The sequence below is a fragment of the Jaculus jaculus genome, chromosome 6 (assembly GCF_020740685.1).
Source record: "Jaculus jaculus isolate mJacJac1 chromosome 6, mJacJac1.mat.Y.cur, whole genome shotgun sequence".
NCBI classification, from domain to species: domain Eukaryota; kingdom Metazoa; phylum Chordata; class Mammalia; order Rodentia; family Dipodidae; genus Jaculus; species Jaculus jaculus.
This window is the reverse complement of record NC_059107.1, coordinates 36,476,370-36,582,456: the sequence shown is the minus strand read 5'-3', so window position 1 is coordinate 36,582,456 and position 106,087 is coordinate 36,476,370. Positions and strand designations below refer to the sequence as shown.

General features: G+C 47.5%; 3 protein-coding genes across 6 annotated transcripts; 1 reads left to right on the top strand and 2 right to left on the bottom strand.

Moving 5' to 3' along the window:
* The first annotated feature begins 15,806 nt into the window (after nt 1-15,806).
* LOC123461635 (histone H1.10) lies at nt 15,807-16,788 on the top strand. Its single transcript, XM_045153075.1, has one exon. It carries the CDS (start codon nt 15,846-15,848, stop codon nt 16,425-16,427), a length of 582 nt encoding a protein of 193 aa, XP_045009010.1. The 5' UTR covers nt 15,807-15,845; the 3' UTR covers nt 16,428-16,788.
* Nucleotides 16,789-36,230: 19,442 nt separating this feature from the next.
* Hmces (5-hydroxymethylcytosine binding, ES cell specific) lies at nt 36,231-53,601 on the bottom strand. 4 transcript variants are annotated; one of them, XM_045152602.1, is made up of 7 exons: nt 53,549-53,601; nt 52,945-53,149; nt 46,685-46,828; nt 44,770-44,895; nt 42,835-43,016; nt 38,738-38,930; nt 36,231-36,721 (listed from the first exon to the last, which is right to left on the bottom strand). In XM_045152602.1, the coding sequence occupies exons 2-7, from the start codon at nt 53,125-53,127 to the stop codon at nt 36,482-36,484; spliced, it is 1,068 nt and encodes a 355-aa protein (XP_045008537.1). In that variant the 5' UTR covers nt 53,128-53,149; nt 53,549-53,601; the 3' UTR covers nt 36,231-36,481. The 4 variants fall into 4 exon arrangements, with proteins under 4 accessions (XP_045008537.1, XP_045008535.1, XP_045008536.1 ...); XM_045152600.1 differs by having other exon boundaries at nt 52,945-53,148; nt 53,513-53,577; XM_045152601.1 differs by having other exon boundaries at nt 53,510-53,564.
* A 1,316-nt stretch (nt 53,602-54,917) lies between these two features.
* Nucleotides 54,918-83,217, bottom strand: Copg1 (COPI coat complex subunit gamma 1). Its single transcript, XM_004665107.3, has 24 exons — nt 83,068-83,217; nt 81,771-81,823; nt 81,359-81,439; nt 81,027-81,098; nt 80,805-80,884; nt 78,004-78,079; nt 77,732-77,824; nt 77,143-77,229; nt 75,720-75,877; nt 75,492-75,625; nt 74,815-74,882; nt 74,483-74,671; nt 69,471-69,566; nt 68,617-68,860; nt 65,434-65,509; nt 64,371-64,474; nt 63,402-63,527; nt 63,092-63,160; nt 59,685-59,827; nt 59,279-59,450; nt 58,613-58,710; nt 57,506-57,644; nt 57,180-57,278; nt 54,918-55,359 (listed from the first exon to the last, which is right to left on the bottom strand). The coding sequence occupies exons 1-24, from the start codon at nt 83,102-83,104 to the stop codon at nt 55,229-55,231; spliced, it is 2,625 nt and encodes an 874-aa protein (XP_004665164.2). The 5' UTR covers nt 83,105-83,217; the 3' UTR covers nt 54,918-55,228.
* Between the last annotated feature and the right edge of the window lie 22,870 nt (nt 83,218-106,087).

The window sequence follows — 106,087 nt, the reverse complement described above, 5'->3', positions numbered from 1 at the left end:
AAAAAAAAAAAAACGATGTGTGAAGGAAAGGACATGGAGACCCTGATTCAGACGGGGTGTTTGCAAAGAACTCTTCTGAGGATGCCATGTTGATTGGCAAAAGTGACAGGGACTGCGGAAGTGTTTTATAACTGTCCAAAGCTGATGCAGAGGCATCTGGGCAAGACCCTGGGTTAGAAAGGGGGTTAAGCAAGCCAGGCGGTACACAGACCCACTGCCTTGGCTGTGGGCAACCTCTGAGTCCACCCCAAGTGAGAGGACCTATGAAGGCTTCTAGAAAGCCCTGAGCTGCTGTGAGCATCTGGTGCACTTGGGTGGAGATAAGAACAGATCAAAGGTGCCTCTTCAGGCCAGGATCCTTCTAGAAGCATGATTCTGGAGGTTTTGTCACCTTGGCCTACAAAGCCCTGAAAAAGGACTGGTGGTGCTGACCGGCGTCAGACTAAACATGGCAACCCTAAAACCACCCAAGTGTCTGCCCCAGTGGTGGAAGAAACCATGATGACAAGTCCTGACCCAGATGGACTGCAAGGAAGGCTTCTGTGCCACTTTTACCTTAGCTCCAATGGGGTGATGGTACCATTTAAAAATAAAAACTCAAACCAAAAAAGTGATGGGGGCATAATGGATTATTGAGCGAGCAACGTTAGTGCAAAACTTGCCCTTGTGTGGGAGACACATTTTGTGCTATACTAAATTTTTGGGAACCTAATTCCCTATTTTGTATCATGTAGTGTACACAGGAACTTTGGTCCAGAAAGCCTGGGTTTGTACCACAAACATTATGAACCTTTTGCAGTGACAGAAATTGCCCACCGCCATAGTATAGCTTTGGCCCTCCTGGTTAGACCAGAGCTGTGCCTTGTCAGTTAGGGGGACTAAAACCTGTTTGAATCGGCTGAAACTAACCTAAGAGACTACTTCACAACTCAAAGTCAGTTCTTCACACTTCTCCATACTCCTTTTATGTGAGAAATGACAGTCTTTTTGTGCCTCCAACTGAATTTTACTAACCTCTGTTGGAAAAGCAGAAGATCAGATCTACTAGTTTGCTGTTAAGTGTGTGGTGCTACCGGGGCATCGTGTGCTAGGCCAGCGCTCTGCTGCGGAGCCACAACTCAAGCCCTTGTCAAGTTGTGTTTAGAGTGAGGCGCAGGCAGGTTACAGACTTGAAGTTCCTGTGAAGTTATTGGTTTCTTTGTCCAGGTTAGGGCCTGAGGAGAATATGGGAGAATGCCTTTTCCCTATGCAGCTCACACCGGGAGGAAAGGACCAACTGCCTTTTCATTGCTGCTGCAGTCAGAGTCACATCGCTGGCAGAAAACACCCGACCAAGAGCAGTTTGGGAGGGACAAAAGAGGGAGGGCTTATTTTGCCTTACAGACTTGAGGGGACGCTCCATGATGACAGGGGGAAATGATGGCATGAGCTGAGAGTGGGCATCACCTCCTGGCCATCATCTGGTGGACAACATCAGCAGGAGAGTGTGTTAAACTGCGACAAGAGGAAGCTGGCTATAACACCCATAAGCCTGCCCCCAACAATACACTGCCTCCAGGAGGGTTTAATTCCCAAATTGCCATCAGCTGCAGACATGGCATTCAGAACACCTAAGCTAATGGGGGACACCTGAATCAAACCACCACAACGTTTCATTGTGCTCAGGTCTGTAGCCGGGTATGCTGGGAGTAGCATCTTGTCTACACAGCAGCTAACCTTGAACAGGAGACCCAGGATCTAAAATTGTCAGAAAAATTGTTTCTTTTGTTATCTCAACAATAAAGATCGTTGGAGGAGGAGACCTGTTTTCAGGCCTTCTACAAGGGCAGACAATGCAAAGGGGTCAAGTGGTCAGCTTGCTCCTGAACCACCAAACAGCACTAGACCTTCCTTCCACCTCCCTGAGGCTAAACTGTCCCGTTTCTGGACTGTTCCCAGTGACGCTCCCCCACCCCTGTTGTATCTTTAGCCCCCAGACTTAAGAGGCTGAGTGCCCTGCTTCCGCATTCTGGGACCTGTTAATCCCTCACATCCTGGAACCTGCTAATTGGACAGCTTCAGGGGCAAGAGCAGGGTCTGGAAATATGCTCTCATGTGTACGCCTGGGTTCTGTTCTCTGGAGCTCAGCTTGCTTGTCAGTGGAACAGGGGATGGCCAAGACAGGTTCAAGGACTCCTGCCAGTTGCTCTGAACTACCTCCCAAGAGCACCCTTGTCGGAGGGGAACAAAGAAGACACTTTGAGCAGGGGCTAGACCAGGTGCTGCTTTGGCGGTCTTAGGTCTCAAGTAGACTGCAGATTTTAGATTTCCATATGGCACTCAGTGTTGAGAAAGACAGAAGAGATCGCCAGGGCAGGATGACAGATATTAGCAGTCACTACAAGATGATTTGTTTTAACAAGAAAAAGCTCAGACGGAAAGTTAAGGAATGGTGGGACAACAGAAGGTAAAGCCTGAGGTGGGGGGTGGGAGCTAGGGGCAGAAGTGGGGGGAGTGCTGCTGGAGGGTTCTGAGCCCACATCTCCTCACTGGGTCAAGAGGCCTCTGACGGCTAGAGACTAAGGGCCAAGTGCCAAGGGGCTGGTGGGCAGAGGAAGCAGGGCCTAGACAGGACATAGGTGGCATGGGGCTTAGGTGCTGATTGTCCCTGGCCATGTGTGCCCATGAGGGCAATGAAGGAGTAACCAAGGAGGTCCAGCAGCTGCTGCCCAGCTCTGCCATAGCTCAGGCACTCAGGATCCCGGAGAGTTACACTGAATGGAAGTTCTACAATCCTCATAGATACGCAGCTAGCTTCCCACTAGGCTCTCATATGGGTTCCTGACAGGTCCCCACACCTGCCCTGGCCCAGGTAGCCTGGATCTGGCAGACAGCACTTAGAGCTAAGACCCTGGTGGAGCTAGTGGCATGGACACAGAGCCGCCCAAAACTTGTTCCTGGCTTTGAGTCCCATCTCATTCATTCAACAAATATTTATTGAGGGCCTACTATGTGCTGGGCCCTGTGTACCAGTGAGCTACAGGGCCTCTCCTCAAGCAGGAGCTAGATCCCAGACAGCAGTGGGTAGGCACTTGGACTACTCAAATGGCAACTGCAATGAAGACCTGCTGTCTGGCATTACCCCATCTCTCATGCCTTGAGGTCCTCACGGGGTCTGTGAGTGAGAACCCTGCCTTCCAGCTCTTGAGGCCAGCCTAGGGTCAGGCACTGCTCTCCATGACCTTCACTTCCTTCAACTGGCTCTAGGGGATCAGCACCTCCACAGTCAAATCCTAGCTCCTGAGGGCCCAAGACCTGGATTTTAGAGAAGGAATGTCAAGTTCTACCACAGGTCAGAGGCCACTGCACACAAGCCGCCAACTCCTTCTCATGGACCACGGGAGTCCAGGGCACAGACAAGGCTGGAGGCAAAGTGAAAGGCCCTTTGGAAGGGGTCAAGCAGTGTTAACGCAGTCTGCACACCCTCTCTCTAAAGCTGTAAACCAGCTTCAGTGATACAGGGATAGCTGAGCAGAGCCTTTTTCAACCAATGGTGGGTTCTTTTTGTTTGTGTGTTTGTTTGTTTTGTTTTGTTTTGAAAGAGCAAGAAGAGACAGACAGAGACAGACAGAATTGGCCCACCAGGGCCTCAGCCACTACAGTTGAACTCCAGATGCTTGTGCCACCTAATAGGCATGTACAACCTTGCACTTGCCTTACTTTTGTGTGTCTGGCTTACTGGGATCTGGAGAGTCAAACATGGGTCCTTAGGCTTTGCAGGCAAGTGCCTTAACCACTAACCCATCTTTCCAGCCCTTGGGTAGGCTTTTAACTTAGAAGTTAGGGTGCCAGATGTTCATGGTCACACAAAACTTCAACTGAGTCAGCGGCCTTCGGGTTCTTGTCTCAACAAATGAAATCCATGGACCACACAGAGATTTAGAAAGATTTTATTCTAGAGTTTAAGGGAAAGAAGGCAGAGCTCCTGTATAGCAGGGGGTCTCCAGAAATGGACAATTTAAGAAAGTAAGTAAAAGCCAGGCTTGGTGGCACACTCCTTTAATCCCAGCACTCGGGAGGCAGAGGTAGGTGGATCGCCATGAGTTCAAGGCCACCCTGAGACTACATAGCGAGTTCCAGGTCAGCCTCGGCTAGAGTGAAACCCTACCTGGAGAGAGAGAGAAAGAAAGAAAGAAAGAGAGAGAGAGAGAGAGAGAGAGAGAAGAAGAAGAGGAAGAAGAAGAAGAGGAAGAAGGAGGGAAGGAAGGAAGGAAGGAAGGAAGGAAGGAAGGAAGGAAGGAAGGAAGGAAGAAAGAAAGAAAAGAAAAAAGCTTTTGAGCTGGAGCTGGGAGGGGTCCCCAGAGGTTAATCTGCATGGTGACCTGAATGGGGGGGGGAGCGGTCTGTACATGGAGGACCTTGATTGGTTGGTGGGTCAGGGAGGATTGTGAGCACAGACTCAGAGCACTGAATGGGGAGTGAGCAGGTCAGTCCAGTTCTCATGTCTGCTTTTTAGGGAAAAAAAAAAACAAAAAACTACCTAACCAGGGCTGGAGAGATGGCCCAGTGGTTAAGGCGCTTGCCTGAAAAGCTTAACAACCCAGGTTCAATTCCCTAGTACCCATGTAAAGCCAGATGCACATAGTGATGCATGCATCTCGTTTGTTTGTAGTGGCTGGAGGTCCTGGCACACCCATTCTGTCTGTCTTCTCTCTCTGTCTGCTTGCAAATAAAATAAATATTTTTTTTAAAAAAGCTACCTAACCAAGTCCTATCTCCTGTTCTTCCTTATTAGGCAGGGAATGGAAAGCTGGGGAGGGAGGGAGTAGGGATTTGTCCCCCTTGTAATTGGAAATTTACGAAGGGATAGGTGGGAAGGGGACAGATGGGCCTCCAGCTCTGCTCTCAAGAGCCTTTACTCAGCATGAGCTTTCTGAAACAAGGACCAGGTTGTGCCTTCTCCTAGCATGCTCCTGACCAAAACCAGCAGCCCTGAGCCAAGGGGGAGTGCGGTGGCTATGGAGCGGAATCTAAGCACACAACAGACAGGAGCAAGGAAAGAAGCAAGGACTTCTAGGGAATGAACATAGACTGATGCATAGTTCTGGGGCTCAGGGGGGTCCCCAAGTTTATAAACCCCAATTTTGAGTCCTGTTATATTTTAGTTATTCACTTGAGAGAGAAAAAGGCAGAGAATAGGTGCTACAGGCCTTCCAGTCACTGCAAATGAACTCCAGATACATGCACCACCTTGCACCTCTGGCTTACAAGGGTCTTGGGGAATCGAACCTGAGTCTTTTGGCTTTGTCAGAAAGCACTTTAAAACTGCTACACCATCTCTCCAGGCCCTTGTTCTATTTTAACAAAGAATTGATAAAAATGAATGCAAGAAGGATGAGTTATGATTTATTAAATAAATAATGGACATACCAGGACTTCTACCTCTGCAATTGAACTCCAGACACATGCATGACCTTGTGCATCTGGATTACATAGTATTGTGGAATCAAATCTGGGTCCTTTGGCTTTGCCAGCAAGTGCCTTAACCACTAATGACATCTCTCCAACCCCCTGTTCTATTTTTAACAAAGAATTGATAAAAATGAATTGAAGAAGGATGAATTATGATTTATTTTTTTAACATATTTATTTGAGAGAGAAAGGGAGAGAAAGAGGCAGATTGAGAGAGAGAGAGAATGGACACACCAGGGCCTTTAGCCACTCCAGACACGTGTACCACCCTGTGCATCTGGATTACATTACTGGGTCCCTAGGCTTTGCAAGCAAGTGTGGGGGCACACGCCTCCAATCCTAGCACTCGCACTTGAGAGGCAGAGGTAGGAGGATCACTGTGAGTTCCAGGACACTCTGAGACTACATAGTGAATTCCAGATCAGCCTGGGCTAGAGTGAGACCCTACCTCAAAAAAACCAATAAATAACTTTAAACAGTGGAGGCAGAGCTGGGTGTGGTGGCACATGCCTTTAATTACAGCACTAGGGAGGGTCATCATGAGTTCAAGGCCACCCTGAGACTACATAGTAAATTCCAGGTCAGCCTGAGCTAGAGTGAGACCCAGCCTCAAAAAAACAAAACAAAACAAAAAAAAGTGAAGGCAGGATATGGTTCAGCAATTAAAGGGACCTGATTGCAAAGGCTGCCAGCCCAAGTTTGGTTCCCCATGCAAAGCCAGAAGCACCAAGAAGTGTCTGTTCCTTTGCTTTGTGGCAGCAACAGACATCCTCCCTCTCATCCTGGTGTGTCCTCTCTCTCCCTACCTCCTTCCCTGCTTCCAAAAGTGTTGAAGTGAGAGAAAAAAACACAAAAATGTGCAACTAAGAAAAACATGCTTAAAAGCTCTAGGTCTTGCATCCAAAAGAATAAGAGACAGGGCTGGATAAATGGCTTAGAGGTTCAGGCGCTTACCTGCAAAGCCAAAGGACCCAGGTTCAACTCCCCAGGACCCATATAAGCCAGATGAACAAGGAGGCACACGCATGTGGAGTTTATTTTCCGTAGCTGGAGGCCCTGACATACTATTCTCTCTCTCTCTCTCTCTCAAATAAATAAGTAATATTAAAATAAATAAATAAAAATAACTGAGGACAGTAATAAAAGATAAAAAGTGTCTCTTCCCACTTTGCCATGGCTGCCAGGGTGGGAGAGAAATCTTACCCATCTGAGGACCCAAGAGCATTGCTACGGTTCCAGAGAGAGAGAGAAAAATGCTCAACCATCTCTGCGGACCCAGGGGGTATATACCACACCTGGCCTTATTACTGTCTTCACTTTTCATCTTTTCGGAAGGCATTTTTTTTTCTTGAATCCTTTTTCCTGTTTTGTTTTGTTTTATTTTGTTTTGTTTTGTTTTGTTTCCCCTAAGATCCATGTTCACTTACATGGGCTTCTGGGCTACACAAAGCCTTACATGGGCTTTTGGGATCCACACATTGTAGCTCTCTTCTCCCACTTTATCTTCCTTTTAGTTTTCTCCCTTCCCCACTCCTTTGTAAGATCTGAATAAAATACGGAATTTAAAAAATCATTTTCTAGAATCTGAAATTGCCAATTCTCTGATTAGTTTGCAGATATGAACTCAGGGCTTGGGGTTCCAGAAAGCCCCCCAGAACCACAATTCTCCCCGCACCCTGCCTGCCCATTTACAGCCCCAAGGCCAGCCCACCTGGGTAGGGAAGGCCATCTGTCCAGTTAGCGTGCTACACTGTGGCAGCAGGGAGCACTGTAGCTGTTGTAGATCAGACAGAGTTCCATTCCAGCCAAGAGTTCCATGCATGCCAGGGCAGAGTGGCACTGGTTTTCTCAGGGCCTGTTTCTGAAACTGTCCATAAGAATCTAGCTTTCTCCTTCAATATGAGTCAGGGAGGCCAGACGCAAGACCTGGTTACAGGGCAGCCTCCCTGCCAAAAGCCCAAGGAGGCTGCCTTGCTATGGTGTTAGTTCAGGTGACAATGAGACCTAGCCTGGAACAGGTGATAATACCATGGCCAAAGCCATCAAACCCAGGTGAGACAAGCAGGGACCTGCATTTCCATCCTGAAATTGCTGCACAGCCCAACAATGCTCCTGGAGAAGCGGGGTAGGGGTGGGGGAGAATTCCCTCCTTCAGACCCAACAGTCCTGGGCTGGGGACTCTCCCTTTACACCTAAGCCTCAGGTGTTCCCCGAGTTCAGACCTGATGGGCCACCATCCCTTCCCTGGATGTTACTCTATCACAGTCAGCACCAGCCTCTGCCAGGCTCACCCGGGTCTCACTCAACTTATCAGAGTGTCTGTTATGCTCTCTGTACAGCCAGGACTATTTATGATTGAGAGCACTGCCCCCAGGACGGCAGGGGCCCCAGGAACTGGTTCCCCTCAACTTCCACACAATGTCCTCTCAGGCTCAGCCTCGACTTCTGGGATCTCACCACTCAGTCTTAAGTACCTCAGGCTCCTCAGACCTACAGGCCTCCCCAGGAGTTCACCACTTAAGACAGGGGCCCCAGCCCCTAACAATGTCCCCATTCAGGCTTCACAATATACATTTACATCTTAAAAGGTACCCTTCCCCCAGTTCTGGCAAGCAAATTTCCCTTTGTCCCCTTTAAAGGCTGCAAATCACTAGATGTTCCCAAAGTGCAGGCTCACCCCCTCCTCAAGGAGGAGCACAGACACCCTCCCAGACCTCCATTTGTGAGGCCCTGTGTGTACCTGGCTAGAGACCCACAAGATGCCCATGCAGCCAAGGCTTTGAGACCTTCATAGCCCCCACCCCAGCCTCTGTGAGTCCCACCAGCCAGGCTAAGGTCGCTCACACCACATACCAGGCCCTTTATGGAGGCATGGCACTAGGGGCAGAGTTTGTCTCAGTGTTTGTGGTGAGGCCAGGAGCTCCTGACTGCAAAAGCTAAGCCTGAGGGGGTCAGCCTGGGACAGTCCTCTGACCAGAGGACTCATGCTGTGAGGGGATTCCAGGGAGCAAGGAGGTTCTCTCCCTCCCAGTGAATCCCGGCCTTTAGATCCTCGTCCATTCCAACAAAGAACTGAGGAAACAGATTCCGAAAAGGTTAAATTATAAGGTTTATTTGAGAAGATTGGTATCCAGGGAAAGGCTGGAACAGTAGAGGGAGTTTCTAGGGAAATTGAAAAGGGCCAGAGTGCGCGCGCGCGCGCGCGCGCGCACACACACACACACACACACACAGAGGAAATGGAACAAGAGGGTGAAGAGGAACATGAAAACTCCCCATGTGGGAAATAGCACACGTGTCAAGGCTTTCTCCTTCACATTAAAAAAAAAAAAAAAGGAAGCTAAGGGTTTAGTTAGTAAAGGTCTCATAGCTTATAAGTGTTAGGTGGGGACAGGCTCCCAAAAATGGAGTCACTAAGGACAGCAGGGTGGTGACAGAGACTTAACCACATTCCTCAAGAAACTGCCCAGCCATTATCCCTTCTTTGCCTAACAATACACCCCTCTCACCCCAGGTCATGATTTCCTGCTCCCTTGTCTCCTAAGTCGCCTGCTCACTGTTCTGGTCTCACACCCTACTCATTGGAAATGGCTAATATAGAGAAGAAAGGAGTTCTTTTCCCTTCCTCACCTTCCTCCAACTGAAGAGCCCTATAAAGCACACCATTTGGAATCTCAGGTTGGCTGTAATCCGCTCTGGGGAGTCAGTCCTGGCAGCTCGTGTTATTCCCGAATATATGCTTTCATCTTTGCCTCAGAGTGGTTTGTGTGGTCTTGGTCACTCCTGCACCTTACAATAGGAGTAAAAACATACCCTCGTTCCAGCAAACAGGCTGCTGGAATGGGAGAAGGCCTTACCTGTGCCGGGACCCGAAGGTTCAGGTGAGGAGAAATGAACAGCCAAGAAGCCCTTGCTCACTGGGTAAGCCCCTCTTACCACTTATTGTGGTGGGCTTTACCACCAGGTCTGGTGAGTTTGAGAGAAAGCTGATTGGACTTGGGGGTTGGGCCCCAAAAGAGGCCAGCATACCAGAGTAGAGGGCACTGTTGCTCAGAGAAGAGACCGGACTGGGTCAGATGCTGAATTCTCTTTGGGGTCCTTCCCTAGCTGGCTACCTAAAAATAAAACTGCCTGGCCTCCTATTTCTCCCTCAGTGCCTTTGGTCACTCCAACATGGAGCGCCCTATGCTGGAGGCACAGCAGATTCGGCCTGCTCTTCAAAGCTCATAGCCGAGGCAAAATACCAAGTCTGAAGAAAGAAGTGGTGGATGGTGGAAGGTGCTATGGAGACATCTTGTAGACTGGCTGGGAAAAGCCAGCCCCAGCACCACAAGCAGCAAGACTCTCAGGTAAAAGGCAGGAGCCAGGAGCCTTCAGTGGAAGTGGAAGAAGAAAAAGGCCAGTTGTGGCCCAGCCAGAGCGGGGGCAGACCTTGTCCTCACTCAGGGTCTTCTGATGGGTAGCCACTGGGGCCTGGTGCCACCCCACCTCCACCCTAACACAGACTTCATGGTCAGAGGCTGTGTGTAGCTGCCAGAGGCTGGTGAAGAGGAGAGTAGCAGCCTGGATGAGGGGAGGCTGTCAGTAGTGTCTGGGCGACACTGCTCAACCCAGCCACCAGGAGCTCTCCTCCCACTTTGGAACCGGCTCAGGTGAAAGAGCCCCTCTCTGCTGCAGGAAATACTTCCAGATACACCAGAGTGAAGCAGCGAGTTTATTATTTAGACACAGTGACATACAAGAAAAGGACAGCACCAAAATGCATGGGGGAAGAGAGGAAGGAAAAGCGGAAGAGAGAGGGAAGAAGGGAGAAAGGGAAGGAGGAAGAGAAGGCTATCTATCAGGCTTAGGTGACTACAGTGACTATATATATGATCGCTCTGGGTTTCTAAATCCCATCCTTTCAAAGGATATAATTTTCCACACGATTTGTTTTGTTTTGTGTTTTGTTTTTGAGGTAGGATCTTGCTCTAGCCCAGGCTTACTTGGAATTCACTATGTAGTCTCAGGGTGACTTCGAATTCATGGGGATCCTCCTACCTCTGCCTCCTGAGTATGTGGATTAAAGGCGTGTGCCACCATGCCCAGCTCTAGATTTTTGTTTTGTTTTGTTGAGGGAGAGTCTCGCTCTAGCCCAGGCTGACCTGGAATTCACTATGTAGTCTCAGGGTGGCCTCGATCTCATGGTGACTCTCCTACCCCTGTCTCCAGAGTATTGGGATTAAAGGCGTGTGCCACCACACCAGGCTGACAAGGTTTTTAAAAAACATTTTATCTTGTTGCAAGCAGAGAGAAAATGGGTGCACCAGGACCTCCAAGCTACTGCAAATGAACTCCAGATGCATGCACCACTCTGTGCATCGGGCTTTATACAGGTACTAGGGAATCAAACCTGGGTCGTCAGGATTTGCAGACAAGTGCCAAGCCATCTCTCCAGGTGTCAACAAGATTTATTAAGCAAAGATTAAAAGTTTAGTAAATGAGACTACATAGTGAATTCCAGGTCAGCCTGGACTGGAGTGAAACCCTACCTTGAGAAACTGAAAAAAAAAAAAAAAAAAAAAAAGTTTACTAAAAGCTGGATGTGGGGGCACAAACCTTTAACCCCAGCACTCAGGAGGCAGAGATAGGCGAAACACCATGAATTCGAAGCCACCCTGAGACTACATAGTGAGTTCCAGGTCAGCCTGGACTAGAGTAAGACCCCACCTCAAAAAAGGGATGGAGAGATTGCTTAGCAGTTAAGGCACATGCCTGCAAAGCCTAAGGACCTAGGTTCGATTCTCCAGGTCCCACGTAAGCCAGATGCACATGGTGGCGCATGCATCTGGAGTTCATTTGCAATGGCTAGAAGCCCTGGTGTGCCTATTCTCACTCTGTCCCTCTCTCTGTAATAAATAAAACAAAACCTTAAAAAATCTTTTAAAAATTAAAAAGAAAAGTTTAGTAAAAATAGTAAGCTGGTTACTTTTTTAAACTTTTATTTTAAAGTATTTCCTTTTGTAAATTCCAAGGTAGTTTAGATTTAGGGATGAAAGGAGTGTTAATATAGTAAAACATTCTGGTGCTAAGTAACCAGCTTTGCTTGTTTTAACAACCTTGTATGAGGCATCTTTAGGAATACATACACATCTCTGCAGGCAGTCTTGTTCACTTGGTTTCTTGACTCTCCTCCACAGGAAAGGAGGAGAGGCCTGTAGGTCCTAATGAAAGGGGTTTCTTTCCCTTCTCATGTCCACTTAATTTTCCCTCTGCATCCTGTCTAAAACTGATGGGAAACAGTAGGTCGGATGGGAGGAGAGGGTGGAGGATCAGATCATAGGGTAGAAGGCAGCGGGGCTAGGCACTGGGTCCACAGTAGGGGGTGGGGCTGGAAAGGAGTGGGTATCTTCAGCATATGGATGGTGTTTGAAACCCCCGGAAGAGCTCCCTGGGAACTGAGGCAGAGGCCCCTCCCCACGGTGCATCCAGGAACTCCATGGGCATAGGGTAGTGGAGACTCAGGCATTGTTTTATGCCAACACTTGGCCACCCATTAGCCAATTAGACCTTTCCCACTCATGGCTTCCTTGACGTAGTGACCAGGAGTTTGGAAAGGCCTTTCAGAAGGTTGGTAGGGCCCAGCTCATGTCCCAACCTCAGGCCTCAGTTTGCTCATCTGTATGAGATCAGTGGGGTGAGCAAGGGACTTTTCAGGCCCTGGTCCACAGCCAAAAACACTCTCACTGACAGGCCAGGGAGCTGCCCACAAACTACTCAAGACTGACCTGGACTTTGTGGTGGTTTGAGTGTAAAGTATCCTCCATAGCCTCAGGTCCAGTCCCCAGCTAGAGGAGCCTCTGGGAGAAGCCTCACTCAGGGAGGTGTGTCACTGGGGGTGGGCTTCCGGGTTTATTAGCCCAGCACCAAGCCCAATACTATTTCCATCCAGGTATGTGACAAGATATGACCCAAGCTTCCTGCTCATGCCATGCTTTCCCTGGCACTATAAGGCTTCCCTTCAAAACTAGAAGCTTGAGCCCGGTGTGGTGGCGCACCCCTTTAATCCCAGCACTTGGGAGGCAAAGGTACGAGGATTGCTGTGGGTTCGAAGCCACCCTAAGACTACATAGTGAATTCCCAGGTCAGCCTGGACTAGAGTGAAACACTACCTTGAAAAACAAAAAACCAAAAAACAAAAAAAAAAAAAAAAAAACAACCAAAGCCTGAAATAAACACTTTCCTCACATGAGCTGCTTCAGGTCAGGTGTTTTTGTCCCAGCAATGAGGTGACTGCAGCAGACTGAGCTGTAGCTGTGTCCTGCTCCACAGCCTGCTCCCTGGTCTCCTGGCAACCTTACCTCCTGGGATCCAGGATCGTGTACCACTACCTCCCTTCCAGCCCTCTCTGAACAGGATGGATCCCAGGCCAAAATCTGCACTCTGGACTTCATTATTTGAGGTGACCTGTTGCTGCTGCCATCCACCTGTGCCGGACAGGGCATCCTCTTTCCTCTCTGCCTATTCCTGTCTCCAAGGGAGCCCCTCTCCACTGTTTGAGCCATCCCCCATCTCCTAGGGACGCTGGAGCACACCTAGATCCTCTCAGCACCTTCCTGCCTTGGCTGGACACTTTTCCATTTAGTGATAGCTGGACTGCCCTGGGAGCCCAAAGGGACATCAACCTCTGCTTTCCTTTTGAGCTCTCAAGAGACCAGAGCAGGATTCCTGGTGACAAGTCTCCAGCTGGGCTGTCTCCTCAGTGTAGTTACCCCCAGAGGCTTTTCTGATTTCTCAGCTCCCCTTCCATCTCTGAATCCTGGTCTGCTCCAGAGGCAGGACCATGCTCTCCACCCCTGCCCAGCCCAGCCCAGCAGGATGGCACTGTTCTGGAAGCACGATGATGGCTTTACTGTTGCAGATTTTCACCGTCAAGTTCTTTGACTCACAACCATGAAAAATTAGGCACACAGACGAGGAGGTGTGAGTAAGGCAAAAGAGATTTATTGAGAAAAGGATGGGAAAGCCCCACAGTGTCAGGGCAAGCATGCTTTAAGACTTTGGCCAGCATCCACAGAAAAAGGAAAAATTATACCTTTTTGAGTTGGAACTCAGACAAACTCACCAGTGAAGACCTTCAAGCAACTGCCTTGATGAAGGGGCTTCTGGAGTTAGCACATGATCTCATTAAGGGGGTACATCTTCCCCCTGCTTAGGTGAGGGATGGTCCCTTGACCAGGTAGGTGGGTGATTGACAGGCTCCACCCAGGACCAGAGGAATTTCTCCTCTTGTATGGTACTTTACATCCTATGGAGGGGGAGATTAAGAGGTTTCTCTCTCAATGTTGCTATGGAACCAGGAAGTGGGATCTATGCTTCAATGACCTCCAAGTCTAAAGTCGGCCTGCCTACAACAGTGCTACCTTGGGCTCTTTGCACCCTTCATGCGGTCAGCCTGGAACTAAGATTCCAGTCTGTGCTTAGAGTGGAGGAGTCAAAGAAAAGCCTTTCCAGCCCCTCTGAGTGCTGCCTTCCATCTCCAAGGCACAACTCCCTCCTCCCCCAATTAGGAAATTCTGATGACCTTTGGTCACCCTGACTGGGTCCAAGGCCCTTAAGGTTTTGTAAATGACATTCTTACTGGCCTGGGGCAACCTCCCTCTCCTACACTGCACTGGGAGTGCAGCTCTTCCCTCGGGCCCCAGACCTCTCCTGTCTCACCTTACCCGCAAGCTTCTGCTCTCTATGGGACAGAATAGGGGTGTGGAAGAGAGGAAGGGACTTTAGGACTAAGGAGGCCTGATGGTGTTAAGCCCGGAATAAATCCACCTACACCCCTATGGGACTTGGCTGTACTCTGCAGCTTCCTCTAACTGCATGCATACCTTTCCCTCACCCAGGAAACCCAGTTCCTAGTGACCTGTTCCATCCCACCCATCTAAGTTTCTGGCACTCAAGTTTTAGCATAGGACGTTAGGAGATTGCATGAGTATACACTCATTGTCCAGGAAACTCGGTGATCCACATTTATTGCAAAAGGCTCCGTCATCTTCAGGTGTGTCTCAACTAGTCTTGGCTCCTTCAACTGGAGGGTTCTTTGTTTTGAGAACATCTGTCCTGCACAGCTTCTGCACCTCAATGTTGAAGCCAACAGCCCTTCAGGGCCAGCCGATTTACAAGCCCCAGGAGCCCTCGGCCTGGAGCCTGGTGCACAGACAGGCAGGGTAGAATCCGAAGACCCTCCGGCTTCACAGTGTACTCTGCTGGGAGGGGGAGGGACAGCAAGCAAGAGTCACTCAGCTCCGCTCCTGCACCCTCTCTCAGACGGCCTCCAGAGATCACCCTTACACTGGGCATTTGACTTTGCAAGGACCAGGGACAGCTACTTACGCATCATAAAATGAGGCTCTAGCAGTGGGGCAGCGGCTAGACAGACTCTGCAGAGAGAGGTCACGGCGGTCTGGCCTGCGCCCTCGCGCCAGGGCCGCAAGACTCAAGACCCCCTGGCGCACACCCCGAGGGCGCCTCCCTTCTGCTATCCTCTCGAGGAGATCCCCCCACCACCACCACCATCCTGGCGCCAAGGCGCTCTTCGCGTTGCCCAGGCCGGCCGCGTGAGGGCGTGCCCTGTGTTAGTTCGGGCAAATTAAAGGTCGTCCTGCGGGCAGGCCTGTGGTCCCCTTGGCCCGAATAGGGCACGGATGCCCGCCGCGCACTCTTGGCTGCCACTTGCAGAGCTCTGCGCCTGGGGGCTTCCCTCGGGACGTGCAATATCCACTCCCAAACGGGGCGCCCCCGGGGCTCCGCGCTCCCGCAGCCTGGGGTACGCACCTCCGCGGCCCTCGGCCGAGCCCCTCGAGAGCGCGGGCTGCCCGGGTGCCGCGTCGCGGGCTCGGGCCCGGGCCAGGGCACCCTGCTGCGGCCGCGGCGGCGCCCAGGAGGCGTGGGCAGGGGAGCCAGCGGCCGCGGAAGGCGCTCCAAGAAGCACAAGTTGGCGCTGGCCCTGGACCAGGCTGTTGTTGTTCTCAACGCGGTCCGCTACGGGGAAATAAAAGCCGAGAGGGCCGCCCTCCTCGCCAGAGCGCGGCGCGCACGCCCAGAGTTCGGGAGACGGCGCAGCGTCTCGGCGCGCGGGCCCCCCTCCCCCGTGCCTCGGCTCAGCCCCCGCCGGCCCCGGCGACCCTCCCCGCCCAGCCCGAGGCCGGGACCCTCCGCCGGGCCCCGCGCCCCGCTCCGGCCCGGCCCCCCGCCCGGCTCCAGCCCTGCCGCCCGGCCCCAGGCCCGGCCGCGGCCGCTCCCGCCTGGAGCCGCCGCGCGCCCCCAGCCCCCCGGCGCCGCCGCGGCCCCTCGCCTTCCTCTTCCCGGCGCGGCCCCCCGGCTTCCGCGCGCCGCCCGCCACCAACCCGCTGGCCACCATGTCGGTGGAGCTAGAGGAGGCCCTGCCGCCGACCAGCGCCGAGGGGGCGGCCCGCAAGGCGGCCAGGGCGGGCGGCGCGACCCCGCCGGCCCCGGCCAAGAAGAGGAAGAACCGTAAGAAGAACCAACCGGGCAAGTACAGCCAGCTGGTGGTGGAGACGATCCGCAGGCTGGGCGAGCGCGGCGGCTCGTCGCTGGCCCGCATCTACGCCGAGGCCCGGAAGGTGCCGTGGTTCGACCAGCAGAACGGGCGCACCTACCTCAAGTACTCGATCCGGGCGCTGGTGCAGAACGACACCCTGCTGCAGGTGAAGGGCACCGGCGCCAACGGCTCCTTCAAGCTCAACCGCAAGAAGCTGGAGGGCGGCGCCGAGAGACGCGGGGCCCCGGCGGCCTCCAGCCCCGCGCCCGCGCCCGCGCCGCCCAAGGCCCGCACCAAGGCGGCGGCGGCGGCGGACAGGAAGCCGGCCCGGCCCGCCAAGCCCGAGCGGCCCGCGCACAAGGCCAAGAGCGGCGGGGCCAAGAAGGTGAAGAAGGCGGCCAAGCCCAGCGTCCCCAAGGTGCCCAAGGGTCGCAAGTGAGCGGGACCCAGACCCGCATCCGATTTCCGGTTGTCTTTTCCTTTTCTTTTTCTTTTTTTTTATTTTTTGTGCCCTGGTTTTTGTACGGTTCGGCCCGTCCCGTGCCCCCCTCCCCCACGTCCCCGCCCGCGCCCCTCCCCCAGCGACGCCGCCGCGTTCTGTTGTTTGCTTCGGATTTTTGAACCGGCCCTGGCGGCGCAGCTATTGGCTCTCGCCCTTGGCAACAGCCGTCGCCATGGTTACCGGCCCCGCGGCGCCACTGTCCGGGTGGCGCCGGCCCACCCTGCGCCCGGGGTGCGCGGTGCCCGCCTTTGCCTCAGCCTGCCGCCCTCCCGGGGCGCAATAAAAGGTTCCAACCTTGGCCGGTGTGTTGTCTTGCGGAGGGTGGGGGAGAGGAGGGGAACGGAGTGGGCGGCTTGCGCCGGGCCCTTCCTGCAGTGGGAGATGGCTTCCCAGGCCCGAGTCACCCCTAGTGGTCACTTGGAGTGGTGGTGGGTGGTCGAGGTTTGCGAGATCAGAACCCTTTCGGAGCTGGCACTGGCTGAATCTAGAGTGGTGGGACAAGTGAGGTGTCTGGGCCTGCTGGGCAGCGGAGTGCACAGTGCCTACTGGAAATTCGGAAGAGAACGTTCCTCCCCCCACCCCCCAGCGGCGGGACACCACCGGTACAGTTTGTGCATAATAAAGGCCCTACCCTGACATGTTTCTGGAGGGACGACGACCTTGCAAAGTGACCAAAGCTTGGAAACCAGGAAAGGCTCTGGAGCAGTAGCTATGCACACATGCCAGATGGGGCCAGCCTGGGCTAGGGTTAGATGAGGTATGCAGGAGTTTCCCAAAATCCATGTGGAGTGAGGCTTTGGGGCAATGGCTGAGAGGAGGGAGCTGAAGAGACTAGACTTCATCCAGTCTTCCGCTGACAGGTGTCACTAGGCAGGCAAGCGGCCACACTACCTCTGATGCCTGGCCTAGGGCTTCTCAATGCAAAGGGCAGGGCTAAGTGCACGCTGAGTTGTGCCTGCTCTGCCTAAGCTTCTGGCCAGTGGCTGAGATGGCCAGACATGCCTCAGCTCTTTTACCCTCTTGGCAGAAGTTGAGATGCTGGATAGCCAGGTGGTGGTCAGCGGACTGGGGTACCTTCTCATTAGGGACAGATAGGCTGGGACCCAGAGGCACCAGACCTAGGTTGACATTGTCCATACTGTAGGGCCAGCCAGTAGGCCACCTGGGCAGGACCTCTCGGGATTCTAGGGAGTGGTGAGGTGCTACAGACCAACAGATGGTACCCCAGGTGACATCCTGTAGCCCCAAGCCAGTAACACCAGAAAGCTGGCTCACTTGTCCACAGGGGCACGCCTAGGGCTGAGCTTGAAAACCAGCTCCACGGGTGATTCTGGGGTCCCCAAGAAGGGTGAGGATTGCCTTGCCTGCCTATCTGAGCCCTCCACAGCCAGCACTGCGCCCCTTCTCCAAGCACCCTGGTGAAGGCTTAACCTCCCTCTTCTACTGCGGACCTCTATTTTTGGGGGACAACTCATGAGCTCCAAGGCCCCAAAATGGCCTTTAGACTGTCAATTCCTTTCCATATTCCTTACCCAGCTCTGCCCCTTGCAGTTCTCTTCCAACCTGCTGCCTGCTCTGTGCCTGGCACCTGCCTACCTTTGCTTAGACAGTGATCCTGACTGACCCATCCCAGGCCCTCCTGCATGTTCAACCACCCAGAGGACACCCTCAACAGAGCAGGCTTCCTACTCTTCTGATGGTACCACTATAACTCCTTTGAGAATCTAGGGCCCTCCCCCTTTGTAAGGACACAAGCTTGGAAGGAACTACCTGTCCAGTGTTCCCACACCCTTCCCAGATGGCTTGTTGGGACTCTACCTGGGCTGCTTCAAACTCTGCTGGCTGACTTAATGGGAGCTCCGAATGGGTTCATGTCCCTGATGGGTATTTCAAGTTAAAACCATACTACCCTACCTCTGACTGCTCTTGATCACATGGGTCAGGCCCTGGGAGGAGCCAGCACAGCCCTCATCTCAACCTTGCTGCAGCTTCTAGCCCCCTGCAGGGCCACACAGCTGGCCAGTGACCAGGCAACAAAGCCTTGGTTTCCTTTCCTGTTAACACCACACTCAAGCCATGGCACTGGGATGGGGAGCCCAGGTTCCATTTCCTGACTGTGTGTCCTGGACTTGGCTCCAGGCACCCCAGCTCGAGGTGAACACAGCTGACACCTGACACTTGCACAGGGCTTACACATAGAAGTGACTTGGTATAGCCAGGAGGCACAGGACTTGTTGGTAAAGCAGCCTAGGCCTGAGTACCTTTCTTTTATTCCAGAGAGAATTGGCATGCCAAGGCCTCCAGCCACTATAATCAAACTCCAGACACATGCACCAACATGTGCTCTTGCATCACCTTGTGGGTCTGGCTTATGTGGGACCTGGAGAGTCAAACATGGGTCCTTAGGCTTCACAGGCAAGCACCTTAACCAGTAAAACCATCTCTCCAGCCCCAGAGTGCCTTTCTATATATGCTAAGGGTTGGGTAGAAGCTGAGGGCCAGAGTGTGGAGCCTGGCTCCACAGGGACATTTGGTCTGGGACAAGATTGTTCTCCCCAAGCCTGTGTTTCTTTATATTATCATGAGCCAATTGCACGCTTCATTGCTTTTTTTTTTTTTTTTCTTAGCAACTGCAGCCTTGATCTCATGGTCAGAAATAAGAGAAAGTTTCTCTTTTTTGACTTGTAATCATGGCAGGTAGGGTCAAAATTATGGTTCAGGCTGGGCATGGTGGCACACCTTTAATTCCAGCACTCAGGAGGCAGACATTGGAAGATCACTGCGAGTTCAAAGCCACCCTGAGACCACATAGTGAATTCTAGGTCAGCCTGGGCTAGAGAGATCTTAACTAGAAAAAAAAAAAAAAAAAAAAAAAAAGATGTTTCGGCATTGTTGGCAATAGGTTTGGAAAATTGGCCACAGCAAGCATCTCTTCAAGTTTTAGTGCCTCTAGATGTAGAAACATGGACTGGCTATGCATGTCAAGCAGTTGTTTGACTTTTTTTTTTCTTTTTCTTTTTTTTTTTTTTTTTTTTTAGGTAGAGTCTCACTGTAACCCAAGCTGACCTGGAATTCACTGTGTAGTCTCAAGGTGGCCTCGAACTCATGATGCTCCTCCTACCTCTGCCTCCCACATGCTGGGATTAAAGGCACGGTCACCACACTTGGCCCTTTTTTAAATTTTTGAGAAGGTCTCAGGCAATAGCCAAGGTTGGCTTCAAGCCTGTGATAAATCCTCTTGCCTCAGCCTTCTGAGAACTGGGATGTAGCATCAGCTACCATGCATTGCCCTGTCTTTAAAGCCATGATGAGGGCTGGAGAGATGGCTTAGCAGTTAAGCACTTGCCTGTGAAGCCTAAGGACCCCGGTTCAAGGCTCGGTTCCCCAGGTCCCACGTTAGCCAGATGCACAAGGGGGCGCACGCGTCTGGAGTTCGTTTGCAGAGGCTGGAAGCCCTGGCGTGCCCATTCTCTCTCTCTCCCTCTATCTGTCTTTCTCTCTGTGTCTGTCACTCTCAAATAAATAAATAAAATTAAAAAAAAAAAAAAGCATTAAAGCCATGATGGAAGTCCCACCTGAGTTTCTAGGTCTCTCTCTGGATAGTTGATATTGTCAACTTGACAGCATTTAGCATCACTATGGAAATACCTCTGGGACTATCTTTGAGGGTGTTTCCAGAAAGATTTAACTGACCACAGGACGTTCAATCCAAACGTGGGTTGCACCATCCAGTAAGCTGGGATCTCAGAATGAATAAAACCAGGAGGAAAAAAGACTGGAGCCACAGTTCTTTTCTCTCTGCTTCCTAACTGTAGATACAATGTGACTTTGACAGAAGCTAGGGATACAAACTGACTAGATCCACTGTGCCTCAAGCTCCTCCTGAAGTGCATTTTTACCAAGAAGGACTGCACCCCAAACTAAGTCAAAGTAGCTGAGCACACACCTACAGAAGCTATCTTATTCTAACAGTGATTCTCATCCCAGCAGTGATCCTCATCCCAACAGTGATCCTCATCTTAGCAGTATTTAATGGCTACAGAAATGGCTTAGCAGTTGAGACACTTGTCTGCAAATTCTAAGGAGTCAGGTTCTATTTTCTAGTACCCAAGTAAGCCAGATGCACAAGGTGGTACATGCATCTGGAGTTTGCAGTGGCTGGAGGCCCTGGCACACCCATTCTCTCTATCTGCCTCTCTCTCTTTCTCTCAAATAAAAGAAAATAAAATTTAAAAAAGAAGAGGGGGCTGGAGAGATGGCTTAGCAGTTAAGGTGCTTGCCTGCAAAGCCTAAGGACCCAGGTTTGATTCTCCAGGTCTCATGTAAGCCAGATGCACAAGGTGGCACATATGTTTGGAGTTCTTTTGCAGTGGCTAGAAACCCTAGCACACCCATTCTCCCTTCAATCCCCCTTCTCTTTCTCTAATAAATAAATAAAAATTTAAATATTTTACAAAAAAAGAAGGCTGACTGATCAACTGCTGGGACCTCATGAAATTACAAAGCTTTTGTATAGCAAAGGACACTGAATAGAACAAATAGGCAACCTACAGAATGGGAGAAAATCTTAGCCAGCTTTACATCTGACAGGATATACAAAGAACTCAAAAAACAAATAACATATTGAAGGGACCAAACTGACGCCATGACAGGCTTCAGTAAGGTGCCATCCTAACTAGGCCTAAGTTCCATTTTCCTGGAGAGGTAGACAAAATTTCTGAGAAAGGGCAGGCTATTAATCAACAGTGATCCTGACATGTGGCCGGAAAAGATAACTGCCCAGGGGCTGAGTCAGTTCCTGGAGACTTGTCCCTTTTGCACCTTTTTGCAACCCTTCTGCCCCAGCCAATCAGAGATACACAACTGTAGTTGCTGCTTGCCAGCCAATCATTTTAAAACTTAAGGAAGCCAGCCAAAATTCCTCTAGCTGTGCTTAAAGGGAGCCTGCGAGCTCCTCTCAGGGTCACCATTTTGCATGAATGGTTGACCCCTACATGCTAGCTGATTCTGCAGAATAAACACTCTTGGCCTTTACATGCTATTTGAGTCTGGGGTCTTTCTTCAGCATTTTTCGTTCCCTTACATTTGGGGGCTCGTCCGGGATCACTGGGGTCCCCAGGTCAATAGTGGAACATTTCTAGGACAGCATTTGGTTCTCCACCAATTGATGAGTCAGGGCACCCCTCTGTACTGTGTGTCTTTGGTCTGCTCTGTTCTTTGTTTCGTTTTCAGTAAATCTGGCATCCAGGCACAATCTGGAGGCCCATGGAGGTATGAGCCAGTAATTACCTTGGGGGGGGGATGGGGAGAGGGGTAGGGGGAGGCTGGGGGAGAGAGGGTTCAGAGGACACTCCAGACCCCCTTCTGGTGGAGCCAAAGAGCTCAAATTTGGTGAAGCCTATTCACAGGATAGGCTGCCATCTGTTGGGGCTGGAAAGCTCCAGTCTGACGGAGCATGAGAGCTCCAGTTTGATTCTGGTTTTGGTAAATGCTGAGCCCGCTTATGGGATAGGCCACCATCTTCAGTGTTTTGGTTTCTTTTTTTGCTTCCCGGGAAATTTTTTTGTGTGTCTGTGTCCTGTTTGTCCTTTTCTGGTTTCTTGAAAGTTTTATTGAAAGGTACTATGGGACAGGCAACCAGATTCACCCCACTGGACTTAGTCCAGTCACATTTCAAGGACTTCAGATGCCTGGAGGACAATCTAGGTTTAACAGTACAGTCAGGGAAACTAACCATCTTTTACAGGAATGAATGGCCGACTTTCAATGTTGGATGGCCGGGGGAGGCACCTTCCACCTCTCCACCACTTATAAAGTTAAAGGTATCATGTATGGGAGTTTTGGGCATCTTGGCCAGGTCCCATACATCACAGCCTGGCAATACCTGGTAGAGAGCCCTCTCCTTGATTGAGCCCCCTTTTGCCACCAGCCCCAGCCATCTTCCTGTTAAGGAATCTAAACCACTGGAGGATTATATGCCAGCATCCCTGCCCCCCTCTGCCTCCGAGGAGGACCTCTACCTGCCTCCCTATGTACCTGCCCCTGCGCCAGAACATGTACCACAAGTGGCAGCTGCTGATCAGGGCCCCAGGGAAGAGGGAGGAAACATGATCAGTCCTCCCCATATGCAAGCCCAGACTGAGAGGCAGGCAGACTCCACTGTGGTTGCACTGACCTTGTGAGCAATATAGGCACCCCTGATCAGGACGGGCAACAGTTCATGGCTCATATCCCCTTCTCCACTGGTGACCTGTATAATTGGGAGATGCAGAATCCAAAATTTTCAGAAAGACCCTCGGCCCTCCTAGACTTGTTAGATTCTATAATGATAACTCACCAGACCACTTGGGATGACTGTCAGCACTTTTGCAGGTTCTCTTCACAACAGAGGAAAAGGAATGGATTCTAGCCACCACCTGTAAGCTAGTTCCTGGACGTAATGGCCAACCCACGATTGTGCAGGCTATTGTGGATGCAGCCTTCCCCTTAACCCACCCTGACTGGGACCCCAAGAGCCCTGACAGTAAGGAGACACTCAAAGCCTACCTCCAGATTCTGATGGGGGTTCTCCAAGAGGCTGCTAGGAAGCCCACAAATTTATCTAAGGTAGGACAGGTTATACAAGGTAAGGAGGAAAGCCTGGGGGCCTTTCTAGAGAGGCTACTAGAAGCCTAGTGGACCTATACACCTCTGGACCTGCAAGCAAGAGAAAACCAGTCTGCCGTGAACATGGCTTTTGTCAACCAGGCGGTGCCAGACATCCGCAGAAAACTCCAATGACTGGATGGTTTTGTGGGTAAGCAGATGTCAGAACTTGTAGCAACAGCAGAAAAAGTTTATAATAATAGAGACTCCAGAAGATAAACAAACCAGAGACCTGGCCAAAATATTACTGGCTGCCATGGGAAAATCTGTCCCTAGGGAATTAAAAAAAACATGGCTTATGGGAGAAACAGGGGCAAATCAGCCCCACAATTGAGAAGGGAAGGGCAACACCAACCCCATCTCCAAAAAGACCAATGTGCTTATTGCAAATAGATGCGACATTGGAAAAATGAGTGTCCACAAAGACAAAGGGACAAAAACCCTAAAATCCTGGAGATAGGATAATTCAGTGACTGAGGGTGTCAGGGCTCATGTCCCCTCTCTGAGCCCTGGATAACCTTGAAGGTGGAGGGGAAACCAATAAACTTTCTAGTCAACACTTGGGCTCAGCATCCGATCCTGAAACAGCCCATGGGACCCCTGTACACCAAAATGGCATGGGTTCAGGGAGCCATTGGGACAAATCAATGTTCATGGACTACCTGAAGAGAAGTGGACTTAGAAATAGGATGGGTAACCCATTCATTCATGGTAATCCCCGGGTGCCCATATCCACTCTTGGGGAAAGACCTTTTGACTAAAATGGGGGCACAAATCCATTTTAGCCCTGAGGGAGTACAGGTTCTTAATCAAAATGGCACTGTACACACTGGAGGAAGAATATAAACTCTATACCTCTCTCTCCCAAGCCACTCCTGAAAGCCCATATCTGAGGGAACTATGGGAAAGGATTCCAGGTGTATGGGCACAAAGAAATCAGACCAGGCTCGCCAAGCATCAGGCCCCAGTCATGGTCCAACTGAGAGCTAATGCCAGCCCAATCCAAGTCCACCAATACCCCATGCCCCAACAGGCCGAACTGGGAATAACACCTCACATAAACCAACTTTGGGAACAAGAGTTATTAGTCTCTTGTCAGTCCACCTGGAATACTCCTCTCCTGCCAACAAAGAAGCCCCACTCCAATGACTACCAGCCTGTGCAGGATCTGAGAGAAATTAATAAACGGGTGGAGGGCATCCACCCCATGGTGCTGAACCCGTCCACTCTGCTAAGCACTCTGTCACCCAAACGCAATGTGTACACGGTGTTGGACCTCAAGGATACAGTCTTCAGTCTGCCACTGGCCCCGGCCAGTCAACCTCTGTTTGCCTTTGAATGGAGCAACCCAGAACATGGATTCAACAGACAGTTGACTTGGATTAGACTGCCATATGGATTTAAAAACTCACCCACCATCTTTGATGAGGCACTCCATGAGGATCTAGGTGAGTACCACCAGGCCCATCAGCAGCCTCAGATGAAGGAGCCTGCCATTTAGCCACAGAGGCCTTGCTGAGAGAATTAGACCACATGTGATACCAAGTTTCAGCCAGAAAGGCGCAGCTCGGCCAGAAGGAAATAACTAACCTTGAGTACATACTCAAGGGGGGCTAACGCCTGTTGTCTCAAGCCCTCAAGGAGACAATCCTCAACATTCCCCACCCCAGAATCCGGTGACAGGTACGTGGGTTCTTGGGGTCTGCGGGGTTTTGTAGATTCTGGATAAGCCTCTCTATGAGGCCACGAGGAGACAGGAAAATTCCCTTGAATGGACCTCAGAAAGGGAAAAGGCCTTCCTCCAGTTGAAAAAGGCCCTCCCTGAAGCCCGGGCATTAGCTTTGCCAGACATTCACAAACCTTTCCATCTTTACGTTGATGAAAACAAAGGCACAGCTAAAGGGGTACTGACTCAGACTCTCGGCCCTTGGAAAAGGCCAACTGCTTACCTATCAAAGAAATTAGACCCAGTGACAACAGGATGGCCCCCATGCCTCTGAATAATAGCAGCTACTGCCTTATTGGTTAAAGACTCAGATAAACTGACTGGGCCAAACCCTGAGAATAACTACTCCTCATGCTATTAAAAGAGTGCTAAAGCAGCCCCCTGACATGTGGCTGACCAATGCCAGACTGACTCATTATCAGGCTCTTCTTCTCAACCCCCCACAGGTCCAATTTGTCACCAGTCAGGCCCTCAATCCTGCAACGCTGTTACCTGACCCAGATCTGGACAGTCCCATACATGACTGCTCAGAGATCTTGAGCAGTTTATAAGAGACTCGACCAGATCTCAAGGACATTCCCCTTAAAGGGGCAGAGCTAACCTGGTATGCAGATGGAAGCAGCTTCCTTAAGGATGGTGTTAAGTATGCAGGAGCTGCAGTGACAACGGAAGAAACAACTATGTGGTCAGAAGCCCTCCCTCCAGGTACGTCTGCCCAGAAAGCTGAATTGATATCCCTGACCAAGTCCTTGCAACTAAGGCCAAGGAAAGAAATTTAATATCTATACTGACAGCCATTATGCTTTTGCAATGGTACATGTTCATGGGGCCATTTGTAAAGAAAGGGGACTATTGACAGCAGAAGGAAAAAACCATTAAAAATAAATGGGAGATTTTTTATCTCTTGTGGGCTATATGGCTCCCCAAAGAGCTAGCAAATCATGCACTGCCCTGGTCACCAGAAAGGGGAAGATCCTACTTCTAAAGGGAACAACAGGGCTGACAAGACATCACGAGAGGCAGCCCTCCAGGTCACTACAACCCTGGTGGCAAAGTTGCCTCCAATGGTGGTGCCAACCTTGCCAGAGATACCAAACTACACTGATTCAGAACTATGGAGGATTAAGACCTGCACGGCAGCCTATAAGAAACAAGGATGATATAAGACTCCTGATGGAAGGAGCATCCTCCCAAAGGACTTTGCTAGCCAACTCATCAGACAGATACACCAGAGTACTCATCTAGGACGACAAAAGATTGAGGACTTACTTAGATGGGCCCACCTTAAAGTTTTTGCCCTGAGACAAAAGGCAGCAGAAGCCATAGCCCAATGCCATGCCTGCTGCCGGGTAAATGCAGAAAGGGGAGTTTCTTGGTCAAGAATCAGGGAAAGAGGAACCCGACCAGGAGTAATTGGGAAATTGACCTTACAGAGATAAAACCTGGTTTATATGGGTACAGATATTTACTAGTATTTATAGACACCTTTTCAGGATGGACTGAGGCTTTTCCAACTAAGAATGAGACTGCCACATCTGTGGCCAAGAAACTGTTAGATGACATCATTCCAAGGTATGGTTTATATGTTCTTTTGGGGTCAGACAATGGACCAGCCTCTATCTTACAGGTAACCCAGGCTATAGTTAAAATTGTGGGGACAAACTGGAAACTTCATTGTGTGTATCATCCCCAGAGTTCAGGACAGGTAGAAAGGATGAATTGGACCCTCAAGGAGACCCTAACTAAATTAACCATTGAAACTGGCAGTGACTGGGCATCTTTCCTTCCCTTTGCCCTCTTCTGAGTTCAAAACTCCTCATATACCATGGGGCTGACTCCCTTTGAAATCATGTATGCAAGACCCCACCCTTGTTGCCCAATATAAAAGCAGAAATGTTAACTGAATTTGATGGTGAAAGATTCCTCTCCTCCCTACAAGCTTTATTTCAGGTGCAAGAACATCTTTGGCCTCCACTGCAGGCCATCTATGAGAAGGCACCTCCACCTACATACACCCCACAGGTTCAGGCCAAGAGATCTAGTGCTCATCAAAAGACATGGAAAAGAGACTCCTGAACCCGGCTGGAAGGGACCCTTCGTCGTGATCCTGACTACCCCAACTGCTGTCAAGGTGGACGGTGTCCCCGCTTGGATACATCATTCCCACATGAAGCCTGTTGACCCACATGCGGATTCAGACAACTATGCACCTGAAGAGAAGCCAGGGCTGTGGCGAGCCATTGAACACCTGCAGGATCCACTCCCTCCCTTCCTTTCTCTTCCCTTTAGATCTCTTTCTAGCTTACTGGCTTTTGCTACTGAGTTTTCTTCCTTTTCACACAGAAGTCCAATCATTTGTAGCTAGGATCCACATATGAGAGAGAACATGTGATGCTTGGCTTTCTGGGCCTAGGTTACCTCACTTAGTATAATCCTTTCCAGATCCATCCATTTCCCTGCAAATTTCATAACTTCATTTTTCTTTACCACTGAGTAGAACTCCATTGTATAAATGTACCTTATCTTCATTATCCACTCATCAGTCGAGGGACATCTAGGCTGGTTCCATTTCCCAGCTATCGTGAATTGAACAGCAATAAACATGGTTGAGCAAGTATCTCTAAGGTAATGAGATGGCTCAGCTGTTAAAGGCATTTGTTTGCAAAGCCTGCCATCCTGGGTTGGATTCCCCAGTAATCACATAAAGCCAGATGCACAAAGTGGTGCATACATCTGGAGTTTGTTTACAGTGATAGGATATTCTCTTTCTCTCTTAATCTTCCTCTGTGAAAGAAAAAAAAGGGGGGGGCTGAGGAAATGGCTTAGTGGTTAGGGAATTTTCCAGCAAAGCCTAAGGACCCTGGTTCAATTCCCTAGAATCCATGTGAGCCAGATGCACAAGGGGGCACATGCGTCTGGAGTTCATTTGCAGTGGCTAGAGTCCCTGGTGTGACCATTCTCTCTTTCTCTCTATCTGCCTCTTTCTCTCTCAAATAAATATATTTTAAAATATATTTTTTAAAATTTATTTGTGCGCAAGAGAGGAAGAGGCAGCAAGAGAGAATGGGCGTGCCAGGGCCTCTAGCCACTGCCAATGAACTCGACACATGCACCCCCTGTTCATCTGGCTTACGTGGTTTTGGGGAATTGAGCTGGGGTCCTTAGGCTTTGCAGACAAACACCTTAATCCCTAAGCCATTTTCCCAGCCCTAAAAATGTATTTAAAAAAAAATAAGAGAGAGAGCACGAGCCTGAAAAAAGGATTATCAAACCTGCACCTCATAACACAGCCTGTTCTTGGATATGTGAATGTACTTTTTGTTGTTGTTGTTTGTTTATCTGAGGTAGGGTCTCTATAGCTCAGGCTAGCCTTGAACTTCTGATCCTCCAAGTCTCTACATCCTGAGTGCTGAGATTAAAGTGGATGCCTGCATACCCAGCTAACATCTAATTTATGAAAGTGTCTTTTCTTTTTTTTTTTTTCGAGGTAGGGTCTCACTCTAGCCCAGGCTGACCTGGAATTCACTATGGAGTCTCAGGGTGGCCTCAAGCTCACAGTGATCCTCCTACCTCTTCCTTCAGAGTGCAGGGATTGAAGGTGAGCCCAGCTTTTCATTTCAATTTCATTTAAATTACACCTTTCACAAACCAGGCGTGGTGGTGAATTAAAAAAAAATCTCAACAAAAAAGCCACCCCCCCCCCCTTGCTGGGGAACTGACTTGCCTGTGGTGGATGTCTCTCAGGCTTCTGCAGGAGTCCACTGTGATGATGGTGAAGGAGTACAGGAGCTCTCCTCCCCCTGGGGGGTCCCAACAGTCAAAGATCCCTGCCATTGTCAGCAGCCTCCAGTTGTCCCAGACCTTGTCCCACTAATCAGGACTGTCTGCAGTGTCCTTGCTGCCTGGCTGGAAGCAGAACAAGCAAGTACAGTGCACTCTGCAGCCTCTTTACACCCACCCATGTTGAGTGCTGCTTTAAGAGAGGCAGCGCCAGGCATGGTGGCACACACCTTTGATTCCAGCACTTGGGAGGCAGAGGTAGGAGGATCACCATGAGTTTGAGGCCACCTTGATGCTACATAGTGAATTCTGGGTCAGCCTGGACCAGAGAGAGACCCTACCTCAAAAAAAAAAAAAAAAAAAGTCACCTCTTTCACAAACCCTGTCAGCACCCAAGGAGGCCAGAGTGTCAGGGGTGTGGCCAACAGCCAGCATAGGCTCCAGCCTCCAGCAAGGGACAGGCACTGAGTGCAGTGCTGGGTTGGGGCCTCCCTTGGATCGGTGGAAACCGTGATCCCTGATTTGCATAGGGCCAGAGGTCCAGGGTAGCCATGTGGGAACCCACCAGGCCTTGTTCTGCCCTGGGTGGCTACAGCCCCTTCCCTGCCCTCCTGGGTGACCCAGAGCTGTCCCTAGGCCCATTGTCCCCTAGATATCTGTGTGGCCTCAGGAGACCCACTCCTGCTACTTACACTGGCCTCTCACCCACCTCTCTCCAGTACCAGAACCAAGCATAGTTGATAGGTGGAGCTCCTAGCCCCTTATACTGGCCAGCATGGGCACACAGAAGTGCTCACACATATCCAGCAAATACTTGGATCTATTGTTAAGCAATGGGAGGAAATGATGGCCAAAACATCACCCTGGCTTTCATGGTGAAGGACTCAGGAACCAGAGGAATGCCATGACAGGCTTCAGAGTCACCAGTAGGCTTAAGTTTGTTTTCCAGCCCCTTGCCCACTAGCTCTGGCCCCCAGTATCCTAAACCTATCAGAAAAATACAAGTGCAGCTACTACTTAAATCTACCAATCATGTAACCATTCCCCTATTTCTTTGTTCAAATCCCTATAAAAAACCTGCCCCCCCTGCTGCTCAGGGCTCTTGTATGGATCCACTGCATTGGTGAAGTCAAGAATCCGAGCTTAAGCCCAAAATAAAGCTCCTTGCCTTTGCATATGTGTTTGGTTCTCCTTGGTGGTCACTGGGGGCGCCGAGAACTGGGCATAACAATGGGTCTGATGATTTGCAAAGGCAGACAGGCAGCAGACACTCAAAAAAGCTGTCAGCTAATTGTCAAGTGATTCAGTGCCAAGAAAGAAAGGCAAGGGACCCAGCAGAGCAAGTGACAGGGGCACTAACCCAGGCTGCAGCAGGTGAGGGGCTCCTTCCCAGTAGCTCCTAGGCCCATGCCACTCCCATACCCTGCCCAACCTGAAGGACCCACAAACTAGACTGCGGCCATGACAGCTTTCAATAGGGCACTGCCCTGGCTAGGCCTGAGTTTTAAGGCAGCCCCTAGACATGCCCAGGACATGCCTGAGACTTACCCAGCACTTGTCCCTTCTGACTTTCTGCCTCAGCCGATCAGAAGCACACAGATGTTATGCTGCTTGCTTAGCCAATCACAATGGAGAGTACCTAATCCGCCTGGAGTTCCCCTAGCTCTTGCCCACCAATATCCTAAACCAATCTGAAGAGCACAAGTGCAGTTACTGTTTAAATCAGCCAATCAGGGCTGGAGAGATGGCTTAGCTGTTAAGAGCTTGCCTGTGAAGCCTGAGGACCCCGGTTTGAGGCTCGATTCCCCAGGACCCACGTTAGCCAGATGCACAAGAGGGCGCACACATCTGGAGATCATTTGCAGTGCCTGGAAGCCCTGGCGCACCCATTCTCTCTCTCTCTCTCTCTCTCTCTCTCTCTCTCTCTCTCTCTGCCTGTTGCTCTCAAATAAATAAATATAATTTTTTTTTAAAAAAATCAGCCAATCATGTACCCATCCCCTTATTTGTTCAAATCCCTATGAAAACCCTATCCTCCCACTACTCGGGGCTCTTGTACAGATCCACTGCATTGGTGAAGTCAAGAGACCGAGGTTAGCCACATGTTCTCTCTCATATGTGGATCCTAGCTACAGATGATTGGGCTTCTACGTGAGAATGAAAATACTTAGTAGCAGAGGCCAGTAAGTTAAAAAGGAGACATAAAGGGTGGAGAAAGGAAGGGAGGAGGATACTTAATAGGTCGATATTGTATATATGTAATTACAATGATTGTAATGGGGAGGTAATATGATGGAGAATGGAATTTCAAATGGGAAAGTGTGGGGGTGGGGAGGGAGGGAATTACCATAGGATATATTTTATAATCATGGAAAATGTTAATAAAAATTAAAAAATAAAAAAAAAAAGAGACCGAGCTTAAGCCTGAAATAAAACTCCTTGCTCTTGCATAGTGTTGGGTTCTCCTTGGTGGTCACTGGGGGTGCTGAGAACTGGGCGTAACACAACCCAGGGCTGGAGACTGCAGAGGACATGAACACTCTGCTAAGAATGAGGGACCCTCTCCCCCTCAAATTACTCAGTTGAGCAGGGCTACCCTGGCCACTCCAGGCTGGTTTTGAACTGAAGGATTCAGACCACTAGCTAGTAGTTAAGTGTGGGGAGAGAATAAACAAGCACCTGGGGGATGGTATGAGCAGTTAGGGTGACAACCCCTGAAGATAAAAAGGATAGGAAAGTTTTTATCTCTTTCCTAGTTCCATAGAACTGTTTTTCCAGTCAGGAGCCCTCCTGGGACGGAGGTCTTCCATAGGATTTAAACATTGTGGTTGGTCAAGTTCAGCCCCTGGAACTCAAGGTGCCAAGGCTAATCTCTTCTTGAGACAGCCCCTAGTCCTAACCAACCAGGTGGCCCTCTGGTTCACCTGGGCCAAAGACAGCCCACCACCCTGAGGTTATAAATACCTTTGCAAGGGGAGGGCACGCTCTAGTTCTCTGACCACTTAGGACCTTCCAAATGTGGGTGAGTTCTTCCTTTGTCTGGGCCTGGGCTGACTCAGCTCAGGCTCAGCCGGGAGGCCCCCTAGCCCTTACTCTCCCATAGGTGTTTTTTTTTTGTTGTTTTTTTAATTTTCTAATAAGACTAAATTTATTCAATAACCTAGTACAAGTTTTGATTATAAGTATCCAGCAGTATAAAAAGTACATAAACAGACCTGTAGATTTCTAATCTATTAATACAAAGTGCATGACTGCATACAGTGCATCCTACAGGCACGGAGGTGGAGGGGAGAAGGCTGGTTGAGATCCAGTAATAAATGAATAAATACAGAAGTAGAGATGATCCATTGTAGTATATTCTACCACCAATGCTGCAGCCAAAACGTACAAAAAAATCCCATTTCAAAATAACGCAGGAGGATGATGACTGAACTCTTGTGCTCCATCCTCCAGGGCTATGGGCAAGCCGACTGACACGTGCACATGGTGGCTTCAACTAGGTAGGCTGTTTCTTAGAAGAAATATAAATGTCTAGACTAAGAACTAGAAAACAATAGGATGCCCACAGAAAGTGGCTCACTCCTTACACAATTTCAACTTTACAAATCCAGTTTACAAAGTGAGCATGAGTCGTGGTTTCTTAAGGCAGGCACATGCTCCTCCCTCGTCGTGAGAAGTCTGAAGAGGCGCTATTGTACTTCCTGAACTTTTAAGAAAAGAGGTGATCAGAGAACTTAGGGTTGGGTTTGATTGAGCAGTGTCAGGTGAGGATTTAGACATACAAGACGTACACATTCAGCATCTCAGTGCTCAGAAAGCCCAACTCAAAGAAGCCAAACAAAACGCAAGTGACCACCTCTTTCTTCTAACCCACCTTAAATAGATGAGGAAAAAAAAACCCAAAACCATAATAGGTCAAACAGCTTAATAAGTCAACTAACTACTCTATAGATAAAATCTCCACAAAGGTCAAATGAGGTAATCCAGAGCTAAAACTGAATTGTGTGGCTTTCAATGACATCCCCAGATAGTTCTGTAACACCATCGTCAACCATTTACACACTGCAAGCCCTCTAAGAAGCTGTCCCTAGAACCACGCACCTGTGTTCCTCTGCCAACCCGAATTATGCAGTCAGTCCGTTTTGCTAGTTTAGCATTTCTAACCGAACATGTTCTCTACGTGTGGTGACGCTTTGGTACTATCTGCCTATCTTGTTCATTGTACAGGCTCACCTCCTCAGAAGGAGCTCTGGTTCACACAAGGTCTTTTATCAATGTGAAGATGAAGTGGGGTGACTCAGGATGCATGCAGTTAAGCTACCTGTGTCTTTAGAAATTACATTCCCCTTCAAGTTCTTTGTACCAGAAAAGCTCATTCTGTCCCGCTTAATAATCAGTAGTACAGGATTGAATAATCAGAACCTTGGCAAGACCTTAGTATTTTAAAATTATTAACTACCTCTAGGGGCAGGTCATGCTACTGTTAGGACAAATGATCCACATGAGGAAAAAGTGTAGCCAGCCATCCCCAACCACCGCCTCTCCACACAGAAGGACTAAACTACATGTGTTTATCATACACAACAAATCCACACCTTTGTCCCCTGAAGTCCCCTAAGTCCAGTCACTAGAAGGGGACTGTTAAAAAGACTTAAAGAGCACTTTACAGCAGCATTCGGCTTTCCTATGAAATAGTCAGCATCTTAAATATCATGCACATTTCTTTTTCATTGCAGTAAGTTAGACACTGGCTTCAGAGTTTGTGGGACTGGGGAAGGGGCACAACCCATTCAAATTTATTCTAGCAGAATAGCGGGTATCCAAGTGAAAAATAGAAGGGTCAGTTTGTTGCTTTGTGGTCTTTTTTCAAAATTTAAGTTGCTTTCCGTTCCCGCAGGACCTCAGTCTCCACTCCTGAGTGGGGAGGGGCAGAGGCGCCGCCCTGCTCCTCCGGCTTCTCAGCCACCGCTTTCTCATTGCTGCAGCAGGGCTGGAACAGGCGAGTGTCGATGAGGACTTCCCCAGATCGGCCCTTGTAGATGATCCCACAACCTATTTTCTGTATGATTCCAGTTTTGTTTTGTTTTTTTGACCCTGCTAGCAACTTCTTCCATCTTTTCACACGCAGCACACAGGCATTGCAGATGTCTCCTGAGCGAGTCTCGTGCAACCAAAAACAGCTCTGGAAGTCCTTTTCATAACGCTTGCTGTCAGTGAAATGAGAACTGGAGGACTTGGCTCTGCAAATACAACAGCCCTCTATACTTCGGTACATCTTTGGCTTGTGAAAACCAAACATCTTTTCTTCTGGGCAATAGTTTGGAGCCCAGAGACGGTGAGGAGATTAAAGTGATGACATTTGAGATTCCTAGGTGCTGGGGTCTTGTCTCATCCAGCTGAGCAGCTCCTCGAGGGAGACTTTTTCTGACATTCCCCTTCAGGACTGAAGCCTGCCACAAATTGCTCCTCCCAGAGCTGCAGGCCACTCATACCTGCCCAGACTATGGCCTCCCATAGGGTTTTTATTCCCTCCACCTCCCCACATGGCAGGAGCTCCTTGAAGTCTCTTTTCTTTTCAGGCTTTTTTCCCAGCTCCGTATATGGTCACATGGACTCCTGAACTCCACGTGGTACATACACTTCTCCTCACTTTGTTTCCCCTTACCTCTCAGCCTTCCCCTTTTCCCACTCCTTTGTTAAATCTGAATAAAATGTGGTATTTTAAATAATTTATTTTTATTTATTTATTTGCAAGCAGAGAGAAAGTGGGCACGCCAGTGCTTGTAGGCACTGCAAATGAACTTAAGACGCATGTGCATCTGGCTGGCGTAGGTCCTGGGGAATTGAAATTGGGTCCTTTGGCTTCACAGGCAAACACCTTAACTGCTAAGCCATCTCTCCAGCCCAAAATATGGTTATTTAAAAAATCATTCTCTTGAATCTGAAATTGCCAATTCTTTGGTTAATTGCAGATATGAACTCAGAGCTTGGGGTTCCAGGGAGCACCCCAAAACCCCAATTTCCCCATTACACACTCCTCCAAGCTGTCTTTCAGATTTTTCTTTTGAGGTAGAGTCTTACTCAGCTAGCCCAGGTTGACTTGGGACTAACTCTATAGTCCTGGGCTAGCCTCAAACTGACAGCAATCCATCCTCTTATCTGTTTTTACAGGGTTTTTTTTTTTTTTATGGTTAAAAACCTATTCCTTGATAGATGTTAAGACCCTATTGCTGAAAACGCCACATACTTGGGCTGCAAGACCACTGAGAAATCCTGCTGGAACTGAGCTGAGAACCTTTTCCATGTAGACCAGCTGACAGAAAGCTGGAAGAAGCCATTCTACATGCAGTTCAGTGGGAGAAAGAGCTATCACCAGTGAAGATACTCAACAGTGGACACTGCAAGCCTTATATTTGGCCAGCCAGACCAAATGAGCCAATGGGTACAATAGTGGCACGTCTATCATGGTGGAAACCAACTGCCCTCTCTCTAATTGGACTGGAGGCCTGCCCCATGGGAGGGAATACATCCCTGATACAGAAAACTTAAAACAGGGGTAGTCATGAGCCCTAGGGGTGTAACATCTGCTGATGTCTGGAAAAATGTATATACTATGCTTATCAAACTGCCCAGTAAGCACTTCTCTTAATATCCATACCCTTATATTAAGGATACCCTCACTTTTGGTGGAGAATCTTTTCTTTTCAGATGGCAGTGACCTTGGGACAACTCAGAAAGTATCATGGTACTGGAAAGAAGTGACTAGAGTACTGAGTAATATCTCGATCACACCTTCCAAGGCTCAGGGTCTAATGCGAAAGAGGTGGCGGAAAGAATGTAAGAGCCAAAGGAAGGGTAGGACTCCTTACAACGTGCTCCCTCCAGACATAAAATGGCCTGGATATCCATGACCTCTCAGTGCCTGACACTACCTACACAAGACCATCATAAGAGGTGGAAAAGATCATGACATCAAAATTAAAGAGACTGATTGAGATGGGGAGGGGTATGATGGAGAATGGAATTTCAAAGGGGAAAGTGGGCAGAGGGAGGGTATTACCATGGGATATTTTTTATAATCATGGAAGATGTTAACAAAAATTTGAAAAAAAGCTGGGCGTGGTGGCGCATGCCTTTAATCCTAGCACTTGGGAGGCAGAGATAGGAGGAAGGAGGATCACCGTGAGTTCGAGGCCACCCTGAGACTCCTAGTGAATTCCAGGTGAGCCTGGGCTAGAGTGAGACCCTACCTCAAAAAAAAAAAAAAAAATTGAAAAAAAAATCTATTCCTTGGACTGGCATGTTAGAAGAAACTGGGTAAAATCCAGAACTCCCTACAACTGTATAGTTTTCCAAAAAGTACATCAAGGTTTATTAAATATAATTTACTCAGAACAAAATACATTATCAACACTTAATTCTGAGGTGGGCATAGTGGTAACACACACACACACACACACACACACACACACACACACACACCCCACACCAAAAAAAAAAAAAAAAGAACAGAGTCGGGTGTGGTGACACACGCTTTTAATCCCAGCACTCATGAGGCAGTGGCAGTGGTAGGATTGCCATGAGTTTGAGGCTACCCTGAGACCACACAGTGAATTCCAGGTCAGCCTGGGCCACAGTGAGACCCTACCTCAGAAGAACCACCACCACCAAAAACAAAAACAAAAACAAAAACAAAAAACCCTTACTTCTACCCCATGTTCCTCATGAACCCACAACTGTCCGGGATCATGGTGGCCCTGCCTCCCCAAGTAGATGCAGGCACTCCAACTGGTCCTAGCAGTATTCAACGCAGCCCACTGTGGCCTGGGCTCTCAGTTTGTCACTGGCTGTGAGGCCGCTTGGCCATGGGCTCTTCCTCCTTCTCCTGCTTCAGCCATCGCTCCAGAAGACCAGCGGCAGCACTTCTTTTGGGGGGCAATGGGCTCTTCTGTAGGAACTGGCTGGACCACTGGGGTATATCCGATTCATCCTTTTGGGGTGTTTGAGGAGCTTCCTTCTTGGGTGACTTTGTGGTCAGCCACTGCATCATTCTTTGACTGCTTCCACTCACCTTGGGCTCCTGGAGAGAAGAGAAAGCTCTGAGAATCTAGCTCAGCTTCTGAGGGAAGGTGAATTCAAAGAGACAGACAGAGGCAATAGCATTAGGTCCCAGCCCAGGCTTACATGGTGTTACAAAGGGTTCAACAGGATGGGGTGTGGGGCACTAAGGGCTCCCAGGGTAGGGAAAGAATTCTTAAAGAGGTCTCACAGAAGACACCAGTCAGGGAAGACCTGAAGGGCCTTCTAGATGTACAAGAATGAAGGGCTATGTGTGAATCAGTGAGTCAATGTGACTGGGGATTGTTGAAAATGAGGCTGGCAAAGCACATAGCTTCTGACAGTCACTATGGTCAGTGATTCAAGGGTAAATGTTTTCTCCTAGTTTGTGTGTCCTCGACTGTCACTATTCCCCTGCTCACCTCATATCCACACCCAATCCCGAGAAGTTCTCCTCTCACACCCTCTGGATGTGGCTCCTTCTTACAGAGTACAGACTGTGGCAGAAATGGGTAACTTTGCAGGACAAAGTAAATATATAAAATCTTTACAGCTAAGTGAAGTTAGGAGGTTGAGTAAAGGAAGGGTGAGGGGAAGGTTAATCAAAATCTAAGCAGAGGGATGGAGAGATGGCTTAGTGGTTAAGCGCTTGCCTATGAAGCCTAAGGACTCTGGTTCAATGCTCGATTCCCTAGGACCCATGTTAGCCAGATGCACAAGGGGGTGAATGCGTTTGGAGTTCATTTGCAGTGGCTGGAAGCCCTGGTGCGCCCATTCTCTCTCTCTCTGCCTTGTTCTGTCTGTCACTCCCAAATAAATAAATAAAAATAAACAAAGAAAATTTAAGCAGATATAATTAAGTCATATGGAAACCTACTTTTATGGACAATGGCACATCCAGAAGCTGAGAAGTGAGAGGAGTACTCAGCACTGAAACATCTCTATCACACCTTCCAAGGCTCAGGGAATATCATGGAAGAGGTAGCAGAAAGAATGTAAGAGTCAGGGCTGGATATGACTTAGTGATTAAGGTGTTTGCCTGCAAAGCTTTAGGATTCATGTTTGACTCCAGGTCCCATATATACCAGATGCAAAGTGATGCAAGCGCACAAGGTCACACATGTGCACATGTCTGGAGTTCAATTGCAGTGGCTGGAGGTCCTGGCATGCCAATTCTGTTTCACACAAACACTCACTCTCATTGTCCCATAAAAAAAAAAAAAAAAATTGACAACTTCCATAAAAAAAAAAAAAAAAAAAGGCAAGTCTGTTGGGCTTGCCTCAAAAGCAAAAAAAGTAAAAAATAAAGATTAAAAAAAAAAAAAACAAACAAAAAGAAGCTGGGCATGATAGTGCACACTTTTAATCCCAGCACTCGAGAGGCAGAGGTAGGAGAACTGGCATGAGTTAGAGGCCATCCTGAGATTACATAGTGAATTCCAGGTCAGCCTTAGCTAGAGTAAATCCCTACCTTGAAAAAAACAAAAAATAAGCCGGGTGAGGTGGCTCAAACCACCTCAATCCCAGCACTCAGGAGGCAGAGGTAAGAGGATTGCTATGAGTTAGAGGCCACCCTGAGACTACAGAGTAAATTCCAGGTTAGCCTGAGCTAGAGTGATACTCTACCTTGAAAAACCAAAATAAATAAAATGAAATAAATTTTTTTTTTTGAAATAAATTTTTTAAAATGCAAGGGCTAAAGGAAGGGGAGGAGTGCTTTGAAACACTGCCCTCTGGACATAAAGTGACCACTGCATTCATGACCTCAGCAGCTATCCTTACCTGCACAAGTCCTACACAATACTGGACCCATCAACATACTGCCATAGATAATGGGCAAGGAAAAAAGTTAAAATAGAAGAACTCAGTGGAGGGAGGATGGGATGGGAGGAACAAAAGATAGTAATGGGAGGGTATTAAGAACAAAACGTACATGTATGAAAACTGTCAATTTTTTCTTTTTTTTTTGAGAAAGAACACTAAAACAAAAGCAAAAAATGATGTACAACAGAAAAGACTACCAGTCCTAGCCTCCTACCTTGTTAGTTATCAAGTGGACAGGAGCCAAACACTCAGGAGTACTGTTTCGAGAGTTGTTCACCACTTGAGAGACTGGATGGAAGGTGATGTTCTCTGTGGGGTGGATTAACTTCAGAGCTTCCTGAGTAGAAACCTCGCCAAAATCAAGCCATTTGGAGACAGCCTCCTCTCCATCTAGTATGGCAGGCATCCTACCAGAGAGGCCAATATTAGCATTTGTTGGGAGAGGCAGGAGGTTAGAGAAAGGACAGACAGGTCAGCTGACAGCACAGTCATCACAGGGGCAGCTGGCCCTCTGGCCCTGTGTGGTTTGAATCAGGTGTCCCTCATAAACTTAGGTATTTTTGAATACTAGTCTCCCCAGCTGATGGCAATTGAAAATGAAAGCCTCCTGGAGTGGTATATTGTTGGGGGTGGGCTTATGGGTGTTATAGTCAGTTTCCCCATGCTAATGTTTAGCACACTCTCCTACTGCTGTTGTCCACCTGATATTGGCAAGGGGGTAATGTTCATCCTCTGCTCATGTCGTCGTTTCTCCCCTGCCATCATGGAGCTTCCCTTTGAGTCTGTAAGCCAAAATAAGCCTTTTATCCCACAAGCTGCTCTTGGTCAGGTGATTTATGTCAGCAATGTAAACCTGACTGCAACAGTGCACTTGGTACTGAGGAGTGGGATAACTGCCAGACACCTGACTGTGTGGCTTTGGCCTTCTGGAGCTGATTTTCTAGAGGAATGAGAAAGGATTTGAAACCTTGGCCTAAGAGATGCCTTGCATTGCTGTAAGTACAGCTTGATGGACTATTTTGGTCATAGTTGAAAGACATGAATGCAGTAAGAACTACAGACTGTGAAGTTTTGTGAGAAAGAGCTTTGCCTGGACTGGGCTAGAAGCAGTTTGTGTGAGAGGCTTGCTATTATGTTGGTGTCCTGAGAACTTGTGCAGGGTTGCAGTGCATAGAAACGGACTTGTGTGTGCAGAGGGATATGACACAGAAAGAAATTTTTGGGCTGAAACTGCTGCTTGTTCAGCTGTAATTGTATGAGAGAGAACAGCCTTTGAGCTTAGGGCAGTAAGAAGAATGTTGACTCTTTTGAAGGGTCCTGTAAGCTCAAGGAGTATCCTGTTCTTCAAAGTCTGCTTACTCCCTCCTGGATTAATAAATTGGCACCCTACCTGGTATTACAGAGTATAAGAAATGCAGGAAAGAGATTGAAATTGTAACACAGTATTTTTGGAAGCAGCCAGGGGTAGTATGAAGCAGGTTTGCTGGATGCCTGCATAGACCCCATGGGGCCATGAAGATGAACCATGGATTGTAGTGGAGACCCATTGGAGATGCTGGGACCTCGAGATGGCTGCTAAGGAAAGCTGCTGGCCCCGATGAAGTTTTCCAGGACTGTGAATAGCCTAGCTGGAGGGGCGGAATTGGAATACCAGAGACTTGTTGCTGGTTAGAATTATCAGACTGGGAGACTTGTCACTGGCTAGAGTTGGTGGACTTGGAACTACAGAGTTTGATGTTTGTCCTGGTTGTTTTAAATCTTGTATTGGTTGAATATTTCTTTGATATACCTAATGCCATCTTTTGTTTATTATGTGCCATTATGGGTTTTTTGGACTTTTTTTTTTTTTTTGGTGTTATGGCTCAGTTAAAAGACTTTGGATTATAGGGAAGTTTGAACATCATTAGGATTGATAAAAACTGTGGGGACTCTCAAAGCCATACTGGGCAGAATGTGGTGGTTTGATTCAGGTGTCCCCCATAAACTTATGTATTCTGAATGCTAGTCCCCTCAGCTGATGGCAATTGGAAATTAAAGCCTCCTGAAGGTGGTGTATTTGTTGGGGGCAGGCTTATGGGTGTTATAGCCAGTTTCCCCATGCCAGTATCTGGCACACTCTCCTACTGCTGTTGTCCACCTGATGTTGGCAAGGGGGAGATGTTCATCCTCTGTTCATGTCATTATTTTCCCTGCCATCATGGAGCTTCTCCTCTAGTCTGTACGCCAAAATAAACCTCTTTTTGTTTCCCCCCACAAGCTGCTCTTGGTCTAGTGATTTCTGTTAACAATGCGAACCCGACTGCAACAATCCCCCATGGCTGACTTGACTCCATGTTCCCTGACACAAATTGACAGGGTACTAGACTGAGCACCTGAGCGCCATGGTTGAAGTCTGACCGCCCAGGCAGGGAGCACTAGGATGGTCAATATGAGCCAGTTACCCTCCAGCAACGGGTGAACTGCCCATGGTATCTCAGTCCAGAACTAAAGGGAGATCGCAAACTGAAACACTGTCCCCAACAATCCCGACTCATCCTCTGTGAAAGACCGACAGGAAGGGTGGGCTTCCTGGTATTCCTGGTGCCAAGGGGATCCTGGAGTCCCTCCTATACAGGATGCTGAAGCAGGATGATCACAGGAGTCTGCCTAGGCAACATGGCAAGACACCATTTTTTTTTTTTTGTTTGTTTGTTTTGATGATTCTGTATTTCAAGGCAGTGCCTCACTCTAGCCCAGGCTGGCCTTGAACTCAAAGGAATCCACCTACTTCAGCCTCTGGTATGCATGTCACCATGCCTGGCTTTCTTTTCAATTTTTTGTTGTTGTTGTTTTGTTTTTCGAGGTAGCGTCTCAATCTAGCCCAGGCTGACCTGGAATTCATTTGGTAGTCTCAGTGTGGCCTTGAACTCACCGCGATTCTCCTACCTCTGTCTCCCTGAGTGCTGGGATTAAAGGCATATGCCACCACGGCTGAATCTTTTCAGTTTTTATTTTGAGGCAGAGTCTTGCTAAGTCTCCCAAGCTGGTCTAAACTCAAGATTCACCTCAGATTCAAGCAGCTGAGATTATAGGCCTACTGAATTGCTGGTTTTAAACTGTACAACTGCTTCAATGTGTCTGATCTATCAGAAGCAAATGAGACATAATGCAAACTCTGCACTTGCTTATGCAGGATTTTATCTCTGAGGATATAGAACACTGCCCCCAGCTGAAGTGAGCTTGTAGCAATGCACAAAGTGCACCTCACAGCTATATCAGCTTACCACATGTGACAGCTGCATTTTATTATTCTTCTGTTTTTTGTTTTTTTTTTTTTTTTTTTTGAGGTAGGGTCTCACTCTAGCCCAGGCTGACCTGGAATTCACTATGTAGTCCCAGGGTAGCCTTGAACTCATGGTGATCCTCCTACCTCTGCCTCCCTAGTGCTGGGATTAGAGGCGTGCGCCACCATGTTCAGCTTCTTCTGCACTTTTGAATTTTTCTGTACCTTTTATTTTTTCTAGGTAGGGTCTTACCCTAGCTCAAGCTGACCTGGAATTCACTATGTAGTCTCAGGGTGGCCTCGAACTCTCAGCAATCCTCTGCCTCCCGAGTGCTGGGATTAAAGGCATGTGCTACCAGGCCTGGCTTCCAAGTGTTTTTATTTTATTTATTTATTCTTTTTGGTTTTCCGAGGTAGGGTCTCACTCTGGCCCAGGCTGACCTGGAATTCACTATGGAGTCTCAGGATGGCCTTGAACTCACGGCAATCCTCCTACCTCTTGCCTCCCGAGTGCTAGGATTAAAGGCATGCGCCACCATGCCTGGCATATTTGGGTTATTTTTGAGATGGGTCTTGGGGTCTTGCTATATAACACTGTGGTGGTCCTTCCTATTTCTGCCTCTGCTGTGCCATCATACACACTGTCTAACAATGTGGAGAACTTCCCTGGTTGGTGATATAGCTGATTATGGGAGACAAATGCAGACACATCAGTTCAATACAGAGACTTCAACAAATCAAACATCACCTTAAAAAGCAGTGGGCACGACATGGTATGGAATGGCTCGGTGGTACGACTGGGCCTACCATAACCACAGACATGCTAAGCACATGATCAACCATGAATTATACCTCTATCTAGCTCCTAAAAATATTTTAAAAATCTCTGAACTCCAGAAAGCTTTCATGTGGTTTTCACTGTGTAATTTGGAATGCAGTGGTAATATCTGTAGGAATATGAATTGTGTTTTAGGTAAATTGTAACTAGTTTACATAACAACTAAAAGCAGAGGACAAACCCGACCCTGAAGGGACAGGAAGTGACTTGCCTGTGGTGGATGTCTCTCAGGCTTCTGCAGGAGTCCACTGTGATGATGGTGTAGGAGTACAGGAGCTCTCCTCCCCCTGGGGGGTCCCAACAGTCAAAGATCCCTGCCATTGTCAGCAGCCTCCAGTTGTCCCAGACCTTGTCCCAGTAATCAGGATTGTCTGCAGTGTCCTTGCTGCCTGGCTGGAAGCAGAACAAGCAAGTACAGTGCACTCTGCAGACTCTTTACACCCACCCATGTTGAGTGCTGCTTTAAGAGAGGCAGTGCCAGGCATGGTGGCACACACCTTTAATTCTAGCACTTGGGAGGCAAAGGTAAGAAGATTGCCAGGAGTTTGAGGCCATCCTGAGACTACATAGTGAATTACAGGTCAGCCTGAGCTAGAGTGATACAATCGAAAAACCAAAATAAATACATAAATAAATAAATAAAAAGGGCAGCAACATGTGAGCTGTGTTAGGAGCAATCTAGCCAATCCGTATCTACCACACCTGATCCACAGAAGATGCAGACTTACGGCCCCTTAATTCTTTTGGAACTTAACACCTTCACATGGTAATCAGACCTTCCAGGATCTAGTTCAGGAAGGGCCTATTCCCTGCTGGCCAGCTAACCCTCACGAGGAAACACCAGAGAAACTGAAAGTTTGTGTAGAACAAAGGTTGTTTCAAGGCCATGATCTGTATTGCAGCTATTATAAATCATCTTATGCTTCTTTTTATCTCCATAGCACAGCTACAGACATCTGCCCACTATTTACCTATTTTTTCAGTTTCTGTAAAACTTGCCTATCACATAATCAAGGTCTCTGACATTAGGCTAGGGCTCTGAGCTCTGAAAACCGACAATAATAAATAGCCCAAGATAAGGTATATACACACTCAGCCATCAGATCTGGAGTCCAGGCTTTAGAAGAGATTCCCCTGGGCCCACACAGGTGTGAAAATAAACTGTCCATTCAGACTTAGGTGTCAGTTCTGTGAGCCTTAGTTTCCTATATCAAGACCCTACCTTAAAAACAAACAAACAAACAACAACAACAAAAAAAAAAAAAACCAGGGCTAGAGAGATGGTTTTGCAGTTGAGGCACTTGCCAGCAAAGCCAAAGGACCCAGGTTAGATTCCCCAGTACCCATGTAAAGCCTGGTTTACCCATATCTATCTGCCTCTCTCTCAAATAAATAAATATTATTTTTATTTTTTATTTAAGAGAGAGAAAGAGAGAGAGAATGGGCACACCAGGGCCTCTAACCATTGTAAATGAACTCCAGATGCATGTGCCACCTTGTGTATATGGCTTACGTGGGACCTGGAGAATCCAACCTTGGTCCTTAGGCTTCGCAGGCAGGAACCTTAACCACTAAGCCATCTCTCCAGCCCTAAATAAAAATATTTTTAAAAAACCAAATTAGGGAGCCAGGCATGGTGGCACACACCTTTAATTCCAGCACTTGGGAGGCAGAGGTAGGAGGCCACCTTGAGACTACATAGTGAATTCTAGGTCAGCCTGGGTTAGAGGAAAACCCTTCCTCAAAAAAAAAAAAAAAAAAAAAAAAAAGAATAACAACAACAAAAACATGCTGGGTACTTGAGGGAGACAGAGTTAGGAGGATTGCCATGAGTTCAAGGACACCCTGAGATTACATAGTGAATTCCAGGTCAGCCTGAGCTAGAATGAAACCCTACCTAGAAAAAACAACAACAACTTAATAAGGTGATAGTTCTGAGAAATGTGCCATTAAACAATTTTGTGTGAACACCACAATATGTACTTACATACACCTATGCAGAATAGCCCACTACACACCAAGACCAAATAGTACAGCCACTGTCATATTTATGGCTTATCATGACGGAAACATTGTTCTATGATGTATGATCTTGACTGGTATTTCTCTCCTTTCCAAATATAAACATTGGTGTAGTAGCCAATACCTTCTCTGACTTGATCTGAGGGAAATAGATGAAGTATGGCTGCCTCTGGCTTGTTCCCTGACATCGCTGCCACTCGTAGAATCCATCAGCTAAAACAACACAGCGTCTTCCCTTTCCCAGAGGCACCTGAGAGAAAATGAGCAAGGTATTATGCTATTAGTGACAGGATCCCATTACATGACTCTCAAGTCATGAGCTGAAGTAGTTTGGTGGTAAACATACACAAGACCCTAGCTTCCATACCCAGCACCACAGACACATATACAAAACAAAACATTCAGATCTAATGTGTGACCTCACAAGAATTATTTACCCTTTTTTTTTTTTTCTTTTGGTGAGCTGGGGATTGAATCCAGGCAAGGACTCTACCACTGAGCTATATTCCAAACCCTACAAGTATTAGCTTTTCTTTACCTTACTTTTTTTTTTCTCCTTACTTTTCTGATGTATAAAGTCACCATTCAATTAAATGGACACTAAAAAAATTAAATTATGTACATAAAAGCAACCAGCTTGTGCTGGAGAGATGGCTCACTGGTTAACAGCACTTCCTTGCCAGGCCTAACGGCCTGGGTTCAGTTCCCCAGTACCCACATAAAGCCAGATGCACAGAGTGGTGTACAGACCTGGAGTTTGTTTGCAGTTGCAAGGCGCCCTGGGGTGCCTATCTCTCTCCCACTCCTTGCAAACAAATAATAAAAATATTTAAAACAATTTTTTAGAAAAGCACCAGGCATAGTGGCACACCTCTTTAATCCCAGCACTCAGGAAACAGAGGTAGGAGGATCGCTGTGAGTTCAAGACCACCCTGAGACTACATAGTGAATTCCAGGTCACCCTGAGCTAGAGTGAGACCCTACTTCAAAAAACAAAAAACAAAAAACAAAAAAAAACAAACAAACAAACAAAAAAAAAGTAACTAGCTGTATCCTAACAAACAGGTACCTGTGGCGACCAGTCTCCACCACTAGCACTCAGTGGACTGTTTCCCAGTGTTCACAATCCTTGTCATCCCTTCCTATACTGAACTGGGCTGGCTCTGGATGACAAACAGAATACAGCAAAAGCAATACTGTACGCAAAGACCGAAGCTCTGCAGCTGTTTTCTTGTCTTCCTGGGGCATGGACTCTTAGGTTAGCTGCCTGTCAGAATCCCAGGTACCTGCCACACTCAAGCCAAGACTGTGGAAAGGCCTTCAGGTATTTCGGCCATTCCAACCAAGGTATGAACCATGGTGAAGAAGCCACCTTGGATATCCATTCCCAGGTACCATTTGGGAAGCACAACAGACCATCCAAGAAAAAACTGCCCCACCGAGTCCACAGTATAATTGTTTTGTTTCAAACAGGGCCTCACTGTAATAGCCCAAGCTGGCCTTCAACTCCAGGTGGTTCCCCCACCTCAGCCTCCCAAGTGCTGGGATTAAAGGCATGCACCACCATCCTGGCCCAACTGTTTTGTTTCAAATGACCAAGTTTAGGCTGGGTATGGTGGCACTTGCCTTTAATCCCAGCACTCAGAAGGCTGAAGTAGAAGGACTGCCATGAGTTCAAGACCAACCTGGAGCTACAGAATGAATTGTAGGTCAGCCTGTGCTAGAATGAGACCTTAGCCTGGGGGAAAAAAGTATTTAAAAAACAATAAATTCAAATGACCAAGTTTAGGCATGGCTGGTCTATTACACAGCAACAAACAAAATAGGACTCTACATTAACAACTAGGCAATGCTGGGCATGGTGGTGCACACCTTTATTCCTAGCACTCAGGAGGCAGAGGTAGGAGGATTTCCATAAGTTCAAGGCCAGCCTGAGACTACATAGTGAATTCCAGGTCAGCCTGGGCTACAGCCTGACCCTACCTCAACAAAACAAAACAACCTCAAAGTATGTATCCTTCCCTAGATCCACCACTCACCTTGAATGACTGTTTCTCCAGGATGGTGTCACTGCGGCAGTTGGTGGTGTTGAACTGCAGCTTGGAAGGATCACTCTCTTTGAACCAGGATGGGACTAAGCCCCACCGCATGGGAGCAATGATTCGCTCTGATGAGTCCGCATCCTGCCACAGAAGCAAGGCTCAGAGTTAGCACCACAACTCAGTGGTGAGGGTGCCTGTCTAGCACACACAAGGTCCTCTAGATTCAACACCCAGCACCATAACCAGAAAAATAAATAAATACATAAAAAAGCAAATAATTGCATAAGAAGGTGCCACTTGGCAAGAGAAAAACCCAAAGAAGGGTTTGGTCTGGGGAAAGATCATATGATGAATTTCTGGTAGCTGTGAGAAGTCTGTGGCATTTAGAAAAATCTCTTGATGCTCTTCCCATTCAGAGTTGGGTCTAGGTCTCTTCCTCTTGAATGGGCCTTAAATGGGTTTGTAACTAACCAAAAGTGACAAGTAACGTTATGATTTTAATTTTTATTTATTAAATATATTTTATTTATCATTTTTCTGAGGTAGGTTCTCAATCTAGTCCAGGTTGGCCTCGAACTCACAGCAATCCTCCTAACTCTGCCCCCTACATGCTGGGATTAAAGGCATGCAGGCCACACCCAGTTTATTTTTATTAAATATTTTATTTATTTATTTATGAGAGAGAAAGAGACAGACAGAAAGAGAGAATGGACATGCCAGGGCCTCTAGCCACTGCCTACGAACTCCAAACACATGTGTCCTCTTGTGCATCTGGTTTACATGGGTCCTTGGGAATCGAACCTGGATCCTTAGGCTTCACATGCAAATGCTGTAACTGCTAAGCCATTTCCCCAGTCCCCCCAGTTTATTTACTCTTATTTTTTTAATTTTTAAATTTAAATATTTACTTAGGAGAGATACATAGAGAGAATGAGACAGAATGGATGTACCTGGGCCTCCAACCACTACAAATACTCTCGACACATGTGGCACCTTATGCATCCAGTTTATGTGGGTCCTGGGTAATTGAACCTGGGTCCTTTGGCTTTACAGGCAAACGCCTTAACCACTAAGCCATCTCTCCAGCCCACTCTTTTAATTTTTTTCTTTATTTATTTTTAGAGAGGGGAGAGAGAGAATGGCATACCACGGCCTTCAGCTACTGTAAACGAACTCCAGATTCATGTGCCATCTTGTACATCCCCCAGTTTATTTATTTATTTTTAATTTTTCTTTTGTTTATTTTTATTTTATTTATTTGAGAGTGACAGACAGAGAGAGAAAGAGGCAGATAGAGAGAGAATGGGCGCGCCAGGGCCTCCAGCCGCTGAAAACGAACTCCAGACACGTGCGCCCCCTTGTGCATCTGGCTAACGTGGGTCCTGGGGAATCAAGCCTCAAACCCGGGTCCCTAGGCTTCACAGGCAAGCACTTAACCGCTAAGCCATTTCTTCAGCCCCCCCCCCCCCCAGTTTATTTTTTGACACTATAATTTAAGGTCAAAAAATGATCTTAAAAATTTTGAGGGCCAGGTGTGGTGGCGCATGCCTTTAATCTCAGCACTTGGGAGGCAGAGGAAGAATCACCATGAGTTCAAGGCCACCCTGAGACTACATAGTGAATTCCAGGTCAGCCTGAGCTAGAGTGAGACCCTACCCTGAAACACACACTTACAGACACACACGAAAAAAAAATTTGAGGGTTGGAGAGATGGCTTAGCGGTTAAAGTGCTTGCATATGAAGCCTAAGGACCTATGTCTGACTCCCTAGATCCCACGTAAGTCAGACACACAGACTGCACATGCACACAAGCTGGCACACGTGTCTGGAGTTCAACTGCAGTGGCTAAAGGCTTTGGCATACCAATTCTCTCTCTCTCTCTCTCTCTCATTAAAAAAAAAAAAAAAAAAAAAGGCTAGAGAGGCAACTTACTGTTTAAGGCACTTGCCTGTGAAGCCTAAGAACTCATGCTTGAATCTCCAGGTCCCACATATACCAGATGCACAGTGATGCAAGTGCACAATTTCACACATGTGCACAAGGGGGAGCACACATTTGGAGTTGTTTTGCAGAGGCTGAGGGCCCTGGCGTTCCCATTCTCTCTTTCTCAAACAAAAAAAAATTTTTTTTAATTTAGCCAGGTGTGGTGGCACACACCTTTAATCCCATAACTCGGTAGACAGAGGTAGGAGGATTGCCATGAGACTACATAGTAAATTCCAGGTCAGCCTGAGCTAGAGTGAGATCCTACCTTGAAAACCAAAACAAAACAAAAAGATTAGAAAGCTGTAAAGAACAAACACATCCAGTTCTCCCTACACAATTCTGCTAAAAAGTCTATTCTGAGCAAATAACTTTGATGCCTTATCTACTTCCCTTGGACCTGCAGCTAATTCAGTCTGTTTGACTTAGGATCCTCCTTATAAGTTTGAACCCCAGCCTGACTCAGTGCTTCAGCCTTTACCCCTCAGGAAGACTGCTGCCCCTCACTGTACCTCTCAATAAACTGTCTGTAGAGATCAAGTCCAGTGTTATCTTTTGCTTTTCTCTTACCCTTGCCTTACAATGACTACAAACAATCCCTCAACTTCTTCCTGAGTTTGGCTTACCTAAGTAAGCTGGCCCCTCTTGGGCCAGCCCCTTGAATCCAAAAACCAACCAGATCTCTTCTGTACACAGCTGAGTCTGCAGAAAGGCATCCTAATGAACTGAAATGAAGCTTGCCATGTGCTGGAGTAAGAATTTCTTCCTTGTAACTTTGTTACCTTCCTCTACGTTCTGACCCTTCTCTAACTTCTGTGGATATCTCTCTGTTCCCTGGGCCTCCTCCTCTGCAGAGCAAGGAATCGTCTTCTGTCCCGAATCTTCCTAATCACCCCCTGGATACATTTTTTTGACATGGGCTCTCAGGTCCTGCCTTCCACGTGTGTATATAACCATTCTAGTGTTCCCTAGATACTAGTTTTCCCTAAATAAATCTCATAACTAATAACTTTACCATTCTCAGAGTCCATTTCCTCAATTATTTGTTGAAATTGACAGGAATCTAAAAGTTGGGGTTTTGCAAACCAGGGACTCCTGTACCCCCAAATCTCGTAACAGTGCTTATGATAGGACCCTGTCTTGGGGTTTCCAAAAAGTTCTGGCAACAAAACTTTCTACAATTCCCAATCCCCCCCCAAAAAAATCAATAAAAAGCCTGGTGTGATGGTGCATGCCTTTAATCCCAGAACTTGGAGGCAGAAGTAGGAGGATCATTGAGTTGTAGGTCACCCTGAGACTACACAGTGAATTCCAAGTCAGTCTGGGCTAGAGTGAGACCTGACCTTGAAAAACAACAACAAAAAGAATTCAAGAGAGCCAGGGAGTGGACTACATAGTGAATTCCAGGTCAGCCTGAGCTAGAGTGAGACGCTACCTCAAAAAACCAAAGACAACTTGGGACAACTCTGATTTACCTTGCCGCACCACTCAAGAGACTTCCGTCAATGTCGGGGACAATTTGGTTGTTCTGACCTGTGAGCTGCTAGAAGTATCTTGTGAACAGAGTCCAAGAGCTACCACTAAACATTCTATGGTGCTCTGGACAAAGTCACCGCACCCTCAAGTGTCAGCAGTGCCTTCAATGAGAAATCTTGTTCAAACAAATCCTATTGGTTACCTTTGAATATTTTCATTGCACAAACCAAACCCAAACATGAGAACAATGAATACAAAGCTGGGAGAAGCCACAGCACTGAAATAGTGCTCAGAATTAGTCATCTGCTCCCCATGTGTGGACTTCAGGACAGCTGGTGTCACTGGGGCAAAAAGAGAGGAAGTAGTCTGCAAATCAGAGGTTTTAAATGCAAAGCTGCAACTTACACACACCTACATGCATATACACTGACATACAGGAGCAGATGTGAGGCATACACAAATTAATTTTTTTTTTAAGTTTCAATAGGGAAGTATACATCCCCTAAAAACAGAAAAAAGACTCAAGATAAACCACTTCATGTAAATGGCTTCATTCAACCCAAAAGATCAATATTTGAGCTGGAAATGCACGAAGACTATGTGCTTAGCATGCACAACGCCCTAGCTTACACACACACACACACACACACGTAAATAATGCTAAGGAACATGATCCCCATACTACATAGTGTGACCTTCCTGCCTCAAAATGACTGAATTATTTATTTATTTTTTGTGATGCTGGGATTGAACCAAAGGCTTCAAGCATGCTGTCTGCTCTCCACCCCACTAAGTAACATCCCAAGCCATTTTAAAAAACATATCAAGAACATTTAAAAATTTTAGGACATGGACATAAGTTGGGGAGATGGCTCAGCAGTTAAGGTTCTGCTTGCAAAACCTGCTGGCCTAGGTTTGATTTCCCAGTACCCATATAAAGAGAGATGTACCAAGGTACAAGCATCATTTGCAAGAGGCCCTGGCATGCATGCCCATCCTCTCCCTCTCTCACCTCATAAATAAATAAAAAACATTTAAAAAAATATTTAGGCCATGTGTGGTGATACACACCTTTAATCCAGCACTTGGGAGGCAGAGGTAGGAGGATTCCTGAGTTCGAGGCCAGCCTGAGACTACAGAGTGAGACCCAGGTCATCCTGAGCTAAAGTTAAACACTATCTCGGGGAAAAAAACAAAAACAAAAACAAAAAAAAACCCCACATTCACACTCTCTATACACACACACACACACACACACATCTTTATATTTAGGACATGGAGCAGCTATTACTTTCTATAACAGAGGATAAGGCAAAGAACTAAAACATGATTATAAGTGACTGGTCATTCCAACAACATGCATGGGAAAATCCTACAAATACAATGAATGAAATTAAACCATAGAAAAAGATAAACATAAAACAATCGAAAACACAAGCAGAAAAAAGAAACTTTTTTGGTTTTCCTAGGTGGGATCTCACTCTACCCCAGGCTGACCTGGAATTCACTGGGTAGTCTGAAGGTGGCCTCGAACTCACAGCAATCCTCCGACCTTTGCCTATGGAGTGCTGGAATTAAAGGTGTGTGCCACCATACCTGGCTAAGAATAGAAACTTTTCAATGCTCATAAACTATCAGATGTATCTGAGCTGGTTTTAAACTTGCCCTAGAGCTGGAGATTATAATTCACCTAGCCTGGTAAGAGTTATTTCTTTTACTTTTTTAAGCAATTCAAATGACCCTGATGAACAGCCAAGTTTGAAGGCTCTGTTCTTTCTTTCTTTTCTTTCTTTTTGTTTTGGATTTCCAAGGTAGGGTCTCGCTCTAGCCTAGGCTGACCTGGAACTCATTATGTAGTATCAGGGTGACCTCGAACTCACAGAGATCCTTCACCCCAGCCTTCTAAATGCTGGGATTACAGGTGCACGCCACAACACCAGGTGTGGTGGCACACACCTTTAATCCCAGCACTCTGGAGGCATAGGTAGGAGGACTGCCAAGAGTTTAAGACCACTCTGAGACTTCCAATGAATTCCAGGTCAGCATGGGCTACAGGAAGACCCTACCTCGAACTCGCTCCCCCCCCAAAAAGGTTCTATTTTAATAAAAAGATTCAAGCTGGGTATGGTGATGCACACCTGTAATGCCAGGACCCCGGAGGCAGAGGCAGGAGGATTACTGCAAGGTGTTCAGCCTGTTCTACATAGTATCAGGACAGCTAAAGCTACATAATGAGTGGAGAGATGGCTCAGCGGTTAAGGCACTTGCCTGCAAAGCCTAACAACCCATGTTCAATTCCCCAGTACCCATGTAAGCCAGATGCACAAAGTGGCACATGTGTCTGGAGTTCATTTGTAGTGGCTAGAGGCCCTACAGGGCCCATTCATTCTGTCTTTCTCTCTGACTCTTTCTCTCTCAAATAAATAAATAAAAATAAAGCATATTACTTAAAAAAAATGGGCTGGAGAGAGCGCTCAGGTTCGATTCCCCCAGTACACATATAAAGGCAGAGTTCGACTGCAATGGCAAGAGGCCCGGTCACACCCATTTTATCTCTCTGCTTGTAAACAAGTAAATAAATAAGTAAATAACCCTATTTTTAGCCGTGTGTGGTGGCGCACATCTTTAATCCCAGCACCTGGAAGGCCCAGGGTGGTTTTCAATTGGGGCCTGAATGCATCCAGTGGAGGATGGTTTTTATGGTAATCCCAGAGGCTGAGCATACATGAAATCAAACAAGAGTTAGAGGACACCCCCACCCCCAAGGCTGGGCTCTGCGGTGCTGATAAGTCAGTTACCTTCTCGAAGTGCAGTCGAGAGAGAAGCACTGGGCTGCTGGACTGCGGGCTCTTGTTGTAGGAGGGACAGTACCTATCAGGGTCCTTCCACTGCGGGAGCCGCTGCTGGCCCTGCCGGTCCCGATAGGCGCAGGCTCGGGTGAGAGCATCCCTCGGCAAGTGACAGGATGTTCGCCCACACATCCTCCAGCTCGCCTCTCACGACCTGCAAGTCACACAAGTGTCCGGTCACCCTCCGAGCTCCCTGCAGGCTCCGCGGGCAGGACACCCCTGGGTCACCGGCCGGGCCTATCCAGCTGCCGGCGTCAGATGTACGTCGTGGATTTAACGCTTCAACCCAAAAGGCGAGAACTTCACGCTCACACGTGGAGCTACTGGCGTTCTTGCGAGGCTCCTTCGGCCCCAATCCCGGTCCTTCTTTCCCTGCGTCCCAGTCCCGACCGCCCCGCGCCCTGTAGGCCGTCTACCCCACTCAGCCCCCGGAGAGCCCCGGTCTGCTGGGAGCAGAGGGTCCGAGAACCCAACCGCGGACGGCGACCTCTCTGCTCGCCCCGTGTCCCCTCACCACCCGGGTCCACGTCCCGTCCGCGCAGCGTCGCCTCACCCGACGCCCGCCCAGCGCTCGGCGCTCAGTCTCAGCCCGCGCGAGCTGGCCCCGCCCACGCGCGCTGCCCTCACCCTACGATGGCCCCGCCCCCCGAGGTCTTCCCCGTCCCGCCCATGCGCGCAGCCCGCAGCCTACGATGGCCCCGCCCCCAGAGGGCCTCTCGGCCCCGCCCATGCGCGCTGCCCTCTGCTTAGGATGGCCCCGCCCCCGGCGGTCCTCCAGGCCCCGCCCATGCGCACCGCCCTCTGCTTACGATGGCTCCGCCCCCGCCGCTCTCCAGGCTCAGCTTCCCAATCGTTTTTTTTTTTTCTCCCGACCGGGGCTGCCAGTCATTTCCGGTCGTTTTTTCCTGACTTTGACCTGCCCCGAGTTCTCTGGAATACTCTTCCAAAAGCGTCTCTTGAGAATTGGGGTGAACGGCGATGGTGAGCGCTGGCGATGCATCTGTCCCAGACTCCTCAGCCTTAAGCAGGCCAGGAGATGCGGACGGCTGTTCTTAGTCCCCGCCGCCCTAGTGCGGAGCAGGAGTGGACAGCCCGCCCTCAAACGGATAGCCCCTCCTGACCCCACTTGGAACCTCTGAGGGTGAGGGAGACCCCGCTTGTTAAAAACAAGTTTTTGGGGTTAGCGGTTGAGGCGTTTGCCTGCAAAGCCAAAGGACCCAGGAGCCACGTTAGCCAGCTGCACAAGGGGGAACACGTGCCTGGAGTTGGTTTGCTGCGGCTGGAGGCCCTGGCGCGTCCATTCTCTTCCCTCTCCTTAAAATAAATAAATAAAAAATATTAAAAACAAGTTCTTTGAAAAATCCCCCCCAAAAAACAAAACCTTTGCTGTCGCCAGTTTACCGCCCCAATTGCAGATTAAAATCCTTCACTCTTGGGCCATACACCCGGATTTCTTAATCTAGCCTAGAGCATTTCTTCCCTTTCCAGGAACACGTCCCCGCCTACCGAGTTTAAGAACCTTTGGCTGGCCCTGAATTATAAATGCATGGTTCCATTCCCATTAGGTGCTGTCACTCAGCAAAGCTGCATGGCTTCCATCCCAGCCACAGCCCAGAGGGGTATGACTCCCTCTTTTATTTGTGTTTTATTTTATTTGAAAGGAGAGACAGGGAAAAAGAATGGGCGCACCAGGGCCTCCAGCCACTGTAAACAAACTCCAGATACATGCACCACGTTGTGTATCTGGTTTTCTTGGATCCTGGGGAATCGAACCTGGGTCTATAGGCTTCGCAGGCAAGTGTCTTAATCACTAAGCCATTTTTCCAGCCACCCACCCACCTTTTTTAAGCTGCCACTGGGCAGGTGCTCCATCTGAAAGAGGGAAGTAGAGGTGATCTGAGCATGACCTGCAGAAGCAGCTGTTAAGAAACACGTGCTGGTTTATTACAGGGATAAAAAGTATTCATGGGGATAAATTCAAGAAAAGGTATGAATATTTTATTACGTTGTGATGTCTATTCCCTTGCAGGTAGGGCAACAAGATCTACTCTAGTAGTCCTAGGTAGAGGTTAGAATTAAAAAAAAAAAAAAAAAAAAAAGCAGAATGAATCCTGATTGTTTCTGAGCACGGCAGCTTGGGGAATGGGCCCTCCAGGTTTGTGGGAGAAGCAACCACCATGTAATGTGGGGAAAGGTCAGAGTGAATCCTAGTGAAGACTCTCAGGCGGGATCCTTAGCCCACAGATGCTAAGATGATATCTACTGGCAGTTCTTCTGAGCTTCTGGCTGTAACTTGCATTGTCACAGTGTCCAAAAGCAGCAGTCGGGAACGCACGAGGATGTCATGACCACCCCGGAACACACCTGGAAAGGGAGAGTTCAGGGGTGTGAGGCAGGAGGAGCTGTGTCAGTTATGCTAAAGGTGGCGCCTGCAGCAACCACAAGACAACTCTAGTACAGTAATGTGGGCAGGAGGCTGGGCCGAGCCCCCAGGGAAGACCTGAGCAGATCATAGTGCCTCCCTGCACCTGGGTGCTGAAGCAGATGGATTCCAAGTTTGAGGCGCAAAGCAGCTACACAGTGAGAATTTATCTCAAAAAGGGGGGTGGGGCTTAGGGAGATGGATGGATAGATAAAGTGTTTGCCGCCCAAGCATAAGTACCAGAGTCTGGATCCTCAGCCCCCTGGTAAAAGCCAGGTACGGGATGCCATGGTGTCTATAATCTAGCATGCCTACAGGCAGATGAGAGGTGAAGATAGAAGAATTGGGAGCTTGTGGGCCAGTGAGCCTGGCAAACTCAAACAAAATGTGTTCCTATCAGTAGTATTCCCCAATCTTCCCCCACCCCGACCCCAGGCAGGATCTCACTCTAGCCCAGGCTGACCTGGAATTCACTATGGAGTCTCAGGCTGGCCTCAAACTCATGGCGATCCTCCTACCTCTGTCTCCCAAGTGCTGGGATTAAAGACATGTGCCATCACACCCAGCTTGTAAATTTTATTTTATTTATTTTATTTTTAATTTTTTTGTTTTTAAATTTACTTATTTGAGAGTGACAGAAAGAGGCAGATAGAGAGAGAATGGGCATGCCAGGGCCTCCAGCCACTGCAGACAAACTTGACATGTGTGCCCCCTTGTGCATCTGGCTAACATGGGTCCTGGGTAATTAAGCTTCAAACTAGGGTCCTTAGACTTCACAGGCAAGCACTTAACTGCTAAGCCACCTCTCTAGCCCATAAATCTTATTTTTAATATTTTATTTATTTATTTATGAGAGAGAGAAAGAGACAGATAGAGACAGAATGGGTGCACCAGGGCCTCTAGCCACTGCAAACAAACTCAGATGCATATGCCACCTTGTGCATCTGTGTACTGGGAAATTGAACCTGGATTCTTAGACTTCACAGGCCAGCACCTTAACCACTAAACCCTCTCTCCAACCCTATTTTTGTGTGTGTGTGTGTGTGTGTGTGTGTGTGTGTGTCTGTCTGTCTGTCTGTCTGTCTATCTATCAGTTTTTGAGGTAGGGTCTTGCTCTAGACCAGGCTGACCTGGAATTCACTATGTAGTCTCAGGCTGGCCTTAAATTCACAGCGATCCTCTTACCTCTGCCTCCTGAGTGCTGGGATTAAAGGTGTGTGCCCCCAAGCCTGGCCTATTTTTATTTTTAAAATATTTGCTATTATTATATTATTATTTTTTTATCAGAGAGAGAGAGAGAGAATTGACGCACCAAGGCCTCCAGCCACTGAAATCCAACTCCAGACACATGCTTCATCTTGTGTGCATGTGCAACCTTGCACATTTGTGTCACTTTGTGCGTCTGGCTTAAGTAGGATTTGGAGAGTTGAACATGAGTCCTTAGGCTTTGCATGCAAGCACTTTCACTGCTAAGCCATCTCTCCAGCCCACTTTTGATTTTTTTGAGGGAAGGCCTCACCCTAGCCCAGGCTGATCTGGAACTCATTTCTGTAGTTCAGGCAGGCCTCAAACTTAGAACAATCCTGCTATCTCAGTTTCCTGAGTGCTGGGGTTATACGCATAAGCCACCTACACGGCCGTTTTATAAATTTCAAATGCACTAGGGCTAGACTCCTCACATCCTGGTGGATTCCACAGCTCAGGATCAGAGGAACCCCCACCTGGAAAGCTCCCCAAGCCCTCCCACTGGAGACGTGCTCACCGGCCAGGAGCAGCGTGTGGGTGTTCTTGTTATCTGGCACTTTGTCTGACCTCTCACAAGGGTGCATTCCCAAGAACTTCACAATATTGCCCACAGCCTCTGTAGAGAAAAAAAACCAGCAACATTAAGCTGTGTGTGTGTTTCTACTGGTGAATAAGCTACATCTCCAGCCCTAAACTATATATGCCTCTGTGCCACCACCATTCAACATGTGTGTTCTAGACATGGCCCTGGCTCTTAATGGGAAAGGGGGAGGCTCACTCACCAGCAGTAGTCATTGGTTCTGAAAGGCAGGCGGGCCAGAGATAGTGTCACCAGGACTTTACCTTCAAGTGTCTTGATAGCTGACAGAGTGAACGTTTCTTCCTTCTCAAACTCATCCCCAACCTCGTCCCAGGCTGCTTCGAAGTTCACTTTCATGACTTTTTGGATGTGATCAGCTACAGTAACTTCTAGATCCTCTAGCTGGAGAAATGGAGATGGAAGTTAAACACTCAGCTGAGCATGGTGGTGGCACATGCCTTGAATCCCAGCTCTCAGGAGGCAGAGGTAGAAGGATCACTGTGAGTTGGAGGCCAGGCTGAGACTACATAGTGAATTCCAGGTCAGCGAGGGATAGAACAAGACTCTATTTTGGAAAATGAAAAAAGGGCAGAAGAGATGCCTTTAGTGGTTAAGGCACTTGCCAGCAAAACCGAAGGACCCAAGTTCAATTCTCCAGTACCCAAGTAAAGCCAGATGCACATGGTGGCACATGCACCTGGAGTTTGTTTGCAGTGGCTAGAGGCCCTGATACACCCATTCTCTATCTGCCTTTTTTTTTCCTCTCTCTCAAATAACTAACTAAAGATTTTAAACACTCAACACAAGAGTGAAAGGACGTGTGAGTAGTCCATATGCAGGGTGGAGTCTGTGAAGTCATTAACATGGGCTGGGGCTGCAGAGCATCTCAGTGGTAAAGCAAGTACCCAGAACATGTGAGGTCCTAAGTTCCATCCCCAGCACACTAAATTTGTTATGGGAGAGGACAATACTACAGTTTTAGGTGAAAAGAGCAAGGCCTACACAATATACAGATGACCTCAGTTCTGACATCCTCAGAAGGATTCCTAAGGATTATTGGTGATACTCTTCTACTTGTTTATACTTTGTGTTTGTTTGTTTGTTTTTTCCCACAAGGTAGAGTCTCACTCTAGCCCAGGCTGACCTAGGACTTTGTATTGCCATGCTGGCCTTAAACTCAGTGAACCTCCCTGCCTTTGCCTCCTGAGTTCTGGAATTAAAGGCATGTGCCACCACACCCAGCTATATTTCATTTTTATTTCCTAGGTTTTCTTTTATTATGGTAGAAATAATTCCTTTAAATAACTCTAACAAGACCAGTATACTCTACTGCCTAGGAAAAACTGAGCCTCTCGACACTGGCTTCTTACCACGTATTCGTCCTCGTAGCCCTCCTCATCAGTCTCCCCAGTGTTGGGGTCACAGTCCTTGACAGTGAACTTCATCATGCAGCTGAAAGTGCAGGCCACTGTGAGAAGAGGGGCTGGATGAAGGATGAGCCCCGCCATGGGCAGTGGCCACAGCCTGCCCCTACACCTTGTAGTACTAGTAGCAACAATATGCCACTAGGTCACTAGCTGGCCAGAGGACATCACTCACAGGACAGGAAAGTCATGTTTCCCAGGAGAAAAAGAGAAGACATCAGAAACAATGCAGCATGGCCAAGACCACGTCACTATCACAGGCATGGTCCAGGGTGTGGGAGGGAAGCTGGAGGTGTCACTGGGAGAGTGGATTTGGGATGTGTGGGTGTTTGTCTTTGAGAGACAGCTGGGATAGCGCTGACTGGGCTGAGGATGAAACAGGCCTTGTTTGTCAACCTGCCCAACCCGACCTCAGTTCCCTCATCTATGAGTAAGACTAGCAGCACTAATATCCACAGGTTTGCTATGAAGAGGAAATGTGATGCTGTACAAAAGGTACTGAGGCCTCAGCCAGTATCACTTTCCTCACGATTTTCTTGCTTTGGAGCTGCCCGGGCCGCCCTCCCGCCATGGGCTCCCATGAGGTAGAGGCAGTATCTAGAGAAGGCTCACCAGCTGTGGGGTCTTCCTTGGGCAGAGCCACCAGAGTATAACAGGTGCCAGGCTGGTTGTAGGGCAGGCTCCGGGCAGGCACGTGACAAAGAACCTCGTAGGCCTCAGTGGGCTCCATGTGCACCGTAACGTTCTCCAAGGTCTGGTCGTTGAGTGTGTTTGTGCAATCAAACTGGACCAAGAGAAGGAGGCGGCTCAGACACTGCTGCACAGGGAGAGCCACTCCCTCCCACTCCAGTTCTAGCCCTCACTCCAGCTTCCTGACTCAGGAGCTTTATGGCATGTGAGACACACCTGTTGGGGACAGATACGGTCAAACTGGGATCCCAACTAACTCAAGGTGCGATGTCCAGTCACGGGAGACCCCTCAGACCTGGGACCACTCCTGGGTGTGACAGTTGCTCACCTGAAACACCATGTGGTCAGCAAAGGTGTGCTTGGTGCAGCGGATGACATACTCTGTCTCTGATTCTGTGAGGGCCACAGGCTCAGGTGAGGACTTGAAGAGAGGCCCTAGTTCTTGGAATTCTGGCACTGCTGCCAATTGCTCTGAAACCACAGACCACAGTCACTCAGCTTCTGGGTCCCATACCAACTTGTGATTTTTTTTTTTTTAATTTTTTGGTTTATTTTTATTTATTTATTTGAAAGTGACAGAGAGAAAGAAAGAGAGAATGAGCACGCCAGGGCCTCCAGCCACTGCAAACGAACTCCAGATGCATGCACCCCCTTGTGCATCTGGCTAACGTGGGTCCTGGGGAATCGAGCCTTGAACCGGGGCAAGCGCTTAACCGCTAGGCCATCTCTCCAGCCCTTGTGATGGTTTTTACTAACCCCCCTGAGGGGTCACAAGTGTGTGCAACTGCCTGCCACTGCCTTCTCATACACCTATGCATTTTCTCAGCTCTGGTAAGTTCAAGTTGTACCCCCAGGAACTCATTCTCCCCTCTGTCTTATGTAAGAGCTTCAGAGTCAACCAGGAGGTCCCAGTGTCCAGGCCTAGTCCAACCTGGAGACTTTTCCATTCACAAGCTCAGTAAGGATTCCTAAAAGAAGGTGGAGATTGGGAAAAAGACTACGAGAATGAGCCTGCTGTTACAGCTACAAATCAGTGTGGTTGTATACACTGGCCAGTTTGAACAAATACCATCAAAAAACTATTTTTTTTTTTTTTTTTTTTTGAGATAGGGTAGTCAAGGCTATAAATCCGCTTGCCTCAGCATCCCCAGTCTTGGGATTACAGGCATGAAAACTACTTTAGAAGCAGAATGCTTCAGGAAGGCTAAGCATGGTGGTGAGGCCGCCATTCCAGCTATCCCAGAGGACCATGAGTTCAAGGCCTATCTGAGCTCCAAGGTGAGTTCAAAGCCACCTGAGTAACTTAGTGAGACCCAATCTTAAAATTTCGCTGGAGCTAGGCTTGGTGGCACATGTCTTTAATCCCAGCACTCTGGAGGCAGAGGTAGGAGGATTGTCTTGAGTTCGAGGTCACCCTGAGACTATATAGTGAATTCCAGGTCAGCCTGAGCTAGACTGAAACCCCTACCTTGAAAAACAAAACAAAACAAAACAAAAAATTTGGCTTGGTGTGGTAGCATACACCTTTAACCCAGCACTTGGGACACAGAGATAGGAGGATGCTGTGAGTTTGAGGCCAGCCTGGAGCTACAGAGTTCCAGGTCAGCCTGGGTTAGAGTGAACCCTACATCATAAAAACCAATCCAATATGATGGAGAATGGAGTTTCAAAGGGCAAAGTGGGGGTAGGGGAGGTATTACCATGGGATATTTTTATAACCATGGAAGTTGTTAATAAAAATTTGTAAAAAACAAACAGAATAACAACAACAACAACAAAACAATCCAGCTAGGCATGGTAATGCCCAGCACTCAGAAGGCAGAGGTAGGAGGACTGCTGAGAGTTCGAGGCCATCCTGAGACTAGAGTGGATTCCAGGTCAGCCTGAGCTAGAGTGAGATCTTACCCGGAAAAAAAATAATAAAACAAAGAAGAAAGTGGCCGTGTATAGCTCAGAACACTTGCCTAGCATGCTTGAGGTCTTAGGTGTAATCCTCAGCACCACAAAAGCACTTCCAAATGTTGCAGAAAAACAAATTTAAAATGTCCATTGGGCTATCCCTATGTACTGCAGCCAGCTCCCAACCCCAGGCCACCAGGACCCCACCCTGGCCAGGTGCACCTTGCAGGCTGAAGGTAGTAATGCAAGTGAAGAGGCACTTTGTTGGTGTCTGGTATCACATGGTACCCCTACCTGTGAAGACTTCCTTCCAATACAGTTTTCTTCCCTCTTCTTTTTTTTTCTTTTTTTGAGGTAGGGTTTCACTCTAGCTCAGGCTAACCTGGAACTCACTATGTAGTCTCAGGGTGACCTTGAACTCTCAGTGATCCTCCTACGTCTGTCTCCCAAGGGCCGGGATTAAAGGCATGGACCACCATGCCCCGCTTCTTCCCTCTATTCTAAGACAAGATTTCTCAAGTTGCAGTCACTGGTGGCCTGTGTTTGGCAACGGCCTTGGAGGAACTGTTACAGTGGTGGCAGGGAACAGACACAGAACAGGTGGCAACACGGTGGTCTCAAGTAACCTCAACAGTAGCCTACGTTTCAAAATGAGTATGTTGGTAGCTGGAGAGGTGGCTCAGCGATTAAAGGCACTTGCTTACAAAGCCTGGAAGCCCTAGTTCAGTTCCTCAATCCTCACATAAAGCCAGAATCACAAAGTGACACATGCATCTAGAGTTTGTTTGCAGTGGCTGGAGGACCTGGCCTGTCCATATCCATTCATTCTCTCTCTCTCTCTACTTGTAAATACACACATAAAAATACAGTATGTGGGCTGGAGGGTTGGCTTAGCACTTAGAACATTTGCCTGTGAAGCCTCAGGACCCACGTTCAATTCCCCAGTGCCCATGTAAGCCAGATGCACAAGTGGGCACATGTATCTGGAGTTTGTTTGTAGTGGCTAGATGCCCTGGCATGCTCATTCTCTATATCTGTTCCTCACTCTCACAAAATGGGTAAATGAATAAAATTAATTTAAAAATACAATAAATATAAATATTTATAATATATATTTATATTATATATATGTATGTATGTGCGTAGGTATGTATGATATATATACATACATATCTCTATCTCTATCTATCTATTTATCTATATATGATGAGCCGGCATGGTAGAGCACACCTTTAATCTCAGCACTTGGGAGGCAGAGGTAGGAGGATCACCGTGAGTTCAAGGCCATCCTGACACTACTGAGTAAATTTCAGGTCAGCCTGGGCTAGAGTGAGACCCTACCTTGAAAAAAAAAAATCCAAAACTTGCTGTCAGGCATGGTGGTGGCACATGCCTTTAATACCAGCATGGGAGCAGAGGTAGGATCACTGTGAGTCTGAGGCCAACCTGGGACTACAGAGTGAATTCCAGGTCAGCCTAGGCTAGAGTGAGATGCTACCTCAAAAGAAAAACAAAACATTTGGGCTGGAGAAATGGTTGAACAGTTAAGGTACTTGCCTACAAAGCCTAAAGACCAGGGTTTTGATTCTCCAGTACCCATGTAAAGCCAGATGCACAAAGTGGTGCATTTGGAGTTCTTCTGCAGTAGCTGGAGGCCCTAGTACACCCATTCTCTTCCTCTCTTTCTCTGCTACAAATCACATATATATATACACATAATTTTCTTGTTGTTGTTTTTTTTTTTAAATCCAAGACTGTAGAGCTATGGAGATGGCCCCCGTCCTGTGTGTCGGTAACCAGCAGGCACTGAAAGCACATAACTGCACTGTTACTCACCCTGGAAAATCTCCTGGCGAGTGGCGGCCACTTTCTCAGGCTGTTTGACTGTCGCAGTGGGCGTGGCTTCTGCAGGAACAAGTACACCTAGTGACCCCACTGCTCTCGTCCCAGGCAGCTCGGTGCTAAACTCATGCTATTAAACATTGTAATTTTAAGTATGTGAGGGAAAGAACAAGCTTCTCTGTGCATCTGGCTTCTCTGCAGCCAGAGGTAGCAAGAGTTACTAATCCCTTCTCCCAGAGTACCCCATCTGTCCTGGTCCAGCTAGCTAGCAGCTCGTCAGCCAAGGCAGATCTGGAGGCCTTACCTGTTCTCTGCTCTGCCATGGGCGTGGTAGCCAGGGGCACAGACTTGAGGTCAAATGGTTTTTCTGATGGTTCTAGTGTGTACTGCTGCAGAGCTCTCTCCAGGCCAGGGATGGACACAGTCAGACCTAGAGACCAGTAGAAAGGTCACTGCCTGGCTGGTACATGAAACCCCCACAGACAATGGAGGCCCTGGGTCCCCCCGCTACAAATGCTAAATGTTCAAACCCTAAGAAAATCGCTGAATGCTCTGAGCTTGGCTTCCTCATCCTCACTCTCCTTACAAAGTGACATAAATTACTGTGAAAATTTCCTCTTTTTCACTGTTCATTGTTCTGTTACTTATTTATTTTTGTTCTTTCAAGGAAGGTTCTCAACTTAGCTGAGGCTGACCTGGCACTTTCTCTGTAGTCCCAGGCTGGCCTCGAACTTACAGCAATCCTCCTACCTCTGCTTCTCAAGTTCTAGGATTAAAGGCATGCACCACCATGCCTGGCTTATTTTATTTTTTTGAGGTGGAGTTCTGCTATGTAGCCTAGGCTGGCCTAGAACTCTTATTCTCCTGTCTCAGCCTCCCTGGAGTGCTGGGATTACAGGTGTTGACCCACCATGCCAGTGTAGATACTTTAGTTAATGAGTGTTTTCTACTGTAAATGCTGAAGCAGGAGAATCACAAGTTCCAGGCCAGCCTGGGCTATACAATGAGACCCTACCTCAAAATAAAGTTTCAGTCTGAGAATATAATCCAGCAGTGTAATGCTTGCCAGGGTGTGAAGACTCTGCCTTCAAATCCAGTGTGCCTCAATCCAATTTACTGTGCTACTTCCACCATCAGGGATGGGTGTGAACCGCATGCATTACTCTGGATCTTCCAGAGTATCTGGTCTCAGACGTCCGGTCTCAGGGAGGGCCATGGGAGGAGCCAAAGCTCCAGGAAAGTACTAGGGCAGGAACAGGCAGGGAAGGTTCACCATTCAGGATGTAGCCAGCATTGAGGGCCTTCTGCTTCTGCTCCAGGACGTTCAGATAGAAGGTGGCTCGGTCCCTCACTTCATTGTCATCGTCCATCACACACCTGTGACCAGGACACAAGGTAGTCTGACTACACCCAGCATGGCAGTACTGGGGGCAAGAGAGGAAGCGGGTCTCTTAAAGCTCTGAGAGGTCACTTCCAAGGGGTGTGAACTCCTAAACGAAGGCATGAAAACATACAAGGGGGCTGGGGTGCAGACCAGTGGGCAAGGGCTTCCATTGATAGACCTTGGGTTCCATCTAGCACCACAAAAATAGAAACCAAAAAGAACACAATACACAGAGGTGCTGTAATACTCTAATCATGAATGTACAAGTCACATGCAGTCCCCGGAACCTCTCTCTAAAGTCCATCCTCTGCATCCAACAGCATGTGTCAAAAAGTGTCTACTGGGGTTGGAGAGATGGCTTAGGGCTTAAGGTGCTTGCCTAAGGAGCCGAGTTCAATTTCCCAGTACCCATATAAGCTAGATGCACATGGTCATGCATGCATCTGGAGTTCATTTGCAGTGGCTGGAGGCCCTGACATGTCCATTTTCTCTCTCTCCCTCTCTCATAAATAAATAATAAAAAAAAATTTTTTCAGTATCTAGTATTGCCATGGCACAGTGATGCACACCTTTAATCCCAGCACTCAGGAGGCAGAGGTAGGAGGATCACTGAGTTCAAGGCCACCCTGAAGCTACATAATGAATTCCAGGTCACCCTGGATTAGAGTGACAGCCTACCTTGAAAAAAACAAAAACAAAACAAACAAAAAACCCGACCAGGAGTTCAATTCCCTAGTACATGTAATGCCAGATGTGCAAGGTGATTTACACATCTGGAGTTTGGCTGCAATGGCTAGAGGCTCTGGGGCACCCATTCTATCTTTCCATCTGCCTATTTCTCTCTCTCTCTTCCAATTACATAAGTAGAATATTAAAAATAAAAAAGGAGAAAGCTGACTGGGCTCCAGGTACTAACACTGTCATGCAGCATGGTCCCTGAACCCAGACTCACCTCTTCAGCAACACCAAAATACTGGGTAGCATCTCTTCATTCTGGGCTCCAAACTTGGCCAGAGCACTCACTGCACCTGTTTCCAAAGCAAATCTGAATCACCCACAGCCCAGCAGGCTCACTGATCAGAGGACCGAGAGTGTGGGTGGGTCTTTAGTCAGAAGAGCCAGGAGGTCATCACCATCCATGCAATGGCAAGACAGCTTTCTGTGTATCTTGGCACCACCCAGACCTTGACCTCCAGATAAGGAATGGAGTGGTATAGCTTCAGTAGCTCCTCTCAGAGGACCCTAGGAACTACTTTCAAAGGCTATGGAATCTGCCTATAGTGTCAGACTCCTCAGCTTCCCAATACTTCAGTTCAAAGTCAAACCTCAGATTACATTAATGCAAACAAGAGAGAAAACTATCACACAGTGAGCATCAAATGTACCAAGGAGAATACTGGCTAGTGACAAGTAATGAATGTAAACTGTAAATGAAGATAAGAGTGAGTGGTGGATCCCTACATCATTCACATATATAAAAGGTAAATTCTGAGTTACAGCTCAACAAGCTGTTACTAAAACAATATAACAGGGGCCAGGTGTGGTGGCACACATCTTTATTCCCAGCACTTGGGAGGCAGAGATAGTAGGACTGCCATGAGTTCAAGGCCACCTGACACTACATAGTGAATTCCAGGTCAGCCTGAACTACAGTGAAACCCGACTTTGGAAAACCAAAAAATAAAATAAAATAAAACAAAAATATCAAAGATGGTATGAGTAAACCATATAAAAACCTATTTCTTGAGCCAGGAATGGTGGTGCACGCCTTTAATCCCAGCACTTGGGAGGCAGAGGTAGGAGGACTGCTGTGAGTTTAAGGCCACCCTGAGACTCTAGCTAGGGCTAGAGTGAGACCCTATCTTGAAAAACCAAAAAAAAAAAAAAAAAAAAAATTAAAAATAAAAAACTATTTCTTTGTTATTAAAAATACGTATTATTAGGCTAGACAAATGCCTTGGCAGTTAGGGCGCTTGCCTGTGGAGCCTAAGGACACAGGTTCAATTCCTCAGTATCCATGTAAGCCAGATACACAAGGTGGCACATGTGTCTGGAGTTCATTTGTAGTGGCTAGAGGCCCTAGCGTGCTCATTCTCTCTCTCTCAAATAAAATAAATAAACTATTTTTAATTCTTTTTAAAAGCTTTATTTGAGAGAGGGAAAGAGGCAGACACACACAGAGGGAAGAAGGAGGGAGGGAGGGAAGAGAGTGAGAGAGAATGGGCATGCCAGGGCCACCAACCACTGCAAACAAACTCCAGACACGTGTGCCACCTTGTGCATCTGGCTTATGTGAGTCCTGGAGAATCGAATTGAGGTCCTTTGCCTTTGCAGGCAAATGCCTTAACCACTAAGCCATCTCTCCAGGCCAATAAAATATTTAAAAAAAATTTTAAAAAACAGTATTACTGAACTACAGAAATAGCCCAGCAGATAAAGGCACTTGCTTGCAAAGCCTGATGGCCTGGGTTCAATTCCCCAATACCCACACAAGGCCATGTGCAGAGTGGTGCATAAGTCTGGAGTTTGCTCACAATGGCAAGAGACCCTGGAGCACCCATGCTTTCTCTTTCTCTAAATAAATAAATATCTTAAAATATGTATTATTATTTTGGTTTCTTCATGGTAGGGTCTCATTCTATGGAACTCACTATGTAGTCTTAGGCTGGCTTTGAACTCCTAACGAACCTCCTATCTCTGCCTCCCAAGTGCTAGGATTAAAGGTGTTGCACCACCATGACAGGCTTTTTTGTTTTTACCTTAGTTTTTCGTGGTAGGGTTTTGCTCTAGCCCAGATTGACCTGGAATTCATTATGTAGTCTCAGGGTAACCTTGAACTCACAGCAATTCTCCTGCCTCTGCCTCTCAAGTGCTGGTATGAGAGGTGTGCACCACCACTCCAAGCTTCTAATTAAAAAAAAAAAAAAAATAGCATTTGGAGGCCGGGCATGGTGGCACATGCCTTTAATCCCAGCACTCAGGAGGCTCAGAGGTAGGAGAACTGCTGAGAGCTGGAGGCCACCCTGAGACTACTAGTGAATTCCAGGTCAGCCTGAGCTAGAGCGAAACCCTACCTAAAAAAAAAAAAAAAAAAGAATCTGGGCTGGGGCTGGAGAGATGGCTTAGTGATTAAGTTTCTTGCCAGCAAAGCCGAAAGACCCAGGTTTCATTCTACAGGACCCATGTAAGGCAGATGCAGTAGGTGGTGCATGCATCTGGAATTCATTTGTAGGAGCTGGATACCCTGGTGTGCCCATTTTCTTGCTCTCTCTCTCAAATAAGTAAATAAAAATATCATAAAAGCCAGGCAGAAGAACTTTGTGAAGATGGATAATCCTGTGTCCAGAAGCCACAGGATGTTGTTAGAGAAAAATCTTAGTGCCAGGGATGGGGTTCCTCTCAGTGAGTTATTGGGCAGGGAGGTCCTGAGGCCCCCGAACAATGTAAGTTATTGCTAATGCTCTTGGCTGCCCACCAGAACTAGATGGTAAGCCCTTTTGCTAAAGACACCACATACTTTAGTTGCAGGGCACTGACAAGTCAAGCTGGAACTGAGCTGGAAGCTTCTTCCCTAATGACTAGCTGTCATAGTGCTAGAAAATGCTACTTAGCCTGCTAAGGAAGAAGTCATCAACAGTCTTAACTAGCAGTGGGTCCTGCAAGCTACACAACTGGCCAGCAGGCAAGATGTACTCACTAGGACAACAATGGCACATCTGTCATGAGAGTAACCAACTGCTCTCAGATTGGATTTGAGGCCTGCTCTTTAGTATCATGTCTGATACTAAAACCTAGTGGAAAGCCTATGGCTGGGAAGGTCATAAGCCCTAGGGGAAAGCTACTACTGTTGTTGGATAAATTGATGAACTCTTATGCCTACCAAACTGCCCTCTAGATATTTATGCTTATGCCCACATAATAGTGCAACTCTCACTTTTGGATAGAGAAGCTTCTCTTTTCAGATGGTGGTGACTACTGGGAGGACTCATCCAATTAGATGGCATCTAAAGTCCTTCCTACAACAGAAAACACAGCTCACAAGTTAAAGACACTGAGTGTGCATGTCCCTAGGGGCTCAGGTCCCTTTGGTGACACACTCACTAGGAAAGAAGCCAAGAGCCCCGGTTAGACCTACCTGCCCGAACCTCCTCATGCTCCAGGACCACACGGTTATAGATGAAGCGGATGTATTTGGAGGGGTTGTTGGTCCTGGGCCCCTCCTGGCCCAGCAGATGCAGGATTCGCGTGGCCAGCACAGTGAACTCACAGTCCTCAATGAACTCACACAGGTGCGACAATCCTGTCTCCTTGCTCTCTGAATTCTCCTCGATGATGCTGATGATGCAGTCCACGATGGCACGCTTGTACTCAAAGCCGCCCTGCAGCAGAGGGGAAGAGCAGCTGAGCAAGGAGCCATGGTCAGTGCTCCACAGAGCCTGGAAGATGGCCCTGGGCTCACTGGACTACACAGTTCAAGGCCAGCCTGGGCTATACAAGACCTAATTAAAAACAAAAACAAAAAGCTCGGTGGTAGAATATGTGCTTAGCAAGGGACTGGGCTTGATCTCCAGCACCATACATATACAAACAAAAAAAGTAAGGGGCTGCACAGACGGCTCAGCACTTAAAGGCACATGCACGCAAAGCCTGATGATCAGGGTTTGATTCCCGAGTACCCACAAAGTGACACATGCATGTGGAGTTTACAAGTTTCATGAGAAACCACCCCAAATGAGCCAGATTTCTGTGCTACTCAGCAGCAGAGCACATGTGTTGCCCCTCTGCATGCATGGGCTAGCAGTGAGTCACACAGGTACTCATAAGCACAAGTAGGTGCAGTGCTTGTCTCAACTGTCTACAGGAGTTTAGGTGTGGGCCTCAGGCACTAGAAACAGTTAACGGTGAGCTACACACTTGAACAGGGAGATTCTCGGTAGCCAGGCCCCTGCACCAGCAGAGCTGGCCCAATACCGGTGGCCCCGTTCTTACCTCTTCCCGCAGCATGGTGAACAGGAAGTTCATGAGCACAGCATGTTTGCGCGGGTACTTCTGGCACAGGGCACTGATGGCCTGGACAACCACCACCTGAGTCAACGAGACAAACATGAGCAGGAGCTGGCGACTGCTCACCAACTACCATCAAGTCCCTCCTTAGGCAAGGCCAGGCCCTGAGGACAACACAAAAGACACAACACTGCAGCCTGTGCTCTCTGAGCCTACCCAAAGCAGTCCTTGCGGATTCTGGGTTGCCAAACCCTGCTAGTCCTGCTTCCCCACTACACCCAGGGTCCCAGCACCTTGTCTACCTCTTCTCTTGGCGCCTGCATCTCACCACTCTGTCCTGTCCTATCTCTCTGGCAGTCTTATCTCCTTCCTCTCCTCTCACCTCCTTTTTGTCTTAATTGACTCAAGTCAGCCAAGGGCTCTTACACCCTTGTCCTTCACTCTCTCACATGCTGTCATCTTCTGAGCTCCAGAAATCCTCTATACCCTCATCCTCCTCTTCTGCAGAGGGTCACTCTTGGATGCAAGTCTCACCCATACATACAAGCATTTCTGTACTCCACAGGCAGAGTGGCTTTCTGTCTACTTTACATAACCCATACCTGGAGTTTATCCTGCTAAACCATAACTGCTCTGATTAAAACTCTCCAGTTGGGCCGGGCATGGTGGCACATGCCTTTAATCCCAGCACTCAGGAGGCAGAGGTAGGAGGATGGCCATGAGTTTGAGGCCACCCTGAGACTACACAGTGAATTCCAGATCAGCCTGGGCCACAGTGACACCCTACCTTGAAAAACCAAAACCAAAACCAAAGCAACAATAACAAAAAAAAAAACAACTATCCAGTTGGAAAGCTGGACATGCTGGTGCACGCTTTTGATCACAGCACTCAGGAGGCAGAGGTAGGAGGATCAATGTGAGTTCGAGGCCACACTGAGATTACATAGTGAATTCCAGGTCAGCATGAGCTAAAGACAGACCCTACCTAGGGGTGGGGGGACTCTCTAGTTGGACTGGAGAGATGACTTAGCCATTATGGCACTAGCCTGTGAAGCCAAAAGACTCAGGTTCAACTCCCCAGGACCCCCATAAGCCAGATGCACAAGGTGGCACATGCATCTGGAGTTCATTTGCAATGGAGGAAGGCCTCAGTGTGCCCATTCTCTCTCTTTCCATCTGCTCCCCCCACTCTCTCCACCAGTAAAATAAAAATAAAAAGTTAAAAAAAGAAACAACTCTCCAGTTACAGAGATGGCTTAGTGGTTAAGGTGCTTGCCTACAAAGCCTAAGGACACAGGTTTTATTACTCAGTACCCACATAAGCCAGATGCACATGGTGGATCGTGAATCTGGAGTTCATTTGCAGTGGTGGTAGGGTCTCACTCTAGTTAAGGCTGACTTGGCATTCACTATGTAGTCTCAGGGTGGCCTTGAACTCATGGTGATCCTCCTACCTCTGCCTCCCAAATGCTGTAAAATAGTTTTTAAAAAAGATTTTTTCGGGCTGGAGAGATGGCTTAGCGGTTAAGCGCTTGCCTGTGAAGCCTAAGGACCCCGGTTCGAGGCTCTGTTCCCCAGGTCCCACGTTAGCCAGATGCACAAGGGGGCGCACGCGTCTGGAGTTCGTTTGCAGTGGCTGGAGGCCCTGGAGCGCCCATTCTCTCTCTCTCCCTCTATCTGTCTTTCTCTCTATGTCTGTTGTTCTCAAATAAATAAATAAAAAATGAACAAAAAAAAATTTTTTTAAAAAAGTTTTTTTCATGGGGAGGTAATATGATGGAGAATGGAATTTCAAATGGGAAAGTGTGGGGGTGGGAAGGGAGGGAATTACCATGGGATATATTTTATAATCATGGAAAATGTTAATAAAAATTAAAAAAAAAAGAAGATAAAAAGCCTGGGACATGGAAAAAAAAAAAAAAGATTTTGTCAGCCGGGCATGGTGGCACATGCCTTTAATCCCAGCACTCGGGAGGCAGAGGTAGGAGGACTGCCATAAGTTCAAGGTCACCCTGAGACTACAGAGTTAATTCCAGGTCAGCCTGGACCAGAGTGAGACCCTACCTCGAAAAACCAAAAAAAAAAAAAAAAAAAAAAAAAAAAGGATTTTCTCAGGCATAGTGGTACATGCCTTTAATCCCAGCACTTGGGAGGATTGATGAGTTCAAGGCCAGCCTGTAACTGTAGAGTGAGATCCAGTTCAGCCTGAGCTAGAGTGAGACCCTACCCTGAAAACCTTAAAAAAAAAAAAACTCTCCAGTGACACAGGACATAATTCCACTTATGTGATGCTGAAATCATGTAACTATGGAAACAAAGCACAGATTAGCAGTTGCTAAGAGTTAGGATGGAGATGTTGTAATAGGCTAACATAAGTGTATTCTGGTGGTGTCATGGTTTGATTATAGTGGCAGTGTTGAAAGATATCACACATCAACGTGCACACAGTGTTCACACAACTGGTTAAGACCTGAAAAAGCTCTAGGGATTATGGTACAAATGCTAGTTTCTTGACTGACACTCTGTGGTGAACCTCCTACAAATAATTTCAAAGTCCAAAAGTACTACAAGCCAAATGTGGTGGTGTACACCTGTAATCTCAACTACTTTAGAGTAAGAGGCAGGGAGACTGTTGAAAGTTTGAGGTTAGCCTGGTCTACATAGTGAGTTCCAGGCCACAAAGGGCTACATAGTGAAATCCTGTCTCTAAAACATAAACAAAAAAGCTGGGTATGGGCTGGAGAGATGGCTAGGCAGTTAAGGTGCTTGTCTACAAAGCCTACCAACCAGTTGGATTCCTTAGTACCCATATAAACTAGATGCACAAAGTGGTGCATGCATCTAGAGTTTGTTTGCAGTGACTGGAGGCCCTGACATGCACACTGTCCCTGCCTGTCTCTCTCTGCTTGCAAATAAATAAAATAAAAATAAACAGAAATTAAAAAATAAAAAGCTGGGTATGAGGGTTTGGCTGGAGAGATGGCTCAGTAGTTAAGGTTCTTGCTTACAAAGCTGGAAGGTGCCGGAGTGGTGGCACATGCCTTTAATCCCAGCACTCGGGAGGCAGAGTAAGAGGATAGCCATGAGTTCGAGGCCACCTTGAGACTAATTCCAGGTCAGCCTTGGGTAGAGTGAGACCCTACCTCGGGAAAACAAAAACAAACAACTACAAAAACAAACCAAGCTTGAAGGCCTGGGTTCAAGTCCCAGTACCCACATAAAGCCAGATGCACGAAGTGACACATGCATCCAGAGTTCCTTTGCAGTGGCAAGAAGCCCTAGAATGTCCATTCTCTCTCTCTTCCTATTCTCTCTCCTTGCAAATAAATAAATGAAAGAGCTGGGCATGGTGGCTTGTACCTGTATCCTAGCATTCCAAAAGTGAAGGCAGGAGGATTGATGTAAGTTTGAAGCCAGCCTGGACTAAACAGTTGAGCTCCTGGTCAGTCTGAGGTACTAAGTGATATATTATTCTAAAAACAAAAACAAAAACAAAAACGTACAAGGAAAGTCAGGCTGGAGAAGTGCCTCTCTCTGCTTGCAAATAAATAAAAACATTTTTTATGTGGGCATGGTGGTGCACACCTTTAATCCCAACACTCAGGAGGCAAAGGTAGGAGGATTGCCATAAATTCAAGGCCACCCTGAGAATAGAGTGAATTCCAGGTCAACCTGGGCTAGAGTGAGACCCTACCTCAAAAAACAAACAAAAAAAAATTTTTTTTTTTTTTTTAAAAAAAGCATATCCCAGGGCTGGAGGGATGACTTAGCAGTTAAGGCATCTGTCTGCAAAGCCAAAAGGACCCTAGTTTGATTCCCAAGGTCCCACGTTAGCGAGATGCACAAAGGGGTGCACATATCTGGAGTTCATTTGCAGTGGCTGGAGGCCCTAGTATGCCTTTTTTTTTTTCTCTCTCTCCCCCTTTCTCTGTCAAATAATTCAAAAAAATTAAAATAAAATAAAAAAGCATACTCCAGTAATCCAAGCAGCACTGGGGAACTTGGCAGGAGAATCTTAAGTTCAACACCAGCCTATTTTACATAGGGAGATCTGACTCTCTCAAAAAAAAAAAAAAAAGTTCTACATAATCCTCACAACCCACCCCTTTCCAAATGTCTTTTTTTTTTCCAACTTTTTATTTTATTTTATTTTATTTTATTTTTTTTTTTTTTTTTTTGAGGTAGGGTCTTGCTCTAGCCCAGGCTGACCTAGAATTCACTGTGGGGTCTCAGGGTGGCCTCGAACTCATGGCAATCCTCCTACCTCTGCCTCCCAAGTGCTGGGATTAAAGGCGTGCGCCACCATGCCTGGCTTTTTTCAACTTTTTAAAATTAATTTATTTATTTGCAAACAGAGACAGAAATATAAAAGAGAGAGACAGAGAACAGGCACACCAGGCTTGCTCCCGTAGCATGGCTACTATACTCTGGTGTCCTCACAGCATTCCCAGGCCTAAGTGATCTTGTCTAAAGTTTGTTCACTGGATGATTTTCTCTCTCAACAGAACAAATGCTCTGTGACAAGAAGTACTTGTCTCACTCACTGCTCTACTGGTTCTTGAAACACTAGAGTAGACAGCAAGTGCTTAATTAAACTTTAAAAATGAAGAAACAGGGCTGGAAAAATCGCTTAGAGGTTAAGACATTTGCCTATAAAGCCGAAGGACCCAGGTTTGATTCTCCAGGACCCATATAAGCCAGATGCACAAGGTGGCACATGCGTCTGGAGTTCATTTGCAGCAGCTGGAAGCCCTGGCACGCCCATTCTCTCTATCTGCCCCTTTCTCTCTCAAATAAATAAAAAATGAAATGAAACGAAATAAAAAGTGAAGAAACAAATTCAAATGGTCTAGAAGCTACTGTTCTTTAGGCGGGGCTGTGCATATCCCCAGGGCACAGCACCAAAGTCAACCCAGCCCAGCCTAGGTCTGTTTTCAAGGACAGCAGGTGCACAGCGCCTGGCACTGGGTGCTATGGGGCACAAGGATGCTGGGTACCTTGAACTCATCCGAGATCTCTGACATGAAGGAGGAGATCTGCTTCATGAGGCGGTCGATGCTACTCTCACTGCCTGTCTTGAGGAGGGTAGTGATGGCCAGTGTGGCAATGCTGCGGTTTGAATCTGTGACCAGGTTCTCCAGGTCCAAGTTGCAGGCGGTCACTGCCGATGGGTGCTTCATGGCTACCTGCAGGGGAAGACAGAAGCCTGGGGCAGCAACTGATTGTCACCTCACCTACACGTGGGACCGGCCTACCCCTCAACCAGCCAAGCCAGACAGAGACACTGCTGCGTCAGGCCCACCGCTCATCCTCACCCCAGCACTCCTACCTTATTGAGGGTACGGACGGCAGCATAGCGAAGCGCAGCCTTGGGGGAGCTACAGAAAAGCTGGAGCACTGTGGGGAGACAGATGTCCATGACAACATGAAGACCCAGACCCAGGGGAGTGACATCATGGCGTAGGACTGACAAGTTCTCAGGTTGGACACACACAAACCCTCTGCTCAGCAACTCACTGCCACAAAACCACACTGCCCTCAACCGATGAAGTCACTGAGCACCTGCTGAATGCCAGGCCCTCACACAGCAGGGCATGTGCTTGTCTGATTCCTCCCCATCCCAAGGGGCAGCTGCTATGATGAACCCATTTTAGAGACAGGGAGGTTGAGGCATACATGGCAAAGCAACAAAGTGACTCTGACCAGCAGGCATTCAGTGACAGGGCAGGATGAAAGCCAAGGGTAGGAGGATTGTCATGAGTTCAAGGCCACCCTGAGACTACATAGTGAATTCCAAGTCAGCCTGGGATACAGTGAGCCCTACCTCAAAAGGCCCTAGGCCCATCCCACAGACCCTCCTTTGGAGTCAGCTGGCCAGGCAAGCACTAGTCCCTTCCAAGCTGGCAAAAGCAGAGCCTGTGACCAGTCTTCCCCTTTTCCCTCAACATCTGGCTCAGGGCTGGTGCCCAGCAGGCAAACTGTGGCAAGAAGGGGACACATGGAGACCTGACACAGCAGGGGCTAGCTCCTTGGCACTGCAGCCTGGCAGATTGACGATGGCTGAGGCAGCTTCGTATACCACCATCTCGTGCTTGTTGCGCAAGCAGCTCTCGATGAAGTCAAACAGTGGGCTGTCACGGCTACAAAAGAACACGGGGCAGCAACAAGAAGTTGAGGACAGTCCAGCAGGATGCAGGAGTCATCATCTAGCTGGCAGGAGACCACAGTCCTTACCTGCCATCCTCCTCTTCCAGCTGCTTGCTGGCTACTCGGATCATCAGACAATAGGCAAAGGGGGACTTGAGGCCATGCCTGGTAAACTTGCTGATCATCTTACTGACGGCCAACCGGTCATTCTTCCGCACGTGATACAGGAGCCCCAGTGCGTGGTACTAGAGCACAGAGCAGAAGGAAAGGGCACATAAGCCCAGTCTGCACTGCATGGCCATAGGCAAGCCACTGTGCCTCTCCAAACACAGCAGTCACATGCACAAGAGGTGGCAACAACTGCCCCAGGCACTGACTACCCAGCTCCCAGAACAATGCTCAGTACTGTGCTTTCCACATGGGAAACATCTCTGATCCACAGACATGTTCTGACCCTAAAGACTCACAGGAAAGGTGGAGAGAAAGACATGTGCTGAAGGGAAGGGACAAACCACACCTTCCCATCCCTCCTGATGCACTTTCTCCTTTTTAAAAATGAAAATTTGCTGGGTATGGTGGTGCACGCCTTTAATCCCAACACTCGGGAGGCAGAAGTAGGAGGATCACTATGAGTTCAAGGCCACCCTGAGAATAGTGAATTCCAGGTCAGCCTGGGCTAAAGAGAAACCTTACTTCAAAAAACCAAAAGTAAATAAATAAATAAATAAAAATGTATTTAAGAGAGAAAGGATGGGTGTGCCTGGGCCTCCTGCCATTATAAAAGAACTCTATGCAGCACATGGTACATCTTGCTTTTACCTGAGTACTGGGGTACTAAACCCAGGCCAGGAGGCATTGCAAGCAAGCATCTTTAACCACTGAGACATCATCTCTCAAGCCCATGTTTTCTCCTATAGTTATCGTTGCTTCCCATTTTACAAGCAAGGAAACTAAGACTCAGAGGAGTAACAGGCCTGGGTCACTGAGGAAAAGGCTCAAAGATAAAAACCGCCAGTTCCTAAGAAAGCCAGCCTGGCAATGGCCTGGATTGAAACAACCCTCTGCCTGCCTGGGGCAGGTGGACTTTGACAGCTGGTATTAAAAAACACTGAGCTGGGCTGGAGAGATGGCTTAGCGGTTAAGCACTTGCCTGTGAAGCCTAAGGACCCCGGTTCGAGGCTCAGTTCCCCAGGTCCCACGTTAGCCAGATGCACAAGGGGGCGCACGCGTCTGGAGTTCGTTTGAAGAGGCTGGAAGCCCTGGCGCGCCCATTCTCTCTCTCTCCCTCTATCTGTCTTTCTCTCTGTGTCTGTCGCTCTCAAATAAATAAATAAATAAATAAACACTGAGCTACCATCAACATACTTAGTGTACTGCCTTGGGGTTTTCTTCCCCAGAGCTCTAGATGATCGAAGGACCAAAGTCTGGCCTAGCCTGAAGTCGCAGCATGTGTGTGGCTCATGGATACTGCCGTGCTGCCCATTTCCAGCATCACCCCCTCACATCTCACCTGCACCATGATGTTATCACTGGAAGCTGCCTCCTGGGCTTCATTCACCCAGCGCTTGACCACGTCAAAGCTGCACTTCAGAAGGTGCTGCAGAGAGCAGGGTTTGTTAAGGTGCTGGCAAAAAGGGTAACCCTCTCATGCTGGGCATGGTGGCATACGCCTTTAATCCCAGCACTCGGGTGGCAGAGGTAGGAGGATTGCTATGAGTTTGAGGCCACCATGAGACTACATAGTGAATTCCAGGTCTGCCTGTGCTAGAGAGAGATATTACCTCAAAAAAACAAAAAAAGGGTATCCTCTCTGTCACACCTCCTGGGTTGCCCCCCACCCAATCCTCAAACACAGCCCATGGCCTCCCCAGAGTCCTGTTGCTGAGACAATGGACAGATGGCACAGATGCTACCCTCCCTCTCCCCAGCTGGCAGATTTCCTACCCAAGCCTAGCCCCAACAGTCTGGCAAGACCTCACATCCCAGCCCTTCTCCATGGACCCAGAGTTCCCTTCTGAGAAGTCTGGACTCAGACTGGGGGAAAGAGAAACACATTTTCTTCCATCTTCAACCCACCCTTCCAGGTCCCCGCTACACACCAGGGAGGACACGAGGGCAGAGCTGGAGACACTGGGCACCTTGTCGACAATGGCCTGCTTCATGTAGCGCTCCACGGCCTGCAGCATGGTGCTCTGTGGGGACAGTGGGGGGCGGGGGTCAGGTATGCAGGTAGTGGAGCGCAGAGGAGAGCCAACATTTTAAAAGTTCCTGTACCGCACCCCATCTGGTCCAGCAAGCTGAAGATGACCCAGAGCATGCTTGGGACGAGGCAGGCTCCAGGGCCCTGAAGCTGGCAAAGGGCGGCACTCACGTCAGTGATCTGGCAGAGGGCTCGCACAGCAGGACCCCGGTAGTTGTCTTCTTTCCCAGTCATGTCTTTGGTCAGGCTACAGGAAAAGGGTACTGCTGACATGCCAGGAGCTCGGCCTGTCCCTCTCCTCCAGCCTGTTACCATACCTGCCTGGTCCCAGGCTGAATTCCTGACAGATGCTCCCCTTCCGTTCTCACCCGTGAACCCAAACAGCAGCTGGGTGTGGGTGTGGTGACACACACCTGTAATCCCAGCCTCAGCGGCTGAGAGAGGAACAGCACCAGCTCAGGACGGCCTGGGTCACTCACCGCTTACTAAGACATGGCTCCCTCATGCACCAAACAGAGAAGCTCCCTGCATGATACGCTCTCCTTGCCTAGCCAGGAGCACACCTCACTGCCTCACACACTGCCCGAATCACCTCCACCTCTGCCCTGCAACTTCTCATACATCCTTCAGAACTCCCCTCGGACAGTTCTTCTGGAAGGTTTTTTTCTGGTCCAAAGTCAAGCAGATACACTTCACACTCTCAGTTCATCACACTTCCATGAGCCAGGTTACAGACTAGCTAATAGCATGACTGCCTGCTCATTTCCCTGTAAAGTCTAGAACTGCAGAGGCCATAGCTTTCCGGTTTGGGACACTGATATACACTCAATAAATACCATCTTTCTGGGAGTGGTGGTGCATGCCTTTAATCCCAGCCCTCAGGAGGCAGAAGTAGGAGGATGACCAGGAGTTAGAGGCCAGCCTGAGACTACACACTGAATCCACGTCAGACTGGGCTAGAGTGAAACCCTACCTCAAAAAACAAAACAACAACAACAAAAAAGGTATTAACACACTGACAAATGAGCTCCATTTATATAAATATACATCAATGGCAAGTAAAAACAGAGAACTGGGCCCAAGTTTTCCTCTCCTTTCTTCTCTTTTTAAAGAAAAGGTCTCACTGTAGCCCAGGCTTACCCAGAACACACTCTGTAGTCCCAAAATGGCCTTGAACTCACAGTGATCTTCCCAGCTCTGCCTTCCAAGTGCTGGGATTAAAGGCATGTGCCACCAAGCCCAGCTCCTCTCTCTCTCTCTCTGTCTCTTTTAAATATTTTATTTATTTATTTGAGAGGGAGAAAGAAAGAAGCAGAGAGAAAGAGAGAGAGAGAATGGACACGCCAGGGCCTCCAGCCACTACAAATGAACTCCAGATGCATGCGCCTCCTTGTGCATCTGGCTTACATGTGTCCTGGCGAGTGGAACTGGAATCCTCTGGCTTTGCAGGCAAGTGCCTTAACCGCTAAGCCATCTCTCCAGTCCTGGGCCCTCTCTTTTTAAAAAATATTTTCAGGACTGGAGAGATGGCTTAGCGGTTAAGCGCTTGCCTGTGAAGCCTAAGGACCCCGGTTCGAGGCTTGGTTCCCCAGGTCCCATGTTAGCCAGATGCACAAGGGGGCGCACGCGTCTGGAGTTCATTTGCAGTGGCTGGAAGCCCTGGCACGCCCATTCTCTCTCTCTCCCTCTATCTGTCTCCCTGTGTCTGTCACTCTCAAATAAGTAAATAAATAATGAACAAAAAACATTTAAAAAAAATATTTTCATTTATTTATTACACAGAAAGAGAGATAAAAATTGGAGCACCAGGGTCTCCTGTATTGCAAACCAACTCCAAATGCATGCACTATTGTACATCTGACTTTAAATGGGTACTGGGGAATCAAACCCAGGTGTGGAGGCTTCAAAAGCATATTTTTTTTGGTTTTTCAAGGTAGGGTCTCACTCTAGTACAGGCTGACCTGGAATTTGTTAGGCAGACTCAGGGTGGCCTTGAACTGATGGTGATCCACATATCCCTGTCTCCCAAGTGCTGGGATTAAAGGCGTTTGCCACCATGAACTTAAAAAAAAAACAAACAAACAACAAAAAAAAACCTTTTTATTTATTTGAAAGAGAAAGAGGCAGAAAGAGAGAGAATGGAATCAGGTGTGGTAGTGCACATCTTTAATACCAGCACTCGGGAGGCAGAGGTAGGAGGACTGCTGTGAGTTCGAGGCCACCCTGAGACGACATAGTAAATTCCAGGACAGCCAGAGCTACAGTGAGACTCTACCTAGAGAAAAAAAAAAGGGTGGGGAGGGGAGAGGCCAGGGTCTCCAGCTCCTGCAAATTAACTCCAGACATGTGTGCCACCTTGTGCAACTGGCTTACATGGGCACTGGAGAATCAAACCTGGGTCCTTTGTCTTTGCAGGCAAGTGCTTTAACCACTAAGCCATCTCTCCAGCCCACAAGCAAGCACTTTTAAGCACTGAGCTATACTCTAATGCCTTTTTCTTTTTTCTTTTTTTTTTTTTTTTGGAGACATGGTCTCACTATGTAGCCCAAGCTAGCCTCAAATTCATGGCAATCTTCTTGCCTCTGCCTCCCAAATGGTGATGTGCATCACCACACTCAGCTCTGACACCTACTTCTCAAGGACAGGGATTATGCATTAATAACTTCTTTCCCTAAATCACTCAGCCCAACACACAAACCACTACTTGGAGGAAGCCTGTTTGTAAACTTCCTGCACTGTCTTTCCTGCAGTCCCCCTTCACTGACTAAGGTCTTTCTGGAAGTTCCGTGCTGGCTGCACTGAGTAGGAAAGAAGGGAAGCCTTCAAAAAAGTAAAAGAGAAACAGCATGCTGTGGAGGCCAGCAAGGAGAGCCCAGGGGACAGAGGCCCATGTGCCACACACCTCACCCATTTTCACATGGCATCTGTCAATGAAACCCATAAGAGGAGCCACCCTCTGCCCAAAGTCTTGCCTGCTGGTGACAATGATGACATCCTCTGCAATGCAAGACATCTCCTTAATGGTCAAGTAGCACATGCGCCGGAGTGTGGGCTGGGAAAACATGGGGAAAGCAATATCAGAGAGGGCCACAGTCAAGAGAAGAAATCCCTGCTTGTGTGAATGTTGACTGGTAGTCCTCCCATCACCCTGTCACAGATGCCACCTCTCAGGAAAGCAGACATTGGGCACTTACATCATTGGACTGAAAGAGCTTGGTCATGGCAAAGAAGGCCTCGGTTGCTTCTGTGGTCCCCAGGTGTTCCCCCTGTGGCAATCAAGAAAGAAGGATGTTTGGGACAATGGAGACGAGCCAGATGGCTCTTCCTGCCAGGTTACCCAGGCCAGACCCTCAGACCTTACAAGGGTTCTATCAGGCAACACATCAGAGCTGGAAACTCAGGGGACTTAGGACTGGACTGTTGGTTCCAACCACACAAAGCTGTCCAGCAACCTAGAAATGCAGCCCTATTTGTGCATCCCTCCCTGCATGTCCACTCCCTGCCCCCCAAAGCCTCATGCTGTTACCTGGTTTATGAGGTAAAGGATCTTGGTGAGGATGTGGGCACATTTCCGAGGATTGATAGGAGTTTCATTAAAAACTCGAGCCTGAGAAAAAGCAGTCAGGGACATTACCCTCCAGCCAGGAGCACTTCCCTCCCAACACTCACCTTCACTACACTTAGTATATAAACACGCTACATATTTGCCAGCAAGCTATTCCTAAATGGAAAGAGTTTGTTTTTCTTAACTCATCTGTGACCAATTCTAAGTTCTTGGCTTGGCCTGACCTACTGTCTGGGGATACTTGGCAAACATGATGAACACATTTTCCTGTCTTTTCAAGCACAGGGTCTTTAAACCAGCGTTCTAGATGCGTTATTCTGACCACATGGCTGACTAGCGTCCATGGTGGAAGACACAAGGGTATGACACTTGCCTCCTGGAGTACTGCACTCTTCTCCAGGTGCTGAAGGGGGTTGGAGCCTCCACCTACAGTCAAGAATAGAACAGTGATTACAAGGAGTGACCCTGAATCTTTTTCCTTTTTGAGACAAGATCTCAACATGTAGCCCAGGCTGGCCTCCAAGTTGCTATTCACCAAGGATAACCTAGAGCTTCTGATCCTCCTGCCTCTCCACTTCCTGAGTGCTAGGATCACAAACTTATGCCACCATTCCAGGTTGATGGGGTGCTGAGGAAAGAACTCAAGGCTTTGCTAGGCAAGCACTCTACCAACTAAGCCACATCCTCAGCCAGTGACATCTCAGATTCAGGGGAGGGAAAGAAATCCCTATGAACTACCAAGCTACATTCAAATGCCTCAGAAATTCCTCAGAGCACTTCTGGTCACCCAGCACGTCCGATGCAAGTCTTTTTTGAAAATTTCTTTTATTTTATTCATTTATTGATTTGGGTGGGGGAGTAAGGGAACGAATGAGAACGAGCATACTAGGGCCTCCAGACACTGCAAATGAACTCCAGACACATGCGATAACTTGTGCACCTGGCTTATATGGATACTGGGGAGTTCAACCTAGGTCCTTAGACTTCACAGACAAGGATCCTTAACCGCTAAGCCATCACTCCAGCCCTAATGCAGTCTGAGCATTTCATAGTTTCGTGTCTATGGCTGAGGACATGGCTCAGTGGTTAAAGGTGCTTGATCACAGTACCATGTCTTGCAGTAATTTATATACAACCAGAACTTAACGGAGTCCCTATTGCCTGGGATCGTCAACTACCTGTGACTTGGTTTTCGGTAGCAGCAGAAGTCGCACTGATAATTAATTACACGTGTGATTATCTAGTAGCTACCAGGTCTCCTCCACTCTGTGACCATTCTAACATTCCTGGCGCAAGCACCGACTGTCCCGCTGATCCTACGCAGTATGAGGACACGGTACAGTGCTTGGCGTTCAGTAAATGCTCATGTCTGCGGAATGAATGAAAGGGTCTGGCTTCGCTGCCGCAGGACTGGCTCTGCAGATGATGCCCCGCTTGGCCAGCACCAATGCAGCCTGGCAGATGCCAAGAAGTCAGACAGACAGACTACCAGAGCCAGAGTCCATCCAGCCCAGGGCCGCTCCTCTAGTTGATAGGGAAGCTGAGGCCCAGAGTGGCTTGCAACCCGCAAAAGGTCACCCAGCAATCCCGACTCGCGCTTGGGGCCAGGGCTCCCCGCAGAGGCCCGAAGGAGGGCGCCAGGGAAAGTCCGTGTCTCCAGGTCTCCTCACCCGACTCCTCGTCCTTCTTGTCGAATTTCTTCAACATGGTGGTGCCGGCGGGGGCGCCACGCAGCAAGAGAGGATCGGAGATTACGGCGGCCCAGCCGTGACTGTCCAGACGCCACCCGCCGCTTCCGGACCTCGGCCAGCCACGTCACCCAGAGCTTAGCGCCTGCGCACTCTGGGCCCTGCGCATGCGCCCAACCGCACCCACTTAACCCTGACGGCAACCGCTAGGGAAGAGAGGGCGGGGCGGAAGCTGACGGGGCGTGGCTAAGAGGACGGACGTAGTTGAGCCGCGGGGGTTAAGGAGCAGAGGGCGGAGCCCGAGGGGAAGGAATGGACGTAGGCTGGCAGAGGAAGGAGAGGACTTCGGAAAGTGCTAGTGCCCAAGGGAGGGAGGGGCGGGGCCATAGAGGAAGGGGCGGAGGAACAAAGGGGCGGGTGATGGGGGCCAGGCCTGATCGCAAGAGCGGGCCTGAGCATTCGGGCGGGGCCTGAGGTCGGGGACCGGGGCGGGGGCCGTAGGGCGGGGCCTGAGCGCAGGGGGCGGTTCTGAGACAGAGGCAGGGGCGTGGCCCGTGTGCAAGCGCAGGGGCAGGGCCCGAGCTCAGGGGCGGGGCGAGGGAACTTGGGCAGCCTGAGCGCAGGGGTCGGGGTATGGGAGCTAAGCGGGGGCCTGAGCGCAGGGAGGAAGAGGCTCTGGGCCTGAAGCTCCGGATGACTCACCTTTGCGCTTTCTTAGGGTCGCTAGCGTTTGCAGTCACCCCTGCTGAGTTTAAGTGGCGCTTCAGTGAAAGGGTCACAGTATACCAGCCCATAGTAGATGCCCATTAGTGTTCCCTGCTTTTGGGGGGGGGATTTCTAGGTAAGGTCTCTCTCTAGCCCAGGCTGACTTGGAATTCACTATGTAGTTTCAGGCTGGCCTCGAACTCGTACCGATCCTTCTACCTTTGCCTCCCAAGTGCTGAGAAGCAAGGCGTGCGCCACCACGCCCAGCATGTTCCTTGTTTTTTATTGTCACCACTCAGGCAGGCCTTGCTAGCTACTGCTGTCTCCTGCCTGATGGTCTTCCCTAGCTTGAGTCATCGCTGGACTCTTGTTTTCAGTGTCCTGGATAATATTCTTGCTAAATGAATGAATGCATGGAATCGCTCTCATGCACATCTGCTCCTGTCCTGTGCAAATGTCACTGCGTTTGGTCGGCTCAACCAGCGTCCACGCGGCTTCCGGACGCTGTGTGTTTACGCCCCCCCCCCCCCGCGCTGCATGGGGGAGGAACGGGGACCCGCAGGGCAGCGAGCGACACGTTCTGGGATGACCTTCCTGAAGACCAGTGCGGGCTCCCCGAGGCTCAGAGGTGGCCACCGCCTCTCTGGTCACCGGTGGCGCTGCAGGACCAGCTTCCCGGCCGGATTGGCACAAACTGAGGCTGGGCGGGTGCAGCCGGCGCCTGGGAGAAGCTGTCCAGAGACTGAAGCCTGTGCGTCATCCTTAGCCCACAGCCCCACCCCTTATCCGGAAGAAAGCGTCCAAAAGAAGCGAAAACTGCTCTCCATTCGATATGAAGTGTTCCACACCCTTTGAAGAGGTTATTTCTGTCTGGACGTGGCGCTACCCTATGGTCCCAGCGCCCTGCAAGCCGAGGCAGGAGGAAAAGAAACATAAGCCCTGTCTTTCTGGAGGCTGGGCCTTAGTGACCTCGCACTCCCTTGGGGGGGGGGGGTGGAGGCTCTCCGGTCCCTGTTTTGTGAGTTCCCGGGGAGACATTAAACACACATCGATTACCTCAGACAGGGTGCCTGTGGCAGGCTAAGGACTGGATCCCATCCAGTTTTGGCAGGGTGAACCAGTGAGCTGATTGGGGTCACAGGAACACGGCTGACTTTAAGGCAACTACATCACTGAAAAGTCCAGCCCAATGTGGGTGACTCAGAAACGCTCCCTGCCCAACTTGTAGACAGCTCCTCTGCAAAGCCTGCAGGCCTGGTTTCGGTTCGGTTCTCCAGTACCCAAGCAAAGCTGGAGGTACAAAAGTGGCGCATGCGTCTGGAGTACATTTGCAGTGAGCAGCAAGAGGCCCTCTCTCTCCTTCTCCTTCCTCACAAGTAAATATTAATTTTGTTTGTTGTTGTTGTGTATTCGAGGTAGGGTCTCACTCTAGCTCAAGCTGGCCTCCAACTCGTGACGATCCTCCTACCTCTGCCTCCCCAGTGCTGGGATTAAAGGCGTGCGCCACCATGCTCGGCTAAAATTTTCTTTTGTTGTTGTTTTTCTGAGGTAGGGTCTCGCTCTAGCCCAGGCTGACCTAGAATTCACTATGTAGCCTCAGGCAGGCATCAAACCCACAGCGATATTCCTAATATTATTATCATTATCATTTTTTTACATAATTCTTTTTTGTTGTTGTTTCTTGCTTTCAAGGTAGAGTATCACTGTAGGTCAGGGTGACCTGGAATTCACTATGTAGACTCAGGGTGGCCTTGAACTCATTGGTGATCCTCCTACCTCTGCCTCCTAAGTGCTGACAAAATTTTTTTGTTGTTGTTGCTTTATTTTTTTGTCTTTTCAAGGTAGAGTCTCACTCTAGCTCATGGTGACCTGGAATTCACTGTGTAGTCTCAGGGTGGCCTTGAACTCACAGTGATCCTCCTACCTCTGACTCCTGAGTTCTGTGTACACAACCACGTTCAGCCAAAATTCTTTTTATTTTTTATTTTATTTTATTTTTTTCCAGGTAGAGTTTTGCTCTAGCCCAGGCTAACCCTGGAATTCACTATGCAATCTCAAGGTGGCCTCGAATTTATGGCAATTCTCCTATCTCTGCCTCCCCAGTGCTGGAATTAAAGGCAGAGGCCACCAACCCAATCCCAAAACTCTTTTTGAGACATGGTTTGGCTCTGTGGCCCAGGCTGGCCTTAACTCATGGTCCTTTAGTCTTAGCCTCCCAAATGCCCTAATGACAAGTACAGGCCACTAGGGACAATGTTCTTCTGAAGGTGAGCATTGTGGGTTGTGTTGCTAGGACCAAATATGGGCTTAAGTATAATCATGGCGTTTTCAATTTTTAAATTATTTGAGAGAGAGAGAAAGAGAGTGGGTGCACCAGGGCCTTCAGCCACTGCAAACAAACTCCAGATGCTTGCCCCACCTTGTGCTCCTGGCTAATGTGGGGAATCAAACCTGGGTCCTTAGACTTTACCAGAAAATGTTTTAACCACTAAGCCATCTCTCCACCCCCGATGTTTCCATTTTTAAATGCAATGTATTCTCTTCATGATACTTGCTTGTTTCTTTGAAGAAGTGCAAGGTGTCCCCCAAGGGCAAGCAAGAGCTAAGGAAGAACTAAGACCAAGACTGGCAGATGGTATCACTCTCAGTGTCCTGGTTGTAAGATTTTTTTTAAATTCATTTTAATTGTTTGTTTTTTAAATTTGAGATCTAGCCAGGTGTGGTGGAACACACCTATGATGCCAACATCAGGTGTCAGAGAAGGAGAAAAGAGGATGAAGAGTTTAGGATCAGCCTCAGCCATAGTGAGTTAGAGGATAACCTGGATTACATCTCAGTATTTAAAAAAAAAAAAAAAAAGTGCTAGAGCCCAGTGTACTGGTGCAACGCCTTTAATGCCAGCACTTGGGAGGCAGAGATAGAAGGATTACTGTGATTCCAAGGCCAGCCTGAGTCTACAAAGTGAATTCTATGTCAACTTGGGCTAGAGTGAGCCTCTACCTGGGGGTGGGGGGAAGCGTTGTGGGGCTGGAGAGATGGTTTAGCAGTTAAAGGCTTGCCTGTGAAGCCTAAGGACCCCAGTGCGAGGCCCGATTCCCCAGGACCCATGTTAGCCAGATGCACAAGGAGGCGCACTTGTCTGGAGTTTGTTTCCAGTAGCTGGAGGCCCTGGCATGCCCATTCTCTCCCTATCTGCCTCTTTCTCTCTCTGTCACTTTCAAATAACTAAATAAAAATAAACAAAAATAAAACAAATATATTTTTTAAAGTGTTGTAAGTGGTCAAGGTGCTTGCTTGCAAAGCCTGACAACCTGGGTTTGATTCCTCAGTATTTTCATAAGGCTAGATGCACAAAGTTGTGCATGCATATGGAGTTCTTTTGCAGCACCAAGAGGCCCTGGTGCACCCTTTTTCTCTTACTCTCAAATAAATGAAATAATATTTTTAGGGGCCTAGCGTGGTGGCACACACCTTTAATCCCAGTACTCAAGATGCAGAGGTAGGAAGATTGCTGTGAGTTCAAAGCCACCCTGAGACTACATAGTGAATTCCAGGTCAGCCTGAGCTAGAATGAGACCCTACCTTGATAAATAAATTTACCTAATAAATAACTAAATTTAGAAATATGTTTTTGATTTTTTGAGGTAGGGTTTTGCTCTAACCCAGGCTGACTTGGAATTCACTATGTGGTCTCAGAGTGGCCTTAAACTCATAGCAATCCTCCTACTTCTGCCTCCTAAGTGCTGAGATTAAAGATGTATGCCACCACACCTGGCTTAAAATTTTATTTTTTTAATTTATTGACAACTTCCATAATTGTAAACAATATCCCATGGTAATTCCCTCTCTCTCCCCACTTTCCCCTTTGAAACCGCACTCTCCATCAAGATTTTATTATATTTTTATTTGGTTTTTTGGTTTTTTGAGGTAGGGTTTTTGTTCTAGTCCAGGATGACCTGGAATTCACTATGTAGTCTCAGGGTACCCTTGAATTTACAGCAATCCTACCTCTGCTTCCCAAGTGCTGGGATTAAAGGTATGTGCTACCTCTCCCAGCAAGATTTTATTTTATCTTTTAAATATTTATTTATTTATTTATTTGACAGAAAGAGAGAGAGAGAGAATAGGCGCTCCAGGGCCTCCAGCAGCTGCAAATGAACTCCAGATGCGTGCGCCCCCTTGTGCAGCTGGCTAACGTGGGTTCTGGGGAATCGAACCTGGGTCCTTTGGTTTTGCAGGCAAGTGCCTTAGCCACTAAGCCATTCCTCCAGCCCAAGATTTTATTTTTTGATGGTGTTGGGGCTTGAAGCCAGGTGATCTGAGTCTCTCAGGCATGGGCTTTGCTCATTAGTATAAGTGGCAGTGATTTGCTTGAATGGCATGTGGCTGGCACAGCCAGCAGGGGAAGTCCTGTGGCCTCCTTCCCAAGACCCAGCCTGGTGCAGAACCTACCCTGTGTCCAGAACACAGTGACTGTAGGCATGTCCCAATGACCCCTCTGGCCCCTGCACTGTGTAGCTGCAGAGCAGGAGGCTGTGCCCTAAATAACTCCCATGGCAGCCGAGCCTGGTGACAGCTCTTTCTCAATATAGTCTGGTTTGCTTTCCAAAGGTCAGCAGCCTGTGCTCATGTGTCTCAGGAATGACCTATCAGCTTATATTTAAAAGGCAGCTTCTAGCTTAGCATGGTTAAGACCTATGGCACAGCAGTAAAAAAAAAAAAAAAAAAAAAGTACAGCCCAGTGTGGTGGCATACACCCACCTTTAGTCCCAGCACTCAGAAGGCAGAGGTAAGAGGATCAGGAGTTACAGAGCTACAGAGTGAGTTCCAGGTCAGCCTGGGCTAAAGTGAGATCTAACCATGAAACAACCAAAAAGGACAAGGACAAAAAAAAAAAGCTGGGTGTGGTGGCACACGCCTTTAATCCCAGCACTCAGGAGGCAGAGGTAGGGTGATCACTGTGAGTTCGAGGCCACCCTGAGATACGTAGTGAATTCCAGGTCAGCCTGGACTAGAGTGAGACCCTACCTTGGAAAACAAAAAACAAAAAAAGTCCTGGGCTGGAGGGATGGCTTAGCAGTTAAAGTGTTTGCCTGCAAAGCCAAAGGATTCCAGTTCAATTACCAAGAGTCCTCCAGCCACTGCAAACAAACTCCAGATGCATGCGCCTCCTTGTCCATCTGGCTTACATGGATCCTGGGGAATCAAACCGGGTTCCTTTGGCCCCTCAGAGTCTTTTGCTTTGGGTCCCAATTGAACAACTGAACCAGGCCCATCAGGCTTTGCCTACAAGCACCTTTAACCACTAAGTCATCTCCCCAGTGCTGTTGTTCATTTGAGTCTCACTGTAGCCCAGGCTGGTGTGGACCTCACAGTGATTCTCCTCCCTCAGCCTCCTGAGTGCAGGGATTAAAGACATGTTCCACCATGTCCACCTATTTATACTTTTGTATTGTCTTTTTCTTTCTCTCTTTCTCTCTCTCTTTCTCCCTTCCTTCCTTCCTTCTTTCCTTCCTTCCTTCCTTCCTTCCTTCCTTCCTTCCTTCCTTCCTTCCTTCCCTCCCTCCCTCCTCCTTCCTTCCCTCCTCTCCTTCCTTTCTTTCTTTCTTTCTTTCTTTCTTTCTTTCTTTCTTTCTAGAAAAAGGCAAAGGAGGGGGGGGGGAGAGAATAGGCATGCCAGGGCATCCAGTCACTGCAAATGAACTCCAGACACATGCTACCTTATGCATCTGGTTTATGTGAGTCCTGAGGAATCAAACCTGGGTCCTTTGGCTTTTCAGACAAGCACCTTAATTGCTAAGCCATCTCTCTATCCCTGTATGGTCTTATTTACTTAAGATATAAGTGCTTCTTCAGGAGAGATGGCTCAGAGCCTACAAAGCCTAAGGATGGGGGTTGGATTCCTCAGTATCCACATAAAGCCAGATGAACAAGGTGGTGCTAGCATCTGGAGTTCATCTGCAGCAGCTGGAGGCCCTGGTATACCCATTCTCTCCCTCTTTTTCTCTCTAGCTGCCTCTTTATCACTCTTAAATATATATGTATATGTATATGTATATACATATATATATGTGTGTGTGTATATATATATATATTTCTCATTTCTATCCTCTCAAAATTATAACTTCTTGATGTTTTGCTTTGCTTTGTTTGTTTGTTTGTTTCTCGAGGTAGGGTTTTGCTCTAGCCTAGGCTGACCTGGAAGTCACACTGTAGTCTCAGGCTGGCCTCAAACTCACCATGATCCTACCTCTGCCTCCCGAGTGCTGGACTAAAGGCGTGCGCCACCATGCAGGGCCCTTTCGCTTTCTTGAAACAACAGTTTACTAGGAGCCAGACATGGTAGTGCATACCTTTAATCCCAGCACTCTGGAAGCAGAGGTAGGAGGATCGTCGTGAGTTGGAGGTCAGCTTGGGATTACAGAGTAAATTTCAGGTCAGCCTGGACTAGAGTGAGACCCTATCTAGAAAATACTAAATAAAGCCAGCCGTGGTGGCGCATGGCTTTAATCCCAGCACTCAGGAGGCAGAGGTAGGAGGATTGCTATTAGTTCAAGGCCACCCTGAGACTACATAGTGAATTGTAGGTCAGCTTGGGTAGAGTGAGGCCCTATTTCAAGAAACAAAACAAATAAACAAACAAACAAAAACTCACTAAAAATTTGTTATATTTTCCAGGAAGGCCTCAAATTCACAATTCTCCTGCCTGTGCCTGCTGAATTTGGGATTGCAGGTGTGTATCTCTTATCTGGCAGTACCTGTAGATAGCCCATAATTAAAAATATTCTTTTCTTGGATAGTTAGCCTATTCTAATTTTTGTTTTTAATTGAAACAACTTTGTGCACATGCCTTTTTTTCTTACTCACTTAATTACTTTCAGTAATTTCCCAAGAGAAAAACTCTTGGGTATTTAAATACTATCTCAGGGCTGTGGATGTGGTTTATTTGGTAGTGTTTGCCTGTATGCACAAGCCTCTGTATTTAATACCCTACAAACCGAGCATGCCCGTAATTTTTGCACTGGAGATATAGAGGCAGGAGAATCAGAAGTTCAAGGTCATCCTTAGCTACATAGAGATTTTAAATCCAGACAGGAGGCAGAGGTAGGAGGATCGCTGTGAGTTTGAGGCTACCCTGAGACTACATAGTGAATTCCAGGTCAGCTTGGTCTAGAGCAGGACCCACTTAAAAAAAAAAAAAAAAGAGGGCTGCGGGCTGGAGAGATGGCTTGGGAGTTTGCCTGCAAAGCCTAACAACCTGAGTTCACAGAGTAACTGAGCTGATGCCAGTACCCACATAAAGCCAGATGCATAAGGTGGTATATGCATCTGGACTCCACTTGTAGCATCTAGAGGATCTGGTGTGCCCATTCTCTCTGCTTTCAAATAAAAAATTACATTATTTTTAAATAAAAAGGCTTAGGAGGGGGCTGAAGAGATGGCATAATGGTTACAGTGCTTGCCTGCCAAGCCTAAGAACCCAGGTTCAGTTCCCCAGTACCTACATAAACCAGATGCACAAAGTGGCACATGCTACTGGAGTTCATTTGTAATAGCTGGAGGTCCCGATGCACCTATTCTCTCTCTATTTGCCTCTTTCTCTCTCTGTCTCTCCAATAAATAAATTAACAAATACTTTTTTCTTAAAAAACAAAAAAAAGGTGGGGAGGGGGGCTGACTGGTGCCAGGCATGGTGATGCACGCCTTTAATCTCAGCACAGGGGAAGCAGAGGTAGGAGGATCGCCACGAGTTCGAGGCCACCTTGAGACTACAGAGTAAATTCCAGGTCAGCCTGGACTAGAGTGAGACCCTACCTCAAAAAAAGAAGGGGGGGCTGGGAGGGGCTGGAGAGATCACTTAGTGGTTAAGGTGCCTGCCTGCAAAGCCTAACAACCCAGGTTCAATTCCCCAGTACCCATGTAAGCCAGATGCAGAAAGTGACGCATGTGACTGGAGTTTGTTTGCAGTGACACATCCATTTTCTCTCTCTGTCTCTCTCTCTCTCTCTCTCTCTCTCTCTCTCTTCCCCCTTGTAAGTAGATAAGTAAAAATAAAAACAAGCCTGGAGTGGTGGCACATACTTTCAATCCCAGGCAGAGGTAGGAGGATCACCTTGAGTTTGAGGTCAGTCTGAGACTACACACTAAGTTCCAGACCAGTCTAGCCTAGAGTGAGAGCCTACTTCAAAAAACAAAACAAAAAATGGAAACTTTAACACCTCTGGCCTCCCTCATAGCAGGATCTCTCTGTACTTCCTCTTCTTTCCTTCTCTCTTTGTCTCTCTCTCTCTCTTTTTTCTTTTTGGGTTTTTTTTTTTTTTTTTTTTTTTGAGAGTGACAGACACAGAGAGAAAGACAGATAGAGGGAGAGAGAGAGAATGGGCGTGCCAGGGCTTCCAGCCTCTGCAAACGAACTCCAGACGCGTGCGCCCCCTTGTGCATCTGGCTAACGTGGGACCTGGGGAACCGAGCCTCGAACCGGGGTCCTTAGGCTTCACAGGCAAGTGCTTAACCGCTAAGCCATGTCTCCAGCCCTCTTTTTTGGTTTTTCAAGGTACTGTCTCACTCTAGTCCAGGCTGACCTGGAATTCACTCTGTAGTCTCAGGATGGCCTCGAACTCATGACAATCCTCCTACCTCTGCCTCCTGAGTGCTGGGATTAAAGGGCTGTGCCACTATTCCTGGCTCCTTGTAATTTTTTTTAATTTAATACCCTGTAATGGAAAACCCCCATGAAGAACCTGGTGTAGCCACTCCCGTGGGGTGGGGGGGGGGAGCAGGCAGCACAGGGGCCCTGTTTCCTGTTAGCATGTGACAGAGTCACACTAGCCACAGGCTGCCTTGAACATTTCCTGAGGCCAGCCCCAGGCTTGCAATGGTCTTTCTCTGTCTCTTGGTCCACCTGATTACTGAGCAGAAAGTCTTGGGCAGATCCAAGTGACTCAGAGGTGAGGACGGGCATAGCAGGGTGGGGTGACGGGTGGCATCAGCTCAGTTTCTCAGTGGAGGAGCAACTCACACAGGAAACCAGAGAGGCTCCCTGGAGCTGCGCCAGGAGGACTTGGGATCAGGCCAAGGTCAGCCTAGCAGCTATACAGGAAGGATCTGAGGAGGCAGCTCCTGGAGCAGGAATCTAGAAAGGTGGATGGAGGCAGCGACTGGGCTGGGCTGGCCAGTCACAGGGCTTTGCAGTTTAGTTCTGCAGAGCTGTGGAGCCACCAAAGATGGCAAGGGCAAGAAAGGAAGTATTTTATTTGCCTGTCTTAATGGTCCAATCATAACAAAAAAATTAGCACTCTTTGCATTATTTTCTTTTTTATTTACTTATTTATTTATTTATTTATTTATTTATTTATTTATTTATTTATTTATTTATTGTTTTTTCGAGATAGGGTCTCACGCTAGCCCAGGCTGACCTGGAATTCACTATATAGTCTCAGTGTGGCCTTGAACTCACAGTGCTCCTCCTACCTCTGTCTCCTGAGTGCTGGAATTAAAGGCATGTGCTACCCAGGTATTTCTGTATTTTTTAAAAAAATATTTATTTAGCAGCCAGGCATGGTGCTGCACACCTTTAATCTCAGTACTCTGGAGGCAGCAGTAGGAGGATCACTGTGAATTCAAAGCCAGTATGGGACTATAGAGTGAGTTCCCGGTCAGCCTGGAGTGAGGATCACTGTATATTCCAGGCCAGCCTACAATTACATAGGTGTTTGTTTGTTTGTTTGTTTGTTTGTTGCTTTTGTTGAGACAGCATCTATGTGCCCTAGACTGGCCTGGAACTCATTAAGTAACCAGGCTCACCCTGAACTAATGGCAATCCTCCTACCTCAGCTTCCCAAGTGCTGGAGTTGTAGGTAGATTTCACCACATCCTGCTCTTCTGATACTTGTCTTTTTGTGTCTGTCACATCTCACTTACAAGAGAACAGAGGTTAGCCTGAGCTACACAGAGAAGCCCTATTTGAAAAACACTCAGTAACAAACCCTTAATTATTCCTCCCCTTTTTTTGGAGGGGGTTCTGAGGTAGGGTCTCTGGTCTGGGCTGACCTGAAATTCACTATGCAATTTCAGATGGGCTCCAACTCACAGTGGTCCTTCTACCTCTGCCTCCTGAATGCTGGAATTAAAGGTGTTCACCATCACACCTGGCTTTTAGTTCCTTAAACTTTTTTTTTGTTGTTGTTATTGAGAACTTACATAATTATAGACAATAAACCATAATAATTCCTCCCCTTCACAAATCCACTCTCCATCATATCCCCTCCCGCTCTCAGTCACATATGAGGGAGAACGTGTGGTGCTTGGGGTGTGTCACTAAAGGCAGTCCTTTCAAGGTTCATACATTTCCCGCTAATTTCATTTTTCTTTACTGCTAAGTAGAATTCTATTGTATAAATGTGTCATCTTCATTATCTACTTATCATCAGTTGAGAGACATCTAGCCTGGTTCCATTTCTTAGCTATTGTGAATAGAGCAGCAATAAACATGGATGTGCAAGTATCTGTAAGGTAGTGCGATGAATCCTTAGGATATATGCCTAAGAATGGTATAGCTGGGTCATATGGTAAATCTATTTTTAGCTATCATAGGAACCTCCACACCGATTTCCACAAATGCCTATACCACTTAACATTCCCAACACTGTAGAAGGGTTCCTCTTTTTCCACATCCTCACTAGCATTTATTGTCATTTGTTTTCTTTTTCTTTTTTAACCTTTTATTTTTTTAATTTTTTTAATTTTTTAAAATTTTTATTAGCATTTTCCATGATTATAAAAAAAAATCCCATGATAATCCCCCCCCCACACTTTCCCCTTTGAAATTCCATTCTCCATCATATTACCTCCCCATCTCAATTGTTGTACTTACATATATACAATATCAACCTATTAAGTACCCTCCTCCCTTCCTTTCTCTACCCTTTATGTCTCCTTTTTAACTTACTGGCCTCTGCTACTATTTTCATTCACCTGCAGAAGCCCAATCATCTGTAGCTAGGATCCACATATGAGGGAGAACATGTGGCACTTGGCTTTCTGGGTCTGGGTTACCTCATTTAGTATAATCCTTTCCAGGTCCATCCATTTTTCTGCAAATTTCATAACTTCATTTTTCTTTACAGCTGTATAGAACTCCATTGTATAGTCATTTGTTTTCTTAATGATAGCCATCCTGATAGGAGTCAGATGGAATCTCAAAGTAGTTTTTTTAAATTTTTCTTTTATTGACAACTTCCATAATTATAAACGATATCCCATGGCATTTCCCTTCCTTCCCTGACTTTTCCCTTTGTAACTCCACTCTCTATCATATCCCCTCCCCCTCTCAATCAGTCTCTCTTTTATTTTGATGTCCTGATCTTTTTCTCCTATTGTAATGGTCTTGTGTAGGTAGTGTCAGACACTGTGAGGTCATGGATATCCAGGCCATTTTGTGTCTTGAAGAGCACGTTGTAAGGAGTCCTACCCTTCCTTTGGCTCTTACATTCTTTCTGCCACCTCTTCCACAATGGACCTTGACCCTTGGAAGGTGTGATAGCGATATTTCAGTGCTGAGCAGTCCTCTGTCACTTCTTCTCAGCACCATGGTGCCTTCTGAGTCATCCCAAGGTCACTGCCATCTGAAAAGAAAAGCTTCTCTAACCAGAAGTGAGAGTAGCATTAATATATGGGTATGAACAGTGAGAGAAGTGCTTACTGGGCAGTTTGGTGAGCATAGTATATACATTTAGCCAGACACCAGCAGACATTACGCCCTAGGGTTCATGACTACCCTTATTGTAGGTTTTCAGTACCAGGGATGTATTCCCTCCCATGGAGTGGGCCTCCAGTCCAATTAGAGGGCAGTTGGTTTCCCCCATGACAGATGTGCCACTATTGCACCCATTGGCTCATTTGGCCTGGCTGGCAAAATTTAAGGCTTGAAGTGTCCACTGTTGAGTATCTTCACTGGTGATTTCTCTCTCTCCCATTGAACTGCATGCAGAATGGCTTCTTCCAGCTTTCTGTCAGCTGGTCTACATGGAAGAGGTTCTCAGCTCAGTTCCAACAGGATTTCTCAGAGATCTTGCAACCCAAGTATGTGGAGTCTTCAGCAATAGGGTCTTACCATCTATTCCTGGTGGGAAACCAAGAGCCTCTGCAATGGCCTATAATGTTTTGGGGGCATCAGGGACCTCCCTGGCCAACAACTTACTGGAAAGTATCCCATCCCTGGCACTGAAAATTTTCTAGTAACAATCTATGGCTTCTGAGTGTTCCATTGTCCAAAAATGTAGTTTCGCCGGGCGTGGTGGCGCACGCCTTTAATCCCAGCACTCGGGAGGCAGAGGTAGGAGAATCTCCGAGAGTTCGAGGCCACCTTGAGACTACATAGTGAATTCCAGGTCAGCCTGAGCCAGAGTGAGACCCTACCTTGAAAAAACAAAAAAAAAAAAAAAAAAAAAAAGTAGTTTCCATGTGACTTATTTATGTCCTCATAGATTTTGATTAGCCCTCCCTCTACCTTTCCTTTACTTAATCTCTTCCCCTGGCCTCACTTAGGACTTTTCACTCCCATTAATCTGTTCTTTTATGTACATATATACAATACCATCCTATTAAGTACCCCCTTCCTCCTTTCTATTCCCTTTATATCTCCTTCCCAGCTTACTGGCCTCTTCTACTGAGTTTTATTCCTACTAACATAGAGGTCTAATCATTTGTAGCTAGGATCCACATATGAGAGAGAACATGTGATCTTTGGGCCTAGGTTACCTCACTAAGTATAATCCTTTTCAGATCCACCATTTTCCTGCAAATTTCATAACTTCATTTTTCTTTACCACTGAGTAGAACTCCATTGTGTAAATGTGCCACATCTTGATTATCTACTCATTAGTTGAGGGACATCTAGCCTAGTTCCATTTCCTAGCTATTGTGACTAGAGCAGCAATGAACATAATTTAGCAAGTATCTCTAAGGGAGTGAGAGGAGTACTTAGGATATATGCCTAAGAGTGGTATAGCTGGGTCACAAGGTACATCTACTTTTAGCTGTATCAGGAAACTCCACACTGATTTCCACAATACCTGTACCAGTTTACATCCCCACTAACAGCGTAGGGTTCCTTTTTTTCCACATCCTAACCAGCATTTATTGTCATTTGTTTTCTTTTTTAAAATTTAATTAATTAATTAATTTATTTGACAGAGAAAGTGAAAGAGAGACAGAATAGGTGCGCCAGGGACTCCAGCCAGTACAGATGAACTCCAGACGTGTGTGGCCCCTTGTGCATCTGGCTAACGTGGGTCCTGGGGATTGAACCTGGGTCCCTTGGCTTTGTAGGCAAATGCCTTAACTGCTAAGCCATCCCTCCAGCCCTGTGATTTGTTTTCTTTATGATAACCATTCTGACAGGAGTGAGATGGAATCTCAAAGTAGTTTTAATTTGCATTTCCCTGATAGCTAAGGACGTAGAACTTTTTTTTTTTTTTTTTTTTTTTTTTTTTTTTTTGAGGTACGGTTTCACTCTAGTCCAGGCTGACCTGGAATTTACTATGTAGTCTCAGGGTGGCCTTGAACTCACGGCAATCCTCCAACCTGTGCCTCCCAAGTGCTGGGATTAAAGGTGTGCAACACCACTCCCAGACATTTTTTAAGATGTTTATCTGCTGTGTGTATTATCTGTATTTCTTCTTTTGAGAATTCTCTATTTACTTCCATAGTCCCCGACCTTTTTTTTTTTTTTTTTGAGGTAAGGTCTCAGTCTAGCTCAGGCTGACCTGGAATTCACTCTGTAGTCTCAGGGTGGCCTTGAACTCAGGGCAATCTTCCTACCTCTGCCTCCTGAGTACTGGGATTAAAGGTTTGTGCCACCACATCCACATAGCCTATTTTTTTAACTGGGTTATTTGATTTCTTAGTACTCAGTTTTTTGAGATCTTTTTATATCCTAGATATTGATCCTCTGTCAAAAGTATATCTGGGGCTGGAGAGATGGCTTAGCGGTTAAGCGCTTGCCTGTGAAGCCTAAGGACCCCGGTTCGAGGCTCGGTTCCCCAGGTCCCACGTTAGCCAGATGCACAAGGGGGCGCACGCGTATGGAGTTCGTTTGCAGAGGCTGGAAGCCCTGGCGCGCCCATTCTCTCTCTCTCCCTCTATCTGTCTTTCTCTCTGTGTCTGTTACTCTCAAATAAATAAATAAATAAAAATTAAAAAAAAAAAGTATATCTGGGAAAGATTTTCTCTCATTCTGTTAGGTTGTCTTTTTGCTCTATTTGTTCTTTGCTTTATAAAAACTGTAATTTCATGAGGTCCCGTTGGTTGATTAGTGGTTTTATTTCCTGAGCCACTGAAGTTATATTCAGACAGTTGTTGCCCATACCAATATGTTGAAGGGCTTCCCCTACTTTTTCCTCTAGAAGTTTCAGAGTTTTGGGGTCAGATACTAAGGTCTTTGATCATTTGGACTTAATTCTTGCAAATGGCAAAGAGAGGTAAGGATCTATTTTCATCCTTCTACATAAAGATATCCAGTTTTCCCAGCACCATTTGTTGAAGAGGCTGTCTTTTCTATAATGAGTATTTTTGGCATTTTTGTTGAAGATCAGGTGGCTGTAGCTGCCCAGACTTACATCTGGGCCCTCCATTCTGTTCTGTTGATCTATATGTCATGCTTTTTTTTTTTTTAAACTATAACTCTGTAATATAGGTTAAAATCCGGTATGGTGATTGTTTTGTGGGCTGGAGAGCTGGCTTAGTGGATAAGGTGCTTGCCAGGGAAGCCTAAGGACCCAGGTTTGGTTCTCCAGATCCCATGTAAGCCAGATGCATATGGTGGCACATGCATCTGGGGTTCTTTTACAGTGGCTAGAGATCCTGATGTACCCTTTCTCTCTCTGTCTTTCCCTCTCTTTCTCTAGTAAATAAATATAAAATTTTTTTTTTTTACATATTTTGATTATTCGAGTCTTTGTGCTTCCAAATGAATTTCAGGATATTTTTTTCTATTTCTGTGAAGAATGCCGTTGTTAGTGTATAGGAAGGCTACTGATTTCTGTGTTTCCTTTTTTAAAATTTTTTTATTTTTATTTATTTATTTGACACACACACACACACACACACACACACACACACACATACATACAGGAATAGGCAGGCAGAGAGAGAGAGAATGGGCATGCCAGGGCCTCCAGCCACTGCAAATGAGCTCCAGATGCATGCACCCCTTTGTGCATCTGGCTTACATGGGCCCTGGGGAATAGAATCCGTGTCCTTTGGCTTTGCAGGCAAATGCCTCAACTGCTAAACCATCCCTCCAGCCCGAAATGCATACTTTTAAATAAAGATTTATATAATACAATAAATTAACGATTGATGTTTAATTGGCTTATCCTACACAGGGAAGCCTGAGCTAGTTTGTATATGGACTTTGCCGACTCATTCCTGTTTCTTTCTCAGAAGCAGTCCCAGAACTCAGGCTGATGATCATCTGACAGCTGCCAGATGAAATAAAATGTTCCCAGTTCCTCTGACTCAGCTTTGTTTGAGATGCTCTGTTGGCAAAGAAAACTAAATAATCCTATGTAACTTATCTACCACAGACAGCAGAGAATGCTCCTTACTTCTTGTCCAAATAACAGTCATCAAGGAGAAGCCTCTGGGTATAGTGGCCAGAGTTCAGAGTGCTCAGGCCATGCCAGATGCTACTTTGGGGCCACTCTGTGCCCTGTTAGGCCGACTTGACCAGTTCACTGCAAAAGCAGGCTGACTTGTATGTTTTTAAAAATATTTTATTTGGGCTGAAGAGATGGCTTGAAGGGTTAATAGCTTTCCCTGAAAACCAGAGGAAACTAAAGAGTTAATAACTATCCCTAAGGCTAGAAGGCCATAAAAGAAATAACAGAGGTCAACCTGGCTCCCCGATTAATGCACTCCCTTTAGTTCAGATGGCCTTGAAGGCCAGAAATCATCTGGGTATCCTCCCTTAGACAATCCTGGCTGAAGAAGCCTATTCTGAACAGGGACATAAACAGCTACAAGTTCCCTATCTACTGCACCTGGTACAGTCTGTTTTTCTTAAGATCCTCTTTATAAACTTACACCCAAGCCTGGCTCAGTGTTTCAGCCTTCCTCCTGCGAAAAGGCTGCTGCCTCTCGCTGTTTCTCTCAATAAGCAATCTGTCTGTAAGGATCAAGTCTGGTGTTCTCTTTTGCTTTTCTCTTACTCTTTCCTTACATGGCTCAGTGGTTAAAAGTCCTCCTTGCAATGCCTGATGACTGGGGTTCAATTCCCCAATACCCATGGAAAGCCAGTTGCACCAAGTGATGCATGCAAATGGAATTCATTTGCAGTGACAAGAAGCACAGGTGTGGGGCTAGAGAGATGGCTTAGCAGTTAAGGCACTTACCTCTGAAGCCCAAGGACCCAAATTCAATTTTCCAGGTCCCACATAAGGCAGATGCACAAGGTGGCACATGTGCCTGGAATTCATTAGCAGCGAGTGGTTAGAGGGCCTGGCAGTTCTCTTTCTCCCTCTTTCCCACATTATATATGTAATTTCTTTTCAAGAAAAAAGAAAGAGTGAGCCAGGGATGGTGGCGCACACATTTAATTCCAGCACTCAGGAAGCAGAGGTAGGAAGATCTCCATGAGTTTGAAGCCACCCTGAGACTCCATAGTGAATTTCAGGTCAGCCTGGGCTAGAGTGAGACCCTACCTCAAAAACCAAAAGAAAGAAAGAGTGATAGTGTATCAGTGCACCAGAAAATCCTGCCACTGCAAACTCCACCAGATACATGTGCTTCTGGCTTTATGTGGATATTGGGGAATTGAACCCAGGCTGACAGACTTTGCAAGCAAGTGCCTTTAACCACTGAACAAGCTCTCCAGCTTACTTTCCTTCTCTCTCCTTTTTTTTTTTTTTGGAGGTAGGGTCTCACTCTGGCTCAGGCTGACCTGGAATTCACTATGAAATCTCAGGGTGACCTTGAACTCATGACAACCCTCCTACCTCTGCCTCCTGAGTACTGGGATTAAAGGTGTGTGGCACCCTACCTGGCTTCCTTCTCTCTCTTTATTTAAAAAAATATATTTTATTTATTTATTTGACAGAGAAAGAGAGAGAGGGCCTCCAGCCACTGCAAATGAACTCCAGACACATGTGCTTCCTCGTGCATCTGGTTATTGTGGGTCCTGGGGAATAGAACCATCTTTCCAGCCCCTTTTTTGTCTTTTTTTTTTTTTTTTTTTTTTTTTTGAGGTAGGACCTTGCTTTAGCCCAGGTTGACCTGCAATTCACTCTGTAGTCTCAGGATGGCCTCCTAAGTACTGGGATTAAAAGCGTGTGCCACCACATCAGGCTCTTTTTGTTTTTGTCTCACTTAAACCCAGGCTGACCTGGGCTAGAGTGAGACCCTTCCTCCTGAGTGCTCCCTTTCCTTCTCTTAATTTAATAAAATCTCTTATTGTGTAGCAAATTCCTCCAAATTGAATTACTTTTTCCTGAAGATAGGAAGGAGGCTTTGATTCAAGAAGTCAAGTCTGAGAGACCTAAAATTTAAAGATCACAAATCACTCCCCAAGGTTATAGAAATATTAAAGGCCAGCCTTTGACCAATATTAATTAAAAACTGAAACATTCAAGCTGGAGAGATAGTTTAATGGTTAAGACCCTTGCCTGCAAAGCCTAAGAACCCAGGTTCCCACATAAGCCAGATGCCCAAGGTGGTGCATGTGTCTGAAGTATTTGCAGTGGCTAGAGGCCCTGGCAAGCCCATTCTCTGTCTCAAATAAAAATAAATAAATAGGCCGGGCATGGTGGTGCATTGCTTTAATCCCAGCCCTTTGGAGGTAGAGGCAGGAGGATTGTTGTGAGTTGAAGCCCACCCTGAGACTATATAGTAAATTCTGGTCAGCCTGGACTACAGACAGACCTTAACTAAAAAAACAAAAAATGGGCTGGAGAGATGGCTTAGCAGTTAAGCACTTGCCTGTGAAGCCTAAGGACCCGGGTTCGAGGCTCCATTCTCCAGGACCCACATTAGCCAGATGCATAAGGGGGCGCACACATCTGGAGTTCATTTGCAGTGGCTGGAAGCCCTGGCGCACCCATTCTCTCTCTCTCTGCCTCTTTCTCTCTCTGTTACTCTCAAATAAATAAATGAAAATGAACCAAAGAAATTTTAAAAAATGAAAAAAGTGTATCTATGTATGCTTCACTATTACAGACAACACAAGGTCAAGGATGTGCAAGGTCTTACTAGTTTTCAGCATTCCAGTGTCTACTAGAGTAACTTGGATACAGGCCATCAGTGAATTCTTCGTTTCTTTCTTTCTTTTTTTCTTTTCACAATATGGTCTCACTCTAGCCCAGGCTGACCTGGAATTCACCATGTAGTCTCAGGCTGGCCTTGAACTCACAGCGATCCTCTTTCAGCCTCCTGAGTGTGCCACCACGCCCAACAGTGATACTCTCTTGAATATTTCATATCCCTCTTGGCACACACCTAAAGTTGTACAACTTGTTCACTGTCCTAAGAGGCAGCAGCTTTCACCATGTTGCACTTAGGAGTTGCTAAGACAAGGCATTTTCCTTGGGTTTTTCCTTTTTCCTTTTTTTTTTTTTTAAGTACCTGGGTGACAGCAGGTCATGTGTACTTTCTGGTGCAAAGTCTGCAATCTCCAGAGATGATGTGGGCACAGAATTCTTAGATGGAAGAGCTGTGCGCTGGGGGAGCCTGTGATGACAGAAGGGCGTGGCTTTAGCGTGATCTCTATCAGCCAGGCATGGTAACCCAAATCTGTAATGTCAGCATTCAGGGAACTGAGGTAGGAAGATTTCTGTGAACTGAAAGTTAGCCTGGGCTATAGTCAGTTTTAGATCATCCTGAACTAATGGGAAACCCTGCTTAAGAAAATTAGAATAGGGCTGGAGAGATGACTTAGTGGTGAAGGCACTTGCCTGCAACTCAAACTCACAGCAATCCTCCTACCTCAGCCTATGAGTACTGGAATTAAAGGTGTGCTCTCTACCACGCCTGGCTCCTTTGTTTTTCCCTTTTTAGTTGACACATAATAATTGTATGATTTATGTGTCAGCATGACATTTCAGTCAATTAATGCAATGTATAATAATAAAATCAGGGTAATTAGTTCAAGGAAGCCTGGGGCTATAAAATGAATACCAGGTCAGTCTGGGCTAGAGTGTGACTCTGCCTCAAAAAAACCAAAACCAAGCCAGCCTTGAACTCATGGTGATCCTCCTACCTCTGCTTCCCAAGTGCTGGGATTAAAGGTGTGAGCCACCATGCCTGGGTAATTTTTTATTTTTATTTTTATTTATTTGCAAACAGAGAGGAGAGAGAGAGAGAGAGAGAGAGAGAGAGAGAGAGAGAGAACAGAGACAGAAGAGGCACACCAGGGCCTCTAGCACTGCAAATGGACTCCAGATGCATGCACCTCCTTGTGCATCTGGCTTATGTGGGCACTGGGGAAATCAAACGGTCCTTTGGCTTCATAGGCATGTGCTTTAACCATTAAGCCATCTCCAGCCCCCCCCCTTTTTTTTTTGATGTAGGGTCTCACTGTAGCCCAGGCTGACCTGGAATTCACTAAGGAGTCTCAGGGTGGCCTCGAACTCACAGCAATCCTCCTACCTCTGCCTCCCAAGTGTTGGGATTAAAGGTGCCCCATCACGCCCAGCTTGTTTATTTATTTTTTATTTATTTACTTGAGAGAGAGAGAGAGAGAATGGGTGTGCCAGAGCCTCTAGCCAGTGCAAAAAAAAAAAAACAAAAAAAAAACCCTCCAGATGCATGCACCACCTTGTGCATCTGGCTTATTTGGGTCTGGGGAATTGAACCTAGGTCCTTAGGCTTAGGCTTCCCAGGCAAATGCCTTTACCAGTAGAACATCTCTCCAGCTCCTTTTTCTTTTTAAAGTTTCATTTATATTTATTTATTTGCAAGCAGAGAGATGAGAGAGGGGGAGGGAGAGAATGGGTATGCTAGGGCCTTTATCCATTGCAAACAAACACCAGATGCATGCACCACTTTGTGCATCTGGCTTTATGTGAACACTGGGGAATTGAACTTAGTTTGTTAGGCATTGCAGGCAAATGCCTTAGCCACTGAGCCTTCCCCAGCCTATTTTTTTTTTCTAGGTAGAGTCTCAGGCTGGCCTAGAACTCACTGCCATCCTTCTACTTCAGTCTGTCTCCTTAGTGCTGGGATGAAAAGTCTGCACCACCATGCCCAGACCCTTTTTCTTTTTTGAAAAAAATATTTATTTATTTGTTTCTTTGAGGGAGAGAGGGGCGGGGAGAGAGAAAGAGAGGGAGAGAGACTAAGAGAATGGGCACACCAGGGCCACTGTAAATGAACTCAAGACAATGCATCACTTTGTGCATCAGGCTTATGTGAGTACTGGGGTATCAAACCTAGGTCCTTAAATTTAACAGGCAAGTACCTTAACCACTAAGCCATCTCTCCAGCCCCCCCCCCCTTTTTTTTTCTTTCTTTCTAGACAAGGTCTCAAATATCCCAATCTGGCCTAAAGTTATATATATATTTTCTAAGTAGGGTCTTACTCTAGCCCAGGCTGACCTGGAATGTATTTTGTAGTCCTATGCTGGCCTCAAACTCACAGGGATCCTCTACCTCCTGAGTGCTGAGATTAAAGGTTTATACCACTATGCTCAGCATTGCCTTGAAATCATGAAGCCTAAGCTCCCTGGAACTTGTGGTCCTCCTGCCTCAGCCTCCAAGTAAGTACTGAGGTTGTGGACTTGCAGCACCATGCCCAGCTGCAATGAATGTCTCATGAGGTGACTTAAATGAGAGCTAACGTTTGACTTGCGAGCCCAGCTAAGCAGTCCTACCATGAACCCTGAGCCGCCGCAGGGTTCAGATTCCCTCAGTGAAGATCAGGATGGGTCACTGTGCTCAGAAGGACAGTGTTATCCCTGCCAACTGGTACAGTCCAAACCTTTGTAGCCAGGACTGCAGAGCTGTGGCTCCTGTTTCTGAGAAAGGCGGTGGCAGCTGAGCAGAGGAGAAAGAGACCTCATGTCACTTGAAATCACTCTGACTTTGGCTCATCCAAAAGCTACTTCCCTTTTTCAAAGTCACTTTGTGAGCACTGACCATACCATAATAATCTCAGTGGCTGATTGAAGGAGTGAGTCAGGATTCTAAATTCTATCTGCAGTGCTGGGGAAATCCAGATGCCAGAGGAGGAGGGACCATGATGTCAGCAGATTCCCAGGGTGGGTCAAACTGCTGGAAAGCATGACTGGTTTTGCAACCCAATAAATGCATTTGAATGATTCAAAAAATTAAGAAGGGCTTTTGACATCTGCCTTCAAGCAGGTAGAAGTCCCAATTCACTTTGCTTAACACTGAACACACCACCAATTAACCTATACTGCAGGCACAAAATGATGCAATGAAAAGAAATGCTACCAAATGTGGGTTGGAGCATTGTCCACAAACTCAAGGTGGGCAATCCTGGATGAGTCCCCTCGCTTACTTTATCAATTGTGTACACATACATTTCAGACATTTTTATTTTATTTTATTAAGATTTTTAAAAATTTTATTTATTTATTTGAGAGAGTGAGAGGGAAAGAGGTACACACACAGAGAAAGAGAGAGAGAGAGAGAGAGAGAGAGAGAGAGGGAGAGAATGGGCATGCCAGGGACTCTAGCCACTGCAAACAAACTCCAGACGCATGCACCACCTTGTATATCTGTTTTATGTGGGTCCTGGGGAATCGAACGGAGGTCCTTTGGCTTTGCAGGCAAATGCCTTAACTGCTAAGCCATCTCTCCAGCCCAATTTCAGATATTTTTGATCAATGGGATGGAGAGATGTCTCAGTGGTTAAGGCACTTGCCTGCAAAGCCTAAGGACCCAGGTTTAATTCACCAGTACCCACATTAAGTGATACACAAAGTGGTGCATGTGTCTGGAGTTCATTTGCAGTAAATGGAGGCCCTGGCACGCCCATTCTCTTTCTTTATCTGCCTTTCTCTCTGTGTGTGTGCCATTCTCTCTCTCTGTCTCTCTCTCTCCCAAATAAATTAATAAAATAGTTAAAAAGTAAAATTGCCGGGTGTGGTAGTGGACGCCTTTAATCCCAGCACTCAGGAGGCAGAGGTAGGAGGATCGCTGTGAGTTCGAAGCCACTCTGAGACTACGCAGTTAAATCCAGGTCAGCCTGAGACAGAGTGAGACCCTACCTCGAAAAACAAACAAACAAACAAAAAAAGTAAAAAAAAATTTTTTTGATCAATTCCTGGGATTTATGACA

Coding starts and splice junctions, on each gene's coding strand:
- Hmces (XM_045152602.1), bottom strand. CDS start 53,127: ATGTGTGGGCGAACATCCTGTCACTTGCCGAGGGATGCTCTCACCCGA. Junction 43,017..44,769: donor CTCAGATCAAGTCAGAGAAG/GTATTGGCTACT, acceptor TTCTGCTTCCAG/CCAGGCAGCAAGGACACTGC. Junction 36,722..38,737: donor TCCACTTGATAACTAACAAG/GTAGGAGGCTAG, acceptor TCTTCTCTCCAG/GAGCCCAAGGTGAGTGGAAG.
- Copg1 (XM_004665107.3), bottom strand. CDS start 83,104: ATGTTGAAGAAATTCGACAAGAAGGACGAGGAGTCGG. Junction 78,080..80,804: donor GTCATCATTGTCACCAGCAG/GCAAGACTTTGG, acceptor CTTTTCCTGTAG/CCTGACCAAAGACATGACTG. Junction 63,161..63,401: donor CATGGCAGAGCAGAGAACAG/GTAAGGCCTCCA, acceptor TTGTTCCTGCAG/AAGCCACGCCCACTGCGACA.
- LOC123461635 (XM_045153075.1), top strand. CDS start 15,846: ATGTCGGTGGAGCTAGAGGAGGCCCTGCCGCCGACCAGCGCCGAGGGG.